Genomic DNA, 144179 nt, shown 5'->3' with positions numbered 1-144179 from the left:
TTCCCCATCCACATATAGTGCAACCCTATACTTCCTATTCAGACCCAACACCTAGAAACAACTTAAACTTTATAACCATGACTATCAAACAACTAAGTCTAGTCTGTCTTCTCATAATTCTTTACAACACCACAAGTTATCACTCTAGCAATATCCCTAAACTTAGTAGCACAACACTGCATTACAGACACCACACATTATAATAATATCTGCCCACAGTTATTCGAGAACTGCATAATGGACCAATTCAGAACTAAACACATATGCTCTCATTCCTACTCCAAAAAAACACAATACTTTCTCACACTCCTCACTAAACTCCAACATCTGTATAACCATTTTAACTCCAGGCTCACCATAAGTGGGGATATCCACCCCAACCCAGGCCCAAATCCATCCTGTCCAACACAAACTGCTCCAACACAAATGTCAGAACATAACACCCCCACTTTCTTCATCCCTGAGAAAATCAACAACAGCAGCAAAACCAACCATCTTTTAATGCTAAATGTTAATATTAGAAGCATCAAAAATAAAATACCTGAACTCCAGGCCACAATAGCACACTACTCCCCAGACATAGTTGTTTTAACAGAAACCTGGTTAAATAAAAACATAGCTAACTCAGAAGTTCTCCCTACTGGCTACAATATCATTAGACAAGACAGACCACTTCGTAAAGGGGGTGGAACTGCCTTACTGTACAAGTCCAACTTAACTGTCCATCAATTACCAAACTCCTACCCCTCCCCCAATAATTGGGACATACTTATCTCACAACTTCAACTTCACCCTAAAAAGGTCATCACCACAATTGTGATCTATATTCCACCTGGTAATACACCTGCTAGCTTTGAAGACTTCTTATCCTGTTGTTCTTCCACATACTCACAAGAAACCCTTATTCTGGGGGACTTCAACCTAGATTGGTTCACCTGTATATCAGAACCACCAAGTAATCTAATAAATCTCCATGGCTACCAGCAGCTAGTCCAAATTCCAACTAGATGTGATAAAAAATCTAAAAGGGAATCCATCCTTGACTGGGTCCTAACTAACAACTCCACATTGTACCCTCACACAGGCAGTCTCCCAGACACCTTAAGTGACCACAACATAATATACTTTATATGTAGTAGAACAAGCATATGCAAAACTACTAACTATATATCCACTAGAAACACAAAACAATTCTCTCCTGAGTTCCTCAACACTTTACTCTGTAACTGTGACTGGACCCCCCCTAAAAACCCTCCCACTTGACCAGGCTGTAGCATATTTCAACAAAACATTTCTACAACACCTAGACACTGTCACTCCATTGTGCAAAATCAAGGTTAGAACCTCTACAAACCCCTGGCTCAGTAAAGAAACCAAACAAATCCTCAAGTCCAGAGACACTGCCTGGCTCTACTATCAAAAAAACAAAGAAACACAAAGCCTTACTAAGTACCAAGAACTGCGCAATCATACAAAAAAATGCATTAGGCTGGACAAAAAATCCTACTACACAACATTACAAACTAAATACCAACACAACCCACAAAAATTTTGGGAAAATGTAAACCAGCTACTAAAATCCACCCAAAAGGCAACCCCCAAACCAACCACCCCTGGCACTAAAGTTCCCATCGAAATACAATTCAAGTCCCACTTTGTGAACTCAATTCTACCCTTAGCATCACAGGACACTTCCTTCCTCACTATCACCCCAAACACAAATAACACTAATACAAGCTTTACCCTCAAAACAGTTTCCACCACTTCAATCAAAAGCATACTCTCCAAACTAAAAACCTCATCAGCAGCAGACCTACTCCCCAGCTATTTCTTAAAACTCACAGTAGATGCTATTGCTATCCCAGTCTCCACTCTCATAAACAGATCAATTGTTGAAAACTATGTGCCAAAACTCTGGAAAATATCCTATGTTACACCCATACATAAAGGTGGGACCTCCACTGAACTTAATAACTACAGACCCATTGCTTTACTCTCCCCACTGGCCAAAATCCTAGAAAAATGCATCCATACCCACATGCTAAACTATCTCCTAGACAGCAACATCCTGAAACCTACTCAGCATGGTTTCAGACCTGCCCATAGTACCACTACAGCCCTACTCTGCTTCACAGACACAGTAAACTGTCTCAAAAATGAAGGCCTACAAGTGTCAACTCTTTTTTGGATATGTCCAAAGCATTTGACACAGTCTCACACCAAATCCTGCTAAACAAACTAAACCAATATCATCTATCAAATTCCACTCTTACCTGGTTCCAAAGCTACTTAACTGACAGGTACCAGGCTGTGAAATGGGAAAATTCTCTCTCTCCTCAGCTGCCCATAACTATAGGAGTCCCACAGGGTTCTATCTTAGGATCACTACTATTCACAGTCTTCACAAATGACCTCCATACCTCCACGTAGCATGCATCTATAATTCAGTATGCAAATGACACTACCTTAATCTGTGCTGCACAAAACATTCCCACCCTCCAGCAAACAACTCAACTAGCATTCTCTGACATTGAAAACTACCTTACCAAAGCCCAGCTTATCCACAATCCAAAGAAAACTCAGCTAATGATTATAACCAGTTCTAACAAAAACACTAACAGTCAATTCACTATCTACTCCACAAATGCTACTCCAATTGCTCCAGTGGCACAGGCTAAGCTATTGGGAATAACCATTGACTCCCACCTAAAATTTGATAGTCATCTCAACTTAACTATTAAAAAAGTACATGCCAAACTGGGGTCACTCTACCGTATCAAACCATTTCTTACCAACAACACAAGATCAGCCATTGCTCGCTCCCAACTTCTATCCACCCTACTCTATGCATCTCCCATTCTGACTAATCTCAACAAAACTGAACTAAGCAAAATGGAAGCCTGCTATAACAGAATTGCCCATTTTGCTCCAAATTGCTCATATAGAACTCATCACTGTACTGCTTTGAGACAGCTCCACTGGCTTGAACTGCCCAACCTCCTAACCTACAATCAGCTCTGCCTCTGTCATTCTATCTATTACCTCCCCAATAAGTGTCCTGCCCTCAAAAACCTAGTACAACATCACTCAGCCAAAAGGCCTCTTAGATCATCAAGCAAACTACTACTAGAAGTCACCAACAGCTACAATAGCTTTGGAGATGCACTATATAGTAGTTCAGTGGCTAAAAATGGAACTCTGTCCCCATTAGCATTCAAAACACATCATCATCAGGCAACATCTCAAGCAAAGTTGGCAGTGCCATGATTGCTTCCCAGGCTAGTGAAAGCGGATAACATATACATACTAAATCTAGAGCACTTGATAATAGTTTTTAACCTTACTCACAAACACTGGCTAATCTACAATGTATGTACTGTACCTGTATACTATGTATGTATTTTACCTATGTTCCAAATTTCAGCTGTACACCACAAATCTATTAATTACCTTTATTTTTAAAATTAATATTTTTTGTTTGTTCTCTCCACTGTAACTGTTTATGTGCCACATACCACTGTAAAAACATGTCTCTTGTAATTTGTGTGTATACTGATCATGTCTAAATAACTAAATGTGTCTGTAATTTTTCTTTGTGGAGCTTTTCTCCCTGGGCCTCTGCTGAAAAAGGGCCTTTATGGCTCAGTCAGACACCCCTGGTTAACAAATGTAAAATAAATAAATAAATAAGCTGGAGATATTGGGGCAGTTAAGGTTAACCCTCTCTAATATAAGATGTTTTTTGAAGAGCAGAGCTATACCACCACCCCTTTTTGTTTTCCTATCTTGCCTGAGAATGCTATAGCCAGTGGGAATAATTTCATTATCAAGGATATCTGGTTTGAGCCAGGTTTCTGCCAGAAGGGCTAAGTCAGGGGAATATAGAGACAGACTAGCATGAAGTTCATGTATTTTGTTTAAAATACTTCTTATGTTTAAGTTTATTATGAGTAGATCATTACTTTTTCTGGGGATATTAAGAAAGTGGTTTTGAACACTGTTAGTATTGTCCTGAAAGGGTGAGGGTCTGGGGTTGGGGTGAATGTCTCCACTAAGATTGAGTAGGATGGCTGTTAAGTAGTTGTTCTTTAGGTATTTGAGTATTAGTTTATTGTATTGCATGCTTGCCTGTAGGATAGTATACTGGGGGAACCATTTGAGGGGGAGAGATCTAAAACTGTGTAGTTGTAGATAGCTGGGTTAATGGCAAATATAATTGGTTTAACTTTGAATGGATTATATGGGTGATGGAAGTAAGTGTGCTGGGTGTAACTTAAGTTTGTGTGATAGGATGTAAGGTAGGACAAGGTGATAAGAGTGAATAGTGCTACACAATGAAGGATGAGCATGGTGTGCTAGTAAGTCAGTGAGTATGGTAAGAATGAGGTGGCTGTGTATTGGTTGGGAAGTATATTTTGGTTGAATAAAGTGTGATGGAGTAAGGAGATGTGATTATGGAAGTGAAAGTAATGTGGGATAAAGTCTTAATTAACTAGAGAAGGTATCTAAGGTGTGTTTTATGAGTCAATAATTGGTAAGGAGTGCTGAGGAATTTTAATTGGGTGAGAGAAGCAGTGGGTGTGGTTGGCTAGAAATAAATGTAATTGAATAGGGGGTGGGTGGAAATGGGGGCATTGTTGAGGAGCAGAGAGGGTTACACTCAGGAGAAATTGAGCAGCAAATGCTGCAAAAAACAATCTACAGACCTGATTTCAGCTGTGTCCTTTCTGGGTAGACACCTAGTTTGAAGCAGACAAAAGGTGGCAGTTTAAGTACCTTGTTGCCTCTATTTTACAAGTGGGCAATTCCAGTGTATCTACTGGGTTACCTTTTTTCACCTAGGGCTTTATCTTGGTTTACTGATAACTAAAAATAAAATGTTTAACTGGGGAATGTATTTACAGCTGATGGGGGTGGGGACCAGCTACTGTCCCTATCCATGGGTAGTGCCAGTTATTTCTGCTTCAGACCAGGTACTTTCTACAGTAGCAGGCTAAGAGGGAAATGTAGCTAGATACCTACAGTAACTTATTTTCTTTTTATAGCACTTGAGTCCTTGTGGCTTGTTTCTTCACTGCAGATGTGGTCAATGGCCAAGGATTCAACAAGTGGGGGAGCTGAGAGAGAGCCCTTTCACAGGGACAGTGGTCACTAAATGAAATATGAAGACAAAAAAAATTATTACATTAAGGTTTCTGAAAGGAAAATGAGAGAGAAGTGCTGTAAAAAGTAAATGAAATAATAATTATCACCCAGGCGGGAAGAGTATTGTGGTTAAGAGTAGCAGCACGTTATACTATTTACAGAGGTACAAAGTGTTTAGAAAAAAGGCTCAGGCAACTGTCATGCATTTGCATATGAAGAGCAGTCACAAAAAAGCCAGCACCCAAATGGAAATAGAAATTTTAATGTGTGGCAACACAGAACATAAAAAACAAACCGGTTTCGGCCCAATGACCTTTTTCGATGTATAATTTCGTCTGTAGTCAACCACTTAATTTTATATAAAGCCAGAAACTTTAATTAATCATTAATTAAACAATTATAAGTGTTCATTTAGACCAAGTGGAAATAATCCCCCCATTTTCACAATCCATGATTTTTCTTTTTTATTTAACAACTTATGCCAACCTGTTTTGAAAGATCTATGGCCCATAATCCTATCCATAATGATAAATTTAAAAGTAGCTGTCTTATGTGAAATAGTATGTTTATGCAAAGCGTTGGTCAAATATTTATTTCTGATGTTACTGAGATGATCTGAACATGAACAAATTGCAAGATAAATGGCCCAGTCGCTATACAATTAACAAAGACATTAACAGAAAAAACTTTTGGAGTGTTTTTACTAGAAAGTTCCTTAGTCTGAAAAATATGTTTACAAAAGGAGCAATTGTCCACAAGGGTAACATCCCACATCTTTCATCCCATCTAGTGTAACCTGTATAGAATGTTCCACTGGCATATAGCATTTATAATGGCTGAAATGATTCCCCAAAGTCTGGCCTTTACGAAATGAAAATGAACATTTATCCCCTAACATGTCACATAATTTGTCATCAGCCAAAAAAATGTCCCAGTGCTGTTGGGTGTCGGAAACAATATTTAAAAAATTCAGTTGTATCCTGTATCCTTGCTCTAACTCCTGATAATAAAGGCTTTAACTATATTGTAAGGTAAGCAGACAGAGGTTCAGTAAGAGAACCTTTTCCAGAAACAATGGGTCTCCCTGGGGGTTCATTGATGTCTTTATGAATTTTTGGAAGAAGATAGAAGTACTGTGATGATGGATCTTTAACTTTTAAATGAAATATTGTACAGTTATCTATTATACCTTGACCAACTGCAGACTCCAAAAATGTATCTATTTCATTTTTAAATCTAACTGTGGGACCATAGGGCATACAAGTGTAAAATCTGACATCTGGTAACTGTCTGTTAGCCTCCTCAACATACATGGACTTATTCGTTACAACTGTTGCACTGCCTTTGTCTGTTTGAATGATAACAGTATTCTTATTAGTCCTTAACTTTTCTAAAGCATGCCTTTCCTCGAAGTCAAATTAGAAGGAGAAATGTATTTTTGGAAATTCAAACCAAAATGTAATTCTTTCGGTATACATTTTTGAAACACCTCAACATTTTTGTTCATAGGTGGAACAAAAGTAGACCTATGAAACTTAAAACCACTACACTATGCCCATTGTCCCATTCAGTATCCTGAAAATGTAATTTAAGGTTAAGCAATCTACAGAAAGCATAAAGGTCTTCAACAAAAGTATCTTCCGAAACAAAAAACCCAGGGATAAAGTTCAAGCCTTTATTAAGTATCACATAATCAGATTCAGACAAAACAGCCAATGAAATATTAATGATATTACTTGTAGAAGTTATCTGGATTTCAGAAAATTCAACATTGCTTCCAGTGAGCCATCTATGCCTGTTTTTAGGTTTGTGTTTCCTGCCCCCCTCCTCCTTTTGTTATCGATAAAGGGACTGAATCTAAATCATGTGGTGGCTTACCTTGTTCAGTGTTACAAGATTTCTTACAAGCTGGTGACGTCTGCTGTCTATCAATTTCTGTGTCAGTGTATGAGGACGAATCCTCACCAGATATATCACTGATTAATTTTTTTTTTAAGAATTGACTTGTTCGTTTTTCTCTTTTGACCCATTGGCAGTGACTCTTTTTGGACAAACTTGACATTTTTAGTGCTTTTTATATATTCAAAGGGCTTACCCCTATGGAATTTCTGAATTTTCCGATCTTTTAATTCCTGTTCACACTGAAGTAACTCTTCCCTTAGTTTGTCAAAGCATTGTTTATAGGTTGATGAACCCTCAAAAGATTTGGCTTTCTCACAAATCTGGGTAACCTCAGATATATATATATATATATATATATATATATATATATATATATATATATATATATATATATATATATATATATATATATATATATATATATATATATATATATATACATATATATATATATATTCTACACTCATAAAACTCATGTAAAGTTTTGACAAACTGTATGGAGACTTTTGGTTGAATCTCAGCCCAAGATGTAAGAAGTGTATCATCAGGCTGGCCAACTAGAGGTTTTATACGGATTCTCAAGCCCCTTAGGGTAATGTCCTTCTCCAAATAGTCCTTAAAAAGCCTTAAGTGCCAAACACATGATCTAAGATTTTTCATGTGTTTGCTTAACTGGTCAAAGGTAGAGACACATACTGTATCTGGACATAACTCTACCTGATCCTTGGTGTTATGTGTACTCCCAATCCCAAATATCTTCTTTATCTGCTGACAACCCCTTCAAAATAGTAATTAAATCCATGTTGAAATATACAAGGTGCTAACAATGAAATTGTCTAGCTAACAAAACATTTTTCCGAACCCTATTATTCAAGCCTTTTAAATAGAAAATACATACTAAACAATTATTATAAACCATACAACATTAGAAACCTAAAATAATCCTATTTCTATCAAAAACATACAACAGAGTAGCAAACACAAGCACCTAAATACTAAACAGGTTAACAGTCAGTCAAACAATGCATAACTTAATCACATATTAGTATGTCACTACTATTGACCCCCAAGAAATAATTCAGTCAACAAAAATCAGAGTACATGGTTAATGCTTATAATAAATACATTTGAAGCTGAAAGAATAAATGGAAAATGTCTTATTTCTGTCCCAAAAGAGTTCCTGCTGCCCGTAGGAAACCAGACGGTTTCACCATTATTGATAGGATTATGGGCCATAGAGCTTTCAAAACAGGTTGGCATAAGTTGTTAAATAAAAAAGAAAAATCATGGATTGTGAAACTGGTGGGATTATTTCTACCTGGTCTAAATGAACACTTATAATTGTTTAATTAATGATTAATTAGAGTTCCTGGCTTCATATAAAATTAAGTGGTTGACTACAGACTGAATTATACATTGAAAAAGGCCATTGGGCCGAAACCATTTTTTTTTTAATGTTCTGTGTTGCAACACATTAAACATTTCTATTTCCAGTTGGGTGCTGTGTTTTTGTCACTGCTCTTACTACTTTGAGCCTTGGCACCTGCCGTCCTTGCAGAATTTTATGTTACTATCGTATTTGCATATGAAGCCCTTGACATAACTAAAAAAGCCTTACTTACATTGTTAAGTACCGGATAATTTAGATAGCCCATGAATTTAAAGAGACATTTCTATCACAGATAGAGCAGTAGTAAACTATCACAGCAATTGTATATAACAGTACCTAAATATCTCAACACAGAAATTTACATATCTACATTGCTATAAAATTTCTCATGGTACAGCAGTTAAAACAACTAAAGATCGCTCTGACTTGGAAGCAAAATAGGACTTTTTGCCGTAATATGATGTTCCGTATTTAACTTATGCTTTCCTTCAAACTGAAACACAGAACACTCGGTCAAACTCCTTAGCGTCTATTTTAACGAAAAAGTATGTACTAAACAAAAATGATAAGGAGTAGGCAACCCAGTTTGATACTATAGCATCTGTAAGTCCTAGCAGCACAAAGCACACTAAGCACCAAGTCAGACTGGAAAATGATACATAGTAACACTTTGTCTACAACTTGTATAGATATCTACTTACCAAATACACAACACCAAAAATTTTTGGCCTCAAGATTTCATAACATCCCTTAAGCTCTGCAACTGGAAACCCCTCAAAACGTTATCCCTGGACAGCACAGTCGACTACTTTAATACCGCATTTTTAAATAGCTTAAATAACATGGCCCCTATCAGGACAATACAAGCAAAATGTAATTACTCTCCTTGGCTCACTAAACAGACAAAATTACTCCTAAAAGAAAGGGATAAATCATGGCATGAATGGAACCACAAATAATCAATAGTTACTCACCAGAAGTATCTCCAGCTAAGAAACAAAGCCAAAACCCAAATAAGACTTGATAAGAAGAATTACTATACTAGCTTACAAGCTAAATACAAAAATAATCCTCAAAAATTCTGGACCACTTTAAATAAAATAATACGACCAGGTCAAAGTAAGACCCCTCAACCAACAGCAAGTAATCCCCTAGAATGTATTGCTACCCAGTTTAATAAATACTTCATTGACTCCATCAAAATCCTTACTAGCCAAAACTTCCCATCACTACCCATCAACCTAACCTCTCTACTAGACAATAACAACACATTCTCCTTAAAACCAGTCCCAACACACAACATACACAAATACTTGCTCAAGCTAAAACCCACAACCCTGGCAGCTGACAACCTACCCTCAACATACTTAAAAATAGCAGCTGAAGCCATCTCCTATCCAGTTTCCCTACTAATTAACCATTCCATATCCGAGCAATGCATCCCCACTCTCTGAAAAATTGCTCATATCATACCCCTACAGAAAGGAGGTCCCTCCACTGACTTCTCTAACTATTGGCCCATAGCAATCCTATCCTCTCTATCAAAAATCTTTGAAAGGTGTGTTCACACCCAAATACTTAACCACCTCCTAGACAATAAATTACTTACAAATACTCAGCACAGCTTTCGCCCCTACCATAGTACTACCACAGTCCTTATTAGCTTCACTAACACCATCAGTCAACTTAGAAATAATGGTGAACTAGTATCAGCAATCTTTTTAGATTTATCAAAAGCCTTCGATACAGTGTCTCATAACAAACTGCTGATGGTCTTGTCCAAACTGAACCTAAGCTACTCCACTATAGCCTGTTTCAGAACTACCTCATAGATGGGCAACAAGCGGTACGGAAGAACAACGCTCTTTCTCCCTTACTACCAATGGCTATGGGCGTGCCTCAAAGGTCTATTCTTGGCCTCCTCCTTTTTAATCTGTTTACAAATAAACTCCATAATGCTACAACTCTAGCCACCCTAATACAGTATGCAGATGATTCCACTGTCATATGTTCTGCCCCAACTCTACCTGAACTACAGAACTTAACCCAAACATCCTTCACTACAATTGAATCATGGTTGGCAGATGCCCAGTTAATCTTGGACCCAAATAAAACTAAAGTTATGCTCTTCCACTACACTAAATTCAAAACCCAATCCACTTACTTCAACATCATAACCAGTAATAAGACTTTGATCAAACCAGTACCATCCACCCAACTTCTCTATGTTGTTATTGATCAAAATCTAAAGTTCAACTTACACATTACTCAGACTGTAAAAAAAGGACACAAGAAAATAGGTACCTTATACAGATACAAAAACTACCTAACCACAAACTCCAGAATAACCACAGCCAGAACTCATCTTCTGTCAACTTTACTATACACCTCACCCATCTTTACCAACCTCTCCAAATCAGACCTAACCAAGCTAGAAGCCTGCTATAATAAGATTTGCCACTAGTTGTCCTCCTAGAACCCATCATTGTAAGGCCCTAAGACAACTATCTTGGTTAGAACTACCCCACCAACTCATCCTCACACAACTCTCTACCACCCACCAAATGTACTATAAACCCGATAAAACACCAGCTCTACAAGGCCTCCTCAATCACCATATAGGGTTACCACCTGTCCCACTTTGTGAGGGACAGTCCCTCTTTGGGCAGTTGTGTCCTGCAAAAAATTGTGAGAAAATGGCAAATGTCCTGAGATTTTAGGACAAAATTATTTTCTATATTGTATGTAATAGTTGCATAAAAAGTTATTCTGTATCTGAAACTCCTAAATGTTATAAGAAACAGAATAAGGAACAAAAATGCTACAAGAATAAACTTTTATTCAGGCAAACAACTGAAGTTCTGTCCTTTGTACTGGCTGTGGGTATGTTTTGCCCTGCAAAATCTGATGTTTGTAGCACAAATGTCCCACTTTGGCCATTTGGAAAGGTGGCAACCCTATCACCATATAAGTACCCGTCCACTAAGATCCACTAATAAAGCTCTAATTAAAGTAACCAGGAGTAAAAATAGCTCAGGTGACTCTCTATACTCCTACTACAATGCTAAACTATGGAATGCCTTACCACTTGAAATTAGAACTATAACCAGCTTAAAAAATTCAAGCATCACATTAAAGCCCACCTCACCAGTTCCTGGACTTGTACATGTACTGGACATGGGTAGCCCAAATCATGGGACTAGCTGATTTTAAAATTTTAATTGCATATGTAATGAGCATTGAATTTAAGTCACATGACTACCTTATGTTGTTTTTTTCTTTCGCACTGTTATCTATCAGATTTTAAATCTTCAGTTTGCTATGCTACCTGCATATAAGACTAAGTATCGTAACTGTACACTCATTGCTGTCTTCTAGAATAATTGTTATATAAGATTATTGGTCTTGTCTCCCACTTGACCAATTTATTCTATTTTAGTCTTTTTACCGTTATGAATATCTGTTACTATTTTTTTTTATTGTATTATATGATTGTCTTTCTACTAACATAATAGTCTACTAACAATGGAGTTTTTCTCCACGGGCCTCCGCTGAAAAAGAGTTTTATGCCTCGTCGGACTCTCCCAGTAAACAAATGCAAAATAAATAATAATAAATAAATAAGATGACAGTTTTGTCATCATGCATACCCTTGACAACCATCTTGAAAACAGCAAACAGATGTAACAAACATTATGGAGCCTTAACAAACTGGACAAGGGTTTGGTACACAGTCAGGACATTGCCTGTGTCCTTTTAGAGAAGGTCCACTATGACTTGTTGGTCTACTTCACAGATAAGGAGAGTCAGGATGTATCTATAACTCTATGTATGAGGCGAGGGTCACCCCCAGTGAGAAGGATACATGTTGATATACACCATTTTATGTGAACATAGGCTGTCTGGAGACTGTGTTGAAGTATGGATCCAACCGTGACTGGTAGGCCATGTTTTGAGTCATACTATAGGCAACCTGTGATGCTGTCAGGGCCCATTGAGTCTGTGTTATTATCTGTAGAGAGCACACAGATAATCTGCCTTCCTGAGAATAAAAACTAAGTAATGTTTGCATGTATACTTTGGCTGATGGCCAGTGGTGACGGGGGGGAGGTGATGTGTTAGACAAAGTATCAGCTGGCGGTTGTCTATGTCAGCATTTCTCAACTGCCAGGCTGCGGCTCAGTACTGAGCCCTGGCATCAATTATACTGGGCCATGAGCGGTTGAGAACCACTGCTGTAAACTATCTACCAGATGGAGTTACACAGGCAACGGAGGCTGAGGTAATCAAACCTTTCACCAATGAACCACAGGAAACAGCTCATAAACAGATGTTTAGTCCTATGCCGACTGCCATATGTTTAGAGTTTCAGATGTTGTTTCCTCTTAAAAAATACTGCCTGCCATAGTAAAAATTATATAAAATGTAAGCATTGAGATTTGAAACCAAGACAAGAAATACACGGTGGAACCATAGCAACATAAAGTTTTAGATTTCCTCCAACTAATAAATATACATATCACACCACATTTATTGAATCCAAATGAATAAGATCACTGCAAGACAACAAACACGGCTGAATATATTCAAAGTATCCAAGTAAAAAGAGAGTTTATTGCTCAGTTTTACAGAACATAAACACTTTCATGTTGTCAACAATGTTTCTTCAGATATTAATTAAAAACTAAACTGGCAAAGCTTTAAAACCATAATCAAACCAATCAAAGACACTGCCTAATATATACGTAATCTAAAATAATAGCGTTCCAACCACCCGTCTTATAGCATCTTAGTGACATTAAAAAATCATTGTTTAACTATCTAAAATGCACATGTTCTGTAAGTCATATCCATTATTTAAAACATAAGTCAGCAATAATTTCTTTACTGATGTTATGCTGCCTTTACAAGATAATGTAGAGCCTTATGTTCTAAAAATAGATTAAATGTTTAAGAATACAAATAAAATATTCATCTTATTTTTAAAACAGCATACCTAATGCTGCTTTCCTAATTCACATGAATCGTGGATGTCATTGTTCAATTAACCATGGTGATGGAGTCACTGGATGTTTATCAAAAAATAAAAAAAAAACTTCTTACAGAGTCAGCCAATCACATTCCATAGTACAGTCACATGGTATCAACTATAAAATGTCAGCAAAGAGTCATACACATTCAAATTGCAATGTAGTTTCAATAATCAAATAACACTATTATTATCAAAGTTAGCATAAACTACTTCCCATAATAAGCCAGAGACAGCGTATTATAACTATAGCAGGCTGAAACACTGTTATTCTCAAAAATAACACATAGGAATTCCCATAGTAAATGAAACAGCATATTATAGCTGTAATGGACTGCAACATGGCTGACAGAACTGAAAACACAAGCATATGCATGTAAGCTGAATAAAACTTTTAAATAATGTCATAAAAATTGATGCAACGGGTAATTGGTCACTCATATTATCATAGTAAAAAAAAACATGTATATATGTATATAGCTAGGAAGATATTACCAATGTATATAGAAATATTAAAGAGTGAGATTTTAACATTAGTATTGGGTAAAAAAAAAAATATATATATATATATATATATATATATATATATATATATATATATATATATATATATATATATATAGGTCTACCTTCATTAATCAAATTTACACTTATCTGAATTTGAAAAACAGAGGATGACTTCACCGAAACTTTATTATTGTGAATCAACAGATCACCAGTATTTTTCTAAGGGAAACAAACTACTTGGCCACCAGGGTGAACGTTGCCCTTTTCCCCGTTGTAGTGCGATCTCAGAGTTGGTATATCTAGTTGGGGTGGTATGGGGGTGAAGCCCTCCACTTTAATGGGTTGAATTTGTGCCTAGTGTTTTTTGTTTCCCCTGGTGGCCAAGTAGCTCATTTCCCTTAGAAAAAATATTGGTAATCCCTTACTTCGCAATAATAAGGTTTCGGTGAAGTCGGTTCAATGTTTAGAGGTTCGGGTAAGTGCAAATTTGATCAATGAAAGTAGACCCATATATACATATATATCCAAATTTCTCTGAAATAAAAAAACAGATCAAAGAAAATCAGATGAGGTATTCATTTGTGAGCAAGTGGTTTGTCTCTTAAAAAGGGTTTCAGTGAGACAGCATCATTAAGATCATATAATTCATCAGCTTGTAAATTAGTAATCCATATTTGTTCAATCTTCTCAGTCTTATTCCTATTATCGCCCATTCTACCACTCTTCCCCTACAATTTGAAGTACAAAAAACTAAAAAAGTGTATTGTTGACCTGCCTGTGTTAAATGTTTAGCAGTGGTTATTGATGTATCTTCTGTTGATCTTATATATATGCTCCTTGACTTTCTCCCTTAGTGTTCTATTTGTCTTTCCAACATAAAATTTGGGACAAACAGTACAATAAGCTAAATAGACTAGGTCACATGTTGAGCAATCAGCATAGTGGAGAAATCTATATTCGCTTCCAGTAGTAGGATGAATAAACAAATTATTTGCTATATATAGACACATGCTGCAGTGTCTACAACTGAAAGTGCCCTGCCTATTCAAGATGATCAACTGTCTCAGTTCAATATTCTGATAGCATATTCTCCTTTTGATGGATGTACAGTTTCAGTTTTTAATTAATGTCTGAAGAAGCATTGCTGACAACACAAAAGTGCTTACGTTCTGCTAAATTGTACAATAAACTCACTTTTTACTTGGATACTTTGGATGTATTCAGCCATGTTTGTTGCCTTGTAGTGATTTTATTCATTTGGATTTTAATTTGTACTTCCAAGACAGCTTAATTCTTGTGGTGTGTGGTTTTGTTTCCGACACATTTAGAGAATGTCAGTGTTCACATAGTCCACAAATCCCAGACTCTATGAGTACAACACAAGGCTTTTAAAGTAGGTGACTTTTTAATCTAATTCCAAAATTAGATCATTAACTACAAGCATAACAGCTGTCAGGATAATACATATTTGTTACCTAAGCAGGACTGTTCTTTTACATTCAACCCTGATGCTGATACACGTTTACTGATTTTTGTTGCAATGTCCACCTGTTGCAGTGACAAGGTAAAGTCTCACTTTCAAATAAGTAGCAAGGCTGGCCAAGAACCAGAAGTTAGTCAGTATTTAAAGGGTGGCACCAATCATATTTTGCTTTAAAGATTATCTGGGAAAAGTTGGAACAGTTGTAATGTGTGAACCCAGGATTTCTTTGGGTTTTGTAGTACAGTAAATAATGTTATAACATTAATTTATCATCCAGTACTACTTTGTGTCACCCTTTTACATAGAAGTAGGCTGGACTGTAACTATGGCAACCCAGAGTGTATACTTTTCGGTCCAATTCTTTCACTTCTGATGATGGAGCTAATTTGTATGGAAGCGCTACCTTCATTCCAATGTGCTCGAACTGATTTGCAGCTGTTGAAGGATCCCCAGGTGCTGTCTAACTCTAGCCTGTATCACTTGGAGGAGCACTACATGCTGCAAGGAGGGAGCCCATAATTCCAGTGTGCACAGAAAGAAATAAAGCCTTACATGCAGAAAATGGTCGCTTACTTACTGGATGCTACAGGTGAGAAGTTTGAGGGGGTAGTGCTGGTTTTAACTATCTAGATTTTCAAAGAATGTCCAGACTTTTGTCTCTTAGTTTTGGTCTATCATTCATAAAATTTGTGATTTTCTGGCAAATTATTGAGAATTGAGGTCAATAAATAACATATATCTGAGTTTCAGACTTCTGTCTTTGAGAAGGTTCATGATAATGCAAAACCTGTCATTCTAGCAACTTTGAAGTTCATAAAAGCAGTATTTAAAATCTGGCCCTGTTTTGGGGTGTCTGTCTCCTCATTATTTTTGACTTTGTAGAGATTTCTTATGCTTACAGGTCGAGACATATAGCTAAGCTATTGGCAGTGTTTGTTTATTCATTTATTTTTCTTTTAAGTAGCTGGGGACCAACTCATGCTAATGTGTGCTTCAGTAATAAGGGCAGAACAGTTAATCTGGTATAACGTTGTGAACTACAGGCTTTGAAATCTGGTGTAGATTCTAAGGAGGCATGCCCTCTCTTGTTGCTATAACTGCATTGTTTATTTTTATTGAAGGTCATGAGGAGAACAGATTTACATTTTAATATGAATAAGAGACAAGGGACTTTGTTTAAATTTGGTGTTAAGAAATCTTGTATTGAAGGTGTTTGTGATGCAACAAATGGTGATTCATCCACCTCAAGCCTACAGAGTGATCTCCAGGATGTACAAAAGGAGGGGAAAACTAGCAGCACACAGAAGAAAAAGTCTGCATTCACTTATAAGTACATGGAAAGCTATTTAAAATTTGGTTTCATACAATGCCCTGACACTGACTAATTGCTCCAACCTCAATATATAATTTGTGCTACTGTTCTGGGAAATGAAGCTATGAAGCCATCACAACTTACCCGATATCTAAACACAAAACATTCCTATCTTGTTAACAAACCCACTGAATTCTTTATGTGTAAAACAGATCCACTTAAAATATAAAATAAAATTATTTCCCAGGCGTCAACCACTGACACTTCACTTCTGATGGCATCCTATTTAACATCATTACAGTCAGCTAAATGTACAAAAACATATTCTATTGGCAAAGAACTCATTAAGGCTTCTTTGATTGCAACTTGTAATGAAGTCTTAGGCCAGTCTGCAGCAGGTAAAATGAATTGCATCCCATTGTTGAATGATACAGTTGAAAGGTGGCTATCTGATATGGCAGAAGATACAGAAACATAACTCACTGAAAAAATTAAAAAGTCAAAATTGTTTGCATTACAACTGGATGAACCTATGATATGCAGAACAACAGCATTTTACGTATGTACATACGATATATTGACTATGATGAAAGTGACACGAAGAAAGACATTTTAAGTCTTTCTGAATTACCTACCCACACAACCAACAGTGAAATTTTCAGTTTTAAATGGTTTCATTGGTGAGAGAGGTCTGAAATGGAAAAATTGCATTGAAGTTTGTACTGACAGTGCCACCTATCTTACAGGTAGAAATTCAGGTGCAGTCACTAAACTTAAGGAAATGGTTGGCAATAACTTATTGTCAATGCATTGTTACATTCATATGCAAAACCTGGCCTCCAAAAAAATGGCATCCAAATTTAATGAAGTCCTGTCTCAACCTGTTAAAATTATTAATTATATAAAAACAGTGCTTTAAATACAAGACCGTTAAAAGCATTGTGGGATGAAATGGGCTCTGATCATCAAAATCGTTTCCATTCGGAAGTTCGTTTAGTGTCCTGTGGTAAGTTCTCAAGAGGTTATATGAACTCCGAAACAAAGTTGAGCTGTTTGTAATTGATAGGAAAAGTGACCTGTCCCATTATTTCCAGGATAACAAATGGTTAGCCATGCTGGCATATCTCAGTGATATATTTTCTTATGTAAACAAGTTGAATTTAAAACTTCAAGTTCGAGATATAACAATATTTAATGCTTGGAGCAAGATCGAATTGTTCAAAAAGTAACTCAGACTCTGGCTTAATATGATTGCAGAAGTAAACAATGAAATGTTTCAGTTATACTCAGATTATATTATGGAAGCAGATGATTTCTATTCACAGAATTCAGTTTCAGATATTATTGCAGCTCACTTGAAGATGCTGTCGTTGTTTGAAAAGTATTTTCCCAAACGCAAGAAAACCCAGAGGCAAAATATGTGGATTGTGAACCCTTTTGTTAAATACAAAGAGACAGCCCTCTCCCATGAAGAAACTCTTCAACTTATTGAATTATCATCGGACAAAGGACTGTAAATTACCTTTAATTCTATGAGTAATTCGAAATTCTGGATAAGAATGAAAAATGAATATCCAAATTTACATAAAATAGCAATGAGATTTTTTCTTTGTTTTTCCACCACATGTCTTTGTGAAACTGCAGTTTCTGCCATGACTGTGCTTAAAACAAAACAGAGGAACTGCCTGCACCTTTCTGACTGTCTCCGTTTGGCTACCACTTCAATTCATCCCAGAATTGATAAGCTAACAGATGGAAAGCAGCAACAAAAGTCTCACTAGCCTAACTAAAACCTTCAAAAACTCAGCTCTAATAAAAGAAACTAAGTTTAACTTTTTCAAGAACTTATAATTACTGTGATAAAGTGCTGCATTTTTACAGTCAAAATATTAATTAGTGTTGGAACTAGTGTTTAGAACTCAGAGATTCATACATTTACCTTTTTTACATTACATACTTTGCATAAATAAATATTTGGTGTGTCTATGTGATAATAAGTGTTTCACCAACAAGTTGACGTCCTCCTGCTTTGGAAAGGCATTTAAATGTGCACCACACCAAGACAGAATTAGCAATCACACATGCAGTGGCCTGGAGATGGCTTGCAGAGGCTCATGTAAGGACTCTGCTCCATGATGTGTGTATGCGTATTTGGCATGAGGACATCCTCGACTCCTCTGCAGGAAGGATGTCATGTGGCCAGTCAAAAAGGAAGATAGTGGATGCATGGGGTTACATGAGTGGTTCTCAAAGTGGTAGTAAAATGAAGATTTATTCCAAAGATCATACAATGACCATAAAGTACCACCAAACATAGACACACAGCAGTAGGTGGGGCCTGATGTGAACCTTATACCTGTGTAGGTATAGAAGATGAATGCCATGCAATGTCACAGTAGGAGCATCACATATGTCTGAGTGTAACATTGTCAGACTGCAGTTTATGGAGTATGATAGCATCATTGTATACTGAGGAGAATATGTTGGGAAGGGTGTAGGACATGTATGTGGAGTCACATCCCTTGCAAAATTGTCTCAAAAGTGACAGCTGCATGTACAGACACACATGTCACCTGCTGTCAGATTAAAACCCCTATATGTGTAGATAACGTCGCTTACAAACAGTAGTTAATGTTACTGCCACAGCACAGGTTTGTCTTGAATATTGTCAGAGTGCATGTTATACAGGATGACATCATCACTGTATGCCACAATGACAGTAGGTTTTAATATAGCGGACATAACGGAGTAGGTTTTGACATAGCTGTGGACTCACGTATTATTCTAAAATTGTTGTCACCATAGTGATTTGACTGCACACTCTGCTGACTGCAGTGAGAATAGAACCCCTACCTAAGGTATTTACAAAGCAAAGTATTTAATGCAAGCACCACCACTGCATTTCATCAAAAATGCCATTCACTGAACCCCCACGAACAATATATACCAACTCCAAGATCACACTAAAGTGGGGAAAGGGCAAATTTCCTGATCCCCACCATAATGCAATCTCAGTCAGAATGGTTTGACAAAATGCCATTTGAAATGTTCGACGATGTGAAGTTTCGATGAAATTTTAAGGACCTGTGTATCCTGAGTGACGCACCCACTGCAAGTAAGGGAGTGTGAATTGCTGTTGTGTTTTCCTTCTCCCTACCAGTAATCAGTCACAGTTACAATCCATTAGCGACTAATACTGAGGGAGTGCCTGCACTATCTTTACATTAAGTTCCATTTGTGTGTTGCCACAACCAAAAATTTTTTATGGAGGTTTACTCTTGTTAGTCTTTCTTTTGGATCAAACCATGGTTTCTGTGTGACTGTGATATGTTACAGCCACATAAACTTTTTATATTTTAATAACTGAAGTTTTGTGTTTTTCCAGTTGGTTAACATTGAAAAACGAATAATATGTGTTATATCTAAGCAAGACTTTTAATTATGCGATATTTATGTGTAGTATCCTTCTTTTTGTGTTTATGTCACCTAGAGAACTATAGCACCCAAATGTCCCAATTCCCATTTCAGTGACTCTGAGAATGATGTCATTGCAAGCCTTTCAGCGACATGGTGCCTTTCTGCTTGAGAAAGGACATGGGGATATGTCTGGCAGAATTCAGATTTGGAACCAGCCAGTGAACGTCAATATCATCAGGGAGATCAGCAGGATATTTAATCAGGTGCATCACAGGGCCACTGACATGATTTCATTGGCCTGGAGGACAGCAGCTGCAGCGGCCCATGGACAGCAGGCTACTAGAGAGGACCTGCTGCAGAGCCACAGCTGACACCAAATGAAGAGTTTCTGTCTACTGTCAGGGATCCAGAGAGCTCAGTGGAAAGTGCACAACAGCATGTGATTGATGTTGGTGCTGTTGTTTCAGGGAGGACAAGTATGTCCCTGGAGGAGCTTCCAGGTAAGCTTACATATGTCAATTTTTAACAATTTCCTGTATAGTAAAATATTAAAAGTAATAGTTAAGTTGATTTATTACATTTTTTTGGGGGAGGATCTATTTACAGAATGATACAGTTAAAAACACATCCGTGTTCATTACACGTGGGCTTCGGGTCTGCGTGTCAGCCAAGTTTCAGTTAAAAGTATTGTTAATGGACATACAAAGGCAATAAATTGTTCCCCCGGTGTTACTGTGATGATGGTATCCTTACATTTTGCTTAACCTCTTCCAGGACCATCCTCCCTAGCAAATGTGGAATCATCTGCACATGGTAAGCCAAACATTTTTATTTCAGTACTGAAGAGTATTTGTCAGAAATATATATTTATCCATATGTGTGAGATAGGTGTCAGGGCTCTATGTGTATTGCTGTACCACCCATGATAGTAGCACCAGTGTTAGTGTGTTAGCATATATTAAATGTTAGTAGTGTAGTAGGTTTTAATTTCTTTCTTGTGTTTGTTGCTTATTTTCACAGGTGACATCGACAGTGATGGCAGAGTATCAGCAGGCATTGATGATGATGTGGCCAAGCTCAGGCACAATTGGTGGTTACAGAGGTTGAATCTGATACTGAGGTTGACATTCGGCCATCCCCTGTATTTCCGTTGGACACAGACAGTAGGCCTGTACAAACCTATTCCAATGAGCCCTCAGATATTGGACAGGTGGAGGGTGAGACACTTGATCAGTGTAGTGTGGTTGCTGTGGCTTCAGTGACTGTTGACTCTGGCCATAGCCAAAGTGTGAGTGTGGTGCCACACAGGAGCGTTGTTAGGGGTGCTCCAAGGAGGCCTGCTGTCCACCCATCACCTGATTCTGGTGTGTATTTCTATGTCACCTGACATATGTTTAGGGCCATTGTGCAGGCACAGGCACATTCCCAAGACGGCTTCCAAAGGAAATGCTTATGGTTGTACATGTGGTACAGGTTGACATGCATGACTGCCTCCACCATGTTGCCAATTCAATGGCTCAGATGAATAACAAGTTGGAACAGGCAGTGTCTGTGATGGAACATCTGCTGGAAGGGAGATGGCATCCTCATGGACGTAGGTCAGTCACATCATCTGCTGTTAGCCAGCATGGCTATACATGATCACAATCCCATAGTGACACTACTTCCACTGCTCCATCAGCGGTTGAGGTGTCCACACTTGGATGTGGTAGGCCATGGGGTCATGGCCCTCCGAGTACTCATGAGGACAGCTCATCCAGTGGACATCAGTCATATTCAGCTAGCAGCAGTGCATCTGGCTGTGGGCATGGACATGCCAGTACAACTCCTGGTAGAACCAGTTCTCACAGTTGGGGATGATGATGATGAACTGTCACCTCTACCATGCATGGCTCACACATGTCCAACATACCAGGATATAGAGCTAGCACAGAGCTTGGTTGTGTTCTTCCAGGCACTCACACACCAATTTTACCTGGAGTGCCCATACAGACACACACAGATAACAGTTACATGGGTCAGCCATGAGGATTACAGCTCATTCTGTCTCAGTTGCCATTTGATACTGTATCCAAATGTCTACCTGGCTGTCTCTCTTACTCACATGCACTCACTACCTTTTGTATCAGCCTAGGCCTCCTGACCCCCCCACACACACAAAATACCCTGTGCAAATGATGATGACTGTGCTATATCCTTGTTTTCTATCTTTTGGATTCAGAGATACGTAAGTCTTCTGTCTGATGTTGAAGGTGCACAGCTGACTTAGTGCTTAGTATATCTGTGTTTGTGATGCTGTTCTACAAATGTTATTGCTTTCTTAAAGGTTTTTGTAATGGGTACATCTATCCTAACCTCTTAGACCAACAATGCTGGACCAAGCCATAAATAAAATTGGGACAAAGGCCCAACAATAGGGAGACATTTTAAATAATTTGGTCTTACAAACTTAGACAGTCAATAGAATAACAGGTTTTGAATTACTATATAATTTTTCTCAGGGATATGAAGTCTGAAACTGAAATGTGTGTCATTATTTCCTAACTTCACTCTTTAATAAATTTGCCAGTACAAAAGTATAAGACCAAACTGTGGACATTCTGTGAAAATCTGTACTTTTGAGAGGTATGAATGTTTGAATCGTTGATGCATGAGGTCTATTAGTTGACAGAGGACACATGTACTCACATAAGTTACTGGTGTCATTGCTGTAAAAATCACCCATCTTATACTTACTTACATTAGCAAGTAACAGCATGCAAGGATATGCCATTCATTTGTATTCTTAGACATTTATGCTTCTATTCCAGGTTCAGAGCTTACCCTGGAAGTCCAGCATTTGCCAGAGTTTTAATTTGGGCTGATTGTGTGTGATGCTAGCAGTACACAGCCATTATAGGTATTTAAAGGTTGTGAGCATTGCCTGGCATCAGTGTTACTGTATGTATGTGCATAGGATAAAGGTTTTAGTCCCTTAGGTGGGGAGTGTGTGTGCTATCGGTTGCCTCTTAGCCAGTGCAATGGTATATTGTGCACGTCTACATCTGCCTACACCCACAGGAGCTGCTGGCTCCCCTCTGACTCCTCATCTGCTTGCGGCTATGGTGACCTTGCTAGTGGTTGTGCGGTGTGTGGTTTTTCCCCTTGGTGCTCCTGCTGAAGCTGTTTTCTCGGGATAATTTTGTGAAGCATAGCACAGATTGTGAATATTTCAGCACATGTACAGGGATTGTACTGCAGGACTCCCCCAGATGTGTCTCTAGGCACCAGAATAGTGACTTCAGTGGCCTAAACTCATGCTCTGTGATATTTCTTGCTTGAGCATGTGTCTTATCAAAGCATTTTTCAGTTAGTACGTGAGCATTTCTGATGGGTGTCATTACCCATGGTTCCAGAGCATAACCTACATTCCCCAGCAAATGACCCAGTGGGATATCACCCAGAAAACATATCATACAGTTGACAGTTTTGCCAGATATGTGAGTCATGATAACTGCCAGCTGAGGATGACAGAAGTTGCAAAGTTCCTGCAGTGTGCCCCTATTCATGATGAGTACCTTAGCATTACACACAATCTGGCAATTAATGGAGTGAAAGCTTCTCCACCATGGATTGGTTGATTAGCATACAGTTCAGCTGCTTATGCTGTAATTAGCATGCCATGATGTTTATTGGGTTTGCATAGCTACACACACTGTGTAGAGCCCCTTACTGATACAAAACAGTGGGTTGCACCATGACAAGCATAATGTTTTAGCAGACTGTGAAGGCTTTATTGAATCTGCACCACTATCATATTGCAAACATCCATGAGAAATATTTTACATATTCTTGTATGAGGAAGAAACTTTGAAAATAAATATTCCATTAAATTCAGATATTGTATTTTTCTGTATTTCTTATATTTGTCGTGACATCTTAACATATTGACAGGATGTTGTTGTTTAATGTAGATATTACATAATACGCGATTCCATTAGTATAAATGTTTTCTGTGCAATGCTAATTCTTGAAGGGTCACTAAAAATTAAATGGTTCCATCTCTCACTATGATAAAATCTGTATCAATTTTTCTACATATAGTGCATTTAGTTTATGAGTTGATTATTAATTTATTATTCGTCAAATATTACATTTTGTATGTTTATTGTTTGAGTGTTTTTGAAATTTAAAAATGTCTCAGAACAAAAATTGAATAAAGAATGAGCTTGAAAATATATTAGCAAAGAAGCAGCAGAATAAAAAAGAAGTTTCAATGAGTGCAGTACATTAACATCTATTTAACTCTTTCAGTATTTAATTTCTTTCTTTTTCCTGTGTTCATTGCCTCTTTGTCCTAGTCTGAAATCTTTTATGTGGGCTACTGAAATAATCTGACTGAGCTGGTGAGCTGTTGCTAATATCTGAAGACTTTATCCTATGTAACAGTACCCTATTTGAGAATTAGAGCCCCATTCACTATCTTCACACTATACTCTGATAACAGTTGTATGGGGAGGCAATCAGAAGAGTATTCTTTCCTGCCACAGCTTCAGAGAAAAAAATCTTTTGCATATGGCTTGCCCTGATATCTTTCACCTCCTTATCTCCTCTACTCATAATCTGTGGACCTTTTTGCACAGTGTCCTTCTTTGCTTTGTCTATCTGATGGGAGGTGCAAGGATGAATTTGTGCTTCTGCGCTATGGCCTACCCCAGCTATGATTTCCAAACAATTCTGCTTTCTTTGCACTTGTTGGATTTGTGAATTGTCTAACCTCTTAACTTTTGCTACCACCCTCTCATTTTTTTAAAGCTATGTTCTGCTGTTGGTTCTATACAACTTCTGTTTGCAAAATGTGCAAGCTTCCATATTATTTCTAAAGAATGACATCTTTCCACTGCTGGATGCTCAGTGTAGTACATAGTAATCATTGTAGTGAAGCTATCTAATACAATTTATTTTTCCCTAAACTTCAAAAATCTATTAGAAAACAAGCATGAAAGATATTAAGTTTGTGATGAGGGGATCAGAACACAGGGATGTACGGTTATATGTTTTTTTTTTTTTTTGTGCTGTTTTATTAATGATGGCCTGCTTTCATTTTATAACATATGCAATCCAGTTTGGGGTTGTACTGTTGGTTATGCATGCTAAGTGCAGAGCTGGGTCATTGTGTCACCGACACTAGCTGTGATGCATTTTATACAAATAAGACCAAAAGCAAAGACTATTATTAGAAAAAGTGAACATTTTTGCCAGCAAAGATAAGAATAAAAGCAATAAATTATACAGAGATACTTTGAAATTACTGTTAATTTAAGACGTTGTTTACTCTTGTATAAGAGCCATGAAGAGGTGATTTGGAAAACTGGTTATAAGTTTTAGAAGTCAGTTGTCAAAGTAGGCTAAATGTCAGCATCACCCAAAGTTAAATGATTATATCAAAATATAATGTATTTTGAAGCCCTACCCAGTGATATAGATTATAGATGTTTTTTTTTACACAAGAACTGTTTGCAATGTGTGTGTGTATATATATATATATATATATATATATATATATATATATATATATATATATATATATATATATATATATATTATTTATTGGTGTTTGATTACCTGGAAAGTCCAACTGTGTAGGTGCTCATTTTCAGTAGAGGCCTACGGAGAAAAGTTCCACAGTTTTACGCAAACATTTTAAGAACAATAATTTTACAATCTTCAAAAATAATACAAAAAAATCTACAGTTCAAATAATTATACCAATTATACATAATATGAAAATACTGGTTAAGAATGTATACAACTTATACGGTAATGATTTAATATTTAGAGAAATTTTAATCACTTTATAGAGAAATTAAAGATAAGTTAGTATAATACAAACAGAAATTGCAATATGAAATAAGAGGAAAACCAGGGTTAGGACATATTCAGAAAAAGAGTAATGGGAGAGAAATAAATTGAAGCAATGAAGTGAGTGAAGATGGGATACTAAGGAGGTGTAAGGTATGAATTGGTACTTTTCCATATTTCGGGATATTGTTTATCTTGGGGTTGAGTAAGCACAGACACATTTTAGCTAGGAAGTCTTTCAGAATGGTTTTAAATGACTGGCAAGAGGGTATTGGCTTGATGGATAGAGGTAAGGTGTTCCAGGACTTAGCAACATGGTAGGTATGAGTACAGACTGCCTAGCAAATTTCATAGGTTTGTGGACAGAGACAATTTTTGTCATTGGATCATAATGAACAATTGGAAACATAGTTGTGTAGAATGGTATTGATGATAGACAAGAATATAAATGCTGGATAACTTTACATGTGGTAAGAAGCTGTGTATATGTTACTTGATGGGGGTAGTTCAAATCAATATAGGCTTTTTTGTGCTATACAGTGGTGGCTTCTGAAAAATATATTTGCTGCAAACTTGGCCACTTTATTATAGTAATGTTCAAGTTTTGATTTTTGTGATGCCTAGAGGTTAGTAAGGATGTGAATGCCATAAAGTAGTGAGGGCAGGAGGTAAGTAGTGACAAGTGTAGTCTTGGTTGCATTTGTGAAAAAGCCTTTGGCTCTGTAAAGCATGCAGGGTTTCTGGTGAGTTTTTTTTAATGCAATTTTGTATAAGCAGGTTGAATTTATGATTATCATCCACCATCATCTTTAATAATTTGCTATGAGAAGTGACTTCAGTGGTTGTATTATTAAAACAGGTTATTTCAAATTTAGTTTTTTCCATGAGAGCAGGACTTAGGGAAAAAAAGAATTGGCTTGTTTTTTGAGAGAAGAACATGAATTGTGAGTCACAAAGCTATGTTTCAGTGGCTGCCAAACATTCCCTGAATAATTTTTTGGAGATGTGCCAGGTTGTCTATTGTGCATATGATTGTAGATTTATCTGCATATTGTATTGGGGGGGCTGTTGTGTTGATGTGTGGAGGGTGTTGGTGAGAATGTTAAAGAGGAGTGGATCAAGGATAGAACTTTGTGGTACACTGGTGGTGGCAGGGGAGGTATGGAGAGAGGGAGGACTGCCATTTTACTGACTGATACCTATTGGATCAGAAGGTTTTGAACTGTAGAAGGGTGGGCTGAGCAATACCTAGTGAGGACATTTAAGAAGATGTTTGCAGTGACAAACTGTTTCAAAGGCTTTAGACAAGTATACAGATAAGGAGGAGACTAGTTTGTCAATAAGATCAGATTGCGAAGCATTAATGTGTGTATGTAAGTTGTTAGTTGGAAATATATATTCAAAAAAAGCCACGTAGAATATATGAAAGTAATAGTAATTTATCCAAATGACTGCCTTATCAATCATATCATGCAATGTGAAGGGCACTGTATGTAAGGACAAAATGCAAAAGTACTGAATTATATTAAGACGTGCAGGGTATAAATTGTAATGTTAAAGGAGACATACTTAGAAATGAGCTTGTTAATTTGGAAAAAAAAAAGATTTCAGAATGGCTATTCAGCAGAGTGTCACTGTCAAAGGAAAATGGGGGAGGTGATAATAATTGAGAGAGGAAGCTTCAGTAACGATACAGGATGAGGAGAAAGACAACAATGGCAGATTTATGGCAATAAAGGGTTATTGGCAGGGAAGGAGGACCATGTTGGCATATGTTTATATTTCAACTAAAACTGCTATTAAGGAGTTCATGATGATTATGTGACAGGTAATTAACTTCCAACAGGGAATATTATTCATAGTTGGTGACAGAAACCTGATATGGAATACTGAAGATATATCAGGGTATCTTAGAAAGGAAGAAATAACAAAAAAGGTAGATTTATGAAGAAATATAAAAGTAAAGAAGATGTGAAATCACTATCAGGAACCTGGACAGAATTTACATATTATTCACCAAGATGCAATAACTGGGTTGGACGAGACGGAAATTATATTTGACAGGTGCATGCATATTTAACTGAAAGTTCTGAAACACATACAATAACTACTTCAAATGATGCACCAAGAAAGACTAAGATAAAGATGCAGGGTAATCGAATAAAAATGAAATATGCACACTTTCCAACTTAGCTATTAAAAAAGAGAGGAATTTAAGGAATGGGAGGTGATTAAAGAGTTGTTAAGGAATGCACAAATTTCTTCAGAAAGGATTGCTGAGGAATGGGATAAAATGAGAATGTGATTTAAAAGTATGATAGAAATGAGAGCGTAAGAGATAATTAAAAAGATGTAACAGGAATTATTTAGTGTGATTCTTATGGAACACGAAGAGGAATAATTGTCGAGTGCTAAAGGAAAAATAAAGGAGCATTTGGAAAAATGTGTGAGTTTATAGTGGTTTCTGTTGAGCAAGTATTTTTGAAAACCTCAGAGCACAAAAAGAGTGCAATGACTTAGGCAACGGGAAATAGTAAGGGGTGTTGCCAAACCTGGGGTCACTATGACTAGAAAATTCAATTTATAGTTGAGTCTAGAATAGAAGCTGTGGTAATAAAAGGGATAATTATTAGGGCATATAAAATAATGCATGATATCTATAAGAATCAATCAGAAGAGGCAAATAAGAATGAAAGGTTAATTTAATAAAGAAACAATGGGAGTATATTTGTAATGGTTTCCAAACATGCATCACAATTTAGAAGGTTTAGGATTTTTACACAGAAGTGATTGCACTGGTACTTTTATAGCCAAAGTAGACTTTAGGGAATTGTTTCACAGGTAGATAGCAAATGCTGGAGGTGTGATGATAAATAGAAGGGTGCTTGTTCATAAGTAGGTAGTGTATTAGTTGCCTGTGTGAGTTATTTTAAGTATTTTTGGATTATTTTTAACTGCTGTGTTGCTTTTTTATCTACTGCATTTGGCTGAAGCAGTTTATACCTGTATTATGTGGAATTAAAGCATTTTGGAACGTGGAAGCCCTTTTTTTGCCCTGCTTTTTGGATTATTTTAAGTCTAGCCAATTTCCCAAAGGCAAGCATCAAATCCTTTACTTTGTGTCTGTAAGGAAAATACCTTAACCACTATACCATCCTTCAACCTCTTTGTGAATATGGTTTTGGGAATGTAACAAGATAGTAGGCCTTAGAAATTCCCTACAGGATGCTTGCTCTGTCAGAAATATTGGGAAACAAGTTATTGCAACTTAAAAATTATTATTTTGCATTCAGATAAACAAATGTGATTGCCTTGATGTAGTAAGCCCCTACTAAGTTTAATGTTGTCTGCCAAAAAAGCAATTACTAGAGAATGGAAATCAAAAACTAAGCAATTTCCAGAAAATGTAAACAAAAAACTAAACCAACTGTAACAGAATTATTTAATGTTAAAAAGAGATAAAAACAATTGAAGATAGTATCCTTAGTAAATGGAAGGAGAAAACGACATAGGAATAAATGGAATTTGTGGGAACAATACATACAGAATAATGTTCAGAAGAGGGAGAAAGGTTCAGAGAATGTTGAACTTGAGTAATCTGTCTAATGATAAACCGAAGACTAATTGTTATCATATATGTATAATGCATGAAAAGAAAAAATCTTTGTAATGGTTTGTTCTCTTTCATGACTGAATGTGTTTTCTGCTATGTAATATGTGATGTTAGTAAACAAGTTTATAAAAAAGGAAGAAGACATCTCAAGCCCTTTTTCCTAATCCTAACTCTCATTTCCAAAAATTAAGCGCAGTCCATGAAGATGCTCCAAAGAGTAGCCTAAGCTAGAGCCTCTCTCAGCTGGCATATGTACCACTTTCTTATTATTAGAATTTATAGTTCACTGTCATTATCTTGGTTTGTTTTCTTAAAATTCATATTGACCTTGAGAGCAGAGATGTACTGAGTCTCTTTCTTTATTTTCACAAATCTTGAGGACATATCTTAATGGAAGGGTGTCAGCCTTAATACAATATATAAATGATCTCTTATTAGCCTCATCTTCTTTACAAACACATAAGAAAGGTACATCTCATATATTACCTTCCTAAACCCAAAAAAAGCAAAAAACTTTGTTTGCGGGCTGGCATTATGGTTAATGTGTTTACTTCACAAGCAAGAGGAAGTGAGTTGATCCTCACCAAGAAAAAACAGCTAAGCTTAAAATGGCCCACAAAGGCAACTAGCCTAGTAAATCTAGTACATCTATGAACCTACCCCTGAGTTTGGCCTCATGTAGCAGACAGTAATACCCAAATTGGCATATCCCCCACATAACTTCTAGAAACTTCCTAACATACCCTTCTAAAAAATGCCCATGATACATAGGGATACTTCCCTATGAAATGTTTGAAAATGCTTCCGGTATAGCAAATCAAAACAAAGAAAATCTATTACTGCTCAATGCTTGGAGCCTAAACAAAAAACTCCACTACCTAGAAGCTGTCTTTACCCTAGAGAATGCTGATGTCTGTGCATTCTCTGAGACGTGGTTTGAAGCCATGGTGAGCACACCAACAGTGCAAGGTTATAATGCCTTACACAAATTTAGACCAGCTACTTCGCAGGCGGGGACTAAAGGTGGAGGTGTCTCTAGTTAAATCAAAAATAAATATACTTCAAGGCTGGTCAGACAGGACAAAGCACTTGAGCTGCTCCATGTTCAAATCACCATAGGTAAAACCCAGTACCACTTCCTTGCAAGCTATAGGTCCTCCTCTATGACCCAGGAAACCCAGACCATGTATTTAAACATATTAGAAACACTAACCATCCAACCCAATATCATATTCATGGGTGACTTTAATTACCCCACGGTTAACTGGGAATCCTATATGACATCAAACATACATGCACAGAGATCCCTGGATTTTGTAAACACAAACTGCCTGGACTAGATAGTCGGTACACCAACCAGGTTTGCAGCCATACTGGATCGGGTCCTCACCAATATTAGAGAGTGCTGCACACCCCCTACTGTAATGCCTTTACTGGTAAGGTCAGACCAAAAAAAGGTCTCCTTTGAAGTAAAAATAAAACCTGGACCCCCATCTAAACTGGGAATATTCATTCAGGGACTATTCTAAGGCTAACCTCCAGCTATTAATTGAGAACCTATTAACATTTCAAGCCCCCATAAACCCTGAGAACACTTCTGCTTATGCAGAACTGCTCACAGAAACCCTGTACAAGCATGTTAATATCTACATAGAGACAGCTGTACCCACCAGGGAGAAGTACAGAACTAACTCAAAAAACAAGTCACCTTGGTGAAATCACAAAATCAATCGAATGTATAACAGAAAGAAAAAAATCATGGCAAAAATTAGAAGGTGCAGCACCCAGCAGGATAAAAGCGCTCTTATCAAACTAAACAAATAACTCAGAGGACAAATAAAGTCTATCAAAGCCAAATTAGAGGTAAGCTTTGCCTCCCAGGCCAAGAACAACCATAAAGCATTCTTTAGCTATGACCACAACCTCAAAGGCAATACACAATTTTGTCCAGTGCTCATTGTAAATGGAGCCACCTATACTGAATCAGAAGATATAGCAAACCTCCTGACTGATAAATTCAGCTCCAACTTTACTCCTCTCTCCCTCTCAATCTTCCATCAGGAAATATCATCAAATATAACTCCCCCCTACTATCACTAGGGAACAGGTCCTTAATGCTGTCCCTAAGACCAAGAACATTGCATCAATGGACCCAGAGAATATCCCAGGATGCCTTCTAGATAGCATGAAACGTGACCTATCAGGGCATCTGGAATTACTATTTAACTGTAGCCTCCAAACTGGCTTCGTGAAACATAAATGGAGAAAGGCAACAGTCAACCCTATGCACAAAGGTGGGCCATCTGCAGACCCTGGAAATTACAGACCCATAAGTCTCATTAGTCTTATATGTAAAGCCATGGAAAGAATTATCACAGAGATGATCAATAGAGATATAGTAAACGTCTAGACACTGGACCCAATCCAGTTTGGTTTAGTCAAGGGCAAATCATGCTTACTCAACCTGGTAGACTTCTTTGAGAACGTCATCAAAGCAATGGATGAGGGCAAAATGGTTCACACTGCCTACCTTGAGCTGGCCAAGGCATTTGACACAATACCCCACTTGGGCATTGTTGACCAACTCAAGAAGTTAGGTACAAACACGTATGTCACCCAGTGGATAGCCAAATGGCTCAGAGACAGGACCCAGGAAGTTAGAATCAGGGAGTCCACCTCTACAAAGAGGCCAGTCACAAGTGGAGTCCCTCAGTGATCAGTCCTTGGACCACTCCTTTTTGGCATTTACTTCTCAGAAATCAAGGCCAATGTCAGTGGTCTCTTCCTGACTAAATTTGTAGATGATTGAAAATTAGGAGCTGTCATTGAATCTCACACTGACACAAATGTTCTCCAGGAGGGGGTAACACAGACAGACAACTGTTGTCAGAGCCATGGACTAAAACTAAATGCCAAGAAATGCATAATAGTATCCTTTGGGAAGTCATCTATCCCTGGTAACTATCATATTGACAACACCCCCTCCCTTAGAGCTGACCCAATATTCAGGGACTTAGGGACACAAATAGATAGTAATTTAACCTTTGATCATCACATGTCTACAGTGGTGAGGAAATCATTCTAGGTAGCACAACTTATAAACAAAGGTATGGCATCTAAGTCCAAGGAAGTCATTGTTCCACTGTATTCGACATTCATCAGACCTATTATTGAGTACAGTCACCCCTTTGGTATGTACCTAATCAGGCATATCCAACAATTAGAACGTCCACAGGATGCTTACTAAAAGAATACAGGGCATAAGCAATATGTCCTATGCAGACCATCTGAAGGCCCTATCCCTGTATTCTGTCTCCTACAGGCTTTTGAGGAGAGACCTATGCCTGGCATACAGGGCATTGTCAGACCCCACTCTGATGGACCTCCTGCATATCCACATAACAAACAGTACCAGAATTACCCATTCTTAAGACTTAAATCTTGCCTGTGATATAAATAGGACCTGCTGGAGAAATAGGTATGTATCCCAGAGACTACCATGTCTATGGAAGAGGCCTCCCATCCATGTTAAGCAGAGTTCCTCCCTAACCCAATAATTGGTTGGCAAACTGGAAATTCTTCCCTGGTTTGGCACCTATGTCTCTAATGCAAACAGGTAACCTGTAAATGGTTCATCTCCCAGGCCCATGCTTACACTTATCAAGGGCATCAGAACTTGTCAGAGATTTGGGATGCATGGCTAGGCTTAAAAAGGCCCTTGTGGTCATTAGCCTAGTAAACAGCTATGGACCTATGGGATACATTTGGGTTGGATTGAACAGCTATGAACAGCTAGGCTTCTAAAGACCCTGATAGTCATTAGTCTAGTTTATACCTATGCACCTGTAAGATATCCTAGGACAATATGCAGCTTTTTCAGCCTTGAGTGTATTACTTAGAGCACGATATTTCTACAAAACAGCACTATCTCTTTCCATATTCTGAAACTATTTCAAAGGTTCCTTTACCCACAACTGATTTCCAAATGAGAACTTTTATAAGCAAGACTGCAGTTTGCTACTAGTAGATCCTAGGATATACAAATCCTGTAAAACTTTTTTTAACATTTGGCAAAACCTTACTCCCACCCTAAGTGGGGATTGCACTGCCTCATACCCCATTACTTATTACACTCACCTTCAAAGTACCAGTATTCAAAGAAAAGGTAAATAGTTGGTATTCACAGAAAAGAAGTATTTGACTTTCACCTTTCTTTGGTTATCTCTAAAAAAATTTTGCAAAAAAATGACCAAACTTTTCTGATTCAAATACTTGTGCTTTAGAAAAAAAGAATGACTTCTAGTACATACACAGCCCATGGTCAGTCATTATATATTATCCCTAATAAGAATAACTAGGATCATTCCATAGATAATTTGAGGTGACTTTTGCATGGGATAAAGCATTTGGGAGCTGTGTTTGCCCTATAGTAGTACAGGGGGCAGTCCTGGTGTAAATTTTCTGTTTCCCATCCCTAAATCTAGACTGCACTTGAATATGGACAAGAATGAACTTTGTTATATGTTCGTGGGGAGTCTGCTCCAGAGCATGGTATCCACTGACAGATAAATCTGTTTCTACAAGCCATTCTGTTGCTAACAGAAGAGGTTTACATCCCTAGACAGAGCATTTCTGATGCCATTTGACTTATTGATGTGCAGTAAATCTATCAGTGCTGGGATGGAGGATGCCTTGCTTTCCAGATACAGATCCCCTCTTAAGAGTCTATAGGATACTAAGTATAGTGACAGGCTGGTCCATATAGGACATGTTGATTAGTCTAAGTATCCTTTTAGTAAGGTATCTCTGAGGTTGTTCTAGTTGTTGCATTTGTCAGGACAAATACATGCCAAAGGGGGGCATTATATTAAATGATTGCCTTGATATAGACTGAGTAAAGGGGGGGCAATGACATCCATAGATCTGGACACAATCCCTTTGTTTATAAGCCATGCAATATAGGACTTTCTTACAACAATGGACACGTGAGTCAAAAGTCAGGTCACTGTCCAGATAAGTTAACAAATCCCTAATGAATGGGTCAGCTCTTATTGGAGTATTGTTACTGTGGTAGTTCCCTAGGATAGATGACTTCCCAATGGATACAATAATGCTTTTTTGGCATTTGGTTTTCGTTCATGATTTTAGCACCAGTTATTTATTTAGGATGAACCTTCCTGCAGGATGAAGGATTCTAGCTTGCAGTCATCTGCAAACTTAATCAGCCAGAGCCCTTTGGTATTGGCTTTCACTTCAGAAAAGTAGATGCCAAACAGGAGAGGTCCTAATACAGAGCATCTGGGAACTCCACTGGTGAGTGGTCTCTTTGTGGAGGTAACTTCCCCTGTTTTGATTACCTGTGTCCTATCTGTGAGCCAGCTGGCAATCCAGTGGGTGACAGGGGTTTATGCTCAGTTTATTTAGCTTTTCTACGATGAGTGGGGAATTGTATCAAATGTTTGGCCAGGTCAAAGTATGTGGTGTGTACCCTTTTGCCTTCAGCCATAGCTTTGATGACCTTTTCAAAGAAATCCACCAGGGTGAGTAAGCATGACCTACCTGCGATGAATCTAAGTTGAGATAGGTACAGCGTTTGTAGGTTCCTTATGTCCTGGTTGATTAGATCCATGATAAGTCTTTCCATGGTTTTGCATACAAGGCTGATCAGACTTTAATTGCTTGGTCTGTAATTGCTTGGGTCTGTGGAAGGTCCTCCCTTATGCAGAGAATGACTGCAGCTGTTTTCCATTCATTTGAAACAGACCTGTATGGAGGCTGAGATTGAACAGTGTTGTTAGGGGTGTGAGTAAATCATGCTTCATGCTATTTAAGATGCATCCAGGGATATTTTCAGGAATCATCAATGCAGTGTTTTTAGCTTTTGATAGCACTTTTAGGACTTGGTCTTGTGTAATAACTAAAGGCAAGCCAGTTTAAGGTATATCTTGCGGGACAGACAGAGAGGAGAAAGGGGTAAAGTTAAAGCTAAATTTATCGGCCAGTGGATTTGCTATATCTTCAGCCTCAGTGCCTGTTGGGTAGCGCTAACATTGTTCACAATCAGTTCAGGGCATTGCTGAATTCTGCTTAAGAAATTACAAACATAAATAAAAGTACATTGTGATTGTCTTTGGCATAAGTAGCTATTTTGGTCTCAAATTTGACATTGGTGGATTTTATTAAACTTCTGAGTTGTTTGTTTATTTCAGTGACAAAGGCTGTAGCATTCTGGGAATTACTCATCTTACTTTTTGTCACCACAGTGTGGTGGTGTATAGTTCTGCATATTACATGGAGATTTCCTGGTTTGATGGGATTTGAAGCTTAGAGCAGGTAGTATGTCTTAAATTTCTAAAGGTACTTTGGGTGGAAGGGATCTACAGTTTGAATTTTATTTTGAAGAAAACTGCATTGTGGTAAGACTTACCAAGTGATGAAGATGCAGAGGTGATGGTGCAAGATGCTCCTATTATTAGTAAGAACAAGCTCTAAGATGTTATTCCTCCTAGTGAGTAGTCTGAATAATTGTTTCAGGGCATTAGTATTGATAAAGTCCAGGAATTTCTCTCCTTGTGCATTAGTGTTGGTATAGCTTTCCCAGTCTATAGTTGGATACTTTAGATCACCTAGGAAAAATTTGTTGGAGTAGCATAATGGTTAAGGTGTTTGCCTTACAAGCACAAGGTGCAGGGTTTGATTCTCACATTGGGTAATTGGCTAGGCTTGAAATGTCTTACAAGGGCAGTTAGTGTAGTACTTAATCTATCTATGAACCTAAAATGGTACTGGGTTTAATACTGAGTAATTCTACTTCCCGTAGATATGCATCGTGGCTTTCTTGTGTCATACAGGGAGTTCTATAGGTAGCTAATATATGGTACAGGACTTTTATAATGGTTATTTGAGCATGAAGAACCTCTAGCATATCATACTGCTATACCAGCCTTGACGTGAGTCTCTTCTGGATGTAGTTTGTGATACCTCCACCTTTTCCCCTCTTACACAGTAACTGACCAAAACATGTGGAAGGAGTTATAGCCATGCATGGCCTGGATGTTGTCCACTATTTTAAACCATGTCACATTCACTACACAGACATCAATGTCCTGCAGGATCACAAGGGCTTATAGGCAGTGGAGTTTTTTGTTTAGGCTTCAAGCATTGATCAGTTTTCGTCCACAGAGTATGGTGGTTGACAGAGGTTTGACAACTTAAGCTCTGATGAGAATGAATCCTGCTGCAGGTAATGCCTATAGGCAGTACCATTAGGGAGAAGGAATGCTGGCCAGCTTCTAAGGAGCAGGTGTGGCAGGCAGTGCTACAGGCATCCTGCTGCAGGTACTCACAGCTTATGGGCAATGCTTGTTGGGGACAGGGAATGATGATTAGCCTCTAAGGAGTAAGTGTGGAATAAGTAAACAAGTAAGTGTGCAATATGCAACATCATTGCTGTTTGTGGGCATTAGCATACACAGCAGCAATGTCATTGGAGTGTGACAGTCATAATGAACCATGCCGTGGTGCACGCACATAGGAGAACATCCAGGCATCTACCTCAGGGGATGACCCGCCAGGTGCAGCCACAGTGATAGATGTGGTGGAGTTTCTTTTGTCCATGAGTGCAGAAAGAGATTCAGTGACCATCTCTGGATGTATGAACATTGGTTTTGAGATTACAGAGCTCTTATATATCTCAGTAGGTCATACATCTGTTTACTATGGTATACAACAGATTCCAGAATACCAGAACAGCAACAACAATGGACATATAGCAGCATACTGCAGTCCTACAGGTAGTAACAATGTTTAAAACAAAAACAATGGACATACAGCAGCATACTGCAGTGCTAATTGTAGTGACAATGTTTAAAGCAACAACAATGGACATATAACAGCATACTGCAGTGCTGCATATAGTGAGAATGTTTAATGTTGCAACACAGGTCATTTAGCAGCTCACTGCAGTGTTGCAGGTAGTGAGAATGTTTAAAGTAGCAGCATCATTCATGCATCAGCACATTGCAGTGCTGCAGCTACTGAGAACATTGAAAGTCACAACACTGGTCACTCAGCAGCTCACTTCAGTGCTGCAGGAAGTGAGAATGTCTAATACTGCAATATCAGTCAATTAAAGCAACAGCAATGAGCATGCAACAACATACTGCAGTGCTGCAGCTAGAGAGAATGTTTAATGTTATAACACTGGTCATTTAGCAGCTCACTGCAGTGCTGCAGGTAGTGAGAATGTTTAATGGTGCAACATTGGACATTTAGCAGCTCACTGCAGTGCTACAGGTAGTTAGAATGTTTAATGTTGCAACACTGGACATTTAGCAGCTCACTGCAGTGCTGCAGGTAGTGAGAATGTTTAAATCAGAAGTGATGGACATGCAGCAGCATACTGCTGTGTTACATGTAGTTAGAATGTTTAATGTTGCAACATCGGACATTTAGCAGTTCACTGAAGTACTGCAGGTGGTGAGAATGTTTAATGTTGCAACACTAGACATTTAGCAGCTCACTACAGTGCTGCAGGTAGTGAGAATGTTTAAATCAGAAGTGATGGACATGCAGCAGCATACTGCTGTGTTACATGTAATAGAATGTTTAATGTTGCAACATTGGACATTTAGCAGCTCACTGCAGTGCTGCAGGTAGTGAGAATGTTTAATATTGCAACACTGGACATTCAGCAGCTCACTGCAGTGCTGCAGATAGTGAGAATGTTTAATGTTGCAACACTAGACATTTAGCAGCTCACTGCAGTGCTGCAGGTAGTGAGAATGTTTAATGTTGCAACACTGGACATTTAGCATCTCACTGCAGTGCTGCAGATATTGAGAATGTTTAAAGCAGCAGCAACAGACAAGAAACCACACACTGCAGTGCTGCATGTAGTGGGAATATTTAAAGCAGTAGCATTGGTCATGAGGCAGCTCCCTACAGTGCTTAGCTCTCCACTTTCTGCTTGTATGAACAAGGTGGCATCTGGCAGTAATGGAAACATTACTGTCAGAGGAAGACATACAGTAATTCCACCAGTCAAGAGATCATCAATCTGTTTAGAGTAGATTCAACATTGTAAGGGCCCTGATTCACATGTGCCACAAGGGGCGGCCCATGCTATTGGACTGCCGGACTGCAGCCCCCCAGCTGTAAAAAAAGAAAGTAAAATAAAATACAAAGAAAAAAATAAAAAAATGATCGCAAGTAGCGGACCTTCATGCATGCGCACTAGCAACATTTCTGATATCCAGACTGCTGCTGAACCAGTCTGGAACATGCGCAGACTGTCTCAGCAGCAGTCCAGATTAAGAAGCATTCAAGTGCAGAGATCCCAGAAGTCTATGCAGTTGTAACTGCATAAACTGTCACTGGAAAGGGATCGGACTGACTGCAACATCAGCAGGCTCGTCAGGGAAAGACATCTTGTGGGGCTTTCTAGTGCTCCAATGAACGGACAAAGCTATGGAAGGATTTAGTGCTGCAACGGACCTGTCCCAGTTAGGGTGTGTGTGTGTGTATGTATGTGTGTGTGTGTGTGTGTGTGTGTGTGTGTGTGTATGTGTGTGCGTGTGTGCGTGTGTGTGTGTGTGTGTGTGTGTGTGTGTGTGTGTGTGTGTGTGTGTGTGTGTGTGTGTGTGTGTGTGTGTGTGTCTGTATAAAATGCCCCAGGTGCTACATGGTGGTGGGTAGAGAATAAGGTTTGAACCCTGTACTTTGTGCCCAGGTTGTAAGAGCCTGAATTCCCTACCGACCACCATTTGTAAAAATGTTGCAGATTTTTCCCTCATATTTGTTCTGTTCCTCATAAAATCTGTGGTTTCTGTATTTTTGTGTCCTTGCAAAGCCAGTAGTGCATTGGTGCAGTGCTAGCATTGTTGCCTGACAGCTACATGTTTTCTGGTTTGATTCTTGGCTGGGGTGCCTTACCTTCTGTGTGGAGTCTGTATGCCCGCCCTGTTTTTGTTTCCTCCCATCTTACAAAGACATGTGTCTGTCTGGAGTGTTTCTCCCTGGGCCTCTGCTAAAAATTAGCTTTTGTTCCAAATCAGACTTTCCTGATTAACAAATGTTAAAAATGACACGCATTTGAATATCAGACTTCATATTCTTCAGAAAGTGCATGGTAACACAAAAGCTTTTATTCTAGCAATTTACTAAGTGTATAAGATGGATATTTGAAACCTGTCCCTATTTTTGGGACTGTATTCCCCCATTATTGGCTTCATCCAGGTTTTATGCTAAGGTTGAGAGCTATGGTAAGAACTGAATTCACTGAATATGTTTGGGGGCTATATTCCATTACTAGCTTTGTTCAGGTGTTTTTTGCTAAGAGGTTGAGAACTATGGTGAGAACTGAATTCACTGAATGTTTGGGGGCTGTATTCACCCATTATTGGCTTTGTTCCGGTGTTTTGTGTTAAGAGGTTGACAGCTGTGCTATGGTGAGAACTGACCACTAAATGGTAGCCATTCAAGTTTCCGTCTTCCTCTTTCACAAAACAGCTGATTTGGCATAGTAGTATGTTGCTCTGACTGTTTTGCACAGGGTCCTGGGTTTAAGGCTTGGCAGTGAAATGTATGGTGGTAACACAGCATTTTATTCTAGCAACTTTCCAACATTATACAAGCAATGTTTAAAATGTGTCCCTTGTTTTTGGGCTTTTGTCCCCCCCCACAATAAACTTTGGCTTTTTCCAGATTTCTTTGTGCTGCAAAATTCAGAGATACAACTGAGTGAGTAGATTTTACAAGGAGCTGAGAGCTGCAGGGGAGCAAAAGTTTAGTGCTGCTTATGCTGAGTCTGCTTGCATTGTTAGTAGCACAACAGGTAGTATACCTGCTTTTGATGCAGAAGGCTGTGGGTTCTACTCCCACAGTAAATAGATGTATTGCTGATACTGTACTGTGTTGCAAAAGGGGTGGATGTGAAGATACCTAGTAACTATGAACCTGTTATCAGTTTGCCATCCATTCCCTATTGCAATATTGCTAGCTTATTTTTTTAGTGTAAGATAGGCAATTTATTCCTCAAGGGTAATGGGCACTTTATTTGTAGATGAAACAATGAAATACAAAGTTGTTTGCTAGCAGCAACCTCTTCATTAGTTACAGATCTCTTTAATGTGGAATTATTTAGATGACTTTTACTTCTTCAGAGATTGTGCATATGTACTGATACTGGTGGACTGTAGAGGTTTGAGTAGACTTTTATGATGGAAATGTTCTGCATTGGGCAGTTTTGTCATTACTGGTGCATGCATTTTGTTTCATTGTTTACTGGAAAAATTTCAAAACAATAAATTTAAAACACCCTCTAAAACTGTAGTGTATTGTACAAGTAATATAATTTAATACAATCAGGAAGGTGTATGGAAGAGCATGTGTATGTTTTGTGTTCAAAGGGCCTGTGATTTGAAAACAGCCCAAACCCAAAGTTAATCTGCCACTGGCAAAATGTATTTTCTTTGAATGTGGATTTCAATGCTGTTTCAATGATTGTGAGTTTTCAAGGGCAGAGAAGTGTTAATGCTAAGTCTGTTCTCATTGTGAGACTGCATTGCTTTGTTTAGCAGATATGATATCTATTAGTGTTTGCGCTGTAAAATGCAAAATAAAACTTTTAAATGAAGTCGAAATCATCGCAGAGGTAAAGCAGTATGCACATTAGTGTTTATGGTAAATGGGGTAAAATAGCCAAGTAATGGTTCATTGGAATGGCTGTGTGGGGGGGGGGGGAGCTCCATTCGACTATGATTTTGTGAGGGTAGAAGGGCAGCAAACTCAAAGATAGCCCCGGCTGAACTATACCTCTCAACTCTCCAGATTTTTGCAGAATGAATAGATTTTTGCTTCTTATTTTTCGTTTGTTCCTCATAAAATTTGTGGTTTTCTGTCAAATCATTTAGGAATGAAGTCACTAAATAATGACAGTCACTGAGTTTCAGACTTTATAACCTTCAGAAAAATGCATGCTAAAGCAAGACCTGTTATTCGATCAACTGTCTCAGTTTATACAAGAGCAATTTTTAGTACTGTTTATATGTTCCCCCCATATATTTGGCCTTGTCCAGATTTCCTGCATTAACAGGTTGAGAGGTACATGCAAATAAATTGCTTTATAGAATTAGGCATATCCAAACCTTTCAACTGTCCCCGATTTTGGCTCAAAATGTTACTCTTCCCCTTATAATCCCTCCGCAAAATGGCAATTTTGGAAGAAAATATGGAGGGTTTACAATTAATAAATAACTAATAATCAGTTATAGATTACTTTTATTTCAGAAATGCATGTAGATTCTTTTATTTTGTCAGCTGCTCAAGTTAGCAGTACTAATATTAAAAAGTGTCCCTTCTTTGACAGGTTCCAGGCTGTATTGTGTGGCTATTTTATATTTTTGAATCACGTTTTTGGTCCACTTTTCATAAAATTGTGGGGGATTTTTGGCAAATTAGTGGCAAATCATTAAAGACTGAAGTTAGAAAATAATGACAGACATTTCAGTTTCAGATTTCATACCATTCAGAAAATTCATACTAATGCAAGACCTACTATTCTATTATCTTTCTAAGTTTATAAGAACAATATTTAAAAATTCAAAAAAGAAAGCTGAGGTAAGGCTCCAGTGTCCAAATAAATGCATAAACCAGTCTTCAGGCGTTGTATAAAATGAAGTCTTCTTTAATGTCACACAAGCGCTTTCACACAATGCTTCTTCAGGTGTATGAGTAACATAATTAACTACACCTATTTATATGCCTAAATTAATCACATGACCTAACAGTCTACTAAAATTAAAGTTATACAGTCACACAATGAATTAAAAGTAAATATGTATGAAAGTGCTGGCATCAACCATCATATTACTTCATTAAAGATATATATATACATATGTAAACATAAAAATATATATTTATTCACCTAAAAATATATATAATAAAACATTTAAATGCTAGTTATGGCCAGTGGTATGGATGAAATTGAACTTGATTATTCACCTGAAACTAATCCTTCAAATAGCATTTCCAATGCTCAACAACCTGATTTAAGTGCTGAACTGTTTATTTCTAAAGTTACTGATCGAGAGAACCCTCTTTTAAATAGAGATTTAACTATTGATGGTGACAGTGAATCTGAAATTGACTTTCTACTACTTCGTACTGATTTATTGACATTAGAGAAAAATATGTCGAAATTAGCTAGGCTGCAGTATGAGAAATTTCATCTGCAAGTTTGTCTGGCTGAAAACTTGATACCACGAGGCCTGAGAATATTGAAAATGCCAGCCCAGGCTGACCGAGACTCTGTACTTGTTAGTGAATGGCAGAAATTAAATATTGCGAACAGTATGAGTTATATTAAATTGTTAATCAGTGCTGCAGAAAGAAAAGAACTGATTCTCGTAGGAGAGGTGAAGACCAACTACCGCAACTATGCACTAAATATAATGGAGATGTGTTCGCAAGACTGCTATCAGAAACTGTAGATAATGTTAACACGTATAAGCGTAAACTTTTACAAATGAAACTGAAGAAACTAAGAAGAGATCGCCAGGACTTTGCCTTAGGCAATATCTTCACTTGGCCACGTGATACAACATTTAGTGAAACCAGGCAACCCAGGTCGGATGATGAACGACGGAATGACGTCAGCATAGGAGCCGTTGAGGTCGAAAATGGCGCTTTGTCAGTACAACAGTGTGGAGCGACATTGCATTTAGAAAGCATGGCGAATGATGCTTTACGCATCCAGACAAATTCGCCAGTAGTGAATTCTAGTGATGTGATGGGTGCGAGGAGAAAGGTCGTCCTGACTACCGCAGAAGTACACAGTGGAGTGGAGGATGAAGTATTGGGTACTCTTCAACGTGAGCAACCGTCTATGTTGAAAGAAGCTGTTGTTGCAGTTAACCATAGTCTAAATTTTCCGCCTCCTATGAGGGACACCTCAGGGAATCGGAGAGGCTCTCAGGGGCAGAAGTATCAACCCAGGGGCAGGAGCAACACTCGGTACAAAAGAAAGTATGAAGAAGTGAAGGACAATACCTACACCATAAAGAAAGCTTTCCAACAAGTAAGACATATATAACAAATCTTTCTAAGCGTGTTTTAACAAGCTCAGAAATTAATGTACTCTCGAAAGGTTTATCTTTTATACCTTCTAGCGATATGAGTATCACAGATATAATTTTTGATGTTAAGATGTTCACAAGAAACTTGATGTTGAAATATTTATTCCAGCAGAATGCAGTGAATGATGGCTATGTTTTTACTAGACCTAGCACTTTTGTCCCCAAACAAACAGCATTGATTAATGCATTTGAACAGATTGTTATAGATGATATATATAAAACTTACAATGATAAGAAATGTAGTAATAAATGGCACAACCTCAGTAAAAGTGAATTTGAAGCCCTGTATAAACTTGAAAATGATGCTGACTTGGTCATTAGACCAGCAGATAAGGGTGGGCGTATAGTTGTCTTGGACAGTGAGTTTTATGATGTTCTGATGTATGAGATGCTTGACAATACTAATTTTTATCAGAAGATTAGATACTCTGATGTTAAAGAAATGGTTACATCAGTTAATAATAATGTTAGGCAACTAGAACAAACACACCTTATTAGCAAAGAACTAAGTGAATATTTTACTAGTACCAAGTATACTATTCCCCACATACAGGGTTTGCCTAAGATTCATAAGAACCCTGTTAGACCCCCTATGAGACCTATAGTCTCAAGTAGTGGGTGGTGCACGGAGGCACTATCCATATATTTAGATAAAAAGTTAAAACCAATTATAGATAAATCTGAATTTATTCTTAAAGACACTGAACAATTTCTTTTTTTCACTAAATATTTTTTTTATTATTTCAAATAAGATGTCTTAAACATTACATGAAATAAAGATAAATAACATATTTACAATTCTAAAACATTACTAACTTCAAACCATTATATAACTATTTACATTGGTGTCTATGCAAATAACATTGAAATTCTATATTATATAGAGTTAGAAACATAAGATGATATATCTTCTTCGATATTTTCAAGTATTTCCAGTACTTTCATCCAAGAGTAATAGTAAGAAGTAGATCTTTTAGTTCTGTTCTTCACTGTTAATATTTCCATGTGAGCAACTGTTGTTGTTAAAGTCTCAAATTCCTTGAACGTAGGCGAAGCCTCATTTTTCCAGTGTATAGTTATGATTTTACGTGAAATTGCCAATAGTGACCATAGGATTTTAGTGTCTTTTTTTGGTACACAGTTTGGAATAGGAGAGTTGAATAAAATTAAAGACTTTGTTAATTGAAAATTATCATTATAAACAGTCTGAAAAAATAATTAATGGATTTCCAGTACATATTGAGACATATACATTCATAAAAAACATGCTGCCAATCTGCTTTTATCTTGATATGGCATCTCCAACATTGATCTTCAATAGAATACATTTTGGCTAACCTATGTGGTGTATAGAAACTTCTGTGTAGATATCTCCAAGTGAATAATTGCCAGTATTTTGATAATGTAGAAAATTTGGAAGATTTTAGAATATTACTTTTTCTTCTTCAACTGGAGGATGGTTGTTTATTAAAGTATAATAATCCCAGTATGATTTTTCATGATAGTTTTTGTTTTTTAACAATTTTATAGATATTAGACAAATAACCTGTACCCTGATAAGGCTGTTTTGTGATAAGAATAAGGTATTCAATGAGTTTTGGAGCTTCATGTCTAACTGAAGGTTGCATTTGTTCTATTTTATTTATAAGAAAATGCCTTAGATTTTGTAAAACAGCCAATTGTCTTTATTTATATTATAATTATAAATTATCTGTTCCTTTGTTAGAATTTTCCCTTTCTCTATAAGTTGATGCCAAAAGAGTAATGTTTCTTCTTTAAGTATATTTATTTTAGATATTTGGAATGTATCTAGAATATTTGGTGTAAAAGCTATAGGAAAATAAGAAAAATCCAAGAATTAATATTTGGTATTTTGTTTATATATGTTCTGAACACTGAAAGTGTAGAACTTACATAGTTTGATGGCAATTTATTAATATTATTCCTTTTCCCTAAAAATAATCTTTTAACATCCATATAAGGGGTGATGGTATTACTGTTAAGTTGTCTTGTATGTGATTATAATTGATTTCTATGTAAATCTGCTCATGGGCTTGTTTCCATATAGGTGTGTATGAATTATTTAACCATAGTGTTATGTTTTTAATAACAGATGAGGTAATATATAAATCAATATCCGGTAAAGTAATTCCACCATCTTCCCAATCAGTAAATGTTTATTTAAGGCTATACAGGGTTTATTTGGAAACCACAGAAAATTTAAAATTAGTTTATTGTATCTTTGAATAATATATTTGGGAGGTGGCAATGAAAAATTTTGTATTAAGTATAATATTTTGGGAAATATGATTATTTTAATAAGATATAATCTGTCTGCTGTTGAAAAGATATATTTATTCCAGTAACCAATTGTTTGTTCTATTTTGTCTAGTATTTTATTATAGTTAAATATTAGAGAATCTGTTAATTCATTGAGTAGATTTATTCCCAGATATAATAATTTACTTTCTGTTACTATATATTTGGAAACATTTTTGTTTATATTATTTTTTTTTACAATTACAGGGCATAATTTTAGTTTTGTTTTCATTAAATTTTAAGCCTGAAATATTTTGAAATTTATTCATGGAGTTAAATAGAGCATTCAAAGACTCATTTGCATCTGAGAGAGTTAATAGTATGTCATCAGCAAAGAGTTGGATTTTAAGGTTTAACATTTTATTAATACAAATGCCCTTTATGTTATTGTTTGATCTGATTTGATTTGCAAAGGGTTCTATGAGTAATGCAAATAACAATGGTGATAAAGGGCAACCTTGTTTAGTTCCCTTTTTTATTGTTATAGGGCCTGATCTATATGATCCCAGTTTAACATATGCAGTAGATTTTTCATATAGTATTTGGATAAGATTATTAAAATTAAAAGGAAAGTTATATTCTTTTAAAACTAGTGAAAGAAAGTTCCAATTAACCGAATCAAAAGCTTTATTAATATCTAATGAGATTACATTTAAATTTAGGACTTTATGTTTGCTATAATCTATTAATGTTAGTATTCTTTTAATATTATCTGAAGTATTTCTTCCTTTAATAAAACCTGTTTGATCTTTGTGAATTAAGAAAGGAAGAAAGTGTTTGATCCTATCTGCGTATATAGCCATAAACATCTTGTAGTCTATATTGAGTAATGATATTGGCCTATATGAGGAACACTGTTTCTCATCTTTATCTGGTTTGATAATTGGGGATATCAATGAATATTTCCAAGAGGGTGGTATATTCAAATCTTTATTGGCTATATCATATACTTTTAATAATAAAGATATGGCTTGATTGGGTATTAATTTATACATTTCTGGTAGCATATTGTCTGGGCCAGGTGCTTTATTTGTCTTGAGCTTTTTAATTTGTGATTTTAATTCTGTCATATTGATTGGTTTGTTTATAATGTCTATTTGTTCTTGTGTTAATTTAATATGAATATTGTTTTCTAAGTATTTTTTATATCCTTAGTAGGTGTATCTTGAGTATTTATGGAATTATCAATGTTAAATTGAGTCTGAATGCTTCTAAAATATCATTTAGTTCCGTAACTCTTTTGTTAGTATTGGGAATAAATATTTCTTTTATTTGCTTAGATTTAATTATTTTTTGTTCTATTAGTTAAGTATCTCAGGTGTGCTGAATTAGTAGAGTATGAGTTTATTTTTATCTTTTCTAAGTTAATCATAATCTTATGGTGTAGCAATTCTGTATACTTCTTATTGATTTGTGTAAGTTCTTGAACTTGAGTAGCATTACCCTTTTGTATTTCCAGTTTCAATTTATCTGCTTTGTTTTGTAAGTCTAGCATATCTTTATTCCATAACTTCCTTTTATTTATGTACCAGGATAATATCTTCCCATATGTAACTGCTTTTAATGAATCCCAGACATATATTTCTGAAATATCTTCTGTGTAATTTATTTCTAGAAAGTTTTTGATTGTTTCTTCATAAAATTCTTTGAAATCTCTCAATTTTGTGATATAGGAAGGTATCCTAGTAATGGGATTTGAATAAAATGGTGTAAGCTCTATCTCAAAGACTATGGCATTATGATCAGATAAAGGACAATTTATGATTTTGACTTTGTCAATTTTTGTTATTAGGTCATTGGCAACATATATTCTATCAATTCTAGAGTTAGTTTTATATCTATGAGAATAAAATGTGAAGATTAGTGAGTCTGGTTCTGCAAATTCATTTATATCTTTTAAATACAATGTATCTATAAATTTTGATAGTGCTTTAGAGATGGGTTGTTTTCTTCTTTTGGATTTAGAATCTGTATCTTTTTCATTCATTATACAGTTGAAGTCTCCTGCCAATATCAGGCTACCCTTAGTTAAATGAATTATCTCTTCAAAATGCTGTTTAACTGTTTTTAATCCTAGTCCTGGGATCCAATATAGATTTACTAACGTATAGATTCTCTTATTTAACTCTATTGAAACTAGACAAAACATACCTGATGTATCTTGATGAGTAGTAATTATTTTAGGTGTTATAGTTGAGTTGCAAGTAGTATAGCTACTCCTCTTTTTTTGTTTTGTATTGAGAGTTTATTAGTACTGTGTAATTATTAATATTTAAGTTGTTTATATCTCTATCTAATAAGTGTGTCTCTTGTAAAAAGACTATTTGTGGTTTATGTAAGTTTATGTACTTGAATAGGCTTCTCCTTTTATTACTATTATTTAGACCATTAACATTTATGGATAAACATTTCATTTCCTAGTTTTGAGTTTGTTTTATGTGTAAGTTTATGTAAATATTGTTTATTCTTAGTTCCATCTTGGATACAGAATTCAAAACGTTTTTCTTGTATGATTTTTGCATGTTTCTGAGTGACACCAAAGTGATAGAATAAAAGAACAAAGAACTTCCAAACTTGTAATTCTTAACCTTAAAACCATTCCTATTGCTATGAGGTAATATACCTCTTCGTTTGGTTAGTGAATCTAACCAAACAAACTTTCTACCCTCACAAATAATATTTGGATCAGTTTCTCTTATCCTCTTAGTTTTAAATAAAGATAATTGAATAATATATTAAGATAATCTAATCAGCTAAAATATATACATATATTCTTTACTCATCTTATTGTAATTCAATAATACTTACTTCTAAGCAGGTTTCAAAAGGTACAAATATTTAGATTAAGGTAGTATCATTTCAAAATAATTTAGGGTATTAATAAACATCATGTTAAAATCTATAACTGTATATTTCATACATCTGTTGAAAACTATTTACTGACATTACTGTATAATACAGTACCATTGTTGTGCAATTGTTTTAGACTACTCAAGTCCGAAACCAGTGTTTAAATTAATATTTGCAAAGTCATATTGGAATAAAACATGAATAGTTCTGAAACCACATCATATTTCATGTTTAACATAAACTGAAATGCGATACAATGTATAAGTATATTAATATTTCTTTAGTAGACATTAAATATGTTCCTCTGATTGCATTTTCAGCTTTTCAATGACAATACCCATGGCTGGAGACAACAAGATCACAATTTAGACAGCTCCCTTATCCAAGAGACCACTCATAATGTTGTTACCTGATTGAGTGTCTTGTTGCCAACACTTCCATCAACCCTCAGAGGGACCCTGCACAATGAAAACTGACACAGTACAGAGGTAAAACTGCAGCGCACTTGACCACACCCTCAAAGCAAACATCTATGTATATCACACATCAACTCCCACAGCTTAGACTGACACCCAACCAGTGAGTCTATCTGCTGACAACAAGTGCTGGAGATACAATCCTGACCTACTCAACACCAGTAATTCAATCCTATGACTGAACAAAAGTATACTGGAGAACACATCAAAACAATGGAAGCTGCCAAGATTCAAACCACCATGTACGAAAATATTACAGGCCAAAATTCCCAACCCATTTTGCAGCAAAGAGACAAAACGTATTCAAACCATGGGGTAACACCTTTACCATGTCAAAAAGGTGTCCAAGAAGCTTGTTTTTCCTCCAACATCGGAGGACAGCCACGATGATCCATGCACTGCAAGAGTACCATTTTATCCTGGCAATTGCTTCACGACTGTATATAGAAACATTTAATCCAAATCATTAACTGGCACCACAACAATATTTCTCAGAAAAGCTGTTTTACAGCCAATGACCAGACAGAACGCATCATTGAGAGGATACATTTATCAAATGTCAAGTGCCCCAGCCATAATACAAGTGTCTCCTCAAATCAATCCCCAACGAATCTACTGCCCACCAAACTTGCAGACCAATACTGGCATCCTTTCATGCAGTCACATTGAAACACAAAAATACAGGTCCGCTGATCAGGAACAACCAGGCTCTCAACTGCCAGACAACACACCGTCTGCAGAAAGGTCCAAGAATCATAGTTGCATTGTCAAGCATCCTTGTCCACACTAACAGTAACATGATATACCCGCATACACTAGTATTGTGTCATTCTTGATAATGTAAAAAGCCAGACAATATTATAAGAAGGGTGAAGCCACAGCCAGGCAACATAACAAGAAGAGCACAGCCGCAGTCACCATTCAGATGAGCAAACGGAACAGCATGAGCCATCTAAGGATGGATAGCCCATTGAGTACCTGCCACAATGCATGCCCATAATGCATGGCAACCCAGTAACAAATTAGGGTGTGGGCTAAGCCTCTCCCCTTCCACTCAAATCAGATCCAACACAATATGTGTGTAGAACACAGATGCTTGACAAAGCCCAAAGCCACATGGGATATAAACATTGTATAATTGACACACCGGGTCAAATCCACTGTTGTTATGTTACTCATTATAGTTGCCTATACAATCATTGCTTCCACTTTCTCCATCTAGTATACCATAATGCCATCTAAATGTTTGATTTGCCAAATGCACATCCAACCTTCTTGTTGCATCCCACCTGCCCACCCGAGGGCATACCTTGGCAGCAGGACATCAGTAGTATTCTGCAGGAGCACCAGCGTGGGAAATGGCAACCCTCCCCAAAACAAACCTGTCAGTTGCTTGACATTTACTAATTTCTTTAGAGAATTTGTAAAACAGCAGTGATTTTATTTGCTGATGATTAATTTCTGCTTTTTAAACTCTGCTGTATAAAACATAGTAAGAGATAGCTAAAATGTCTGGAAATCTAAACTGATAGAAAGACAAGCAGATATATGTCCTTATCTATCAAGGTGCTAAAAGACATCAGTAGCCATAAACTGAAAGTGCTTCAAAAATAAATATCTGTGTATATTTATATGAACCTTTTATATTATTTATGTTTCCTTAGAAGGAATTTAGGTTTCTGTATCTTTAAATGTGAACCTAGCTTATTTTCTGACTAGACGTCAATTAGAAAGAGTCAGGGGATGGCGTACAAGTAAATGCGACAAGCAATAAGTCACTCAAGTTTCTAGTGATGTTTGTGGCTGTTAAATTGTCTCGAGAACCAAGCAGGAAAAGGTATGTGTTTTTTCTTTTTTCTTTTCCCTCCTCTTATTTGGTGACAAACTCATGTAGTGTGCATGCGAGCACTCTAGTTTACGGAGTAGTGTTCACAACTGTCAGACTTTGCATTTTAAACATGCTATGCCTTATTTCTCTACAAAAGAAAAGACAACAGGATATCTAAGCTAGTCACAAGCATCTTTCAACTCCGGATGTCTGGAGCCACAACACACATGACTTATAGCCTCAAAATATCACTTAAAACATATTTTTTCACTGGACTATATCAGTATGTGCATATGGGTCAAAGGCAGAACATCTTTTAAGATTATTTAAAGTAGTCTTATGATACATCCTAACTGAAATACTTCATTTCAAAAGCAACACATTTCTGCCCAGCATTAGCGTTTATCCAAACAGGGACACTTTTAACTTATAAAAGTAATACTATCAGGGATGTAACTAATAATAAGTTATATAGCAGCCATTACTATACCTATTAAGCAATATAACCATATACTGATTAAAGTATTATAAGTTAATGAAGATTTAATAAAAAGAAGAGAAAAATAAAACAACAAAACACAAAGAGAGAAAATAAATAAATAAATAAACTATTTGGGAACATTATTATGCATTGATTACTCTGATTAAGAATATGAAAATAATAGATGGATAATAATGAAAAATAGAGTAATGTTTAAATTATGCTTAGTATATTGATGTGATTTGAGATAAATGTATTTACATTTATGCTAATTTTGACATTTAAAATATAATCTTTTTAAGCCCCTTAAATTTTTTTGGCCCTTGGGGATAATTTAAATTAGGCCCTTTGTTTTGGAAAAAAAAGAAATTTTTAAAAAGGTTAAAATGGTTTTTCCCAGAGACTACCACGTCTATAGAAGAGGCCTCCCTTCCATGTTAAGCAGAGTTCCTCCCTAACCCAATAATTGGTTGGGAAACTGGAAATTCTTCCCTGGTTTGGCACCTATATCTCTAATGCAAACAGGTAACCTGTAAATGGTTCATCTCCCAGGCCCATGCTTACACTTATCAAGGGCATCAGAACTTGTCAGAGATTTGGGATGCATGGCTAGGCTTAAAAAGGCCCTTGTGGTCATTAGCCTAGTAAACACCTATGGACCTATGGGATACATTTGGGTTGGATTGAACAGCTATGAACAGCTAGGCTTCTAAAGACCCTGATGGTCATTAGTCTAGTATATACCTATGCACCTGTAAGATATCCTAGGACAATATGCAGCTTTTTCAGCCTTGAGTGTATTACTTGGAGCATGATATTTCTACAAAACAGCACTCTCTCTTTCCATATTCTGAAACTATTTTAAAGGTTCCTTTACCCACTACCGATTTCCAAATGAGAACTTTTATAAGCAAGACTGCAGTTTGCTACTAGTAAATCCTAGGATATACAAATCCTGTAAAACTGTTTTTAACATTTGGCAAAACCTTACTCCCACCCTAAGTGGGGATTGCACTGCCTCATACCCCATTACTTATTACACTCACCTTCAAAGTACCAGTATTCAAAGAAAAGGTAAATAGTTGGTATTCACAGAAAATAAGTATTTGACTTTCACCTTTCTTTGGTTATCTCTAAAAAAATTAGCAAAAAATTACCAAACTTTTCTGATTCAAATACTTGTGCTTTAGAAAAAAAGAATGACTGCTAGTACATACACATCCCATGGTCAGTCATTATATATTATCCCTAATAAGAATAACTAGGATCATTCCATAGATAATTTGAGGTGACTTTTGCATGGGATAAAGCATTTGGGAGCTGTGTTTGCCCTATAGTAGTACAGGGGGCAGTCCTGGTGTAAAGTTTCTGTTTCCCATCCCTAAATCTAGACTGCACTTGAATATGGACAAGAATGAACTTTGTTATATGTTCGTGGGGAGTCTGCTCCAGAGCATGGTATCCACTGACAGATAAATCTGTTTCTACAAGCCATTCTGTTGCTAACAGAAGAGGTTTAGATCCCGAGACAGAGCATTTCTGATAACATTTGACTTACTGATGTGCAGTAAATCTATCAGTGTCCATTGTCCAGATAAGTTCCCAAATCCCCTAATGAATGGGTCAGCTCTTATTGGAGTACTGTTACTGTGGTAGTTCCCTAGGATAGATGACTTCACAAAGGATACAATAATGCTTTTTTGGCATTTGGTTTTCATTCATGATTTTAGCACCAGTTATTTATTTAGGATGAACCTTCCTGCAGGATGAAGGATTCTAGCTTGCAGTCATCTGCAAACTTAATCAGCCAGAGCCCTTTGGTATTGGCTTTCACTTCAGAAAAGTAGATGCCAAACAGGAGAGGTCCTAATACAGAGCATCTGGGAACTCCACTGGTGAGTGGTCTCTTTGTGGAGGTAACTTCCCCTATTTTGATTACCTGTGTCCTATCTGTGAGCCAGCTGGCAATCCAGTGGGTGACAGGGGTTTATGCTCAGTTTATTTAGCTTTTCTAAGATGAGTGGGGAATTGTATCAAAAGTTTGGCCAGGTCAAGGTATGTGGTGTGTACCCTTTTGCCTTCAGCCATAGCTTTGATGACCTTTTCAAAAAAATCCACCAGGGTGAATAAGCATGACCTACCTGCAATGAATCTAAGTTGAGATAGGTACAGCGTTTGCAGGTTCCTTATGTCCTGGTTGATTAGATCCATGATAAGTCTTTCCATGGTTTTTCATACAAGGCTGATCAGACTTTAATTGCTTGGTCTGTAATTGCTTGGGTCTGTGGAAGGCCCTCCCTTATGCAGAGAATGACTGCAGCTGTTTCCCATTCATTTGAAACAGACCTGTATGGAGGCTGAGATTGAACAGTGTTGTTAGGGGTGTGAGTAAATCATGCTTCATGCTATTTAAGATGCATCCAGGGATATTTTCAGGAATCATCAATGCAGTGTTTTTAGCTTTTGATAGCACTTTTAGGACTTGGTCTTGTGTAATAATTAAAGGCAAGCCAGTTTAAGGTATATCTTGCAGGACAGACAGAGAGGAGAAAGGGGTAAAGTTAAAGCTAAATTTATCGACCAGTGGATTTGCTATATCTTCAGCCTCAGTGCCTGCTGGGTAGCGCTAACATCATTCACAATCAGTTCAGGGCATTGCTGAATTCTGCTTAAGAAATTACAAACATAAATAAAAGTACATTGTGATTGTCTTTGGCATAAGTAGCTATTTTGGTGTCAAATTTGACATTGGTGGATTTTATTAAACTTCTGAGTTGTTTGTTTATTTCAGTGACAAAGGCTGTAGCATTCTGGGAATTACTCATCTTACTTTTTGTCACCACAGTGTGGTGGTGTATAGTTCTGCATATTACATGGAGATTACCTGGTTTGATGGGATTTGAAGCTTAGAGCAGGTAGTTTGTCTTAAATTTCTAAAGGTACTTTGGGTGGAAGGGATCTACAGTTTGAATTTTATTTTGAAGAAAACGGCATTGTGGTAAGACTTACCAAGTGAGAAGATGCAGAGGTGATGATGCAAGATGCTCCTATTATTAGTAAGAACAAGCTCTAAGATGTTATTCTTCCTAGTAAGTAATCTGAATAATTGTTTCAGGGCATTAGTATTGATAAAGTCCAGGAATTTCTCTCCTTGTGCACTAGTGTTGATATAGCTTTCCCAGTCTATAGATGGATACTTTAGATCACCTAGGAAAAATTTGTTGGAGTAGCATAATGGTTAAGGTGTTTGACTTACAAGCACAAGGTGCAGGGTTTGATTCTCACATTGGGTAATTGGTTAGGCTTGAAATGTCCTACAAGGGCAGTTAGCGTAGTACTTAATCTATCTATGAACCTAAAATGGTACTGGGTTTAATACTGAGCAATTCTACTTCCTGTAGATATGCATTGTGGCTTTCTTGTGTCATACAGGGAGTTCTATAGGTAGCTAATATATGGTATATGACTTTTATAATGGTTATTCGTGCATGAAGAACCTCTAGCATATCATACTGCTATACCAGCCTTGACGTGAGTCTCTTCTGGCTGTAGTTTGTGATACCTCCAACTTTTCCCCTCTTACGCAGTAACTGACCACAACTTGTGGAAGGAGTTATAGCCATGCACGGCCTAGATGTTGTCCACTATTTTAAACCATGTCTCATTCACTATACAGACATCAATGTCCTGCAGGATCACAAGGGCTTATAGGCAGTGGAATTTTTTGTTTAGGCTTCAAGCAATGATCAGTTTTCGTCCACAGAGTATGGTGGTTGACAAAGGTTTGACAACTTAAGCTCTGATGAGAATGAATCCTGCTGCAGGTAATGCCTATAGGCAGTACCATTAGGGAGAAGGAATGCTGGCCAGCTTCTAAGGAGCAGGTGTGACAGGCAGTGCTATAGGCATCCTGCTGCAGGTACTCACAGCTTATGGGCAATGCTTGTTGGAGACAGGGAATGATGATTAGCCTCTAAGGAGTAAGTGTGGAATATGTAAGCAAGTAAGTGTGCAATATGCAACATCATTGCTGTTTGTGGGCATTAGCATACACAGCAGCAGCAATGTCATTGGAGTGTGACAGTCATAATGAACCATGCCGTGGTGCACACACATAGGAGAACATCTAGGCATCTACCTCAGGGGATGACCAACTAGGGGCAGCCACAGTGATAGATGTGGTGGAGTTTCTTTTGTCCATGAGTGCAGAAAGAGATTCAGTGACAATCTCTGGAAGTATGAACATTGATTTTGAGATTACAGAGCTCTTATATATTTCAGTAGGTGATACATCTGTTTACTATGGTATACAACAGATTCCAGAATACCAGAACAGCAACAACAATGGACATATAGCAGCATACTGCAGTCCTACAGGTAGTGACAATGTTTAAAACAAAAACAATGGGCATACAGCAGCATACTGCAGTGCTAATTGTAGTGACAATGTTTAAAGCAACAACAATGGACATATAACAGCATACTGCAGTGCTGCATATAGTGAGAATGTTTAATGTTGCAACACAGGTCATTTAGCAGCTCACTGCAGTGTTGCAGGTACTGATAATGTTTAAAGTAGCAGCATCATTCATGCATCAGCACATTGCAGTGCTGCAGCTACTGAAAACGTTGAAAGTCACAACACTGGTCACTCAGCAGCTCACTTCAGTGCTGCAGGAAGTGAGAATGTCTAATACTGCAATATCAGTCAATTAAAGCAACAGCAATGAGCATGCAACAATATATTGCAGTGGTGCAGGTAGAGAGAATGTTTAATGTTATAACACTGGTCATTTAGCAGCTCACTGCAGTGCTGCAGGTAGTGAGAATGTTTAATGGTGCAACATTGGACATTTAGCAGCTCACTACAGTGCTACAGGTAGTTAGAATGTTTAATGTTGCAACACTGGACATTTAGCAGCTCACTGCAGTGCTGCAGGTAGTGAGAATGTTTAAATCAGAAGTGATGGACATGCAGCAGCATACTGCTGTGTTACATGTAGTTAGAATGTTTAATGTTGCAACATCGGACATTTACCAGCTCACTGCAGTGCTGCAGGTGGTGAGAATGTTTAATGTTGCGACACTAGACATTTAGCAGCTCACTACAGTGCTGCAGGTAGTGAGAATGTTTAAATCAGAAGTGATGGACATGCAGCAGCATACTGCTGTTACATGTAATTAGAATGTTTAATGTTGCAACATCGGACATTTAGCAGCTCACTGCAGTGCTGCAGGTAGTGAGAATGTTTAATATTGCAACACTGGACATTTAGCAGCTCGCTGCAGGTAGTGAGAATGTTTAATGTTGCAACACTGGACATTTAGCAGCTCACTGCAGTGCTGCAGGTAGTGAGAATGTTTAGTGTTGCAACACTGGACATTTAGCAGCTCACTGCAGTGCTGCAGATAGTGAGAATGTTTAAAGCAGCAGCAACGGACAAGAAACCACACACTGCACTGCTGCATGTAGTGGGAATATTTAAAGCAGTAGCATTGGTCATGAGGCAGCTCCCTACAGTGCTTAGCTCTCCACGTTCTGCTTGTATGAACAAGGTGGCATCTGGCAGTAATGGAAACATTACTGTCAGAGGAAGACATACAGTAATTCCACCAGTCAAGAGATCATCAATCAGTTTAGAGTAGATTCAACATTGTAAGGGCCCTGATTCACATGTGCCACAAGGGGCGGCCCGTGCTATTGGACTGCCGGACTGCAGCCCCCCAGCTGTAAAAAAAGAAAGTAAAATAAAATACAAATAAAAAATGATCGCAAGTAGCGGACCTTCGTGCATGCACACTAGCAGCATTTCTGATATCCAGACTGCTGCTGAACCAGTCTGGAACATGCGCAGACTGTCTCAGCAGCAGTCCAGATTAAGAAGCATTCAAGTGCAGAGATCCCAGAAGTCTCTGCAGTTGTAACTGCATAGACTGTCACTGGAAAGGGATCAGACTGACTGCAACGCCAACAGGCTCATCAGGGAAGGACATCTTGTGGGGCTTTCTAGTGCTCCAATGAACGGACGAAGCTATGGAAGGATTTAGTGCTGCAACGGACCTGTCCCAGGTAGGGTGTGGTGTTAGTGCTGCAATGGACCTGTCCCAGGTAGGGTGTGTGTGTGTGTGTGTGTGTGTGTGTGTGTGTGTGTGTGTGTGTGTGTGTGTGTGTGTGTGAAATGCTCCAGGTGCTAAATGGTGGTGGGTAGAGAATAAGGTTTGAACCCTGTACTTTGGGCCCAGGTGGTAAGAGCCTGAATTCCCTACCTACCACCATTTGTAAAAATGTTTCAGATTTTTCCCTCATACTTGTTCTGTTCCTCATAAAATCTATGGTTTCTGTATTTTTGTGTCCTTGCAAAGCCAGTAGTGCATTGGTGCAGTGCTAGCATTGTTGCCTGACAGCTACATGTTCTCTGGTTTGATTCTTGGCTGGGGTGCCTTACCTTCTGTGTGGAGTCTGTATGCCCACCCTTTTTTTTGTTTCCTCCCATCTTACAAAGACATGTGTCTGTCTGAAGTGTTTCTCCCTGGGCCTCTGCTAAAAATTAGCTTTTGTTCCAAGTCAGACTTTCCTGGTTAACAAATGTTAAAAATGACACGCATTTGAATATCAGACTTCATATTCTTCAGAAAGTGCATGGTAACACAAAAGCTTTTATTCTAGCAATTTACTAGGTGTATAAGATGGATATTTGAAATCTGTCCCTATTTTTGGGACTGTATTCCCCCATTATTGGCTTCATCCAGGTTTTATGCTAAGGTTGAGAGCTATGTTAAGAACTGAATTCACTGAATATGTTTGGGGGCTATATTCCCCCATTACTAGCTTTGTCCAGGTGTTTTTTGCTAAGAGGTTGAGAGCTATGGTGAGAACTGAATTCACTGAATGTTTGGGGGCTGTATTCACCCATTATTGGCTTTGTTCAGGTGTTTTGTGTTAAGAGGTTGACAGCTGTGCTATGGTGAGAACTGACCACTAAATGGTAACCATTTAAGTTTCTGTCTTCCTCTTTCACAAAACAGCTGATTTGGCATAGTAGTATGTTGCTCTGACTGTTTTGCACAGGGTCCTGGGTTTAAGGCTTGGCAGTGAAATGTATGGTGGTAACACAGCATTTTATTCTAGCAACTTTCCAACATTATACAAGCAATGTTTAAAATGTGTCCCTGGATTTTGGGCTTTTGTCCCCCCCACAATAAACTTTGGCTTTTTCCAGATTTCTTTGTGCTGCAAAATTCAGAGACACAACTGAGTGAGTAGATTTTACAAGGAGCTGAGAGCTGCAGGGGAGCAAAAGTTTAGTGCTGCTTATGCTGAGTCTGCTTGCATTGTTAATAGCACAACAGGTAGTATACCTGCTTTTGATGCAGAAGGCTGTGGGTTCTACTCCCACAGTAAATAGATGCATTGCTGATACTGTACTGTGCTGCAAAAGGGGTGGATGCGAAGATACCTAGTAACTATGAACCTGTTATCAGTTTGCCATCCATTCCCTATTGCAATATTGCTAGCTTATCATTTTTTTTAGTGTAAGATAGGCAATTTATTCCTCAAGGGTAATGGGCACTTTATTTGTAGATGAAACAATGAAATACAAAGTTGTTTGCTAGCAGCAACCTCTTCATTAGTTACAGATCTCTTTAATGTGGAATTATTTAGATGACTTTTACTTCTTCAGAGATTGTGCATATGTACTGATACTGATGGACTGTAGAAGTTTGAATAGACTTTTATGATGGAAATGTTCTGAATTGGGCAGTTTTGTCATTACTGGTGCATGCATTTTGTTTCATTGTTTACTGGAAAAATATCAAAACAATAAATTTAAAACACCCTCTAAAACTGTAGTGTATTGTACAAGTAATATAATTTAATACAATCAGGAAGGTGTATGAAAGAGCATGTGTATGTTTCGTGTGCAAAGGGCCTGTGATTTGAAAACAGCCCAAACCCAAAGTTAATCTGCCACTGGCAAAATGTATTTTCTTTGCATGTGGATTTCAATGCTGTTTCAGTGGTTGTGAGTTTTCAAGGGCAGAGAAGTGTTAATGCTAAGTCTGTTCTCATTGTGAGACTACATTGCTTTGTTTAGCAGATATGATATCTATTAGTGTTTGCGCTGTAAAATGCAAAATAAAACTTTTAAATGAAGTCGAAATCATCGCAGAAGTAAAGCAGTATGCACATTAGTATTTATGGTAAATGGGGTAAAATAGCCAAGTAATGGTTCATTGGAATGGCTGTGTGGGGGGGGGGGAGCTCTATTCGACCATGATTTTGTGAGGGGGGAAGGGCAGCAAACTCAAAGATAGCCCCGGCTGAACTATACCTCTCAACTGTCCAAATTTTTGCATAATGAATAGATTTTTGCTTCTTATTTTTTGTTTGTTCCTCATAAAATTTGTGGTTTTCTGTCAAATCATTTAGGAATGAAGTCACTAAATAATGACAGACACTGAGTTTCAGACTTTATAACCTTCAGAAAAATGCATGCTAAAGCAAGACCTGCTATTCGATCAACTGTCTCAGTTTATACAAGAGCAATTTTTAGTACTGTTTATATGTTCCCCCCATATATTTGGCCTTGTCCAGATTTCCTGCATTAACAGGTTGAGAGGTACATGCAAATAAATTGCTTTATATAATTAGGCATATCCAAACCTTTCAACTGTCCCCGATTTTGGCTCAAAATGTTGCTCTTCCCCTTATAATCCCGCCGCAAAATGGCAATTTTGGAAGAAAATATGGAGGGTTTACAATTAATAAATAACTAATAATCAGTTATAGATTACTTTTATTTCAGAAATGCATGTAGATTCTTTTATTTGGCAGCTGCTCAAGTTAGCAGTACTAATATTTAAAAGTGTCCCTTCTTTGACAGGTTTCCGGCTGTATTGTGTGGCTATTTTATATTTTTGAATCACATTTTTGGTCCACTTTTCATAAAATTGTGTTTTTGTTTGGCAAATTAGTGGCAAATCATTAAAGTCTGAAATTAGAAAATAATGACAGACATTTCAGTTTCAGATTTCATACCCTTCAGAAAATTCATATTAATGCAAGACCTACTATTCTATTATCTTTCTAAGTTTATAAGAGCAATATTTAAAAATTGTCCTTATTTTTGGGCCTTTGTCCCACTTCTATGTATGGCTTTGTCTAGATTTCTTGCTCTGAAGTTGAGAGGTATGACAAATGTGTCAGGGCCATCGCAGTCAGCCAGAGACATTTCAAATGGTGACATACATGTTGCACCCCACTCCCCCATGTAGTGACTCTGGATGTGTCCAAGCAAGGCAAGGAGCAGTTATGCAGTGTAAATATGCAGAGTATCCCCCCATCCAAGCTAGACACAAGTACTATAATAGCTTTACATCTGTCCTTGATTTTTGCAGAATGTTCTGGTTTCTGTCATATTTTATACTGTTGATTTATGCTTATTATTATTCAGAAAGTGCATGTTGCTCTGTGTTTAAGTAGCAGTGCTTTAATGACCATCTGGTAAGCTTGTCTGAGATTGTAAGATGCAAGTAAGTTTTAATAAGCATGCTGTTAAAGAATTTCCAACATTGAAAGCCTTTCTGTTGTTGCCATGCAGAGAATACTTGCATAACTAGATAACATATAAGTCTTGGGTATTGAAATGCATATAACAGTATATGTAATAAAGGACAGGATTACATTATTTTAAGAGCTCATTACAGGCTTTACCTGCAAACTAAACAGAATGCCAGTCTATCATGTGTGGTCCATATCCTGTGCAGTAATCCTTACAGCAAAGTATGTTGAGCTTATTTCCTGTTTGCTTTTCATTTTTTACTTTGATCATGTTTTCCCCATGAAACAAATAGTAAGTTGTTGTCAGGCAGTAGTTCTGGATAAGAAACATTTTTACTAGTGGGGGTATCACAGAGATTGCTACTTTCAGCATGTTACTTGGTACTTTAATAAAACTGAATATAAATTATAATTAGAACTGGAGTACAAAAAGTGGTTTGAGTTGAGTGCTGCTTGTTTTTCTTATACTTTATTTTGACTAGCATTCCAGTAATGTATTTAAAAAAGTAATTTATTTTTTCATGCCTCACAACCTTTTTGTTTCTATCTAGATATTAAGTAAGCTGTCATACAGCCAATGGATTGAAATATGTTTTTTCTTCTACACTTAATTTTGTCTTGATTGGACTCTCATAATGATGGTTTGGCACCCAGGGTAGAGTAGTTAATTAAAGTTACAGTTTTTGTGGTTTTGAGCATAGCCCCTCCCCTTTCTAGTTGGCCACACCCATTCCCATTGACCCCACCCATTCAGCTGTCTCCTGCAGCCCCCCTTTGATTTGAAGTCACCAGCCACCACTATGTGCCACCCATACATGAGATGTATAAGAATGCATGGCCATCCCGTCTAGTGGAGACCAATGTATCCTCTAGTACGGGAAGATAATTATATTCTAGTTACAAGGATCAATTAAAGACCAACTGGGGTTATGTTGGAAACTTCACAGGCCTCTACCTCTGGAATACTCAATATACTCCTCAACATAATGCTCTTACATGTGGAAGATCATATATGGTTCGTAGCACACCACAAGAGAGAAGTGATAATACTATGCTCACCTACTATGACACTACCCACCTCCCTGTGGAAATAAGTGCATGGATTACACACATGTTGCAACCTGGTCCACAATCACAAAGGTTTAGTAACAGAAAGGGCCACCTTTCCATGAACTGCCAGACAGTGCTTGTTGTGCATGGCATTATAACCAACATATCCAAACAGCTACATGTAGGTGATATCATTCATATATATATATATATATATATATATATATATATATATATATATATATACAGTAAATATGTATATCCCCACATACTGCATAGTGAAATTTCACAAGGTCATGTAAATGCAGCCACTGTGGTTAATGTTAATGTAAATAGTTACACTTACAGTGTATCCATATGTATTTTCCCCTCAAATGTTGGTAATCTATTGCAGGTGATGCTGGACACCCAGTGGAGCCCTAGCTTATGACACCCATACAAAACCCACACAACATGACCAATCTGTATTATAACATTGCACATGCATAAACCCATATCATTATATAGCTAGTGTTCAGTCAGCTCAGTCCACATCTGCTACCTCAACAATTCTGGATGGCACTCCAGAATGACACTGCTAAAATATGATGAATGTTCTTAACACTTTGCATACTGCATAATATGTTGGTGAGAAGAGAGCTTGGTAGCCTCAGGATTCTGGTATAGTCAGACCATGTACATACAAAGCCATTAGGAAAGATGCATCAACACCATTGTCCAGTAAGAGTGTGACAGAAAAGCAGCAAGTATAATCCACTCTCCTCATCCCCCACATATCAGTGAGTGCAGACCTATGTACATTGATGAGCACACAGTAATAGTGCAATGTCACACTGCACAATCATGATGCAAACAGTGTTAATATCAGGTTATGCTGGTCAGTTTGGGATCAAGTCGCACTGTGCATCAGACATTATCACATATACCACACAAGAGGGTTGTGCAGATAGAAACATGAGCAATGTGGAAGAAAGATACCCAGACAGTTCCAACAGTAGTAGGAGCAACGTGTCTTATAAAAAAGAATCTGCAATCATATTTAGATAGGTTACCAATACATGTAACCCAATACAAATTGCAGAATGAGTCATTACTGGGCACACTGCAGGTGCTGCAAAGAGCACTTCTGGCTGACATCAAAGATTGAAACCAATACTAATGTCATGAACTTTAATCATACTTTGACTTAGGAATGGGGTCCACTCCCATCATATTATTTGAAACCCAAATGGCTTGGAGAAATTAAAAGAGGGTTAATGGAATGGGTTATAGTCATCATCATGTGCACTGGTAACTGGGGATACAATGATACATGTCTGTCTACACACACATTGTGTGGGAAGCATATCATAAGAGATGGAGGTAGGGCTCTTGAAGTGATGGGTACTGATGGGTACCCTGCATTAATAACAATATCCTCTTGTGATGTGGTGGGGATGCCTCTTCCTGACTGTAACCTGTGTGACCTAGGGCCACTTTGCTGGTTTATCGCATTACGACTCAAGGTCTTCCAGGTAGGGATGGTGTGCAGCTGTGGGATCATAGCATACATGTAGTCTGTTCAAGAGGTGTTTTGCTTATAGAGACCAAGGTTTGTGGCCACACCTGATGATGGGTGATACTGATAGAGCATCTTATACTTCTAGAGACAAATGATAATTTTTACCATATGATAGCCATCCATGGTAAGTACTGATCCTGACCATGGACAAAATTGCTAGCATGGGCAACAATAATAGCACTGGCACTCCTCTGTATGAAGATGGACATGACTGAGTGACACTCTGGCACATTTGCTGATTAATACTGTACACCATACATGTCAGGAGCCAATTATAACTGGCAACCCTGCAAGCCTACATAATGCTGAATATTCCAATATCAGGCATAACATGCTCGTCTGTTGCAGCTACCACAAATGAGGCATCACTGGTGTTTTAAGCAAGTGTAGACACCTCTTTCACTGAGGATGGGGAGCACTCTGACTGCATAGCCTCATGTTCATTTTGTGACAAGGCCACACCTTCACCCATTTCTTTAGGTGGATGCCCATTCGGAATGGAGACAATGCAGATAGGGTCATCAGACTGTAAGATATCTGAATCTTGTCTGCATTATCTTCCTCAGAGCATATTATACTTCTAGAGACAAATGATAATTTTTACCATGTGATAGCCATCCATGGTAAGTACTGATCCTGACCATGGACAAAATTGCTAGCATGGGCAACAATAATAGCACTGGCACTCCTCTGTATGAAGATGGACATGACTGAGTGACACTCTGGCACATTTCCTGATTAATACTGTATACCATACATGTCAGGAGCCAATTATAACTGGCAACCCTGCAAGCCTACATAATGCTGAATATTCCAATATCAGGCATAACATGCTCGCCTGTTGCAGCTACCACAAGTGAGGCATCACTGGTGTTTTAAGCAAGTGTAGACCCCTCTTTCACTGAGGATGGGGAGCACTCTGACTGCATAGCCTCATGTTCATTTTGTGACAAGGCCACACCTTCACCCATTTCTTTAGGTGGATGCCCATTCGGAATGGAGACAATGCAGATAGGGTCATCAGACTGTAAGATATCTGAATCTTGTCTGCATTATCTTCCTCAGCCTTTGCTGAAAATTGGCCTTGCCCTCCTGGACTGTCCCAAGAAACTAAGACAAAAAAACAAATAAATGGATTTTCAGCACCTGCACACATTCATTTCCCTGTGAATACACAGTAGCATCAAATATGTAAGAGTAAGCTTGAATATATATTCTAAAACTGTGTTATGGTGGCATGCATGCTAAGGTTGTGTATGCAGAATGTAACATACAAACCCAGCCTACCTCTGCTGCCATCCTTACATGGGCTGAACATCTGATATGCCAATAACAAAACACAGACAGCATATGTTGTGGTCAACTTACACTGACTATAATCAATGCAGTGAGGATATACAGAGATCTGTTGAATATGGTGCTAACTTAATGCATCATCTACTAAGACACAAAGGGGTGGGACCCCACACAAGCTGTTGCCCACTACTATGGGAATACTTCCAGGATCATTATCCCCTGACAAGATACCACATTTCTTCTGTCTTTGTTAGCCAGAGGCTCCTAGGTGCACCGCAATGTGGCCAATTTCTCATCTGCTATGGAAAACGTGTTTACCTTGGCATGATAAAGCATGTTGGTAACATGTTAATGATACGTCTGCAACATGCAGTTGCAGCCTCAATCACATTTATGCCTTGCATAACTATCTGCCACACTTGCTCCCAGAAATACTGGCCAGCATCTCCCTCCCCAATAGATATCATCTATGTGTAGTAAGAGCCTGTAGAAGGATATAATTTTCAGCAGGATTGAAACTGTCCATCTCTACTGTCCACTGTGTCTTCTGGACATGTAGTCACCCGAGGACACATGACTGTACACTAATGAGATTAGCAGGATGACAGCTATGGAGAAAAGGGTAACCCAGTCATACTATACTATTGTCACAGAGACAGCTATGAGGTATGCCATATGATAGCTGTAGGGACCCATATGGGAATACATACAGCAGATGTGCTTGCCACACAATGGTACCTTTGCACATTTTCATGACCTACAAGTATGCTGCTGCCATCCTTAAGGAACAACTTTGTAACCACTGCTGTCATGGCAATACCCTACTACTGTGGGGTGAGGGATCACACTTGCAGGCAAAAAATTGACATACACACCACCATAGTCCACCATAGAGATTAGAGAGGCCATACCCTCATCAAACATAATGACAAGCATGTTCAGGACTAGTCTGCCCTGCTATCGTAAGATACCATCTTGCCTGTACACTCTTCACGCAATATGCACACTCATGCATGAGTATTCCTTTTGCAACATGAATTCCAGTAAAGGTGCACATCCTTAGGAATGAGATGAATACAGCTTAGAGCACACTATTAGAGTGCTGTGTGCCTATGTAGGGTTGTCTATAAGTCAAAAAAGTATTATTATTCCTCCTCCTAATACTGTTTACAAAATACCCAGGGGAGCTTCCCAAACCTGTTTGGTCTAGCATATAAAGATGGTAGTGTGTCTCTAAAACAATGCAGTTTTATACCTGTTTGCATGACTCATAGGTAAATTAGGCCACAATGCATTAATGTCTATAATTTATTTTATTTTGCTATTGGACATCTGTTGCTTAAAACATAGCCTACCACGGGTCTATATTAGAAGACCGAAGACGCATTCTTTCAAAAGTGTCTTGGTCAAACATAATAGGCTGAAAATGCAAATTATCGAAGAGGCTGTTACACAAATTCTTTCCCTAGGAAAGAATTTGCTTGGCCGCTTCGGTACTTTGCCATTTTCGTCACTGTAGTGCAGTCTCGGAGTTGGTATATTTAAGTAGGGGGGTTTACCCCCACTTAATGTAATGTTTGAAATTGTTTTTTATTTTTTTTTGTTGGAACAGCGATTTGTTCTGACACTTTGACATTGTAAGCTTTCGCTTACATAGGGTCTCTTTTTTAAGCGTTTGGTGATCTAATATAGACCCGCCTGCCACATATGTTTACTTCTGTGACCTCATGGCCACAAGCTTGGACTGGAGAGCTTGCAATAGTATATGGTTTATGCTACTTTGCTGTTAAATGTCATGCTACATGTCATTTAGATAGTATGGGTCTGTGTATTACATCATGCATGTCTTAACAGAAGGAATCATTCTCACGCTGGTGTGTCATTTGTTGTGTATTTCCAGGTGTGATTCATGCAATCATTTTTGTCCTCATTACAGTGACAATGTTATAGGAAATAATCACAGCTTCTGCAAGTGCCTACCAGAGAGTCCTTGCATGGTGAGTGAAGGAGAGAAATAATATACTGTCTCCTTTGCAGCCATTTCAGGGTGCAGTTAATGGGACACTATTATGGTGTCTTCATAAAGTACGAGGACTGCTATAACTTTGTTGAGGAGTTGTGCTCAGCTATGGGTATCAAAAGACTGGGGAGACAGTAAAGGCACTTTTATAATGACCTGTAGCACTAGAACCTTTAAAATCTCCATGCTTGGGAAAAAGAGATTAGGCAAAATTGCCCCAAATGATATAGAAAGTAGATAGGATGCCGGCTACATTTGATGTTGGTTACACTGCACCATCTCAGGCTACCTGTACACTGCCTGATGTTTTCCTTTATCTAACTATGCCATTTTCTGTGTAAGCATGTTAAAATATGTACAGAGGACATGCACATACCTGCTGCCTGTTACATACCTAAGCTGACATATGTTTGGACCGTGGTTTGATGTTGTTGTTCTTGCATTTTACTTTACATTTGTACAGATCTCTGATGTCCTCTTATTCTTTCAGCATGAGTGGACACAATCTTATCATGGCAGTAATCATTGCTTTCTGCAAGAGACAGGATGCCCTTGGGGGCAGCCATAGATAGTCCTACTCACACCTGCAGATTTTTTATTGAAATATATTCAGTCAATTGTCAGGTTTTACTTGTGGCAAAATTTCCACTGTGTTTCCTCAGTGAAGGTCTAGATGAAAGGTTTGGTCAGCAGACACCCCATCCACATCTTACACCCGCTGAAGCTGTGGCCCTCGAACAAGAGGGTAACAGTGCTGGGATTTCTTTGCTGAAAAGTGGTCCTGGCGCCTCAGTGGCAGATAGCCCATTCTCATTGCCTGACATGGGCCAACTGCAGTTGAAGCAAGTAGTGGAAACTGCAGCGGAGAAAGCCGTGAGCAGGAATATGTCCTGGATGGAAAGACTTAGGTTCATAGTTTCATACTAGGCTATCTGCCCTAGGGCATTTATAAGCCTAGCCAGAGTGTGTTTGGCTTTTGCCACCCATTTTAAATTAATTTTGCTATGCCCTTTTTCGAGGTTAGTATACTGTGCCTCTGTCTAACAGTGACACAGAAGTGATACCCGGGGTAAACCTACGATCTCCCATCCACTCATCAAGATTCCTCTTGAAGAGAGTCACTTCTGCAGTGGATAGAAGATTCAGTCACATGCACAGCTTTATCACTGGGCTAGAATGGGAGGACATGACATGTACCATTGGGTGCCTTGATCTATCAGCTAGTTATGTATCCCAGTGATGTGCATCTGTGCTGAGGTGGCAGATGGGACACTGCTGCTTGTACCTCTCCTCATCCCCAGTCATATGTGTCATCTTCCTCTCGTGTCATGCCCCATACCCTGTGCATTGTCCTGCCCTCCACATCACCATTTGTCTACCCTCTTTTCATTTGTGTACATCCCAAATTTTTTAATTGTAGTGTGTGTACATTTGTCTACCGTCTGTTCATCTGTGTACATCCCATATTTATTAATTGTAGTCTGTGTACAGTTGCCCTTTTTATCTGTACTGTTCTTTATGTGTCTGTCTGTGCCTGTAAATTGTTCTATTCTCCTTTCCTATCCAGCTTTGCTCTTTGCCCTCCCCTTTCTTCCCATCTTTATAAAGCAAAGTTGATATCCTATCATCACAAAGCCCTTGCCCTTCCTTCCCCATGCTGTACACTCCTACATGTTGCTCTTGCATGTGACTCTGTTGCTGCGCTCCCTTTTTTCCTACTTTCCCATCCTTTTCCTCCTCTTGTATGTACCTAGCAGGACATTATAACATTGTACATACTAATGACCTTACAGTTCTGTGTGGTACTTTCTGCTATCCTGCCAAGGCAACCTATAGCTACTACACGCACAGCTTTATTTTTCAAAAGTATTATTTTGTAAGTTCACTTTTTCGGTTATTACAAGATCATACAATGTGGCATTTGAGTGCACCCACTTTGTGGATAGTGTCTTCCATTCCTGGCTATGAGTTTCATTGCATGAATGTATCTACCTTCATAATACTTACACTGCTTCTTTATGAAAACAGAAGTGCAGATGGCTGTACCTGCACACAAACTTTGTCTAAGTTGCTTTGACTATTTAGCGAATCCCTATGTCACCATGTATTGCCACATAGTTGCATAAGTATTTCACAGAAGTGCAGTACATTTCTGAATAGCCCAGCTAAAACCTTGCTTTGGTTTCATCTACGACACTATCATGGCTGCCCAATTCATGTGAAGCGGAGCACCTCTATGACACTGTTCAAAAGGAACCTGGAGGAGTGGATGGGGCACCGTAACTTATTACCAGGAATAGTGCCCACAACCCTCATGGACAAGGCCAGTCATTAATAAATACAGTTCTTAGTATTGACTAGAGTATCTATGGTATTACATTGGGATGGAATGGTTAGGCTTGAAATGACCTCCAGGTGGATAACCTAGTAACTTCCTATGATTCTACGGGGTTGTTCTATTACTCTGCTCATTTCTCATCTATACCACTTTGCTTAACTAAGAAATTGCAACAATATGTGATATTTTGCATTATTATTATTATTGTTGTTATTGTTATTATTATTATTATTATTATTATTATTATTATTATGCAGAAAATAAGAAAAATGGAAAGTGAAAGATGGAAATTACCTTTTTAACTTTTAGTTTCTGTAATAAAAATGCCTTCCCAACATGGTAGGTATTCTGTTTTAGAACCTAAATCAGCAAGACTTTCATTGTAAGTTTCATTTCAATAACCAAGGGGGAGTTATGTCATGCATCTAACATAGGCAAGTCGATTCGTTCCAGCGGGCATACTTGTTTCATTATCTGTATGGAAGAAAAAAGCAATAAACTATAAAGGCCTTAACTGCGAGACAAGCACAATGCACCTGCTACTTGCAAAATGCTAGTCACTGCAGAAAGATCAGTGAGTTATCATACAATTTCAAAATGTCCACAACCATTAGAAAGCATCAAAAAAGAACAAAAGATGCTCAGCATGAAAGAATAGTGAAATGGCTTCCAGGCAAGGGGCAATATTATCTTATGCTTTTGCTGAGAAAAAAACAATGACCATCATAACTTGCAAAAGTGCATTTCTGTTCATTGCAATGTTATAGTGCTATAAAAGAATGTATTTACCTATTTGTTTACTGGAAAATGTCCGACTGGGCAGCGCTGCCTGTTTTCAGTGGAGGCCTGGGGAGAAAAGCTCCATACAGTAACAGAATAGAGAATATGTAAAATAGTAACATTTGCAGTGGTACACAATAATAATGTTCAGAGTTAATACAAGCAATATAAAATTTCAAACAATGGTAACATTTGCAGAACACATTAGTAGCAGCACAGATTTAGACTCTGCATACCGTATTGAATATATATAGTACATACATCAGTAATCACAGACAGTAAATTGCAAGAGTATGCAGAACCAAATTATGCTAATATGCATTCTGTCTGATTTTGGGGGGCTAGCAGTTCTGTATGAGACAGCTTTGACATAAAAGAGATGAGGTGGCAGTAGGAATATTTGAAGGATTTACCCAGCGCTAGAGCAGGAGCATATCCATGAGCTGGAATAAATATTTAGTAATGTTCCCATTGTTCAGACGTACTGGGACTCAATATTTTACTCTTTTTGAAGATATAAGCATTCCCCTGAGTTATAAAAAAAAAATCAAATAATCTTTTATTGTATTGTTTCAGCTACATACATTTTATGAGACAGACACACATCTGATTAAGAGATTCTTAGATCAGTAATGGGTTTGCAGCTGCACTTTTGCCAACTTAAAACACAGCACACGTAAACAAGACCAGTACTGCATTCAATTTGCTAGGAATAAGGGATCCATAGCAACAGGGGAAATTTAAAACTGTCACTTAACATTAGTTCAGATCCGCTACCATCTTCTCAATTTTTCATTTTGTCTATTGCACACATACTGAACTTCCGTCCACTTCAAACACTTGAAGTTCAAAAGTCCAGTACAAATACCACCAACTGAATTTTCTCTGACAGCATACCTGCTGAACATTTAATGAAAATCGATAAAAAAAAATTTACAGGGTGGCAAATTCCCCTGCACCTCTTACACTGGTAAGTTTGCCTTCTCACACCCCATAACTTACCTATATTAACTCCATGGCTGCACAAACACTGGGCAAAAGGTAAAACACACACATGAAGGGTGATCATGACTCATTGCAAACCTACAGTCTCACTGTAGAGTTTGCAAACTGCATTCTGGTAGCTGACATTTTGGGGTGGTTGCTTCAGGTGCTATCTTTCCAAGGGTTCTACATTCATACAGATAGTAGGTCTCACATTTGAAGCTCTTCTTTCTTCATATACTTTCTGAAGCAGACTCAACACTGACTGTTTATCTGTAAACTGCCTCTATTTTGTTATGATGCGTTTTTTACATTTGAAGCCTTCAGTACTGCAGAATAATTCACGGACCTAACAAATATTTTCTGAAGCTGTAATTTACCACCATTCTTCTCCTGTAGCCTGCTTAAATGACAAGGCCCCTTCTACCACTGCAATGGCCTGCACTTCCATACCTACCCTTTAGACAACGCCACATTTGCTGTTCTATATTATAATAAACTAACAGAATGTTTATTAGCAAATAAGGCCTAAAGAGTAATCCATGGTATCCTTGAAAGTCTCAGAAAAACCCATTATGCAACCTATACTGGGTCCAAAACAAACCAAGAAGAAACTTCACAGTGTGGAGGCCATGATGTTCACTTCCTAAATTAGGTTATGCACTTAGTTCACTTAAAACTTGAACTGTAAAATATAATTGTAAAATATGTGCTACAAAATAATCAAATAGAAAACAGAAGGTAGTCCACAGCTGAGTTAAATATGGAATATGCTTTACTGAATCACACAAACAAGTGATCCTAGCTGAGAATAATGTAAAGCATCGAAAACATTCCTTATTTAAATATAATCAGGTTGTTTGGAGCAAGGGAGTGGTTATATCAACAACCTGATTATATATAAATAAGGAATGTTTTCAATGTTTTTCATTATACTCAACTACGATCGCTTGTTTGTGTGTTTTAATAAAGGATATTCCATATTTAACTCAGCTGTGGACTACCCACTATTTTCTATTGGATTATTTTGTAGCACGTATTTTAGAGTTATATATTACAGCTCGATAACTAAGTGCATAACATAATTTAGGAAGTGAACATCATACCCTCCACACTGTGAAGTTTCTTCTTGGTTTGTTTATTTGCAAATAAGAGTCACTTGGCCCACCTGCCCTCCCATCTCCTTACCTGTTAGATAAGCCTGAAATGCTATTAAATCAGCAGCTTCTTTTATTTTAGACCACAGGTCATAAGAATTTTCTTACAGTTGTGCTACATATTCTTACATTCTGTCATTGTGTTTGATGGTATATTTTTCAAGTTATTAGTTGCAGTGAAAACCTACCCTTTGAATGAAACAGTCTTTCAGCATGTCTACCAAGAGCCATCCTCTATGTACATTCAGATCATGTCCCATTGCTCTCATATATCTTTTTTTTTTCTTTTTTGTTAAATACAGTAAGCACATGGAGTCTATAGACATTTTTTGCCAATCAACATTTTCAGTTATTCCACTGTCCATGCACACACGTATGTGCACACAGACAGACATGCTCATGCACATACACACGCACATGCACACAAACACACACACACACACACGCACATACACACACATGAGCACACACACACGCGCGTGCACACACACACACACATGCATGCACGCACACACACACACGCGCATGCACACACACACACACACACACACACACACACACACACACACACACACACACACACACACACACACACACTGACACACACCTATACCTCCATACTTTAAAACTATACCTGTTAATCTGTAGTACTCTGTTTTTGTCTGTTCTTTTGGCACAGACTGAATTATTTGCATTGCTTTTTACTGTTCTTTTATTCTTCTGTTGATATTTGCTGCTACAGTGTGATTGTAACCCATGCCAAGCCTGCACTTGGTTACTTTGCAAACAGTGCTCCACCAAGATAACTAAAATGTAAATAAAATAAAAAAAGGAAAGAAAATGAAATTTGCATTCTGGCAAATGTTCTGGCATTCTGCAACTCCATCTTTGAATAATAGTAGGTGGCAGAAGTGTAGCTAGGATGAGGTAAAGGGGGCAACTACCCTGTCCACAAGGTGTTAACGGGTATGACCCAAAGATGCTGATCGATTGGTATTACAGTCCAGGCATTCATTTCTGTAGCAGAGTTTCTCAACAGAACTGAATACTGTTAAGCTTAGGCAGTCAGGACTGAAGCACTTTGTTGCTGAGTGCTTTGTGTATAGAAGAAATTAGAAGTTGTAACAAGCCACTCACTATACAGCAAGTGGCTGTGACAGTTTTTAAAAGTAGAATTTTTTTTTCTTCTCAACTTAAACTTAAGGGGTGCAGATCACGAAAAAAGGACTGGATCTGTTAACAGAATGAACCTCTTTTGCTCACCTCCTCAACTCTCAAAAGAAAAGACCTGGTTAGCAGGCTAGGAGTGTCACCCCCTCAGGGAAACATCTTTTTTTTTGCTCCCTAACTTAGTATTAAGGGATGTCAGGTCAAGTAAGAGAATGCGGTGCTAGATGATCCTAGCTGTGGCTCTGATGTGTGGTACTCATAGTCATGGACTGCACAAGCGTGTAAGTGCTATCAGCAAATAGGAACCCCATGAAGAATGCAAATGAGCTGTGCAGAAACAAAGCAGCACTGGTCCTCACGTGTGAACCACCAAACCAAACTTTGCGCAAGCCATAGAAAGTGTACAGGAGATGTACTGCACAGATATGTCAGCTGTATACTCAAGAAAGTCAGCTATAAGTTTGTAAGTTTACTAAACAACCAGTGAAGTGTATGCTTGTGTTAATATTGTAATACTTCACTGGGAGATGTCACGCATACTGTGGCAAAGTGGGACTGGCTTGTGGATTAACCCAATGTACCTTCTACCTCATTATGACTGGTGTCCATTGAAGACATGAGTAGAAAGGAGATAGAAAATAAAGTATGAAAAACGAGAAAGAGAAGATGGGAAATACAGGAGAATGACAAAAGAGGAATAAACAAGAGATGCTGGGAGAGGAGGGTATATGACTTTTTTATTGTTGTTGTTGTTGGGGATACAGCTCTCTTTCTGCAATATATGACAGGAAGAAGCAAGCATAGAAATTTTAATTAGGGATGAATTAGGGTTATGACAAAATGTATAGCAAGGGGTGGGTTACCACTAAGTAGAGAATGTTCACAAATGAAGGAGAAGACAGAGAGAGACAGAGGATGGACACCTCATGATGGGAAGGCTGAGGGGTAATGCATAAGGGATAGTTATGACGCAATAAGATGGGTGTACAGATGACGGGGATAGGAAGGGGATACATGGATAGGAGCATTACCAAACTGGCCCAGAAACTAACCCTCAGAACTCTGCCCAAAAATGTGAGGGTGGACAACCATCAATATTGAAGTAGTCTCTGTTGGCTTAGTGTCTGGGTCTGGCAGTTCAGCAAGCCTTGCAGTCACAGCAGGAGGCAGTGATATGGGCCACCCGACCCTTTCCAGCACCCTCTCTACTACAACCAATAGTACTGTCTGCAGCTGGGGCTGATCCATCAGCAGCAGGACAAATCTCAGGCTGCCTACTGAAGAGGACTCACAACTTCCCCCAACAAGATAGCCCTGGAATGCACAGAGGAGGTGAATTATCTCTTACAGCAGTGGACAGCTGTAGCCACAATGCCCCCGGCTGCTTTGGAGCTGCAGAGGGAGGCACAATGAGAAAAGGCATACAGTAACAGAATACAAATTATACAAGAACAAAAAATGAATTGTAATTTGAGAAATGAAAGGACAGACACTTACCAAGTTGGGAGACCAGCCATTCCAGCCTCCTGTGGCATATGTTCCTGTTAAGTTTACTCTCATCCTATGCAGGAAAACAAAAAGAAAAAGAAAACTTGCATATTTAGCACAGTAGAGGGACTATCAGTACATTAGATGAAGAACAGTATGCTGACATGGTATATAAATGCCTTACAACAGTCATAGGGCAGTCAACATCTAAATAATATGGACCATAATAGTGTGACCACCTCTTGAAGAGTAAATCATGACAGTGTATCACATGCACACTATGTACCTCTACATCAGCCCACTCATAAAAAATTACATAGATGACATTAAATCCTGCTGTCCTTGTGGCTGTACATTTATATAAGCACGTGTGTGAACCACCCAGCCAAAAGTGTGTCACAAGTCATTACTGGTCTGACATGTGGACATAAAATGCAGCATGAAATATAAAAGTGTATTCTGCTGTGCACATTAGCATGCCGTAGGATGCAGTCCAATAGATATATAGTATAGCAATGACTGGGTTGACAAAATAAAGAGAAAAAGAAACAAAATTGCAGTTTAAACATAATTGCAGTGTTATCTATAGACAGAGCCAGTGCATGAAGCAGCATCAGTAGTATAGAATATGTTGTTACATTGTATAAAGTTTAGAAGCCAACTGCAGCAGAAGACAAAGATAACCACCTTCTATAAGTACAGACATGCAGCACTGACAGCAAAGGTAGCAAAGACTCCACATGTTCCTTCTTGGTTTTTACTTCCCACTGGGCAGGCTGCTGTAGGTCCCTTCTTTTTAGGTTGTTATGCCAATGACAACACTGTTCATCTAACTTGGGAATACCTGTTGCCTGGTTAAGATTAACCACCAGGTCAGGCCACACATTAATTTTGTGAAATAATCTAGTGTGCAGCCTCCACCCCCTCTCTGTACTTGATGGTGTAGAAGTTTAGGAAAGGTTTTATTTCTGTACTTCTCCAGTTAGGATTTGCCCTGAGCTTTAACAAAAGTCACCCTCTCTGTCCATAGCTAAGAATCAAATTCGTAGCAGTGCTCTGAAAGTGAGACTGATAGGGTGTGACCCACGTCTGTGGGACATGGTTATAGGTAGCTCAGGTAGCTTGGTTGTTGCACACTGCTGCACAAAGTGTGGTCCCACACATGCACAAGTCAGAAAGAAAAAGGAGCTCATTGTTGCCAACACTCATTCATACACTTTAATTTCAACTCTTCTTTCAGGGTTTTAATACCATAATGAGAATGGGCCCCATTTACAAGCCAGAGCACAATTAAAGTTTGTGAAATTAGTATTATTTTAGTATATGATGTTAGCTAAGAATGCCCCTCTCAGCACCCACAACGTGTCAACAACTGTCTCCTTCTGTAATTCATTCAGGGGTATATGTAGAGAAAGCATATTTAAGTACGCTGTAATTTCTTTTTTAGCAGACCTGTTGCTCCTACTACTGTTGTAACTGTCTGAGTATCTTTCTTCCAAATTGCTCGTTTCTGCTTGCAAATCGTGATATTTTAGGGCATTTTTTCCCTCTGCACATAAGATATTATAATTGCTAGGCACATCAATTTCAATGATCAATGTTCCTTTTGACTTTTTTTCATGAACTATTATATTTGGTTTTCTCGTATATATTTTTTGAACTGTTGGTAATGGCTGATCACATGTGATATAAATGTTATCATTCTCTATAATGCTTTGTGGTTCATGTTTCCAGTGCTACTCAGGTATTTCTAGTAGTTCTATTACAAATTATCACAGAAAAAATAATGGTAGTAACCTTAGAAAAGATAAGCAAGAATTTAGACAAATGTATATAGTTATTTCTTACAATGTTTTTCTCAAGAACAAGTTTAAGATTAGTAAGTATTTTTGGCCATTTTTATTTAAATTTAAGGAATTTTTTGATTCACTATGCAAATTTCCTATCTTCTCATTTACAAGAGGTAGGAATATACAGGCCATCATTGTACACAATAACTTTGTTAAGCCAGTGGAAAAGTTATGTAGTACTTTGGTTAGGCTGGGCACTAGTGGTTGTACTAAATGCTCAATACATTATTAGGTTCATAGGTTCATAGGTTCATACTAGGCTATCTGCCCTAGGGCATTTATAAGCCTAGCCAGAGTGTGTTTGGCTTTCGCCACCCATTTTAAATTTATTTTGCTATGCCCTTTTTCGAGGTTAGTATACTGTGCCTCTGTCTAACAGTGACACAGAAATGATACCCAGGGTAAACCTACGATCTCCCATCTACTCATCAAGATTCCTCTTGAAGAGAGTCAATGAGGGACTCTGCCTAACCTGGACTGGGATTTTATTCCAGAGTGAAGGGAGCCTCTGGGTTATGAATCTGTCCCTCCAGCATGTCCTATTTATTTCAGTGCTGAGTTTCAAGTCTCTCAAGCACGTAGCTCGATGGGATTTGGATTTTCTGAGGTGCAGCATGTCCATTAATTCCGGGTTGGACATGGCTTTATACGTCAGGCACAGATCGCCTCTGAACAGGCGGTATGCCACTGAGTAGAGCTGGAGTTTCTTTAACCGGGCAGCATATGGCATCTGTTTGAGCCCTTTGATCCTCTTGGTGAGGTACTTTTGGGGTCTTACCAGTTGCTGCAGGTGTCTGGTAAGGTACATCCCAAAAGGGGCATTGTACTCAATTATGGGCCTGATGAGGGATGAGTAAAGAGGCACGATGACCTCCTTGATCTAGATGTGAATCCCTTCATGATTAGGTGGGCTATATAAAATGTTTTTCTAACCACTTTGGCCATGTGGTTGTCAAATGAGAGATTGCTATCAACTTGGGTCCCAAGGTCCCTAATTACTTCTTCTGTACTTAATGGATTACCACCTATGTGGTAATTTGTGGGCACTTTGTTTTGCCAAAGGGATGACTATACACTTTTTGGCATTTAGCTTGAGGCCATGGCTCTGGCACCAGTTGTCTGTTTCTATGAGGCCCTTTTGGAGGATGCTTGTGTCGGCGGAGAGTCGATTATGGCGCCCAGTTTGCAGTCATCTGCGAACTTGGTCAGCCACAGTCCTTCCGTGTTGGCCTGTACCTCCGAGAAATATATACCGAACAAGAGAGGTCCCAGGACTGAGCCTTGTGGGACACCACTTGTAACTGGTTTGGAGTCTGACATGGCTCCAGAAATTCTAACCATGTGGGTTCTGTCCTTGAGCCAGTTTGCAATCCATCTAGTGACATAGGGGTTTATATTTAAGCTGGTGAGCTTATCTATAATGCCCGAGTGGGGTATTGTATCGAAGGCTTTTGCGAGGTCCAGGTAGGCTGTGTGGACCACCTTCCCCTCGCCAATGGCCTTGGTGACTGTTTCAAAGAAATCAACCAGGTTTAAGAGGCAGGATATGCCCTTAACAAAGCTGAACTGGGTAGGATCCAGTGTCTGTATGTCCCCAATATCTTTAATTATGAGGTCCATGATGATCCTTTCCATAGCTTTGCAGACCAAGCTAGTCAGGCTTATGGGGCAATAGTTTCCAGGATCCGTTGAGGCACCACCTTTATGGAGAGGGACCACTGTTGCTGTACACCACTCTTTGGGCACATATCCTGTAGTAAGACTGAGATTGAACAGTAGTTTTATGTTTGGGTTTAGCTCTGGTCCCATTGATGCTGTGTTTTTTGCTTTGGAGAGGGCGGCTCTTACCTGAGCATCTGAGATGTCAGGGGGGCAGCACTCTGCTGGGATAGATATTTGCCCTTTTGGTGGGGAGAAGTTTGCGCTGAACCTGTCAGCTAGGATGTTGGCAATGTCTGTGGGTTCGGTGTATTTTTTGTCATTTTGGACTAATTCTGAGCATATCTGGGAATTACCACCCAGGTTCCTAACATAACTAAAGAAAGCCTTGTGATTATCCTTAGTGTCCTGTGCAATTTTTCTTCGAAGCTGGCCTTAGACAATTTTATGAGTGCCCGTAGTTTTTGCTAATACTGATCAGTGATGCCTTCCCTTTTGGGATTTTGCTCTATCATTTAGTAGCTTCCTCCTTCTATTGTATAGTTTATTTATGGCTGGGGTCCACCAGACAGGACGTCTGCCTTTGGAGGATTGGGTCTTGGTTTTATTTGGGATCGATGATCCATGCATTCCTGAAGGTGCTCATAGAATGCATTTATAAAGGATTCTGCGGTCTGGGCCGATTTTCCACAGGCCCGGGAGCTTTGAAGGATTCCACCTCGGTTTTGAGGATGTGTGAAATTTGCTTTAGAGAAGTTTTTCACTGTGGTTTTCTGGGCAGGGGAGTGGGGTCGGGATGTGAATATCCAGTGAGATTAGTTTATGGTCTGATCTTACCAGTGAGGGATACACTTCTGGTCTGGAGCATAGAGTCCCCATGTTGGTGATGATCAGGTCCAGTATGTTTTCCCCTCTTGTGGGAGTGGTAACAAGTTGTTCCATAGCATTTGAGTTTATAAATTCTAGGAACCTTTGGGCTAGGGTGTTGAAGCTAGAGTAATGCTCCCAGTCTATGTTTGGGCAGTTGAAGTCGCCCAATATAATGGTGTTTGGAGAGTCCTTCATATTTTCCAGTGTTCTCAGGAAGGCCGAGTGGGGTTCCTGGGTTTGGGAGGGTGGTCTGTAGCAGGCTATAAACTGGAAGGCAGTTTTACCCACTGTTAGTTGCACATGGATAGTTTCTGATGCTTCGTGCTTTGCCACCAACCTGGAGGTGTGGGTATCTTTGATGAATATCGATACTCCCCCTCCTTTTGTGGTTCAGTCCAAGTTTTGGGGCCGAAAAGCATGGTATGAGGTATAAACTGGTAGTGCTGGGGTGCTCTCTGGAGCCCTGAACCAGGTTTCTGTTACTGCACAGATATCGATGTTCTCCATGCTAAGGAGAGTTTCGAGTGCTTGCATCTTGAGGTTTAGACTTCTGGCGTTGAGTAGCATTACTCTTAGTTTCTTATCACTTGTGATACCTATGGAGGTGGGTTTGTCTTTTGAGCCTTGCCTAAAAAAGGCACTATTAATTTTTTTATATATATTAATGGAGTTTCTTTTAGTCCTAGAGGACATTTTACATGTTTAACATCTAATGTTATTTATGTTCTCAGGTGCTCTTGTAATCTCTTTTATATAGGTGAAACAAAGAGAAATTTTAAACTGAGATTGCAGGAGTACATTAGTGACATTAAAGTAGAGAAGGTTGCTAGTCCTATAGCAGTACATTTTAAGCTATTTCACAATTGTAGCCCATATTCTTTGCAAGCCAGCATCTTAGAATAAGTTAATTGGGGTGCTGGTGATTCTGAGTTTAAGAATAAATATAATTTGTTGCATAAAGAAAGTATTTTCATCTTTAAATATAATACTTTAAGCCCTTATGGGCTTATTACTGAATGTTCATGGAAACTCATGATATAATTGTGTTTTTTATGAACAATGAATTTATTGTACTAATTTTTTAAGAGAATAATTGATGAGTAAATTATTTAACTGTTTAATTGATGGTAGTTAATGTGTGTATAAAATGGCACTGTTTTTTTTCCCTTGATGTACTCCTAGAAGGCACTTGTTGCCGAAATGCTAGAGACTTGAGACATTTTGTAAATAAAGTGTCTGTTGGTGATTTCAGCATTTCAACTGGCCATTTGTCATATTTATTTCTATTGGGACTTTTTAGTTGCATTTCTATATTGTATGTTTGCACAATCATCAGTGCAGCAGTCTGCCACATTATTGTGTCTTTCAGTATACAGGAGTGTTCCACACCCAGCAACAAGATGTGCAACTCTTTCTAGTTCTGTTTTACAGAAACTGCATTTGTCTGTTTCTCCAATGTTTTCGATCGACTTTGTAGAACATCGTGCATGCACTCCATTATCCTGGGCTTGTATTATTATCCTTTCATCTTTTGGTTTCAATTCACCTCTGCTTAACCTTTTATGTATCATATCTTAGTCAACATGAGGTTGTTCCAGAAGATCTCTGCATTTGCCACTATATTTGTGCATTTTCCATTTTTTTCCCTCTTTCCCTTTTCTTTATATTCTTTCTTTTGTTTTTTCACACATTCATTTGCTGTCTAATTTTTGTCAGATTCTGGTGTGATTTCCATTTCAATTTTATTCCAAAAGACTTCTGATAAACTAAGCAAAGATGTCATCATAGGCTTCTTCTGCTCATGTTTTAAAACTTTCACGATGTTTGGATCTGAGGAGATCAGGGAATATGTATTCAGTCTCGCGATCATCGATCAATGCATATCGTTTTGAGGAAGGCCATACTTTATTCAGAGGGAGGAATATGTAATCTTGATATACACTGATTTGTATATATCATTTGATAAGCATGAAGTATTTTGCTTGCTTTCACTTCCAGTTAATTCAGTACGTTTTGGGGCCAGTCAATCACTCCAAACCTATAAGTTAGAATAGGAAGAGCAAATTGATTTATAGCTTGAACTTTATTCCAGATGGCAAGGCAGTTTTCAATATTAGTTTTAGTCTTCTGAGATATTCCTTACCGAGCTTTATTCTCATTTGCTCATGATTTATTGCTGATCCTTCATCTATTCCCAAATATTTATACACTCCTTCGTGCTCAAGTTCTTTTATATCACATTCCTGTTCCATGTTGATATTTTCTTTGTGCTGTAGCATTCCTTTTTTAAATGTTGCTTTTGCACATTTATCAAGATCAGATATCATTCTTATATAATCTGAAAAAGTTTTAACTATTTGTAGTTGTGCTTTCAACTCATCATTTGATGGACCTAACAATTTTAAGATATCTACAAAAAGTAGATGAGAAATCTTCAAACAAGGTTTTCTAGGAACCGAATTCTAAACATAGCCTAATCTGTTATATAAACAGCTTAATAAATTATGAGCAAAACAAAACTTCACTGGTGACAAGGAACCACTGGATTATCCCCCTTTGAATTTTTTCCCTGGGAAATAATTTGCCCTTTGTCATGGCTCAATTACAAAGTGGTTTGTCACTGTTTCACGGTTACTATAATGTAATTCACCAATGTAGGATGCATCTTATATATCTGTAAGCATTCCTTTATCCATGAATGTGAGATGCTATTGTAATCTATTCATGCCATACTTTGACACTTCCACGTTGTACATCTCTCTGTTTTGGCTTTATCAATAAATGATCCAATGTCCCATATGACATTATTTTATTACATTTTGTTCTATTGCCATCACTGATGATTTTTTTTCTAAATGACTACAAACCCTTTCTGAATCAATTCCAGTGTACAATTTGTATATTGTCAGAAAGCAATTTATTGGTCTATAACTCTTAGAATGGCTTGCATGTTCATTTTTCTTGTTGTTAACTAGCTTGGTGCCTGTTTGGGATATGCATGTAAGTAATTCTTGCTCAGGCTATATCTTTATGTAAAGATTTAACCAGAAGATAGGAGTTGCAGTTGGGGCAGAGGTTTTCCATTTAGGAGCCGTTCTTAATTTTATCTCAGTTTCGCTGGCTGTTAATTCATCCTCAACATTAGAGCTCCTTAATGTTTCTTTTATTAGTTCTATCCATTCAGCATCTTTTTTATTTTCTATTCCTTTTGTTTTATTTCCTAGTTATCTATAAACATCTTTTTGGATCATTAATGTGTCACATATTTTATAATTTTCCTTTATATTTACCTGCATTTCTCTAAGTTTTTCTGCTTGCACTAATATTTTAGTTTATTATTGGAAATAATGTGTAAGTCCTGGTCTGTTTTGATACTGTACGTTGCTTTTACTGTATCTGTCTATAGTATTTCTTCTGGTCATTGTTTTCTTTTTCTATGTACATCTAATAGTGATACTTCTTGTCCTGATTGGTTTATCGTTTTCTCTGTTCATTGTGCTTGCTTGGTGACCTTCTACTGTTTTTTTTTCCTTTCTTTTCCCTTGTTAGCTGCAAACAGTGTATCTTATTTATTTATAACACATTAGTTTGTCTTAATAGTCTTGTCTGCTGTCTTCATCTGTTTGCCAATCCTCGAACATTTGGAGTTGTATTACTTTCTGTCAACTATTCCTTTCATATATGTAAATGTTTTATTTTTATTTTATTTTACATTTGTTGATCGGGCTAGTCTAGCTGGATATATTTCCATTTTCAGTAGAGGCCCGAGGAGAAAAGCTCCACAGAAGTAAAAAATGTATACATACATAAAAATCAACATAGATGATAATAAGCCATTTAGGAAAAGGTTAGTAAAAAAACAGCAAAAAAATTCAAAAATCTTCTAACAAGTTAGTATAAAATTAATTACTTACTACCACACACGGAGAAATTTAAAACAACATCATACAGGAATTAAAAATACTTAGAGATCAGGATACAAAGATAATAAGTAATGAAAGTGGAACAATAAGAGTGGGGTAGGGAGAAAGGGATAAGAGGTGGAGAAAGCAGGTTAAGAAAGTTAACAGGGAAAGAAGCATGGTGCAGATGAAAAGGGAGAAGAGTAAAGATGGGAGGAGAAAAGAGTAAAAGAAGAATAAGAGAGATGGTTTGAGATAAGAAGTAATAGTGCAAGGTTAATCAGGTTTACTACAGGAACAAAGCCAGTGGTTTTGGAAGTGTCGTTTAATGTTTTGCTTGAAAAGGGGCAGAGAAGAAATCATTGTTATGCTAGTAGGTAACAAATTCCATTTAGTACCAACAGAATTGGTGAATAGGAGTTACCAGCAGTGTTATTAGATTTTTAGAAGTAGTCAATAGTTTACTCGAAGAGCGGAGAGAGTTAAGATTGCTATAAGGGATTATGAGTTGGGAGAGTACAGGAGTGTTATTTGGTTGGTACAGTATTTTATGGGCCAGAATGAGTTGATGGATAGTAAGATAGTTTTGAATTTCAAGCCAGCCTAGTTGTTTCAAGTTAAGACAATGATGGGTTCTATAGGGGTTACCAGTAGCGAAGCGAGCAATGCTAATTGTAGCAACTAGCTAATTTGTTAAGGTTGTTTTTCTTGAGGTTGGTAAAGATGGGTGAGGCATAAAGAAGAGTAGAAATAAGATGGGAAAGAGCAATCTTAGTTCTAGTAGATGGTGTAAGAAATGGTCTAATTCGATACAAAGATCCTATTTTTCTGTTGACTAGTTTTATGGAATTGTTAATATGTTGGTCAAAAAAGAGATTATTATCAATGGTAATACCTAACAGTTTAGTTGTAGCGTCAGGTGAGATGACAGTAGCACTGTTAGAGGAGATATTAAAGTTTAAGGGGGAGGTCCTGGAAGTGGGGGTAAAGAGAAGAAGTTTAGTTTTTTTGGCATTAAGTAAGAGGAGACGACTGGAGAACCATGTTTCCACAGTATTAAAGACATTTTGGGTAAGCGAGATTAGTTCTGAAGTGGAAGATGCTGAGCAGATGAGTGTAGAATCATCAGCATATTGAATACATGTAGCTTGAGGGATTATTGTTTGCAGATCATTAATGAAGAGGGAAAAAAGAAGTGGGCCAAGGATAGAGCCTTGAGGAACTCCAATGGAAACAGGCAAGTAAGAGGAAATATGGTTATCCCATAGAACTGCCTGTTTTCTATTTGTGAGATAGGAATTAAACCATGTAATGGCTGAGGAATCAAAAGAGAGAGATTCAAGAGTCCTAAGTAATAAAGTATGGTTGACCATATCAAATGCTTTAGAGAGGTCAATGAAGAGGGCAGAAGAGAGTAAGTTGTTATTACGGTTCTGATTAATAGTATCTACAAAGGAAAGCAAGGCAGTCGTAGTACTGTGATATGGCCTAAAACCATGTTGACAGTCTGCTATAATATTGTGGAGAGAGATATTGTACAAGTTGATGATGAATACATTTTTCTAGAATTTTTGCCAAGGGTGAGAGGAGAGCAATCGGTCTATAATTTGAATAGTCGTTGGAATTTCCACCTTTATGAAGTGGGATGATATGAGAGGCTTTCCAGATATCAGGGATGATTTCTTCTTTGATGGTCCTATTTATGAGAATAGATAAAGGATATGCGATGACTTTGGCAGCCTTTTGTAGAAATAGTGAAGGGAGCTTGTCAGCAGAGGGGGTGCAAGGTTTTAGTTTAAGAAGGAGTCTATAAATGAACGTTGTAGAGATAGGTTGTAGAGAGAATTTAGAGGAGGTGTTAGTTATGTTGCTTGGTAGGCAGAAGTTGTTGGCATTTAGCTGTTTAGCTAGAGCTTGTATAGTATCAGTGAAGAAAGAGTTAAAAGCATCTGCAGTTTGTTGGGGGGAATCAGGGTCAGCATTAATAGGGGAAGGTGTTTTAGAGGTTCCTGGGGAGAGGAGCTTATTGACTGAGGGCCAAAAGAGTTTAGAATTATTTAGATGGTTTTGCTGTAGTTCAAGGTAGAATTTCTTTTTGTCAGATATTACTGCCTTTTTAGTTAAATTTCTAAGCTGACGGAAGTGTAGAAAGTCAGGGTTATTTCTGTGGGATCTCCATGAGGCCCAGACTTTATTTCTAGTAAGAATAATCTTGGTATTTGCCCTGGCTGCTGTCCGTTTCGCGGTCCCAGCATCTCTGACCTCGTACCCTGCTCTCCAATTTGCTGAACCTGCTCTACTCTCCAGAATCTACCCACCTGTTGAGGAAGGACCCCTTCCAAACACCAGCAGTCTCATCATACTGCCTTCTTTTCTCTGTCTCCTCACACCAAAGGAAGCAAGAAATACCCTGCTCTCCAATTTGCTGAACCTGCTCTACTCTCCAGAATCTACCCACCTGTTGAGGAAGGACCCCTTCCAAACACCAGCAGTCTCATCATACTGCCTTCTTTTCTCTGTCTCCTCACACCAAAGGAAGCAAGAAATACCCTGCTCTCCAATTTGCTGAACCTGCTCTACTCTCCAGAATCTACCCACCTGTTGAGGAAGGACCCTTCCAAACACCAGCAGTCTCATCATACTGCCTTCTTTTCTCTGTCTCCTCACACCAAAGGAAGCAAGAAATACCCTGCTCTCCAATTTGCTGAACCTGCTCTACTCTCCAGAATCTACCCACCTGTTGAGGAAGGACCCTTCCAAACACCAGCAGTCTCATCATACTGCCTTCTTTCTCTGTCTCCTCACACCAAAGGAAGCAAGAAATACCCTGCTCTCCAATTTGCTGAACCTGCTCTACTCTCCAGAATCTACCCACCTGTTGAGGAAGGACCCTTCCAAACACCAGCAGTCTCATCATACTGCCTTCTTTTCTCTGTCTCCTCACACCAAAGGAAGCAAGAAAGCACGTGGTGTCCTGAAACCTATTAGTTAAGATCATAATTGTAATTACTGCTTCTGAGGTTATAGAGCATGCCCCAAACCTAAACAGCCAGCAGCCTTTACCCACTATCTATCCTTGAAGACCACCTCCTATTCTTTTTTTCCCCTCCATCATTGTAACCCCCCTTATTTTTACCTTTAGTATTTCCTTCCTTAGTCCTGGACCAACTAGCTCCCATATAAAATTGCCTTACATAGACTCCCTCTCAAATACTTCACCCTGGAGTTTTAAATGTCAGCACCTACCTATCCTCCCACACTTCACTACCATTGAAGTACTTATCTCTGTACTTACCCTCTCCCAACTTACCTTCAGTAGCCAGCGCTTGGCTGATTGTTTTTTCTTGGACTACTCCTTCACTTGTCTCTGACTCTCGTATCTTTGCTAATAACCGCCTCCACCCCCCTTAAACTCTCATCCTTATTCCTGCCCTACTGCTCCCTGTCTCTAAGCTCCTATCTGTCTCTACTACTTCTCTTCTATCTGCCTTTCCCTATAACTTTTTTCTAATTCCTAGCTCCTCTATCTTCATTTGCATCCACCAGCCTTTACTTTCTACTCAGCCCCTCCCTGCTATACCTGCCTTCACCTTCTCTCCACCCCTCCCTGCCTTATATCCTCTCGTATCCCATAAATACCCTTGGTCCTTTGGGACGCCATCTTTATTATCTTGGTATTTGCCCTGGCTGCTGTCCGTTTCATGTCCCAGCATCTCTGACCTCGTAAGCAGTAACCTGTAGCATTTTCTTAATTTAACCTGATGTATAGCTGCAAAACAATATACTGTGCTTAAACTGTTATTTAGGTGGTCTGTGTCGCTAGCTTTGTATGTACGGGTTCTTTCGCTATTGTGTAACGCCTATTTGTAATAAGCGCTTCCCACGTGGAACTGCGGAGGCCTCCAAATTTCGTCTAGCAAGTTCACAATGGCCAAACGCTGATATCTAACAGTTCCTTAAACAGAGACACGGTAAGCAAGCCTAGCAGCTCCGTTAATCCACCGTTGCCTAGGTACTCAACGGCTAAATCCTAGAGCACAACAGCGTATGTTCATTTAAATTGCAAACAAGCCTAGTGGTTCTGTACATGTTTTTACTTTATAGGTCATGCAGAACCCAGCTAATTTTATCTGACTATGGAAGGCTGTTAATTTAAGACCCTTTGTAGTCGATAGCATTTTTAAGAAACTCTATATCAGCAGCATATTCACCAATGCGTGTGGCCAGCTAAAAGTGAACTGCTATAGATTTTTTAATTCTGCTAATATCAACTGTGTTATTCACTACAGTCCCCTAGAAGGCAAGCGTACTCCTTTTATTAAGTAAACTAGAAATGGGCACAAAAGCAAGTAGCCGACCCAGTTGAATGTATTAAGCTGTGAAGTTTGAATGCTCTTTTAGTGTGTCAGCATTGGATTTTTTTTTTTTCCTCCATTATATAGTACCTATTTGTACTAATGAGTTAATGACTATTCAGTACTATTGATAAATACTGTATGAATCTGTGAAGTTAAATGCTTATTCAGTGTGTTAGTATTGCTGTTTAGTGTAGGGTTTAGTTCCTATTTATGCTAATAAGGTAGAGATTATCCCTTTGCAAATGTAAATTATTATGAGGTAGATATTTACTGTTGTATCTTGGTGTGACTGCCACCTGCCCTACATCATACATCATATATCTGTTCTTGTTACTAGTGGGGTTGCTATTGATACCTGCTCTGATAACTGACATTTTCCAGTAGTACTAATGCATTACATACCATGTACTCTGCCTACTGTTGGCTAGTGCTTGCAGTCCTCCTGAGTCTTCAGGCAGGGCCTTAATTAATAATAGGCACCTACACATTTTCTTTTAATGCAATAGCAGTTGTTAGCTGTTTCTATATTTTCTAGCTACCATATTGCTGAGAGAATTAATAAATGTTTGCACTGTTTTTTTTTTTTTTAATTTTAAACTCTTAAATATTGCTAGATGTATATAATGTATATCTAACTGCATTTTATTTCTGTCTCTCCCCACTCTGTTCATCTCTCCCTAAAGTACCCTGCTCTCCAATTTGCTGAACCTGCTCTACTCTCCAGAATCTACCCACCTGTTGAGGAAGGACCCCTTCCAAACACCAGCAGTCTCATCATACTGCCTTCTTTTCTCTGTCTCCTCACACCAAAGGAAGCAAGAAAGTACGTGGTGTCCTGAAACCTATTAGTTAAGATCATAATTGTAATTACTGCTTCTGAGGTTATAGAGCATGCCCCAAACCTAAACAGCCAGCAGCCTTTACCCACTATCTATCCTTGAAGACCACCTCCTATTCTTTTTTCCCTCCATCATTGTAACCCCTTATTTTTACCTTTAGTATTTCCTTCCTTAGTCCTGGACCAACTAGCTCCCATATAAAATTGCCTTACATAGACTCCCTCTCAAATACTTCACCCTGGAGTTTTAAATGTCAGCACCTACCTATCCTCCCACACTTCACTACCATTGAAGTACTTATCTCTGTACTTACCTCTCCCAACTTACCTTCAGTAGCCAGCTTGGCTGATTGTTTTTCTTGGACTACTCCTTCACTTGTCTCTACCTGCTCCGTTCTCAAGGGCTCACTCCGCCTCCCTACCCTACCCCCAATTCCCACCCACCCCAGCACATCTAGATTTATAATAACCCCATATCACCTGACCACTCCACACAGCCAATCATCTTCACTCCTCTCACCTCCCATATCACCTGACCACTCCCGAAATCCAATTATCTTCTTTCCTCCCAAACACAACACCTATCCTTCTCTCATCCAATTAAAATTATCAACCAAACACAATGACACATACCATGCTCTCCTTTCTTATATGCCTGCTATGTACCCTCACTGCCCTAACCTACACAACGTCCCCACACACATACATTTCATTACCCCAAACTTCCTACCATACAACACAACCCTTCACACCAACAAAAGACCACAAGAGCTTCCCCATATCCCCTTTCTACTTGAAATTAACAAAATAGTACTCATACTCAACAAGTGCTGTTTAACATCTTTCACTAAAAGATACCAAACAAACTTTACATAGATATGCTACAAGCAATCAGACGTCATATACTACTAAAGAAATACCTCCTTACCTCTGGTGACATTCACCCAAATCCAGGACCAATCAACATCATACCCCCAAATAAACACATAACAGACCTACTCATCATAAACCTTAACACTACTAGTATATCTAACAAAATTACTCATGTACACGCATTCATAACCCACTACTCCCCTGATATACTAACCATAACAGAGACCTGGCTAAATCCCAGCACTAAGAATGAAGAACTTCTCCCTCCAGGATATAACATCATGAGACTAGATAGAATAGGTAAGAAGGGAGGGGGAGTTGCAATTATATACAAAAATACACTTACTATACAACCTCTGCCAACCCCACCACCAAAATTTGACAATGCTGAAATCTTAGGAATTATGCTACAACTTAACAATAAAAAAAGTATCAATATTCTCTGTACTTACATCCCTCCAGGCAATAACATTATTAAAATTGAAGAAATTCTACAATGGACAAAAGACAACCTACCACAAGAGACTATTTTGTTAGGAGACCTAAACACTGATTGGCTAGCCTGCAACTCTAAAATCCCCACTTGCCACATCAACCTGTATGGATTCTCTCAACTTATTCTAGAACCTACAAGAATAGATAAGAAGTCCCAAAAGAAATCCATATTAGACTGGACATTAGTGAACTACCCAGAACAAAACTACCACACAGGTTGTCTACCAGACAGCCTCAGTGACCATCTCCCAACATTCCTCCTACGTAGACGTACTAACATACACAAACCTACTGTCTTTAGACAAGTTAGAAATGATCGCAAGGTTAATCCTTTACATCTTAACACTGCATTAAATAACTGTAACTGGGAACCTCTACATATCCTGAACTTAGACCTAGCAGTTGACTACTTTAATAATACTTTCATTAATGTCCTTGACCATATAGCACCCATAAGAACTATTAGAACTAAAGTCCACTCTGCTCCTTGGCTTTCGAACACCACTAGAGCCTTATTAAAATCTAGAGATAAGGCATGGAAAACCTGGAAGAAAAACAACACTAGTCTTTCTAGACAAAACTATCAACATCTTAGAAACCAGGCTAAACAGCAAACTAAGTTAGACAAACAAAACTACTACCTAAACATCCAAAACAAATACTCCAACAGCCCACAAAAATTCTGGCATGCAATTAACTCCCTACTAAAACCAGGAAAAACACCACACCCTCTCCCACCACAACCTCCACAGATACAACTACCGAAATAGCCTCAAAATTCAACCAACATTTTACAAAATCCATTAACTCATTATCCACTCAACTAGCCAAAAATAACTACACACCCATACCTACAGCACCTAACAACTCTGCTCCTCTTACCTTCTCACATATCCCAACCTCTACAATAAAGAAACATCTCTTAAAACTTAAACCCACCACCCTCAGCAGATGGCCTACCAGCACATTTCCTAAAAATGGCAGCCAACTCCATAGCCTACCCAGTCTCAATCCTTATCAACCGCTCTATACAGGAGTCATATATCCCTCATCTGTGGAAAGTCTCCTATATCATTCCCTTCATAAGGGAGGCACCTCCTATGATTTCTCAAATTATCGACCCATTGCTATTCTGTCACCTTTATCAAAGATACTAGAAAAATGCATACACTCACAAGTCATGCACTACCTAAACGTAAACAATATCCTCTCTCCCACACAACATGACTTGCCCTCACCACAGTACAACCACTGCCCTACTCTCCTTCACAGACCTAGTTAACCAACACAGGAATAACAAAAGATTCATATCAGCCATATTCCTTGACCTTTCCAAAGCTTTTGATATGGTCTCTCACTCCATACTAATAAATACCCTCACCTCCCTAGCCTTCACCCCAAACACTATTGCTTGGTTTAAAAGCTACCTATCAGAACGACAACAAGCTGTCCAGTGGCAAGGAGCTTTATCATCTCTGCTCCCAACCACCATTGGTGTACCCCAAGGCTCCATACTAGGACCTCTTCTCTTCTCAATATTTACCAATAACCTATACAAAAGTAGCCTGCATGCCTCACTAATCCAGTATGCAGATGATTCCACCCTTATATGCTCAGCTCCATCCCTGACCTCCCTACAGCACCTCACCCAAGAGTCCTTCACCTCAGTAGAAAGATGGATAACTAACATACAACTTATCCTAAATCCTAATAAAACCAAACTACTAATTTTACCCCAAACAAATCAAAAACAACTCCTGTCTTCTCCATCTCCTCCGCCAATGGTACTATCATCTCTCCCTAACCTCACACCAAGCTCCTTGGCATTGAAATAGACAACAACCTCCACTTCAACATCCACATCTCTCAAACTATAAACAAGGTGCACAAAAAAATGGGTTCCTTATACAGGCAAAAGAACTTTCTAACTAATCAAGCTAAAGTCACCCTAGCTCAAACCCATCTCCTATCTACACTACTGTATGCAGCCCCAATTCTCACTCACATTAGGAAATCTGACCTAGACAAACTTGAGTCCTGTTATAACAGAATTGCCAAGTTTGCCAAAACACCCCATTTAGAACCCATCACTGCATACCTCTCAGACAACTTCAATGGCTAGAACTGCCACAGTTGCTACTATATCACCAACTTGTTCTATCATATAACATCCTAAAACAACCCGATAAAATTCCTGCATTAAGGCATCTACTGACCCACCACACTCCAAATCGTCCACTCCGCTCAGCCAACAAGTCACTCCTCACTATTACCTCAGCAAATAATACAGCAGGAAAATCTCTCTTTTCACACACTATAGCCAAAACTTGGAATAATCTCCCCCCATCTGTGACTTCTGCAGCTAGCACCACTCTATTCAAAAACTCACTTAAGGCCCATCTCACAAGTTCTTGGCTCTGTCCATGTATCACATAGACCACAATCTATTACCTTTACATCCAACTTCTATCTGTCTTTTCATGCCCAATAAATATATTTCCTCAAAATATTTTACATGAAAAACATGTACCTAATAAAATCTGACAGTGCTCTTTGCTAACTATATATATATATACGTAAATTGCTTTTCTTTATTATTGCAAATGTCTACTCTTTTTCACTTCCATCTAGAAATTTCTTGTTCAATAGATAATATTGCCTACATATTGTATTAGATGCTTATTTTCTGTAATGTGTTATCCTAATGTAACTGGAGCTTTTCTCCCCGGGCCTCCGCTGTAAATGGACCTTGTCCAGTCGGACCTTCCCGGTAAACAAAATTAAAATAAATAATAAAATAAAATAAATAATAAGTTTTTTTGTTTCATGGGAGAGCCAGGGGGCTGAATTGGATTTAATTCTAATGCTACGTTCAGGAGCATGTTTATCAAGTATAGATAAAAAAGTTGTATTAAAGTAGATTACTGCATTTTCAAGAGGAAGCATTTTTAAGGTGTTCCAGTTACATAAACCGAGTTCCGTCTGAAATAGGTCAGGATTAAAATTTTTGATGGTGCGTACTTTCCTTGTAATATGGGGGATAGTACAATCAGTCTTTTCCCTAGTTATGAAGGTTAAAGAGTGATCACTAACATCATCAGGCAGGGTTCCTGTTTTGTAGTTATGTTCGACTCTGTTTATAAGTATCCAGTCTAGGATGCTTTCTCTATTACTATGTTTATTTCGCCTGGTTGTACAGGTAATAGTTTGGGTAAAACTATGTAGGTTGATATGAGATGAAGGGTTTTCAGCATTTATGCTATTCCAGTCTATGTTAAGGTCACCTAGTATAATAGTTTCTTGTGAATAAGTAGCTGATACCCAACTGAGATAATTCTCAAGGATAGGTATGTTGTTACCAGGAGGCAGGTACATGCAGATGATATAAAGAGATTTTTTGGAATTTAATTGAAGTTTAGCAATGATTACTTCTATTTTGTTATCATGAGTTGGAGAGTTTGGAAGGGTAGTGATATTTAGATGATTTTTATAAAGGATGGCAACACCACCACCTTTGTGGTTGGGACGGTCGAGTCTTACTATATTATAGCCCTGGGGAATAATTTCAGTGTCTTTAGTAGTAGGTTTTAGCCAGGTTTCTGAGAGGCAGAGAATATTAAATGATTGAGTATGTAGGAGGGCATGCAGGTATGGTACTTTATTGTTTAAGCTTTGGATATTAAGATGGCCTATTAAGAAGGTGTTATTAGGTTTAGGTGTAGACACTAGGGGAGAAGGGGAAGTAGGACCAGGTCTGCCCATCCCTATTAAATCAAGCAGGTTTTCCCTTAGATTGTTTTCTTCTGGACTGAGAGCATCTTATTTGTTCTCTGTTTCTTATAAAGCATTTTACAGAAAGTTCCAGAACTTCCTGTGGCATATCCTCTTGAGATTCATCCTGCTTCAGCTGTTGCTCCTCCATATGGGGACCCGTCAACCCATGGCACAGTAACATTACCTGCAGCAGAGTTCTTTATGTTTCCTGCTCCTTCCCTTGCTGTAGAACATCGACTGGACTTTTGAATGGGTCTCCTGCAGAAGGCTCTAATCACCATGTGATAAATCATCTTCAGATGCATCTCACTCCACCTGCTGATCCTTAATCTGGGGAGCTGTTGTTCTATCATACTGTAACACTACCTGTGTTGGAATTTCCACACTAAATCCTTCACTCCGTAGGGAATCCATCACTTCAGTTTCTACTTCTTTAACTAATATGTCACCGATCCTTTTTCTTCCTTCCCTATTTGTGATCTTAGTTTTTGTATTGTGAAATTTTCCATCTCCAGATGCCTTTGCCCTTATTACTCTTCAATTATCTTTGGAGCTGAGTGTTTTGTATTGATTATTTTTGGCCTTCTCCATTGCATGTATCATGGCACCATATTGAATCACTTTTTCTTTCCCATGTCATGTCCACGTTTCTAAGCTCTACACACTTTCTCTGTCATTTCTTTTGGCAGGTGGACCAATGTTTCTTTGTGTATATAATGTTTTTATTGATCTGTTCTATTAAATATAATTTTTGTAGCTTTTCTTGTTCAATGCTTTTCTTTCTTTTAATTTCTCTCTTACTGTTGCTAAAAACCCTCAGTATGGAAAGTTTGTGTTTTTTGTGTAATAACAATACATCATTTTTCTTTACCCTCAATCATCAGCTTTATCTTCTTTATGCCTCTCTTTTGGCCTCTCAGTGCTTGTGCTTTTGTGAACTACTTTTTCCTTTTATCATGGAAGGAGGGGCATTGTTCTCTGTGCCTGGCCTAACCCTGCAATTTTTCCAGTCCTGCCACCAGTTTGTACATCAAGAGTGAACACTTTTTTATCCTTGGACCTATTTGCCTAGTCTTCTTTTTTATTTCTTTATTTGTTTGTTTTTTATTTATTTATGTATGTATGTATGTATGTATGTATGTATGTATGTATGTATGTATGCATTTATTTATTTATTTGTTTACTGTTACCCATCTTTCTTCATGATCTATAAAATACAGTCTATATATATCAATATTGTCTTGGTAAAAATATTATAAAAATAGAGTCCGCATCTGTAGATACTTTTGAAGACCTGAAAATAAATCCCATTCCAGAATTGTGAGATACTACTCTAGTTTTATTGTTGATTTTGTCTCCCCATTCGAACTTTTCTCAACTATGATCATGAAAAGCAGTACACATGGATAGTATTACACTTCATAGATTTCTTCACCAGAAAGCATAATTTAAATATTAACGTCATAAAGCTTCTCAAATCAGATGAAACATTGTGTATGTCACTATTTTCTGAAAAGATAAAACCAAAGTAAAAGCAACACATATATTGAAATCAGAATTACGGCAGTTATAAATGTAAATGTATTTAGAGCATTTCCATAAATGGATTATGAAGCAGAAAGTGCAGCTACACCCCTGGTAAGATGTATGTTATTGGTCCTACCAACAATCATTCATCGATGTGAACTTTTTATGTGCTCCAGTAAGCATTATTATATCTGTCAGTGCACTGAGCACCAGAACATAGACCTATACATGGCCATTGTGCACTGTCATGAATGAAGCTAATAAAATGACAATGTCCAAAACATACACACACACATATACACACACACACACACACACACACACACACACACACACACACACACACACACACACACACACACACACACACACAAAAAGAACTTTATTAAAACATCACTACTTAGTACCTCGACTCAAGCCTTCAAGAGTAAAACATATAAAAATCCATACACCATTAAATACACATATCAATTAATGGATTTCTGACATTGTCATTTTATTGTTTTGTATATTTTGTTGTTGATATGAATGAATCCTATGTGACATACACCTTCAAACATCTTACAGGCCACACCTCTCTAATCATAACTCAGTCAACTGATATATGCAATACAAATGTAAGGTACTCTGGATACATATGGCACATTTTAGAGTTTAGACAGAGAAAGACACATACAGGCACACATAGTCATACAGTTTCACAGACACATACATGCACACACACATATGTACATACACACATCAGTGTCAGTAAGCAAAGCTGGGCAGAGTCATATTGTACTGTTAGACACAGTCAGGCATGGACTGGTGCAAAGTGTGTTCCAGTTGCTATAGGGCAGTCATGATTAACAATACCCGCTCTGTTATTCCTGGGGTTAACATGTCACAGCAGCAGGGAATAACATACAGGCATGATAACTTCATATCAGTAGAAAACAAAATCCTCACAAAGGCCTTACCGCCTACTTGGAAAAGGGTGACCTAGACAGGCAAGGAGTGTAAAACTATGGGCCCAAGTGCTTGCATAAATGGCACTGAGAGCTGGAAATGCACATTAGGACAGCGCAGGAGAACAGTATGAGTAAAGCCAGGCAGATTGCCATTACTTTTAGTGCCAGAGGTAGAGGTCCTTCCACTGGCAACTCCTGATACCTGATGAGGGGCATATGACAATCTTTTGTGGTGATGAGTATGGCATAAATGCTACTTTAGGTGACATGAATATGGGCAATTTGGGCCACCTATCAGGTGTGCCCACAACAGGTAAAAAAGGTCAATATGTTCAAGTAGTAGTGAGACACTGACGCTGCTACCCAATTTTTACTCAAATCCCATTGTACATACCTTTCTGAATGTCTCTTCAATGGGCACATCATGATTAAAGGTGGTCCTTGAGCACAAGGAAACATGGCGTTACCAGTATTCTTTTCTTCATTTTACCTGTACTGCCCAAGGTAAAAGTGCATATGCATGGATACTGTATCATATAGTAGTAAACTATCTGTCGTTGGTTTATAGCTATATCAGCAACTGCACCACCATTGGTACACTACAGTGCAGGACAACAGGCTCAGATTGGTAGTAATGTAGCAGTTGAGAATAATGCCATTATTTTGTGCTCATGACACAGTTTGAAGACAGTGACACACAGTCAGAAACTGTACTGGCATGGACCCCCCCCTAACACACACACACACACACACACACACACACACACACACACACACACACACACACACACACACACACACACACACACACAAACACACACACACTCAGCAGGTTGATGACTCCAAAAGGGCTGATGTTGAACCATAGGTAGTGCACCATGACCCCATACCTTTACCAGATGGGATGGAATCCTCAGAAAGCACCATCTCTCTCTTGCTCTGTCTCTCTCTCTCTCTCTCTCTCTCTCTCTCTTTCTGTCAGATTCACATTTGGAATTTCTGGAAGAGGATAACATAGTGTTGGAAGTTGGAATACCTACTGTACAGCCTATCTACAGGGGTGCCAGTTGAAGTCAAGCTGACTCCCAAGCATGTGAGGCATTGTCTGCACAGCAGCAAATGCATTGGGACATAGTCCAGGCAGAAGCCACTGCTACCCAGACTCAGATAGAGATAGTGAGAGTGTTGCAGGATATACAGAGGAAATTCATCAGTATATGGAAATGGTGGAGACAATAGAAAATTGTATGATGGTTTTCTTGCAGTTCTTGGTTGCTCTCACAGTATCTATATCAACATTTGTCCACATGTCCACACATTTGTGGAAACTTATTTGACACACATAGCAGACACAGCTAAGTAAGGCAGGAGTTGAGTTTGGAGGTGTGGAGGTCATGTTGTAAGTGTAGCATGCATGGCCCACTCAGCTCTTTACATCCATGGATTATAGGAAACCTCCATGAGTTAGCATGGCAGACATTATTGGACTTACAAGTCATGTGGAAGGACCTCACAGTCTAGGTCTCGGTTATGCAGTACTGGCCAGTCAAGGGTCTCTGTAGTGTCACATAGGTCACACCACTATTGCAACTTAATATCAAACTCTCTTGACATCATCAATTCACATTTCCATAGATCGTCTCCAACAATAGTGCAGATATGAGCTGTTATACCCATGTAGTGCAGATGTGAGCTGTATACAACATGTAGTGCAGATGTGAGCTGCATACCCATGTAGTGCAGATGAGAGCTGTATACCCCATGTAGTACAGATGTGAGCTGCATACTCGCACACCCCATGTAGTACAGATGTGAGCTGCATACTCGTGTGCAGGTGTGAGCTGCATACCCATGTAGGGCAGATGTGAGCTGCATACCTCATGTAGTGCAGATGTGAGCTGCATACCCATGTAGTACAGATGTGAGCTGCATATCCATGTAGTGCAGATGTGAGCTGTATACCCCATGTAGTACAGATGTGAGCTGCATACACTACACAGCATAGCATACAGTTTACATTACATGCACCAAGTCTTATCTTTGTGGTTTCACACTGTCAAGTTGTGTTTATCAAGCCTTATAACTATGAAGTAAACATTGCTGTTTTGCATGTGCTGCCTTGTACTGTGCACAAGCATGTATAATGGCGTGCCATGCTGCAGCTGTCAGTTGTCTGTCATTGCTATTCTCACTGCTGCAGGCTCCAGTTAGTACATGTGAGGGAGCTTCATGACATTTTTGGGTCTCAATGAGAGTGGTTGTGGCACTGGTGGACTCAACCAATGTAAAATCATATTGTGAAAATTTAGCATACAGTATACATTCTGCATGTAGTTGGAGGATTGTTCTGAAGACTCCCCTCCCCCAAGACTTGTCTAGGCGACAAAAATGGGTTTTAAGCATGCTGAACACTCATGCAATGGCTTTGCAGGTCTGGCATGGTGATGTTGTAACTTTCCTCCACAGCACCCATGGGTCCCAAACTGGCCTGCATCACCTGAAAAATACGCGTTGGACATACGGGCACAGAGCAGTTATGTAATACACCCTTTTTATTCCTATACAACAACACAGTAGTGCAGTGAACTTTCAGGATGCTTGGCCAAGACATAAGTGATAGAACAATGTACATCACACACTATATGGCAGTTAATGGAAAGGTAGCCTTTCCTCTTATGGTACCGTCCTCAATGGAACAGGTAGGGTCCTAATAACCACATGGGTGGAAAGTATGGCACTAAGCACCTCAGAGAGGCATGCTATGCTGTAAAAGGTATGCAAGGTGGTAGCATTAGCCTGTTTTGTCTCTGGGAAATAGATGTGCTTATCCATATGGAATAAAATAATACAAAGGAGCTGCTGCAGTATCCTTGAGGCAGACGTGTGTGACACACACAGTGTTTCCCTTTCTGTCTCAAGATAGTCCCTGAAACAAGTATAGTTAGAGCAATACATACCTTTGTACAGGATAGGAAGACCATACATTCCAACTGACAAATGACAACAGGTTCATAATTACTAGGTATGCAGTCCTGGAGACCTGTAAGGAGCCTAGCCCAAACTTCCAATTTCACCAAAGCCCTGTCTGGTTAAATGAGTTGATCAATGTCGCACAGTAGATAAATGAAGGTGGAAAGATTCAAACTCTACTCATGTCACAAGAAGCAGCTCAATAAACTTTGAGCTTTAGTCCTCTATGTATATAGGTATAGGTTCATACTAGGCTAACTGCCCTTGCGAGTCATTGTAAGCCTAGCTAATTATCCCTTGTGAGACTCAAACACTGCACCTTGTGTTTGTAAGGGAAACACCTTAACTATTAGGCCACCCTCCCAATGCACTGTATCAACTGCCATAGTAATTGTTTTTAGGTAAATGCTGAAATACTTTACAATCCAATTTTGTAGAGAAGACTATGTCATAGTAATATGCAACAATGACTACATAATGAATGCCGAACATCAAATGATTCTGACCATTACTCTAAATAATGCAGACTATATGACCTGAAAAATGTCATCCCCTTAGAAGTTGCCACAGGCTATAATGAAAATACTGTGAAATACATTACTAAAAATGATACATGTTTAGATTATATTATTTAGCTCAGGCCTATTAACAAATCGATTTATTCCTTAGTACAATGAATAAAGCAAAACAAGCTGCTGCAGAAGTTAAATTGTCCGTTTGTTCAGTAACTCATAAATTGTATAAAAATCATAAATATTACTGCATACAGCATACTGTTGTTTGGAGGGGAGGCTTACATGCTTGCAGGACACTTGTATCTCATTTTTGATGTCTACACGTCTTCTCTGTCATCAAGAATAGCTACCCCCCAATATCAGTCAGTACAGGTCTGACCTACCTGAATGGCTGATAATGCCATATTGTTGTAGTATACACCTCCAGAGTTAAGAATCAGATCATAGATAAATGGGGCCTTATGCATAGTAATGACTCAAGTCCTCAAATATCATCAGTGTATTATTTGCATACAGCCTCTCATTAAGTGTTACTATGCAATCATTTTATACAACTTCACCTGCAACTTCTACAGGCTTGCACACTTGTGCAACAATACTATTAGAATCTCACTGCATTTGCATGTAACTGCAACTTGCACAAGTATATTCTGTGCACATGTATAGCTAACTATGACTACCACCCAATATGTTACAGTTATAACTTGACATATAATGTCCTTTAGATTAAATAGCAGCAAAGAGCATATGTGAAAGATAAACAAGAGAGGGAAAGATCTGAGCAATGATTGCAATTCGTGGAATAATACAAGTGTAAATCTAAATATAGGGATTCACAGAGGGTACAAGGAACCCAATGTAAAGAAGACAATTATACAATGACTGGCCATTAATATTCAAAAACAAGCATGCTGATTGGTCAGCTCAACCAGCGTGCCCACTGTAAATCCGAGAATATACCAATGGAGAAAGGTCTGGTCGCCTGGACTTTTTTCTATTAGTATATCTTGTAAGTGTTTTAGTTTACTTTCTTATTTGTTGAAAACAAACAAAAAAAAAGAAACGGGGAGACTTTTAACGAACGAGGAAGATGGTGCAGACACAAAACTATAGAAACTTGCCTGATTATCCTTTTATTTTGGATATCCTTGTTCTCCCTCATTCGTTAAAAGTCTCCTGATTTCTTTTTTTGTTTTGTTTTCAATAAATTAAAAAAAAAAGCTTCCTTTGCACAGCAGTGATGTACTGTGTAAGCATGGGAACACAAGTCCCATACGAATGCGGAGTATATCCAAAAAAGCCCCATGATACCACACAAATGCAGAAGGGCAGCACGGAGGCATTATGCAAAGACATTATTTAAGAAAAGTAAATATTTTTTTCCTTAAATAATGTCATTGTATAATAGCAGTAAATGACTCCGCGGTTGTGGTATATTAAAATTTACCCATGGCTGGCTTTATTTAATCACTCGGGCTTCACCCCTGTGATTAAACCACACCAGCCATGGGTAAATCTTCAATATACCACACCACGTCATCGGTTATTGCTTAAATAATCTATGGGAATGGAAGATTAATATGTCTGAAGGGAGAAAAACAGATGTTAAACTTAGACGTTCAGATTCAGATTTATAAAAGAAGTTGTTAAGTGTAGTTCACAAGTAACCAAGCAGCCCACTGAGAAGATCAGGAAAAACTATTTCAGTGCTATTATATTATTTTGTTGTTTTTATTATTTTCTAGTTTAAATTTTCCCATGTATTTTAAAAGAAAATCACCTGAGGTACTATTTTATTACTCAGACAAATAATGTAAAAAACAATAAAGCAAAAGCCATTCTGTAATAGCAAATATCAAGGCTGTATTTTATATATGCTAGAATTTACTCATAACTGGCTTTGAACTTTGATCACTCAGATTTCACTTTCTTAACTAAACCACACTCAGAATGAGTAAACATCAGTGTAAACCTCTCCAAGTCATGTGAGATTGTTATAATTTCATTTTTAAAAGGGTAAAAAATTACAATAAATCCTTTTTACACCTTCTTGTTTCATACAATACACTGAGGAAGGTCATTGGGCTGAAACTGGATTTTTTTTTTTCATTTTAGTGTATTTTTTTGCATTAATATGTTCATTGAATGCATATCATGCCAAGAGATTAAAAAAATATGATGAACTTCTCATAGGCGTGCCAGCCATTTTTTGGTGTTTGGATATTTAAGTATTTTGGCCGTTGCACTTGCTGTACGTGCGGAAGTTTTCAGTGTTGACTGAAATATATGACTGTCATAGTTTACCCCTTAAAAGTGTTTGTTGGGGTCATAAAGTAATTTTCAAGGAAAATGCATGTACCGTGGGCAGAAGAAAGAATGGAGGTGAATGCAAGACGAGGGAATGCACAGTACTATCTTGGCAGAACTCTGCCACACAAAGCAGGGGATTGTACTTAGTGAGCTAGTCAGATGTCTGGTTACAAAACTCATCCATAAAGCTTTTCTGGAAAAAAAAATGGGAAGGTTAATAGTTTCCATGTGAACCATGATAAGTTCCAGTACATAAGGCAACAATGTCAATGTATTTCAGGAAGAAAATTATTCAGGAAAGGGAAAAGAGTTTGATTTTATTCACGAGACCATGGTCTTAGCTTATGTGAATAAACTTTCAAATGGATTATATTATAGGCAGGCCACAGTGAAAGAGAGGTAAATTTTCATTAGTATGTAGTGATTATCTTGAAAAGCAATGAAGATGGTACATAGTCCAGTTAACATTCAATTACAGCTTGAAATTATGGGAAAATAGTATATTACTTACATGGAAGAAGCAGACGTTGACATTAAAAATGCATCTGAGTTTATGTAAAGGAATGAAAAAGAAATACCTCACAAGAAAACTGACATCCTTGTTTACAAAAATATTTATAAATCTCCCTCCCATCATAAGAGATATGCACGTATGTCCTAAAACAAAAGTTAAAAGTGTTTTAGTACATTGGCTCTTGAATGGACAGCTACTTAATAATGCACTTAGATTAAAAAATTAGATACCTTTTACTATAGGTGTATGTCATCCTTGGATGACCAAATCAGTAAAGCCCAAATATAACCTACCACTATGTTCTAACAAAGTAAAATCATAAAACAACTAGTGTACTAACCAAATAACTTTCACACATAGTAAAAGAAAAATCACACATAAGGTCCATGTAGGCCTCATGCCACACAAAGCCTGACAAACCACAGAAACATCCGTACAAAAACATCTCTAAATCTCACTTTAATAAAGCAGCACAACAGCCTTTGAGGTCACAGTGATATACTGATCTATAATAATGAACTCAGGCACTCAAGCTTTCTAAATAACAACACAACACTAATAATGTAAGAAAAATCTTTATTTTAGCCTACTGTCAAAGTGGTAAATGTTGTTGTTGTTATGTCTTTCGGCTTATCCCGGTTAGGGGTCACCACAGCGGAACTCCGGTCCGCTAATGTTTGGTAGTGGATTTTTACGTGCCGAGTTACCATCCCTGATGCACGAAGGCATGCCCATTCACGCATGCCTCCACACAGAAGACGCTCTAGTTGAGAATCGAATAGGACAACGTCTTGCTGTGAGGCGACAACACTACCACAGCACCACTACCGCGGTATGGTCATGAAATTCATCGTTACTGTTTAGAATCCCAAAGAATTTAGTATACATACAATAAAAACTTGCAGGGCACAGCTCTAGTCACTATGAGTGGTTCTCACCAGCAAATAGCTGGTGACCATCAGACCAATACAGCCTAGTGAGAGTCATCCACAAAAAGTATATGAAGTCATTGTGTGAGTCACCAGCCATAAGAAAAAAAGAGTCAGGGGTTAGGTACAATGTTGATCATGGTGAAGGGAGGAAAAGGAAGAATTGTGACAGACTAGACCTTGGCAATTGAACTGGGCTCTTGGAATGTGAAATGACACCTCACTGCTGGGAAAGGAACAAGATCTTATGTTGGAGGGTGAAAGGTACCACCTAGATACAAGTGGTCTTATTTCTGCATATGGCAATGACTCTGGCATCATATTTCTTGGTTGGGGTGATCTGTATTCTCCTTTAGAAATCACTTTGAGGGAGGCCCTGGATAAGTGTGGGGAAACTCAGAAACATCTGGCTGACTGCCAAACCCTCTGGTTGAATGCCAAGCATGTAGTTTATGCCAGTAAATGTATGCCAGTAAATGAGAGGGTCACCTTAATAAATCTGTATGTTTCAAACAGGAAAATGTCTGAAGTTTGCATTTATGCACCTGGCAGCCATTCAGAGTAATTGCCCCTTCTGGAAGAGTGTGCGACTCTAGCGTTTACAAGGGAAATGATCGAGATACCTGGCAGGATATGACTGTGAGGAATGTCTTGCCTGATCTGACCCCCAAATGGTATATATTTTTTTATTTCTATGCTAGTCGGGGATTGTTTACCAAACCTCCATGTGCTAATACAAGGCTGCTTTTAAGGTTAAATCCTGGCCTAGCAGTTGTTTGATTCAATCTCTGGTCATATGCTTTGGACCCCTGTGTTATCAGAGATGATGAGTGCTTAGCTGATCAACATTTGGTTATAGGTTGGGTCAGATAAGTAAGACAGCAGCTGAATAGACCTAGGAAACAAAATGTGTATTAAGCATATTCAGTAAATGTTTAGATGATTACTCTACTTGGGATGAATTCATTTTAAAACTCTGGAAGAGGTTCTCCCTTATACAAAGTAGGATGGGAACATGGACTCTGTATGGTTCCTTCCATACCTCAACAGTCAATGCAGCAGCAAGGAGGGGTGTGGTTGAAAGGTGACATGTCATTGTACTGGCAGAATTAGTAGTAGGAACTGAAAAGGGAAACTACCACATTAAAGAAAGAGGCTTTCCATATATTGCTAGCAGAAGTTCCTCTGGTTAACTAAGAGGTACACACAGGTGGACAGACAAACCAGGAATCCAACAAGTGTGACAATCACTGGAGTGTAAGTCTGGATGTGGAAAGAGTTTGGTGAGAACACAGAGAATTCTAGATGGCTTAAAACACTGGGTGACTCAGGCAGAGGCAGGATGCTGCCTAAACTACCTATACTGTTTTCCACAAAGGTGAAGAAATATTAACTTCAAGTAGTGACATTACCAGGGGGTGGAAAGAAAATTTGTAAGGAATTCATGCAGTCAGACAGCATGTCTACCTTCAAGGAGGCAATAAGTAAAGCAACTGATGATTTGCTCCTTTGCTGATGAGGTCACTACAAGAACAGTGAAACATAAAGAGCTGTGCAAGGCATGAAGTACAGATAGATGACATCTAAGCAGAAATACTGAAATCTTTATATAGTTAGCTTGCCAAGGTAAAGGCTCCTTTTTCAACATTGCATGGCAGATGAAGGCAAAACCAATAGACTGACAAATTGAGGTGGCAGTGCTCATTTTTAAAAAGGTAGATGCCTGGCAGGAATCACATGCCCCACCCCCTTAACTTACTAGAAAGGCAACTTCATACAATATCTGTGCTTCTGATACAGGAGGACAAACTCAGGCTTTATTCTGGCAATGTAACTTCTCTCACACAGGCATTCACCAACATTTTCTACATGTGCCTTTTGGACTTGTAAAAGGCATAGGACTGTGCACCCCCAAATACCTTGTGTTGGGTACAGTATCAATAAGAGGTCCTAGGGCCACTGCCACATGCCATTAGGAAGAATTATGTCTGTATTCTTAGCATTAAGTCAGATACATTAAAGGCCAGCACTGGTCACTTTTGCAAATGATGCTGTCCTCTTGGCCTCAAGGAAATGAGATCTCTTTCAAGCTCTGGAAAGGTTCACTGCTGTGCAAGAAATGGAAATCAGCATATGTAAATCAGATGTCTCATACGTTCTAATGGTTATGATTCCTCATCTCAAAGGCAGCCTGGGTTCAACTCCCCATATGGAAATGAACCACTCTTGTTGGGGGCTGGCATAATTGTTAAGGTATTCACCTTACAGACATGGTTAACCTTAAAAAGCCACCCCCCCCCCCGGGTTGTTAGCCTAGTAATTACCTATGAACCTATACAATATTATAGTCCCCTCACAGAAAAGAGTGGATTGTTTTCTGTAGATGACAAAGAAGCAGCTACTAAAAGTGGGAGAGTTTATTCTTAAGAGTCTTGTACATGAGAGGGTAGAGAGAAGATGACTGAGAAATTGACCAATAGATGGTCGCTGTGCCAGCACTACTCAAGTCTTATGCTGGACTGTGATGGTGGTGGTGTAATGAGCTCTGATTTATAGGATGATGTGCACAGTGTATCATTTAGAGTATGCCTTCCCTCTTATCTGTGATTACAGACATTGAGTAATGACTGAAAGGATGAAACTGCTAATGCAGTCAGCAGAAATGAGGTTCTTTCATGGATCTGCTCAAATCATGTCCCAGGAATGAATGAGCAGCTTGACCAATTGGGAGGACATCACAGTAGTGCCACTGCTTCTCCTTCTTGAAATGGAGTAGTTGAGGTGGTTTGGACCCCTAGTGAAGATACCCACTAGGTGTACGCTGCACTTCCCCACACCTCCTGTGTATTTTTCCTTAACGAGAAAAAAGTGAGTATGTCAGGAACCAAGCGCAAAGCTGATTAGCACTGCTGGGCAGTGAAATGACTTTTTTTTGCATAGTATGTGCACTAGGGATTTAAAGAGCAGATTGTTCATGTGTCATAGAATAGTTCATGAACTTCCATTTCTTTAGAGGCCATACAGCCCTCATTCCTTTTGTGTCGCTGATATTTGGAGAAATGTAGTGGTGGATACCACAAGAATCTAGAACTCACTTTATTTCACTTTGCTAGTTTAGTAAAAAAGCAGTTTTAACTTTCAGTTTGACTTTTTAAACAGTACTTATCAGTTCATTTGCTTTTCTACTTTATAAATAGTAATAGGAAAAGCAACCACAATTTGAATCTTTACTACATTTTCCATTGTTTGTTGTCTTTCAAAAGGTGGACTGGCCTGTTATAGGTTATTGGAGATTACTGTAGGCCTAAGCAGTTTTGCTTAATTTGTCTTGATAATTAAAACAAAACTTATTCTCTGTCTTTTTCTCCTAAGCCAAGACAAGATAAGGTGAAGTAATAAAGACAGTACAGCAAGATGTACTATACAGTCACTTTATCTAGTACAATATCAGTACAGCTGCAGCTCACCCTCCAGACTGCATCCTAAATTCATCTTGTACTGACTAAGCTAAAGAAAATGCAAAATGTGGACTGCCCACAAATGCATGTCAGCACTGTATCAAATAAATATAAGTGGTAATAAAATGCACACAGTCTGTATCAAGTGAACATAGGTCAATACCTGTAAGTCATCAACATAAACTAACATAAAACACATCACATCACATACAAATGTACACATGTGTGAAGAAGCAATACATGCACAGGGTGTAAGACCTCAGGTTTTATGTAAATCTACATAAGAGTCAGCTGTATTGGCAAGCAATTTTTAATGCTTGAAAAATAACCCTAAGTCAAACCCAGGATACTCAAGAAATTATATCTTGTGACTTTTATGGGAATGCCTGGGGATCTAACAGGATAAGGTGGAGACTGCTGCTGGATATCTGGACGTTTAGTCTGACATACTTAGTCTGCCAACCAAAACCTTAAGAAAGCTCTTTAGAAAATGCACTGATGCATAGTGGATGGAAAGAAGGAGGGATCCATACTGATAAAATGGTCTTTCTAATACACACTGATATAGATATATAGATACAGATTTAGACATAAATAAAGATAAAAACCTAGATAGATGATATAGATATATAAACATAGACAGTTATAGATGTAGATTAAATATAGATATAGACATATAGGTAGACATAGATATAGGAATAGATATATGCATGTATATAGATTTATAGACATAGATCTAGATTTAGATATAGGGATATATAGTGGGAATATATATATATATATATATATATATATATATATATATATATATCGTATGTATAATACCAAAAGGTTACTGATCAAACACAACTTGTCAATTGACAACTTGTCAGTCAGCACCCTATCAAAAGTTTTTTTTTTTTTTTTTTTTTTGCAAATCCCCTGCACCTCCATATAGGGAGCTGTGTCCCATGACCCCTGTTAATTATATATATCTACTTCAAAATCACAGTACAATGCGGAAAGGGCAAATTTTAAAATCTCAATCTTGCACAGAAAAAAAGCTGGTATGTTTAATCAGCTGATTTTCAGTTAGCTGTACCCACCTCTTTTCCATTCAACAACTGGAACATTTCTCAATTGTATGTAACCCATATAAAGATATAGCTACAGCTACAGCTATAGTTGCAGATATAGATATAGATGAAGATATAGCTATAGACTTATCTAGAGATAGAGGCAGAGTGACTTAGACAGACAGACTGAATATGAATTAAATACATAGCATTTTAATTATATTATGTCTGTGAGGATCCATCATACCTTCTTCCTTTACATGTGCTCTGGTGCCGTTATGATAGACTCATGTTTTCACAGGACTGGGGAGCAAGCTTACCACATTCTGGCAATCTGCAAGATCGGCCTCAATTGTACCAGAGTGGAATTTGCAACTGTCCACATTGTTATCTTGATTGCTTTTGAAGGCAGTTAAGAGGTTACAGTCATTTACCCTCAGTGGCACGTTATTCCTCAGACACGAGTCTTTGTATAATGTACCCACATGTCTCACTAGTATTATAAATGTTCGTTTTAGCATACAATTACAGTCACATTTGTTTGCTCCACCACTGTGCACTCAACACACAGACTTTGAAAGAGAAGATGTTATTTCAAAGTCCTGAAGCACACATAGGGCTTGGTCTTTGTCTTCTGTAGGAAGCAGTAAATAAATGCTGCTCTCTTAGCTGACAGAGTACTCCATATTATTAAGTTTAACATTTTTTACAAACCTTCCTATCATCTCAAGATTTCAAATTTAGAAGATACAGAGCAGTTCTAGCAACAAAATCAAGGTACAAAACGCTGTAAAAGTATGGTTTATTCCTCGTTACTTGTCATATATCAGTTTTCACTATAGTTAACATGCAGTTCATTCCTACTGGATGTAGCATTTATGGTTCCTTAGGCTTATTCAACTGTAGATCCCTATATATAGTACACACACACACACACACACACACACACACACACACACACACACACACACACACACACACACACACACATATACACACACACACACACACACACACACACACACACACACACACACACACACACACACACACAAGATGCAGCACACAAAACGTACATAACTCTACGGAAAACTAATCATTGCTCTATTATTAACCCAAAAACGAATGTGAATCTGAACCCGAATCTAAGCCTAACCTTATTCCATGTCCTAACTCTAGTCATGATGGTACCACAAGGTATTCAGCATTTGCTTTTTTTCCTGTTAAACTTCCAGTAGCATATCATCTCGATATATCTATTTCTCTAGCATTAAATACAGACTTCTTGTTTAAAGTAGTACCTGCTAGCTTGTCTGACACTACCATATCTGTACTTTTTATAGTGAGTTAATTAACATTCTGTTAACAGCACACTCATCAAATTATTGTTGTTACTCTGTGGTGAACTCGTCTGTTTTATTGATTGATACTGCTGTACTTAATCCATACTCAACTGCCAGATTTTCCTTGAAAAGTTGTCTTTTATGTGATCTCTTAGCACATGCCACAAACAAATATATTTCCTAATAAACCTGAAACTCCTCCTTACGTACAGTTCTCGACTGATTAACACAGCTCTGTCATACATTACAAAAAAAAAAAAAAATTCCCACTTCATTTGCTTTCTTCTAGGAAATTTAAAATTAAATTTTCAAAGGTTTGTGTCAAATGATTATGTAAAATCTCTGCTGTATATAAGAATGTTGCTCTGCGTAGCCATTTCACTGTCCAGAGTTTCTTGATGCAACTAAAGCAGCATTCAAGTACAAGTTCACTTGGACTACAAACTCTGATATGACCTGCACTTATTGACCATTAAGCGTCCCTTTGATCAGACTCTACACTGTCTTGGGGGGGTGTCATCTAGGCAGCCATGTGTGTGCTTTGTGTTTTCACTGACTAGCATTCCAGCAAAAAGAGCATTTGCTCTACCTTTGGCCTAATCCTGACTTCAGTGGTGACATGAGCACCTGTATCACTGCAAGTGCTGCCTATGCCACCTTGTCTATGTATGCAAGTTTCCCAAATGCAATGACAGAGGCTACCATCACCAGCTTAGATGACAGTACCCACATCTTTCCTGGAACTGGCTACCCACATCAAGATGAGTCCTGCTCTTCAGCAAAGGTCCTGTCATCATAACTGTGGTGCAAGATGGTCAGAAGCCACCTAACCTCGTCCCAAGATGGGGAGACCATCATCTCTGGCACTGCTGTTAAATTCCTAAGCCAGTAGTAGAACTCAGGTCACCTGAGCTGTAGCAAGGACTTTGGCACTCTATGCCTATGGTGCAGGCATAAGGACTGTTCCTCATTTGAAACCCACAGTTCCCTTTTTCTTTATTTAAGCAGCCACAAATCATTTAAAATGCTTTCACTTTATATTCATTTTGTACCTAAATATGCCTCTGTTTGATTTTACACAATGGGAAAGTCTAAATAACGTTACAATACTGGTTGATATTCTTTATTCAAACAGCCACAATCACTTAAAATAAACTCCCAGCAACTTGTATTCATTAATATGCAGGAATAGCTTTGTTTTGCTTTTATACTGCTTAATTCCAAATATAATTGTTTCATTCCTTTCTATTACTTTTACAATGTACCTTTTTGATACAAAGGTTACTAGATTTTACTATAAACATACTTAATTTTACTGTTATGAAAATTGATTAATGTTGATTCTTTCTAATACTTACTACACATAAAAAAATGCCATGAAATTACCAAACCTTTTAATAAGTAATTATTGTTTGTCTTATACAGAACAGAGCCAGGTACAAAAACACTTATCAAAATCAATGTACCTAAATGCAAAACACTCATGTAATTTATGAATTTATCAACTACAGTATGTAAATTAATAAACATTCAAATTACAAAAAAAGTACAACTATTGAAAGTATAAAAAAAGCAATCTTTAACTGAGTTATTGAGGTCTTAACCTTAAAATACTTTGTCTTTATTCTGATATTTTCATACGTCCTGGAGAATGATTAAGCTGCAAAGTAAGCTGTCATAACAGATATCCTACTACTAGCTTATTATCAAAATCTCCCCCTCTCACATCATATGTCAATTATTCAAAAACGATAAAATAAACAATTTTAAATCAGTGTCTTTGCCGGTCTATGTGGTACAGGGGATGGATTCCCAACAGCAACCCAGGTTACCAGGGTTCAGATAGTGGTTCCAGCTCTGACATACACTAGACAAGGAGGGGGAAGGGGAAGAGACACGGGCTTGCTCATGTCTCCCAGGGGGAAGGACTTGTACACACTTTTGGGCATATTAAGCAGAACTAGTGTCCTGATGGAGACCAGGAAGATCACTGTGCCTTGAGAGGTGGGAGGGGGGAGGCCCAGAAGGAATAGTCCTTGCAGAAGTAAGGAGTGTCCTCAACTGTCATCCCATGGCACACCCATACTCTATGCCTCACCAGGCGTATGTATCAAGACCGTTCATCCATCTACCTACTTAACTCATTCAAGCCTATAGCACCTTTTTTGCATACATCCAGTTCGCATCCATAGCTCATAATGGTGTCCAGAACTTTTTGGGGTTTGGCTTCATTTACTATGTGACTTACCAGCAAATAATATACAATATTAGAAAGTGCAAGGACTTATTAACAAAATGACACTGTAATTGTTAATGTAGGATATATTGCAGTAGAGAAATCGATCACTGTTCATCACTTATTATTCATATTTTCATATTTATGTTCATATTTTCATATCTGAGAGCCCTACGTGTTATTGAGAGGTATGGTGTGATATTCCATGGTGGCAGACAGAAAAGTTCATTGTCAATGTCCTTGTATATCACCCTATACCTGATATATTGTGAGTCGTTTGTTAGTAATTATGAAAATAAACAATATTTCCATATGTATGTAATACTTCAGAAAACAAGTGACTTACAAACTGTTGCATATCATCAGTTTTTTGTCATAGAAAACTGTCTCAAATTTGCACTGTAAGTTACACATCTTGAGAAATATTCAGTGTTATTTATTCTGCTAATTATACAATTAAGCATATGTTTTCATAGTTCTGTAAATACCTCAATAAACATGCACTTATAGAAGAATTTCTTGTTGTCTTGTGGAAACTTATGACTGGTTAGCAAAAACGTTCTAACAATAAATGTGTAGGTTATACAGTTTCCAAGATATGATAAATTGTTTGTGAAAGTTTAGCAACAAATGTAATTTGGGGTTTGTGTGCATGATAATATTGTATTTATGGAAAGACTATGAATGCACGATTATCACTAAAGCACACTTCTTACTGATAACATTGCAATTTGTACACTTTTAATAGCCTTTATTGTTCACAAAATATTTTCTTTTGTTTATATTATCCTTTTAAGTTTATTTTTCAGAAAATACTCTGGAATGCAAGATGCGTGGAGACTGTTACATGTGTGACATTCCCCATCCCTTGGGTGTTAATGAGTTAACTGAATAAACTACTTGAAACTTCAACAAGGTGTCTTTATTATTCCAACGGGAGGGGGGGGCATCAGAGAGACAGAGTCTCCTAGATCTGCTAGCTAAAGAGATTTTATCTGGATTAAAACTTTGTATTCTGTTTCTTATTAGTCCAGTCATCCTCTGGGTCACAGGTGGGATACCAGCCCTTACTCAAGCTTTCTGGATTACCTCTGTTTTCAGGTGTGTGCATTAGGGACGGAGAAAACTAAAGGGGAAAAAACTTTGAACCACCCTGATGGCTTTCTGAATGATGGCCCCTCCCAGTCAACCCTCACTCCACTGATAGAGAGCAAATGAAGCAATTTACCGTGGAGGGGACTAATGATTGACAAACAGTGGGGGCAAAGAGTGCACAAAGGCAGTGGTGCATTCAATAATGTGCTTTTATAAAAGGTGGCTTATTTTTATGGAACAAATATTATGCACATGTTCATAGATGTGCTGCAATAGTTTCATGGATGTTTTTCCAGCACAGATGTTGTTGCAGCTATTACACCTGGAAATATAAACATTCTCTGTAGAACAACTAAATTCCTGTTAAGGCTCTGTGTCCTATCTAGATGTTTTAAATTCACTACAGGGGAGGAATGAGTCAAATACCAAGAATTACAGGCACCAAAGGAAAACATATCTTTTTCAACTAATAGCTCAATGTAATCCATATTGATCTCACCAGCAGAGCTTTTAAATGAAAATGTCTGGTGTAACAGTAAACCTCCTAGTAAAAATTCCAGCTTAAACTTCCTTCTATGTACATTTAGATGCATCAGTGTTTTCCCAACAGTGTTTTTTCCTTTTCAGACATAATACATATTTATCCATAATTGTACTTACATTTTTGCATTTTCAGGAAGCACACATACCTACCCAACTTACAACTGGAACCCATCCAGTATAAAATATTTATGGTGAATTTTGTTCAAGTAACACAGACAGTTAGTACAGGTGGAAATCTTTGCATGCATGACTTGCACATATGCAAGATATACTAAGCAAGTAATAAATGTTGAAGCACATTTAGGTTACATATGATACAATGTAACAAGTATACCATAACTTAATCTGCAGCCATGATAAAGTTGGGTAATATTCAATTGTACACATCCCTATTTTTAAAATGCATTTATTAAGACTGATGTTTCTTTTTCCGTAAATATTTTTATTAAAATGTCTAAAAAATGAACAAGGAAGCAAAACAGAAGTAAAAATAAAGCATAAATAGGACGGGCAGGAATAAGTGAACATGAATAAAAAGGGACCAGAAATGAAGAGTCAGGCACCTTGAAATGCAACCACAGCAAATTTGATAAGCTGACAAATTTAGTAAAAAAAACATAGCTTGGAAAAAAGGTAGAAAAAAAATATTAAAGAAGCACATCAACTGTGATAATGTCTTTGCATATTATTTTAAATTAAAGATTAAGTAGTAGATGGACCACAGTGACTGCACTCCCAGTTCAGGAAAATATGATCTTAATTACCTTTCTGATGTAAGAAAGGTGTTCAACAAGGTTATCTTAAGCACCTATCAGTGCTGTTAAGCTCTAGTCCCTTGCTAGAAAATTAATAGTAACTACCAAGGGCAGCTATAAGAATCATAGTACACTCACTGTTACACAGAAAAAATGTGATAGAGTGAAGTATCTAACAGCTTTTAAATATATTCATTGCTCAGAAGGACACACCACTTCTGTCTACTGTCTGTGTAGCAGATATAGTATGTTACAGCTTTAAAGGCTGTAACTTCATGTTCTTACACTTTTTTTCCTTTTCAGCTCCACACATCAGGGCATCTAAAGTTCTATGTGCTACAAAGTAAGTATAATTATGTCTCTCCAGTCATAACTAACTAGTTATATATTCTTAACATGGATGTCAAGATTTACCTTGTGAGCTTTTCTTTGCTCTGCACTTAAAAAAAAAATACTGGCATCCATATGGTGAATACAGAACACTTTGGTTATGGTCAGAGATCCAGTCATAGTCCTCTATGTTATCAACCATTATGCAAAATGAAATAATGTTTGATGATTTTTTTTATGTGTATTACAAGGTTAAGTTCTTAAAATAATAGCTTCCCAATAACAAATACCAACAGTTTACACTCACTGAGCTAAGGTTTTATTGCTTTAATGGGCTTCCCATTGCTAAAGTCAATATACCCCACAAGAAATTAACTTTTGACATAAGCACTGTTTCAAGAGTGGGAATATCTAATAATTTAATAGTAATAACTGAAAAAAAGGGGCAGAGGTTTCTTTCGACAAATGATATTTTAGGGCGACTGCTTGTATTTTTAATCTGGATATACCAGTGGACGTAATATCAAAGAAATATTTTATAATACTATTTGATATTTTATTAATTTTTTAGTCATATGACCATTTTATGGCACATGATTAAATAGGTTAGCATTTAATGGAACAATTTGTTGTTTTTAACAGTTCTGATAAAGTCCCAGATATTTAGGGAATGAAAAAGCTTAACTTTTTTTTAATTTTTCAATCAACTATGTTTGTGGTAAGAAAACTCTGCAGCATTCTTTTGGCTATTAATTTGTTTGGTAGTGAACCCTTTACTCTGTATTCCAAGGTTAATAATTTAATAGTATTAAAAGCCTATGGTGTGATGGCCAATTAATACAAAATAATAAAATTCTTTATTTTGAAAATCTAACAAGCTATTTGATTTAAATAATGCAGATAAAGCTTTATTCAACTATTATTTTTAAAAACCCAAAAGAATTTTAGAAAGCTATTATATGTTAGTGAAGACTTTGATGTTCTTTAAAACTCCTCTTACTGATAAATTGATTTCTGTTGTACATGAAGTAAACATCAACTGTTGCTATATATCTACTATTTACAAAAAAAATTTGGAGATGATTTCCATTCTTCACCGGAGCCTTTTTGGACTAAGGTACAAAACATTTCAGAGATTTGTTTATCTATTAAAGAAAGATAATTAATATTAATGACACAACATCAATAGCATTTTCTTTTCCTGTAAGTTGTTTGCAGAATACAGAATTTTATTTCCTAACTCCAGCCAGACTCCAGACAAACTCATTAAAATTTACAAAACTATGTCTGATCATTGTTGGTATTTGAATGCTGAACAAAATATGTCTGGGTTCATATGTTTGTATCCTGCCCTATGCTTACAAGTTCTTGGAAAAAAAGAAAAGTATTTATGCATGGAAACAAGGGATTCAGAACTATTACTAACTAATGCCAATGCTTCAGAGATGTGGCAGTATAAATAGTAGAGAACTGTAGCTGTGATTTGTGTTAGCGGATCTAGAAATTGAGATTCAAAAGGAGAACTCTCAGGGTCTCCTTTCAGCTGCTCCCAGGAGATTGTAATGTTAGAGTAAGAATATTAAAGTATGGGATGAAGTAACTTAGCTCCACATGGTGAGGCAGGAAGCAAAGTCACCTGCATGAAAATTACAGATTATGCGAGGTGTTTTCATATTTATTTCTGTTTTGCACACATTTAATGTGGTCTGTGTTCTGAGTTTAGGAGATGTCATCTTTCAAAATCCTAAACTTAAACATTTCCTAGGATATCCTTGTAGTTTCATTGTTATATAATAGTGTAACCTTGCTTATGCTGAGTTATTTAGATTCATAAGTGTTTACTAGACTAATGATCACAAGGGCATTTTTAAGCCTAACCATGCATCCCAAATCTCTATCAAGTTCTAGTACCCTTGAGAAGTATAAATAGAGGCTTGGGAGATGAAACATTTACAAGCAGGGGTCTGGGAGATGAACCATGTACAGGCTGCCTGTGCCCATTAGAGACATAGGTGCCAAACCAGGGATGAATATCCTGTTCTCCATCAAATTGTCCAAACTGCACTTGAATTTGTGATATTTATACTACACAATGCAATCCATTAATCAACTGTCACCTAGTGACACACTGCCCTGCTCAGTAATGCAAAGTGATACAGGCTAAGGTGTTCTAGAGGTACATTACAGAAGTTATATATTAACTTAATTAAAAAAGCCAGTAAGGAACTCAGCAAAATATCATAATTTATACTATTTCATAAAACAATACAAAGGTCCAGCCACAATCTAATAAGGTGTAAATCCCTTATTCTGGACTTGGTACAAGCTAGGCATCATGCAGCCTAAACTATATACTAGCACATGGTGGCCTATTTGGCAGACTATAACATGAATACTGGCCTTGGGACAATATAAGTCACTTATAACAGTGCATATGCCTCTGTGTCCTGTGTCCAATTGACTGCAGCAGTTTGATATCATGTACTTCTCATTCTTAGCAACAAAATTACTCTGAGCTTGAATCACCATCAGAGAAATGGTGACCAATAGGACCATGCTGTATTTAAAAATCACTGCTTTGATGTTATCACAGAAGTGAAAGAACACCATTCCCACCTGGGGCTTAAACTCAAGGCCCGTAGCATACTACACCAGTGTTACATTCACTGGACCAACAAGATCATCTGGCCATTTGGTGTTGACATTTCTGCTACGGCATTATTCTTTCAGCTAAGGGAAACCCCCAGCATTCAAGTGCTTTATCTCCAGTTCACTAGGGAGGCTTTCTGCCTGTAGGCCTTAGTTATACTTATATTGTCATACTACATTTTTGATTAGCTGATTCACAAAAAAGCAGTCACAATTTCAAAGCTTTCATCAGCTTTAATAATCCAGAAATCCTCATGCATCTTACGGGAAATAGCTTATTCACGAGGAGTGAATGCAGCCATCTTGAAAACTGAAGTGGAGGAACATGTAGACACACTGATTACAGTGTGTGTGGCCTTACTTCTTCTGCTGTCATCAAAGTCCAAAACAGTATTTCAGTTACACGTTAAACCAAGAAGTCCAAAACAGTATTTTAGTTTATCATTACTTATAATTCCTTTGATTTATTAACAAGGTGACCCCACCCTTGTTGAATTCCTCTTTTCAGATGTGATCCTGGGACACTGTACAACAGGATGAATGACTTGAGGTCCTATATTAGGTAAGGAGAGTGTCCCAAAAATGGAACTTGGGTACATAGGTTGAAGCTCATTATCTGCTTGTATCTGTAACCTTCTAATCTCTAATGAAGGTCAAGTATGAAGTTTATATTCTCACAACACATGGAAAAGTTAGACCATTTTGCAGTAAACAGGGTTTTTTTGTCCATTTTTTTTAATGTAAAATATAAGTAATATATGTACTATGCATCTTTGTTGATAACATAGCTATAACATATTTTCAAACAAGGCCAATAAATGCTTCTGTATGAATCTTTCTAAATTTTAAACTAAACATTTTAGGAATAAGTATAAAAAGTTGTTTGGTGAACTCTTTCTTACCTGTCAAGTTTAAGAAATATAATGAACAACCTGTAGTTTAGTTTTGTAAATTGTTGGTGAGATATGCCTTTAATTTAGTCATTGTGGTTGACTTCAGAAAGATGGTTTATAATTGTTATACTGCAGTGGATCTGAAGCTTAAATCTGTATGATAAACAGTTTGTGTGCATGTGTGTGTGTGTGTGTGTGTGTGTGTGTGTGTGTGTGTGTGTGTGTGTGTGTGTGTGTGTGTGTGTGTGTGTGCGTGTGTGTGTGGTAGACTTGCTGACATGTAAATTGAAAAGAGTGATTTCCTTGAAGAAAACCAAATAAAATAGCTTTCACTGAATCTTTCACATTTCATAGCATTTCACTTTTCCTTCAGATGTGGAGACCCTGCAGGTAGCATCAACTCATTAGGAGTCCAGGGGGTGTCATTGGATTTATTATCAGATTTTTAATCATGTTAATGTTGAATCTGAAAATAGCATAACCAGAAGGTCGCACGCAAAGCATGCTGGGGACCACCACTGTGAACACCAGACCCGACCCCTTCTGGACCCATGTTAACACTTGTTGCTGTGTCTATGACAGGTGACATTACTTGCACTGGTGGACCCCTGCTTGTAAATGTTTCATCTCCCAAGCTTCTATTTACAGTCAGCATTCTCGGCATGGAACCTTCTGGTTACATTATTTTTGGAGTCTAAATTATGATGATCGTAAATCCAAAAGTAAACCTGTCACTGTGCATAATGTGTCATGAGAACATCCTCTTCATGTAAAATATTTGACTTCACAAATGTAATCATGTGAATATTGAATCTGAAAATAACATATCTGTCCACCTGGGATGACATGCTGCACAAGCCACATTGTTTCACAAGAGATGGCTTGCACCTATCACCCTTAGGCTTTCGAATACTGGCCAAGGCTTTTGCCACCCCCATAGTGCCTTTTTTAGGCAAGGCTCAAAAGACAAACCCACCACCGTAAATAATACAAGTAACCGAAAACTGAGGGTAATGCTACTCAACGCCAGAAGTCTAAAACTCAAAATGTATGCACTCGAGGCACTCCTCAGTGTGGAGAACATCAATATCTGTGCAGTAACAGAAACTTGGTTTTAAAGCTCCAGAGAGTATCCCAGCACTACCAGGCTGTAACTCATACCATACTTTTCAGTTGCAGAACCCGGACCGAAACACAAAAGGTGGGGGTGTATCCATATTCATCAAGGATACCCACACCTCCAGGTTAGTGGCACAGCACAATGCCTCAGAGATCATCCATGTGCAACTAACAATGGGCAAAACTGCAATTCAAATTGTAGCTTGCTACAGATCACCCACCATGACCCAGGACCCCCATTCCACATTTCTGGAGACACTGGAAAATATGAAGGTCCTACCAAATGCCCTGATATTGGGTGATTTCAATTACCTAAACATTAACTGGGAAAGCTACTCAAGAACTAACTCCCTTGCCCAATGCTTCCTAGAATTTATAAACTCAAACACCCTGGATCAACTGGTCAACACCCCCACCAGATGTGACAACATATTGGACCTGGTCATCACCAACATGGGCGACCGGTGTTCTACACCAGAGGTCAACCACTCGCTGGTTAGATCAGACCATAGACTAATCACTCTGGATATCCACATTCTGCCCCCACCCCCAATCAAGGAAACCACCATGAAAACCTTTTCAAAAGCAAACTTCACATTACTTAAGACCTAGGTGGAAAGGTTCACAGCCCCCATGCTAAAGGACAATGCTGTCCAAGTTGCTGAATCCCTTACAAAGGCACTCTATGAGCACCTGCAAGAATGCATGGATCGTGCTATCCCAAGCAAAACCAAGACTCACTCCTCCAAGAAAAGGAAACCAGTCTGGTGGACCCCTGCCATGAACAAGGTATACAATTGAAGTAGGAAACTAGTACAGAAAAGAGTAAAATCCCAAGAAGGAAAGACATCCCTAATCAGTATCAGCAAGAAACTACAATCCCTCATAAAATCATCCAAGGCTAGCTTAGAAAGAAAAATTTCCAAGGACTCCAAAGATAACCACAAAGCATTCTTTAGCTATGTCAAGAACCTAAGTGGAAACTCTCAGATCTGCTCTGAGGTAGTGCAGAATGGCACAAAATACACTGAACCGACTGATATTGCCAACATTCTGGCAGACAGGTTTAGTGCAAGCTTCACCCACTTTTCACCCCTTAAAGGGCCCATAATCATACCAGAAGAATGTACAGCCCCAGCAATCACTGACACACAGGTTAAAACAGCCCTATCCAAAGCCAAAAACACAGTTTCAATGAGTCTGGATGGTGTCCCAGGCTGTGTTTTACATAAACTCCAAAATGAACTAACCCCTCACCTAACCACACTGTTCAAATTCAGCCTCTCTACAGGCTATGTAACCATAGAGTGGTGCACAGCAACAGTTATCCTGCTCCACAAAGGTGGAGCCACAACGGACCCCGGGAACTATCGCCCTATAAGCCTGACTAGCCTGGTCTGCAAGGCTATGGAGCACATCATCATGGAACTCATTAGCAGAGACATTGGGAACCTCCAAACATTGGACCCTACCCAGTTTCGCTTTGTTAAGGGCAGATCATGACTCCTAAACCTGGTGGACTTCTTTGAGACAGTTAACAAGGCTTTAGACGAGGGAAAGGAGGTCCACACAGCCTACCTAGACCTCAAAAAGGCTTTCAACACCATTCCCCATTCTGGTATTATAGACAAGCTCACCAGCCTGAACATAAACCCCTACATCACGAGATGGGTTGCCAATTGGCTCATGGATAGAACCCACATGGTGAGAGTTGCAGGCTCTAGGTCCAACTCTAAACCAGTTACAAGTGACATCCCCAAGGGCTCAGTCCTGGGACCCGTCCTGTTCGGAATATACTTCTCAGAGGTACAGGTGAGCACAAGAGGACTATGGCTGACCAAGTTCTCAGACAACTGCAAACTGAGGGCCATAATTGACACTCCAGCTGATACAGACATCCTCCAGAAGGGTCTCATTGAGACGGATACCTGGTGTCAAAATCATGGCCTCAAGCTAAATGCCAAAAAATGCATAGTCATCCCCTTTGGAAAAAACAAAGTACCCACAAACTACCACATACGTGGTAGTCCCCTAAATACAGAAAATGTAATAAGGGATCTGGGGATCCAAGTAGATAGAAATCTCTCCTTTGATAATCATATTGCAAAGGTGGTTAGAAAATCCTTCTATGTGGCCCACCTAATCACAAAAGGGTTTGCATCTAGAACAAAAGAGGTTATTGCACCCCTCTATTCATCACTCATCAGACCCATCATAGAGTACAACGCCCTATTTGGGATGTACCTTACAAGACACCTGCAACAGCTGGAAAGACCACAGAAGTACCTCACCAAGAGGATTACTGGCCTCAAACAGATGCCCTATGCAGCCCAACTGAAGAAACTCCAGCTGTACTCAGTTGCATACTGCTTACTCAGAGGTGATCTCTGCCTGACATACAAGGCCATGTCCAACCCAGAATTAATGGACATGCTCCACCTAAAAAAAAACAAATCCCCGAGAGCCACACACTCTAGGGATCTAAACCTCACCACAATGATAAATAGGATGTGCTGGAGGGATAAATTCCTGTCCCAGAGACTCCCCATGCTTTGAAACAGGATTCCAATCTACATTAAGCAGAGCCCCTTACTAACCTTGATGAGTGGATGGGAAACCGAAAATTTACCCTGGGGATCACTGCAGTGGCTCTACTTGACAGAGGTACAGGGACCTAATGGCTCTGCTGGACAGAGGCACAGGGAAGTAATCTAAGGGGGTGTCAAAAGCCAACACATTCTGGCTAGGCTTACAGATGCCCTCGGGCAGATAGCCTAGTACTTACCTATGAACCTATGAACCTAAATGTATATTTTTCACTGAGTGGCATTTTTGTAGTTTTTTGTTTGGGAAAACAAACTTAGAAAATTACATGTCAAGTAGTCAAACCAATATGAACCAGAAACTAAATTTTTTTTTTTTAATTTGGTAAGCACTTTTTATTTGTTTTTCTTACATCATAGCACATCTGCCCATTTATCAGTACTCATTTATCCATTTAAGGGTTATAAAGAACCAGAACCTACCTCACTAAACAGTGAGTATAAGTTAGGAAACAATTCTAGATGAGACATCACTGTAGCATGGAAAGTTCAATTGTGAATGATCACTGCTGCAGTAGCCTTAGCTACATGGATTATATCCTGTCAAGGCTATAACAGCCAGACAGCTTCCAAAGCCTCAGGGCACCTTCCAAGTGCCCAAACTGTCAGGAAGCACATGCTGAGTTGACTAAATGACAAGTCTGGAGGCTGAACCCTTCAGAGCTTTCCTGCCAGCAGAGAGAGGGATGCTGAGCCCTGAGAGGAAAATGCTAGGAACAACAAAAAAAAAATGTCCACATCCTGGCATAAAAAAACACACCAAAAATATGGGGGATGGATGGAGAGAGTGGCTACAACAGCAGTGCTGATTTGAACATCTACTGTTATTATAAGTTTTACTTACACAGCTGTACTATCTTCATCATATGTTCACTGCTGCAGTAGCCTTAGCTGTATGGGTAGATTAGCTTAGCTAACTACATTTCAGAGGTGGAAGAAGAAGAGTCCAGGAGCCCCTCAAGAATGTTCCTACCAAGCTTGACCTGGACTTACAGAAGGAATCAAACTTACATTATTTTGTAAAAGTATGTATAGATGACCAACTAGCAACTTCTAGAATACTTCTGGAATCCAACCCTTTCAAAAAGCCATAGATGAAGCCAAGGCCCTGGTAGAGTGTGCCTTGACCCTGCCTGGAATAGTTTTATTACAGTAAATATAACAAAGTGTAATAGCCTTAGACAGCCATTTGAAAAAAAATTCTGTTTTGACACAGGCTGTCCTTTCTTTTTCCCTTCAAAAGAAATGAACAATTGATCTGAAGATCTGAATGATTCAGTTCTGTCGTTCAGGAAAGAAAATGAGGAAACGGATAATCTGGCTAAAAGTAAACTCAGATACCACTTCAAGCATAAAAGAAGGATTAGTTCTCAAAGAAACTATTTCCCTATATAAAAATGGGGTAGGGCTGATTCACCATAAGAGCTTGCAACTCAGATTCCCTTTTTGCAGAGGTCAGAGCAATCAATAAACCTGTTTTCTATGTTAAGAACCTCAAGTCAGCCAGATTAATTGGTTGAAATGGAACAAGAGATCTCTCACCCAATACAGAGATTCCTGGCACATTAAAAATATCTGCAAAGATAAGGAAGTTGTCTAAATGTGAACAAATGAAAATACCGTGCAGCCTACAATGAGGTTTAACTGGAGTAACTTTGTGAACACTCTTGATGCAGTGGATAGTCCAAAAGGTAAGGCAGAGAACTGACAGTGTGATCCAGACATTAAAACCATAAGAAGAGTCTGAAGTCTGGATGAATAGGGTTGTGTTGATAAGCATCTTTTAAGTCTAGTTTTGCCAGGAAACTTGAAAGAAGAAGAGGATGTAACAGATTAAGAAGTGACTTCATTCTGAATTTGGGCACCATCATAAAGAGACTTTGAAAAGAAAGATCCAGAACTGCTCTATGAGACTTTTCTTTCTTTGGAACTAGAAACATCCTTGAATAAAAACCCATCCACACCTGGGAAGAAGGAACTGGTTCTATCACTCCTTGGGACAGCATGTAATGAGGAACCAGTGAAAACAAATGAGTCTGATCTAGAGAATGAGGAATGACCCCACTGGAAAGGAAGAATTTCCTCCCACTGCCATCTGTAAACTCGATGAATGATTTTCAGAACCCGTTTGTCTGAAAATATATATTGCCAAAGAGAAAAATGGAGATTCAGGCTTTATTGAAAAATAGGTCCAGGGTGGGAGGGGACCATACGGCCTCTTGAATAGTCATTCAGAATTGTTGGACTGTCCTTGGGTTTGGGAGGTTCAAGATTTATTTTGGAACACCCTTGCCATTTCTTCTTAAGCTTCGGTTTGCCTGTATTTTGCTGAGACCGTTTATTCTGTTTTTGCCAAATGTGGATGTGGAAATAGAAAATCACTTGGAAATTTTGGAAAATTAGGTCTAAACAATTTTAGAGATTTCCTGGATCAGCTTGCCCCTTTCATCACACTCCTTTATCACCTCTGCACAAACACTAAATTTCTATCCTAGGAGGAATTTAAAATTCCATTTTAACGTCATCTGGGATTATGAGAATGCAGCCATGTAAACCTCTTCAAAACAGTACCAGTGGTCATAGCCCTGTAAGAAGTATCAACAGAGTCATACACACACTGCAAACAATGACTAGTGACCTGTGCAATAGAAGAAACTAAGTTATTTAAAGCTGATTTTTTTCTAAAATAACTGCAGATAGAAAATTTCTTATACTTTCACAATTTGTCAGAACAAACTTTAACATATGAGCCTGACAATTCAAAATTCTGAAAATCAAAGTCGCAGAAGTATACACTTTTTCCCCACACCTATCAATCATTTTCCCATCCTTATCAGAAAGAGTAGGATTGGAATTACCTAAGTGTTTAGCAGCAGTGGAATCAACTAAAGCTATAGCCGCTGGTTCAGGTCTGGGAATAGAGTATGTACATTTAAAAGACTGAAGAGCTTTATATTTCCTATCTGCCTTTTTAGGAGCAGGTGGGTGAGTATCAGGAAAATTACAGGCAGTAACACTTATCCTCTAAAGCAGACAGAACAGGAGGAATATGTGTAGGTTCTGGAAAAACCTTCCGTAACAACTCATAGTATTTTCTGAGGGACTGAGAATCCTCAGTGTTTTCCCACTTAAACACTGTCACATTCTAGCAATAGTCTCGGGGAATGTTTCACAGGGAGAATCAGAAGCTGAGCTGTCCTCCAAGTCTGAGTCAGAAATTTGAAGAAAAAAACTGTGTCTGCCCCTGCATCATCCTGTTCAGATCCAGAATTTTGAATCTCTTCAGGAAAAGATGAATCCCTCTTTCTTTCTTTCACCAGAAACTGTTTTACAAGCAGGATCAGTACCCTCAATTAAACCCTGAGCCAGGCCCAGTAAACGACTTTTACCTACAGAAATTTCAAGAAGAGTAGATATATGTTTGGTTTTCCTGTTTCTTTTTGACAGGAGAAATGGAGTAAACATGTTATTAATGACAGCAGCAGCTCATTCACTGATGGGCACAACATTCTGACAGAACAAGGAAACCTTCCCTGTTCCCTATCTCAGGACTGCCAAGACTCACTCTCCCTTGCCCACTGAGAGGACCCTAATAACTGCAGATGATGTGGCTAACCCCCCAATCTATAGTGGCTATAGCTACTACACCAGAGGGATCCAGGGTAAAAGATGAGTGTTCTGAGGTACAACAAATGATCACAGCAGTCACCCATTTCCAGCTGAGGCAAATTGCTAGCCTGCTGTGATGGCAAAGGCTGTTTGATTAATTCTTTTTCTTTTTGTGGCTAAATGAAGGATTGACCGTGGGACCGGCAGTTTGTTCAATGACAGAAAAACACAGTAAGAAGCATTTTAAAACAATATGCCAGCCCCACAAAAGTAAAATAAACACAATATCTCCATAGAAAAAATATTTTCAGTTACTTTACACCACTTTTAAACTTGTAGAAAAAACAAGCATTTCTTTTAAAAGTACATCTCAGTCTCAAGACAGTCCATTAAAACACAATTCTGCCAGCTTTAAAATAAGTTACTTGAAGAGGTAACTAATAAAATATCAACAAAATTAAGAAAATGGAAGGTTTTCCCCAATGGGAACATATCTGCTGAGCAAAGGAAAGCACAAGCCGACCATCGATTTTTTTTAAGTCTCAATTTGGCATACTCTTCTGCAGCAGTAAAGCGCTGAAAGGCTTCATACCCAAATTTGTCTTTTAATTAGCTTAGCTCAAACTGCCTGACAGTTTGAGTGCATGGAAGGAGCCCTGAAGATTTGGAAGCTGGCCAGCTGTTATATCCTTGACAGGGTATAACCGGGTTCCTATTACGTGGTCGAACTTCAACAAGTTCGAACCCTATATGGTTGAAACCATATAGTCGAACTTGCAGAAGTTCGAACACGGAAAAAAAAATAAATAAATAAATAAAACATGCAACCGTAAACTAACTGTTGCAAGCAGGGGGGCAAGCCCCCCCTGTGCCCCCCACACCCCCGCTCTTTAAATATACTAATTCAGAGACCGCACTATAGTGCAGAAAGGGAATATTTCCCTTTACTGCACTGTAGTGCAATCTCGGAGTTGGTATATTTAAATAGCAGGGGGTGTGGGGCACAGCCCTCCACGTGGGGGGGTGCAGGGGGTCTTGCCCCCTTGCTTGCAACTGTTAGTTTACTGTTGCATGTTTTGGGTTTTTTTTCCATGTTCGAAGTTTTAAAACTTCGATCACGTAATAGGAACCCGGTATAACCAATATAGCTAAGGCTACTGCAGCAGTGGTCAGTATGATGAATATCATCATCATCATCATCATCAGGACCTGCTACTACCAATAACAGAAAGACGTACAAAAGAAGACCTAGTGGCTGGAAAGTCTATAGCCATTAGACCAACGAGGAAAGAGAATGACTGTAAGACTGCGGAAGAGGCAGTAATATACATATATATGCAGGCCTGTTACATTTTTTTCTTTCATGTATGCCTTCTTTTTTTTTTTCCTTAGACATAAATGAATGTGCTAGAAATCAGGGACAAAGCATGGATCAGTACTGCAAGACAGTAACAGGGCTTTTTTTGCATGGCATGGATCTAAAGGACAACCTGAGAACTGAGTTGAACAATTAGAGGACATACAGCCATAATTTGTTTTGTGACCCTGATATTTGGTGGAATGCAATGGTGTATACATAGAAAACTACCACTTGCTTTATTTTCCTTTGATAATTTAGTAAAAGGGCAGTTTTAATTTGCAGTTTGACTTTTTAAACAGTACTTATCCACTAGTTAATTTACATTTCTGCTTTATAAGCAGTAACAGGAAAAGCAACCACAATTTGAATCTGAACTACTTTTTCTACTAGTTGTTGTCTTTCAGAAGTTAGAGCAGTCTGGCTATTACTTATTGGAAATAATTGCAGGCATAAGCAGCTTTGCTTAATTTGCCCCGATGACTGAAACAAACAAAATGTATTCTTTCTCTTATTATCCTAAGTTGAGACAAGATAAGGTGAGGGAATATAGATTTGCACCAAGATGTGCAACATGAGTACAGCTGTAGCCCACCCACCAGACTGTATCATTAATTCATCTTGTATGGGCTAAGCTAAAGAAAATGCAGGATGTGGACTGCCCAGAAATGCATGTCAACACTGTATCAAATAAATGTAATTGGTAACAAAATGCACACAATCTGTATTAAGTGAACAGAGGTCAATACCTCTATACAATTGTTAAGTCATCAACATAAACTGATAACATAAAACACATCATATCACATACAAACATACACATGTATGAAAAAACAATACAACAGGTTGTAAAACCTCAGGTTTTATGTAAATCTAGATAACAGTCAGCTTTAATTCTCTCAGGTCATTCTTAACATCAGACATTTAAAATATTATCTCATGTATTTTAGCTGTTGTAATTTTTAATTACCTTTTTGAACTTTTTTTTTCAAAGTTTGCTAGCAAACTTGCAGTTAATATTTTGTTCATTTTTAACATTACTTTGAAGCTGAAAGCCTTGCATTGGTGCTTTACTGATGTGGGACTTTTTCCTCGGACTATTAAATATGGTTCAACCATGCATGATTTGCAACCAGATGGATGAAGTTTAGGCGTAGATGGAAAATACTCAGCAGCATTATTTCATTATTTATTTATCAAATTTCTTGATACTGTTTATTTAGGAGAATCTGTAGCCAGTATTTTTCTGGTACTTGTACACAAGCACTGAATAATATTATAGTGGGCATGGTAGGAAAGACCCTCAAGCAAAAGCATTGCAGTCCATAATATCAGGATATGTTACTTGTACAGGCTGTGCTATAGTAGCTACAATATCCTGTCAACACGAAGAGATCATGTTAATGGATCTTTACTACAGACAGTAGGTATCATGTGATGAGTTCAGTAGTTAGTCTTGAGTATGTGATATGGGCATTATTACATCATTAAAAGAAATTTTAAAATTTGCATCCTATTATATAATTTGCTACATCAGTGAGAAAAATATCTTTCTAGAAAACATTTGCCATCTGTTGCAGTATCTCTCAAGCTACCCCATCATCACAAAAAGACATGTATTGAAAATACTGTCCAAGACCAAAAACATCTTCTGCATAGTAGATAGCACATTGGGCTATTTGTTAAGCAGTACCAAACATGCCCTGGCAGAACCACACCATAAACTCTTAAACCTGGGCCTAGCAACAGGCTTTCTCCAGGGACCATGGTAGACAGCACTGGTGATGCCATTCCGTAAGGGTGGCTACACTACAAACCATGGAAAATATAATCGTGTCAGCCTGATGAGTGATTTGCAAGGCCATGGAGCATAGTACAGCCAGCCTGATTAACCTTCACATTAAGAATGTCATCAGACTAGAACTGTAGTAATTTGGCTTTGTAAAAGATAGAGCCTGTCTAATGAATCAGGTTAACTTCTTCAAAAGGGTAAGACAGGCTATGTGCAGTGGTCATGCTGACCACGCAGCTTACCTTGATTTAGTCAGGGCATTTGGCACCATCTCCAGTTGCTAATATAATTAGTAAACTAAATGCATTACAAATAGATTGCAATTGCAAATAGATCCATCTGTTAAGATGGAGATCCATTTGAGTAAAAGAGAGAACACAAGTGGTGTGGTAGCAGAGCCAGTGTCAGAGGACATGAAGGTAGCTAGCAGTGTCTCACACAGCCATTTCTGGGACTGCATCTATTCTGTATTTATTTTTATGACCGTCATATCAAGAACCATGACCTCTGGCTAACTCAGTGTCCAAATGATTGCAAACTGAGTATCACTGTTAAATTCATTCTAATGCAGTAGCCCTGCAGTAAGAACTTACACTTATAAATATCTGCCAGTTAATGAATAAGATATAACTGGTGAAAAATGAGTGTCCAGTTCCAAGGAAAGAAACAGGAAATACTAAAACTGTCATTTATTGGTACATCAGGTTAAGCAGTTTCATCTATCCTGCATAGACTTCTTCAGAACACCATTTCTCAAACTAACAGTCTTTAAATAGTACTAATTAATTCAAATTATCCAATCCTGTGATACACCAATTTAATCTCATGAATATTACCACATGTACAATTCCCCAGTTCAAAATGAAGTTGTAGTTAGAGACCTTGGAACCTGGTTTGATAATTCCCTCTCCTCTGCTGTAATAACAGTAGTCAAGATATTATTCCACTTAACAAAGCTAATTGCCAAGAGAATTTCCTCTACATGTAAAGACACCATTATCTCCTTATATTCATCCATGATAAATTCTATTTTAGAATACAGTGCCTTCTTTGGGTTGTACCTCACTAGACATATCAAACAAATGGAAACACACCAGAGGTTCCTGACCAAGATGATCATGGATTTAAAACATCTAAGTTACCAGAAAAAGACTAGAAGCATACTTTTTTTTCCTGTATCATATAGACTTCTCAGAAGAGAACTATGCCTCACCATCTATGCAGTCAGGAACCCAATGGTCCACGATCAATTGTAACTTCACAAGTCAAGCAGTCTCACAATCACCAGAACCAGATATCTAAATCTGCTTCAACAGATTAATAAATCAAGGTGAAGACACATATTTGTAATCAATGTATTCCCCACCTCTGGAACTGACTTTCTCTGCAGATCAAGTAGTGTGTAACACTATCCTTTTTTAAACAGGAGTTGTATAATTAGACGGGTATTCATAAATTTACTTTAGGCTTCACTGGCTTAGCTCTCCATGAGAAGGAAGGTACAGTCTAGGGTGGGTTTGGACAAGCTGTAATGGCCACAAGACTGATTTCCTTTGAATTCCTATGATGTGATAATCCTTTGAGTGCAATACTTACATCAGATTATGACCTGCTTCTTCATTGAAGTCAGTACTGGAAAGCTGTCTACATCAAGTCAGTATGTTATGTTTTATCACCTGTGATACTGTCTCTGTTATTACCGGTGCCTGTCTAACTGCAGGTGTCCACTAATGTTTGACATTGGACTTTTTCACTAGCTGAGTTTCCAGTTTTCTGCTTATCTGGAATGTTTCTACTATTCTTTTCAATTAAGAGACAGCAGTTCATAGTTAATGGTTTCAGACAAGTTTGGGTTTTATTTCTGCAAGCTTGTAAGTTTTATTATGCTATTGTGATTCGCCTTTGTTTTTTATTTCAATTATATATTTTACATAATATTTAATACAGCTCTTTTTAATGTATTTGTTTATGTATGTGATTGATTTTTGCTTTAACTCTACTACACTGAGTATTAACAGCATTAAGAAAGCTGATGATGAATCGTGTAGTAATGTTCCCTAGCCTAGGTCTGCTTTCCTTCCCTACTAACACATGCAGTAATATTTCTTGTCTATGGACCCCTCCTTATCCTGCAATATATAAAATAATGCTCAATGTCTAGGATCCCCTTCCTAATGAGCAATATGTGAACTAATGCTCTTAGTCTACTGACCTCTCTCTTTCCTGCAATATATAAAATAATGCCAAAAGTATTAAATCCCCCTTCACTTTCCTTGTAATATATTAAGTAATGATTATTGTCTAAAAACTCCTCTTTTGTGTACTAAAAATAATGCTAATTGGATAGGGACCCCCCCCTCTTCCCAGTAATATATAAAGTGATGCTTATTCACTAGGGGACCCCTTCCCTTTCCTGCAATGTCTTAAAATCCCTTCACTTCCTTGTAATATGTTAAACAATGGTAATTTTCTAAAGACCCTTCCTTTCATAAATAAAATAATGCTAACTGTCTGGGGAGCCACTCACTACCCAGTAATACATAAAGTGATGTTCATTCTCTAGGGAACCCCCTCCCTTCCATGCAATATCTTAAGGTCCCCTTCACTTCCCTGTAATATTTTAAATAATGGGTCATTGTCTAAGGACCCCTCCCTTTCATGGAATAAAGTAATGCTAACTGTCTGGGGATCCCCTCACTACCCAGTAATACATAAAGTGATGCTCATTCTCTAGGGGACCCCCTCCCTTCCATGCAATATCTTAAGGTCCCCTTCACTTCCTTGTAATGTGTTAAGTAATGGTCATTGTCTAAGGACACCTCCCTTTCATGTAATAAAGTAATGTTAATTGTCAGGGGAGCCCCACTGTTTCCAGTAACATATAAAGTGATGCTCATTCCTTAGAGACTCCCTCCCTTCCCAGTAATACAAAATTTAAAATGTTTCCTTCAAAGGTATTTATTTATTTATTTATTTATTTTAGGTTTTCATAGTTTGTTTATGAAAGAATGAGGGGGTGGCCACGGTGGTGCAACGGTTAGCATTGCCGCCTCACAGTAAGAGGTTCTCCGGTTCAATTCTCGGCTGGGGTGCCTTCTGTTCGGAGTCTACATGCCCTCCCTGTGGTCACATGGGCTTCCTCCGGGTGCTCCAGTTTCCTCCCACATCCCAAAGACATGCAGTAGGTGGATTGGACACACTAAATTGGCCCTAGGTGTGAGTGTGTGCATGTGTGTGCCTTCTGTGGGCTGGCAACTCAACACTGTAAAACTCCACTGCCAATCATGAGCGGACAGATGATCCGCTGTGGCAACCCCTAACCGGGAAAAGCCGAAAGAAGAAGAAGTTTATGAAAGAATGAGAATATGTCAGAAAATGTGATTTGAAAAAGGGATCTATCTCTTATTCAGATGCTAAACATGATGTGCATTTATACAGAATTTGAAATAAACTCTGAAAATACTGTAGAACGTACTGTATATTATTTAACATGATGTTATTACACTTTTTAGATGAAATCTTTTTAGAGAGTATTTGTATTTGTATGAAACAAGACAGAAATTAGCACATGACATATACCAGGTTCAAATAATTAGTAATTATTTTTAATGAATTTATTTATTTATATTTGTTTACTGAGGTGGTGCACTGATCTCAGTGGACCATTTGCAGGCATAGCTCAAGTGAATAGGATCACATGAGAAATGAATAAAACATATTTACAGATACAAGAATATGTTATAAAACATATACATATTTACAGATGCAAAAATATGCTACAACATTTAGTTCAAGAAGCAGTTTACAAAATTTTACTGAACCCATCAAAGTGGAATGGCAACATAGGTATTAAATTTAGCCTTCAATTACTTGAAATGACAGTGGGGATCTTCATTAAAACTAGTTATAAGTGGGTTTTCTGCAGTTTTGACTTGATCAAGTAATTGCATTTCTTTTTGCAACTTGTTTTTCATAGAATGTTTCTTTGCTAATCAGTAGTCTGTGCCGTTCTGTTTTTAATGATGCCAATAAAATATTAAGTTAAGTTTCATATTTATACAGATTACTAAATGGTCATTTAGCAGAAATTCAAACTGTACAGCTGTGTGAGGAAAATATAAAATGTTAAGGTTTAGAGACCCGCTCCAAGCTTATTTACAACATTTAATACAACCATTAAACTTTAAAGACAAGTGAACTTCCTAATTACCTGGAAAAGTAGCCAGGCTCAAAGGTTACTTCTTGAAAGATAACTGCAAATTGAAAACAAAATTGAATCTAGCACTGTGGTTTATGCACAATGGACAAATAAGTAACTTGGAGTCACAAAGTAGTTAAATAACTAGGTCTGTTAAATGATATACCTGTATAAGTTTTAAAAGACAGTTAATAGCATTTTCATTCTATATTTTAACTTTTGCCAGTCCATCTTTTATTGGGTTTGTAATAACTTTCCTATCACCTCCTTTAATGACATAACAATTTTTAAATATATCAAGACATTTAGTCAACAAAGTAATACGTTAAACGTGGCCTAAAGATGGTCCATATATATTTACCACTAAGATTGGCCTATGTCTATAATCACTTTTGAAGGTAAATTAGCAGACTCTACCTTGACAATCAAAATTAGAGGTATTACTACTTAGATCAGCATTCTGTTTTTTTTTCTTTTTAGTTAATACAGCCACCCCAGTTGTCTCTTACTGTTGCAAGCTGCTATTATACCTGTCATTTGCAGTGTCCCATTGTCCTGCAAATGTGTGTTTTTATTGAATCATGTTAATCCAAGCTTTCAATTTAAATAGTAAGTGAAAGAACAATTTACATCTGTGACAATTTGTAATCCCATTTAGTCTCTATGTTACAAAAAAAATAGGGCCGTGTTTTTGTGGGGTAATTGTCTACCATGCTGTGTGCAAAGGCCGTATCAAGAAGATGAGTAATAATCCACCAAGTCATTAAAAATGAAAATATCTGATATAGTATATATATATAAGGGTTTTAGCATAGCAGCTGTTCCAGACCTCATCCAGGTGTAACCCCAACCCATGTAATGAGAAAGGCCCTTGTGACTGAAAAGACATGAGGCAAGATTCAGACACTGGACCCTACCCAATTCGGCTTTGTTAAGGGCAGATCTTGCCTCTTAAACCTAGTTGATTTCTTTGAAACAGTTACCAAAGCCATAGACGAGGGCAAGGTAGTCCACACAGCCTACCTGGACCTCGCAAAAGCCTTCGACACAATACCCCACTCGGGCATCATAAATAAGCTTACCAGCTTAAATATCAACCCCTATATCACAAGATGGGTTGCAAACTGGCTCAGGGATAGAACCCACATGGTCAGAATCACAGGTGCCACATCCGAATCCAAACCAGTTACAAGTGGCGTCCCACAAGGCTCAGTTCTGGGACCTCTCTTATTTGGTATATACTTCTCTGAGGTTCAGGCTAACACGGGGGGACTATGGCTGACAAAGTTCGCAGATAACTGCAAACTGGGAGCCATAATCGACTCTCCAGCTGACACAAGTATCCTTCAAAAGGGTCTCACGGAGACGGATGCTTGGTGCCAGAACCACGGCCTCAAGCTAAATGCTAAAAAGTGCATAGTCATCCCCTTTGGGAAAAATAAAGTGCCCACAAATTACCACATAGGTGGTAATCCATTAAGTACGGAAGAAGTAATTAGAGATTTGGGGACCAACGTAGATAGTAATCTCTCCTTTGATAATCACATTGCCAAAGTGGTTAGAAAGACATTCTATATAGCCCACCTTATCACGAAAGGGTTCGCCACTAGATCAAGAGAGGTCATTGTGCCCCTCTACTCATCACTCATCAGGCCCATAATTGAATACAATGCCCCTTTTGGGATGTACCTTACCTGACACCTGCAGCAACTGGAGAGACCCCAAAAGTACCTCACCAACAGGATCATGGGCTACAAACAGATGTCCTATGCAGCTCGACTAAAGAAACTCCAGCTCTACTCAGTTGCTTACCGCCTACTCAGAGGCGATCTATGCCTGATGTACAAAGCCATGTCTAACCCAAAATTAATGGACATGCTCCACCTCAAAAAATCCAAATCCCTTAGAGCTACATGCTCCAGGGACTTAAACCTCAGCACAAAAATAAAAAGGACATGCTGGAGGGACAGATTCATTTCCCAGAGGCTCCCCTCACTCTGGAATAGAATACCAATTCATGTTAGACATAGCCCCTCGCTGACCCTCTTCAAGCGAAATCTGGACGCGTGGATGGGAAATCGCAAATTCACCCCTGGGATCTCTTCTGTGTCCCTGTTCGACAGAGGCACAGTAAACTAATCTTAAAGGGCTACCTTCTGTGACCTACTATACAGAGGCACAGTAGGCTAATCTAATAGGGAGGTGAAAGCCAAATACACTCAGGCTAGGCTTATAAATGCCCTAGGGCAGATAGCCTAGTATCTACCTATGAACCTAAGTACAGTGAATAATAAGATACAGTATGGTGAGTAGTAACACACAGGGAATAGCCATTTCAGAGACTTAGGTAGCACATTCACATACCAGTAAAAAAATGTGAGGTCAGCATCATATGCAAATAACTGACACCTCTTACTATATGTTTGTCTATTTTGCTGCCCATTACTATGGCTGTTACATCTGGTATATCATGGGCATGTGAACACTGGACTTTCGTGTACTGATGCCCTTGGTTTTATGACTGTCAGCGCTCACTGCTATCACAAGGGTTACATGTCTTGTGCATTGCTGTTGGTATCATGAGGCAGGTTATACATGGCCTGCTGCCTTGTGCCATGCATTCCAGCCAGCAATTGTACACAACCTTCTTTGGGCTGTGCACTTCATTTGTACAGCTGGGTTATTATAAGCCTAGATGTGACACCCATTACACTTCACATTGTGCACTATACCACTATACCACTCAGTGATGACAGGGTACCTTTCATCATATTCCCCATCATAGTCTACGTATTCTACATAGGTGTGCTCTCAGCCTGTATATCTCTTTCATGTTGCCATTACACAGATTACTGCATTTTACTTCTTCCAGTGCCTGTACTATAAAGTGATGCAGCATAATCTAGTGATCATTGTGTTTTGGTTTCTGATTTTGTCTTCTCTTTATTGCTGTCAGTTTCTTAATTTTGTTATTTGTCTTTTAGTGTTTTGTTTGCCTCCATTTACATTCTTATTTTCTGCAGTGTGAGCTGCAGAGCTGGATGTGATGGAGCTGCAGAGCTGGATGGGATGTGACAGTGGCCCCCATGCTCTGAATATGACTCATCATGAGCTGCAGAGCTGGATGTGATGTGACAGTGGCCACCATGCTCTGAACATGACTCATCATGAGCTGCAGAGCTGGATGTGATGTGACAGTGGCCACCATGCACTGAACATGACTCATCATGAGCTGCAGAGCTGGATGTGATGTGACAGTGGCCACCATGCTCTGAACATGACTCATCATGAGCTGCAGAGCTGGATGTGATGTGAAAGTGGCCACCATGCTCTGAACATGACTCATCATGAGCTGCAGAGCTGGATGTGATGTGACAGTGGCCACCATGCTCTGAACATGACTCATCATGAGCTGCATAGCTGGATGTGATGTGACATTGGCCGCCATGCTCTGAACAAGACTCACCATTACCTGCTAGGTCCCCAGCAATCTCCAGGTCAGCTGCTTTGCAACTAATGAAGGTCATGCTTACAAGGTGACTAGAGAGTTAGCTAGTGCCTCTGGTACTGTTTCTCTGGCATAGGCTTCCCCATCAGTGGGCATCAATGTGTGTGGGGGGTCTTGCTGGTTCACCCAGATGGACATTGAAGTACTGATGTGGATTGTGATTGACTAACAGTTGGATACCCTGACTGATGCCTTGGAGTATATTATCATGTGACATGCAAAGTCACACTGCTGTATGGCTCCAACCATTGGGCCATGATTAGCTGGGCCTTGCCAATGAGGGCAGTCACAGAGTTGACAGATTTCTAGTTAGGTGTACTACTATGCAGCTTGACAGTCAATGCTCAGTACATCATATCCCACATCATGGTGTTCCCTCCTCTCATGTGTGTCTCTCCCTTCTCCAGTTTGCCACCTGATAGTCCCCACCATCAACTGTCCTCCTTCTGTATGTCTGTGTCTTTCTTTTGTTGCCTCCTCACTTGTTCTTGTTTCAGTTCCTCCCTTGTCTGTCTTTGTCTTTTATGTCTGTTTTTCTGCTCCTGCTCCCATCCTGATAGCCTCCTTTATTCCACACTTTCTCCATGCTACATTTCCCCACTGTCTTTCATTAAAAAATAGGTACCTGTCTTAAAAAATCCCCTTCCTCCCTTACACCATACCCTTCCTATTGTCCTTCTTCATATTAATCTATTTGGGCTTTCCCATTTTTAACTGTCCAATCCTCTCATTTTATTTCATATTTTTAAGATAAACATGAAAGGGACTTTGCTGTACAGCCAGCTCTCTTCTGTTGCACCTGGAGTGCCTGGTTGATGTCTCTGTGGATGCTGAACAACATATTAGCAATATTTATCAATATTAAATGCACACACGGACACAGCCCCCCCCCACACACACACACACACACTCTCACATACACACAAAACCTCCTTTGTATGGTGTAAAAACCCTAAGGGCAATGGAGTTCTTTGTGGGGCAGACAACTCTGCCACACCCACATACACAATGACATCGATGACCTCCAATCAATGGGCATTCACACAATAAAAAAATCACTTCATTAGTATATAACAATAATGGCCACCTTCATGCCTATTGAGTACAATATGTTTATGAATCCATCATAGGCATAACAATGGAGCACAGTGCAGTAGGGAAAACCAATTTAGAAAGTTATACTGTTTTTCCCTGCTGTGATGTGTTGTGATGTCATGCAGTATAGCACAGTGCAACAGCTGATTGGCTGAAGAGAAGACTGGGGATGAACTGGGGAAAAGGAGTGCTTATTACAACACATTGTACTAAGTACTCCAGTGTGCAACTCATAAAGAAGAGGGATGACCTCTACACCACCTGCAAGGACTGGGTCCATGTTTGAAACAAGTTGACCATTTACCAAAAATTTAAAATTGAAGCAATGTAGCATTTGCTCTCACTAATGTATCATTCATCAGTGGCCAAGACCACATCTGTAAGTTAACTCACAACAGTTTACATTTTACAGATAAGGGGTAAAGAAGAAACGCACAAACAAACAAACAAAAAAAAGCCAGGTTTAAAGATGAGCATGTTTTAAACAATGCAGCCTATTCTCGAACAGATATACCTTAGTATTTCCAGTCTTTCCAAATGAAGGAAAGATGACTGGAATTTGACATTGTTTATAATTACCAGTTAAAGGGAGCAAGTTTCTAATGGTTTAGATTAGATTCATAAGTAGGGTCAGCAAATGAAACGTCTGACTTTTCCATTTAAAGTTCTTTTGATTTAGCCATGATAAGAACTGTGTCAGTTTCTTGAATGTTCATAACTTTAATATAAATCTGCCTATGTGCACCTGGGTTCTGCAAAAAGCAAAGAGTTATGTGTACTCAGTCAAGGACGTGTGTGTCTTTAGACTTTTATGTGTAGAGAAAAGCAAACAAAGATTCTCTGACAGTCTCTATTAGACTTGAAAAGTTGTGGCAGGTCTGTTAGGCAGAATATTATTTCTGTGGCTGTGGCTCTCTAAGTTTTATAAATCTGCCTTTAACTTGGAGAAAGCATTGCTGCTTGGTTACCACATACTAAACTTAAGAAGTTTGTCTTTGGCAGTGGAAGTTATTGATTCTGATTCAGTTTTCAATATCAGGAAGAATTTTATTAACAACAGAGCTGGATGTTCATGTTTTCATTGGATTCTTATAGTGGTTGTAATACCGCCTCAGGCTATGTGATAGGCAGATTCTGCTCAGATTTACCTCTGAATGTCTATATCATTTCAGAATCTTTTATATTTATTTTTGACTTCTTTGGAGGGACACCTTTTTTCTGTGAAGAATATAAAAGAAAACCATTTGTGGTTTGTGTCTCAATACTTTCCTACATTTTTTTCTGTCAATCTTTTGAAACCACACACAGATCAAACACATTTTAAAGATCTGCAGCAAGTTCAAGGTCTAAAACTGGAAGGCTGGTTCAAAAAAGGTCTTCTTGCTCAAAATAAAAACTTAGATATTTTATTGAAAGAGAGATCAGAAATTCAGTAACTTCCTAGGTGAACCGAGCCTGCAATGTAATGGTTAATATTGGAGATGGTAGCAGATGCACCCTTCTTCTATTAGCCATCTTGTAAGTCAAGAGGAATGTGTTTTATTGAATTTAACTTGGAAAGTTCTGTTGCAGTAGCAGTTAGAGAAACAAATGAGTGCGCTATTGAGCTAAATCATAAGAATGCTTTGAGTGGTAGATTCACAAGCTTTTTAGTTTTTAAGTCCCCCAAAATGATTACACCAGGTAAAAGGCATTTGTAAAAGCTGGAAAAGATGCTGTCTCCTGCCTAGAAGATGAATATAGAAGTGCCATATCTTGGGAAAAAGCTCACATTATTCAGAATTAAGAATACAACAATCTTGTAGGGATAGAATAATTTGTTATAAGTAAGATTTTCTAGGATTTTTCCAAGTGAAATATATGGCAATAAGGCAGTAGTGTTCACAGAGTAAAGAGTTACCAATACTGAGGACTGGGACAACACTGGCATGTTTTACCATGTAAAAATCTATTCCCAATCATTAGCGGACCGGAGTTCCGCTGTGGCGACCCCTAACTGGGAAAAGCCAAAAGATACGTCTGTTATAAGAAAATGGGCAGTTTTTAGAGGAATCTAGCTGAGTGGGGGGAAAGTGAAAAAGTATTTCCCAGGAATTTTAGCAAGGAGTTGGATAATACAGCAAGTAGACTGAGGATGAACTGTAAAAGGTAGTAGGAATGAATCATAAAAATCAGTGCATGGAGGATTTTAAGTAGAGGTGTTAGACGTTTGAGGGGTGAAAATGTTTGAAGAAGTAGCTCATAAGATTTTTAAAAAGCGATGAGGTTCTTGTAGAACACGTAAAGAGGGTCAAATTATTATGTTGTATTCTCTTCTAGCAGTTATTATTAACTTCTGATTACAATAGTATTGGATTGCCAAGTAACTGTTTCTGTTGAGTTCTGCATTAGACAGACTTGACAGCTCAGCATTGATGGTAATTTTAGTATGAGATGTGAACCTTTTGTAAAGGTCCATGTCCAAGAGGTTTTGTGTGGACTTCCACCGGGATCAAGATCTCTCACTGTGATGCTTTTAAAGGTGATGTCTGCAGTAATCCTGTTTCTTATAGGGTAAAAAGTATCCTATATGGGCAGAAAAGATGAGAACATTAAAGTTGTATTGGGGCAGCTATAGGGTAGAGAGAGCCCTATCTATATATATATATAGATATATATATTGAATATAATTCATTAATAGATTTTCTTTATGGGAAGGTAATTCTTAACAGCTGCAAAGGACTAAAGAGGACTAAGACATCTTCAATATCCAGTAGGAGATGTGAGAGAATATTAACTCATCCCACCAATGGAGTACTAGAAGTTTTCAATGTTACCTCCAATAGCCGGAACCTAAGCTTTTGGATAAAATCAAGTTATGTCTTCACATTTCAAACAAATGTTCATATCTTTGGAACCGCAGGGTTACTAAAGAAACCCAGATGTCAAACTGTTCGGGACACATAATTATTTATACTGGTAATATTCATTAGACTTCAGGTTTTAAATTGGATTTTACGAGTTACAGTGACTATTAAATGTATAATATTTTGTAAACAACTTAAATATCACAGCAACCACTCATGTTAAACATATACTGTCAGCAGCATTTTGTCATCCAGCTGAGAGCTTTCATGTGAGGCTAAGGAGTTCTGTCTGTGCTGTTTGGTTGTAGAGATATTTACAGAAATGTGAAACGCGTGACAATATAAATAAATATTATAGGAACAAGAATTCATATCTCTTTACTGGAACTAGACAGAGGTCAAATACCAATGCAGTTGCTTTTGCCACTGTGTAAGCTTTAAGATGAAATATTATAATAAGTTGTATGTAGCATGGTTTTGAAACTATTAATGTGTATACGAACAAGCAATATTTGACACCTAGAGGCATCAATAGGATATAACTGCAGAAACACCTGGAGGTGTCACTAGTGTGTAATGAGCTAAGAAGAACAGAGGCAGAGGTACCACTGTGAAATGACACAGTTAATGGGAGGTCCAGAAGGAAGTCTTTGGATGGAGGACGACTGTGTGAGGGAGAAGTAATTTGCACTGAGTGGAAAAAAAGGTTGGCATAATGATGAACCATTCATATAACAGATCAAATCTGTCAAGAATAAATTCACAAACTAAATAGTATTCTTGGTTATTGCATATGTTCTCCCTTCCCTGTAGTGTATCATCTAATGTTCATTATCTATGCTTCCATTTCCCTGAAATGTATGTAGTAATTCTCATTGTATAAGAACATGTCTGTTACATACAATATATGAAGTAACATGCACCACTGTCAAAAAGCCTACCCTCCCTATACTGTATAAAGTAATGTTCTACGTCTAGGGTCCCCTTGCTTTCTCTATAATATATACATTAAATGCAATTTTGTAGGCCCCTTCCATCTGCATGACATTTAAAGTAATTGCCATCATGGAAGTTCCTTCTCCTTTATCTGTAATATATAAAGTCATTACCATTGTGTAAGGGCACCTCTGTTACCTGAAATATAAAACCTAATTCTCACTGCCTAGATGCCCACTTTCTTCCTTGCAGTATATAAATTAATGTGCATGGTCTAGGGAGACTCCCACTTCTTCCCTGTAGAATATAAAGCAACTTTCATTACCTAGAGACCACCCCATTATCCTTGTAATATGTCAAGCAACATTCATTGTCTAGAGATCCCCTCTACAAACTGCAATATATAAAGTAACTTTAATTATCTAGAGACCACCCTGTTTACCCCTTAATATGTCAAGCAACGATCATTGTCTAGGGACCTCCTCCATTAACTGAAATATCTATACAGTAATGCTCATTATCTAGGAATCACTTAGCTTATTGTAATGTATAAAATAATGTCAATTATCTAGGGGACCCCCCCTTCCTTATACTATATAAACAATGGTGATAGGCCAGAGACCCTTTTAACTTTAGCACCTATGTCTTTAATGGACACAGGTAGCTTATAAATGGTTAATCTCCCAGGCCCATACTTACACTTATCAAGGGTATCAGAATTTGTCAGAGATTTGGGATGCATGCCTAGGCTTAAAACGGTCCTTGAGGTCATTAGCCTAGTAAACACATATGAACCTATCTTTAGCATATAAAGAATAAGTCAGACTCTAAGGGATCCCCATTCCTTCCCTGTGGTATATAATGAAATGCTCCAGGTATAGGAGCACCCCCGATTTCTTGGAATATGTACAGTAATGCTCACTGTTAAGGAACCCCTTTCTTTCCCCTGTGGTATATAAAGTCATGCTTATTTTCTAGGGTACCCTCCCTCCCTTCCCTGTAATAGGTAAAGTAATGCTTATGGTGTAGCAATCCACTATCTTCCTTATTGTATATACAGTAACGTTCCTGCTGTAGTGACACTCTCCCTTCTCTGTAATATATAAAGTAACGTACCTGCTGTAGTGACACTCTCCCTTCTCTGTAATATATAAAGTAACGTTCCTGCTGTAGTGACACTCTCCCTTCTCTGTAATACATAAAGTAATGTTCCTGCTGTAGTGACATACTCCCTTCTCAGTAATATATAAAGTAATGTTCCTGCTGTAGTGGCACTCTCCCTTCTCTGTGATATATTAAGTAATATTCCTGCTGTAGTGGCACTCTCCCTTCTCTGTAATATATACAGTAACGTTCCTGCTGAAGTGACACTCGCCCGTCTCTGCAATATATAGAGTAACATTCCTGCTGTAGTGACACTCTCACTTCTCTATAATATATACAGTAACGTTCCTGCTATAGTGACACTCTCCCTTCTCTGTAATATATAAAGTAACGTTCCTGCTGTAGTGACACTCTCCCTTCTCTGTAATACCTAAAGTAATGTTCCTGCTGTAGTGACATACTCCCTTCTCTGTAATATATAAAGTAATGTTCCTGCTGTAGTGACACTCTCCCTTCTCTGTAATATATAAAGTAACGTTCCTGCTGTAGTGACACTCTCCCTTCTCTGTAATATATAAAGTAATGTTCCAGATTTAGTGACACTCTCCCTTCTCTATAATATATACAGTAACATTCCTGCTGAAGTGACACTCTCCCTTCTCTGTAATATATAGAGTAACATTCCTGCTGTAGTGACACTCTCACTTCTCTATAATATATACAGTAACGTTCCTGCTGTAGTGACACTCTCCCTTCTCTGTAATATATAAAGTAACGTTCCTGCTGTAGTGAAACTTTCCCTTCTCTGTAATATATAAAGTAACATTCCTGCTGTAGTGACACACTCCCTTCTCTGTAATATATAAAGTAATGTTCCTACTGTAGTGACAATCTCTCTTCTCTGTAATATATACAGTAATGTTACTGCTGAAGTGACACTCTCCCTTCTCCGTAATATATAGAGTAACATTCCTGCTGAAGTGACACTCTCCCTTCTCTGTAGTATATAGAGTAACATTCCTGCTGTAGTGACACTCTCACTTCTATATAATATATAAAGTAACGTTCCTACTGTAGTGACACTCTCCCTTCTCTGTAATATATACAGTAACGTTCCTGCTGTAGTGACACTCTCCCTTCTCTGTAAGATGTACAGTAACATTCCTGCTGTAATGACACTCTTCTTTCTCTATAATATATAAAGTAACATTCCTGCTGTAGTGACACTGTCCTTTCTCGGTAATATGTACAGTAAAGTTCCTGCTATAGTGACACTCTCCTTTCTCTGTAATATATACAGTAACGTTCCTACTGTAGTGACACTCTACCTTCACTGAAATATATGCAGTAATGTTCCTGATGTAGTGACATTCTCCCTTCTCTGTAATTTATAAAGTAACGTTACTGCTGTAGTGACACTCTCACTTCCCTATAATATATACAGTAACGTTGCTGCTGTAGTGGCACTCTCCCTTCTCTGTAATCTATGAAGTAATGTTCCTGATGTAGTGACACTTTCCTTTTTCTGCAATATATAAAGAAATGTTCCTGCTGTAGTGACACTCCCCCTTCTCTGTAACATATAAAGTAACGTTCCTGCTGTACTAACACTGTCACTTCTCTGTAATATATAAAGTAATGTTCTTGCTGTAGTGACACTCCCTTCTCTGTAATATATAAAGTAATGTTCCTGCTGTAGTGACACACTCCATTCTCTGTAATATGTAAAGTAATGCTCCTGCTGTAGTGACACTCTCCCTTCTCTGTAATATATAAAGTAATGTTCCTGCTGTAGTGACACACTCCATTCTCTGTAATAAATAAAGTAACGTTCCTGTAGTAGTGACACTCTCCCTTCTTTGTAAATTATATAGTAACATTCCTCCTTTTGTGAAATTATCCCTTCTTAGTGATATATACAATAATGTTCCTGCAATAGTGAAACTCTCCTTTCTCTGCAATATATAAAGTAAAGTTCTTGCTGTAGTGACACTCTCCCTTCTCTGTAATATATAAAGTAACATTCCTGTAGTAGTGACACTCTCCCTTCTTTGTAAATTATATAGTAACGTTCCTCCTTTTGTGAAATTATCCCTTCTCAGTGATATATACAATAATGTCCCTGCAATAGTGAAACTCTCCTTTCTCTGTAATATATAAAGTAACGTTCCTACTGCAGTGGCACTC

Source organism: Protopterus annectens, chromosome 14.part0 (assembly GCF_019279795.1).
Source record: "Protopterus annectens isolate FY-2018-M chromosome 14.part0, PAN1.0, whole genome shotgun sequence".
Classification (NCBI taxonomy): domain Eukaryota; kingdom Metazoa; phylum Chordata; order Ceratodontiformes; family Protopteridae; genus Protopterus; species Protopterus annectens.
The sequence above is the reverse complement of the archived record's forward strand: the minus strand, read 5'-3'. Positions refer to the sequence as shown.